Consider the following 144179-nt stretch of genomic DNA (forward strand, 5'->3'; position numbering starts at 1 on the left):
TCTATAGTTTACCAGTATGAATTTAGGACTGCTTTTAATGTGCATCAAACGTCCATTAAGCGATCTTTCAAATTGGCAACACTCCTAATTTTCACCGCATGTTTTAAAATTCCAAATGGCTTTTTGCAATTGTTACCATGGCTCATGTTTTCTAAATTTATTACATTTCTTTTTAAGAGTTCCGATTTGTCAGTTCGAGAATAGTGTTGGGATAAGCATCCAGTAATCTTTCTGAACTTTGAAGACTTGCAATGTAACTATAAGTTTTAAACCAGTATACATGAGGAACCTATGGACCTATGTGACGTAAAGAAATAAAAATGAAATTATAATAAATTGCTGTTATACGAACACAAAATTATCAGAAAATGTAGCCTACATGTTGTGCAAACGACAAACCATGAAATATTTTTAATAAATAGAACTTTAAAAGAAGAGCAGCAATGATATAAAATATCAGAGGCATAATATGTCTGTTCCCAACACACTGTTCGTACCATGAACATAATATGAAAACAGGTAACTTGTTTATAAAGAGGTGTAATTTAATCGAATTCGCGATCCATACTGATCATAAATATTACAAACATGAACCATCGTCAACAATCGCTAGAAAAATGACTTTTTTGTCTGACTAGCTACTAAATTGCCATAGAAAATAAATAAATAAATAAATAAATAAATAAATAAATAAATAAATAATAAAGAAATAAATCTAAAATCAAACAAAAGACCATTGTTTTACACAACAATCATCGTTTTCCTTTTCGAAGTGAATTTTCATTTGATTTCTCGTGTCACCTACTATCCATTACAAGCTACGTCTTCGGTATTACCTGAATGCGAAGTTAGAATTGTTTCATTGTGCGATGACTGATGTAAGCAAACGAGATTTTGAAGGGCAGGTATAGGAAATAAGATTACTGGATGCTTATCCCGACACTATTCATGAACTGAAAAATCGCAACTCTTAAAAAAGTAATACATTTAGAAAACATGAGCCATGGCAACAACTGCAAAGTGCCAGTTAGAATCTGCATGCGGCGAAAATTAGGAGCGTTGCCAATTTGAAAGATCGAAAGTATGAAATGAAATATTTAAGTTTTACGTTCCACTTTTATGCCGGTTAGTCTAAAGGAGACGGTGATGATGAGAAATGAATGAAATGGTGGAATGAAGAAAGTGAGAGGAAACGGGAGAATCCCGAGAAAACAAACGAGCGCGGTGTTTGTCCACCACAAAGTCCACACGGCGCGTGCTGTGATCCAACCCGTGACCCCAAGCACCGGAGGTGAACGCTCTACCACTGAGCGACCGCCCCCACTTTGAAAGATCGAATAATGAACGTTTGGTGAACATCAGAAGCAGTCTTCAATTCATACTGGTTAACTATAGAACAAAAATAAGCATATTACTAGCTTTTGGGGAAAATTTATTACTAAAATGAGATGTCACATGCTATGGTTTTCATTTTTCAAACTTCACTTTAACTCAAAATGGCGGATTTCAAGATGGCTGCCGTCAAGGATAGACTTAACGTATCACTTCCCTCTAGGCATAATATGTACTAACGAAACTTTTATCCACTTATTATCATTAATACGCAGGTTAGAAGCTGAGATAAGAGACTTACGCACATAGTAAGTATAAACAATTAATATCCCTGTAACTTTTCCCCAAATTGGCGTATCTTAAAGCAAACTTCCCCATTGTCTTCCTGATTAGATTTTAGCTCGAAATTATGTATCATATTACCGTATTCCAATTTAAAATACTTGACCTTAATTCAAAATGGCTGATTTCAAGATTTCTGCAGTCAAGATCATACCTACCATAGGACTTTCCTTTAGGCCTTTTATGTTTTTACATGGTTGTTTTTTCATTTACACTTCGTTTACAAAGGGTAGTAAGAGACTTCTGCAGTAATCTCTAATAATCACATCACAACTCTTAAAAATTATTAAAAAAAAAAAAAAAAAAGAAAGAAAACATGCACCATGACAAAAATTTTTGTCATCACAAATAATGAATACATGTCCTCTATTAGCAAGAAGAAGAAAAATCATTGCAATCGGAGCCGGACAATTGTGTGATCTCCCTTGTTAGAAAAAGAAGTAAACGTAACTCGTCTTATGCGCAGCAAAGTTCATTCAGGTTTCGGTTTATTATGTGCTAAGTTGTAGTAATGACATTGAAAATAAATGCAATTTTGTTCCCTGAAATATAGTTCCCTCTCAACCTCCTATGCAGAAGACAGGTCAAATGACTCTCATGCTATATCAGAAAACTGTAGAATGTTTTCAAATATTCTCGCTTTTACCTTGGTAACTTCAGTTTTTTAAATAAATTACTCCTTAGGTTAGGCTCCAAGAATGACAACCACATAGAGGTATGTTTTCGGAACACTCGAATTAGCAGTAAAAAATTAGCAAATCGCGTTAAGCAGACATTTGTAATTACGGTATTTCCGTACTTCCATCGCTTATTTAATCATCCTACATTAATAATGTAAATAATATATCACATTTGCAACTTGCAATTACCGTAATTTTTGTATTGTAGTTATTTGGTTCCTCTACAACGAAATTATCAAAAACATACTATACTATTATCTTTCAAATTCCACTCCTGTGTGAAAAAATGCACGAAAAAAATCAGACCTAAAGGAAATTCGTAAGGATGTGGGGTCAGTATTTTTTTGGATTTGTCTCTGGAAAGCAGGCTTGCCTTTTGTGACCAGACGTGCATCTTTGAAATACGTGATAATCTGACTTACTGGTTAGTGTTACTTGATAAAAATGCGATTGCTCAGAATGTCATGCAATATCCCCTAATGAAATTTGTGATTTGTAGGTGGTTACGATGTGATTCATTGACTATAGATATAACTATAGTTAATACTAGTTAGTAATATAATGGATTAACAATTTAATATTTAATGATGAGCATCTTTCAAATTAATCGTTTATTTTGCTACAGAAAGCTTAAAACAAATATTTGAAGTTCGATTTGTTCAATGTTGTACGTCACCAAGTAAAGATCGAAAATATGTATCGATAAGGAGACATCAAATTCAGAATCTTCACCATTATTTAACCGGGCCTTCTTTTATATCGCAGCATATTTGTCAATGCGCTATTATGTATGTAACACACTTTATATGGAGAACAGGAAGTGCTTGTTCATAGCTCGTCAAGCTGGTATTACTAAGCCAACGTGTTCCATTTTCGTATCAACCTAAAATAAACTTTGGTAAACTTATGCTTTGTTATTTGACATATTTCAGTACTATATATAACTCAATACAGATGAGCTCACAGCAATAGTCTGTGAAACAATTACGTAGTTTACTTTGTTCGTAAATAACATCATGACTAATACGGTGGAGGCACCATTTTTTTATGGTTTTGGAGGAAGACCAACTTTAGCCAGAACAGAATCTAATTCCATCCAATAAACGTCGAATATAATTGTACTGCCTCGAAGCATTCCTTCTAATCCTGCATAAGATATTTGGTCCGAAAACTCTTCATAAGACGTGTAGTCCCAGGTAACATCAGCAGTTTCAAGACTGAAATTAAAGATATTAACAAATAAATCAATATTGAACATAAAAAATATATAGTTAGTAATGTATTAGTTATCTAAAAGTTCCTTTGAATTTTCGGTGATATCATTTTCGGCTCTATATCATATTATTTTTTGTTTTATAACCTATAGAAGAAGTTAAAATTTTAGTAGGTGTTCCACTTATAGCAGCTGGCAGCGTCCATAGTACTGAATGGGGGATACCAGTTACAACAAATGGAACAAGATAATCCCATACAGCATTATACCTACATCCTACATCCTTTATGAGTTTAAATCGGAAACGAATATTTATAAAACCATAAAAGAAGTCACACAATGTTTTCTTTTTATTTCGAATACAAATATACAAAATCGTTTCTATAAGTTTGCTATGCATTGCCTAATTGAAAGTTTTGTTTATTATATAGCTGGAATAAATAATGAGTAAAAACATGTGGAGCCAACATAAAAGTACAGTAAAAATCACCACTGCTGAAAATATTTCTAAAGTATAAAGGAGTATAATGAAATATAAAGGATTTTATGGTTGATGTCGGACTTAGTCCTTAAATTTTTGTTGGTTTGTTTTCATCAAGAAGAATGAACAACTAGCAGAATTTATGAGTATATGTCGTTTTTCTTGGTAAAGTGACACCGCAAAACATATAGGTAATATATCAACATAATTTTCAAACTTAGTTCAAAGTTTGTGCTAGGTACAAATCCTCATTTTACTAATACCTATGGTAATTAGAAATCAAATAAAGTTAGGAGCCTTGATTAGCACTAAACAGAAGCCTAGAATATTCAAGATCTGGGCCGAATACTTCAAAATCAGTATAAGAACAGTTCTTTGAATGTAATTAGTTTCTGAGACAAGATTTTGCTTTTGTTATAATAAGGAATGAACACGTAACTAAATCAAGTTTATAAACCAGGCAAAACATCAAGTAAACATTTGTGGAAATATTTTCGAAACTTTGGAAAAATTATTTTTATTTTGTTCTATTTGCAATGGATTATCCAATTGAAATTTTAATTTACATTATAACTCACAGTGAGTAAAAAAGTAAATGATCAAGTAAAAAAAAACTTGATGTTCAGCATGATGGCTTGCTTCTTATCAAGTAATATTAGCATTACTCACAATTGTTCTTAAACAATTTAAATACCATCAATCAGCTGAATTATAATGCTAAAGTGAAATATAGTGAATTATACTGAAAAAAATCTGTTCATGCCATTATCGGAAGACAACAAAATTTCAAGAACTTGGTCATGTCATTAGTCGAGATAGCACGTGAAACACAAATAATGGATAAGTTATTATCAAAACCTTATTGTATTTACGCAGTCTCTAATTATTTAAAAGGTGCATGTTTAATCAAATTATGTTTATTAAATTGAAAGTGTGAAGTTTGTCATCAAGAGTGGCTTTTTTTTTTTTTTTTTTTACCTAAAACTTTGCAAGAAAGCCTTAATAAATCAGCATCTTGTTCGAGATGAGTGAGTGGAAAGTTTTGTGCAAAGGATACTACAACATATCTGGATAGCCAAGAACAAATTGCAACTATGTTTAATAAGTGCATTCCTTAAATTGACTGAGAGATATTTGAAGTAACACAAGTGATTTCAGTGTGTATTTGTGCAAATCAACTAACAGAAATATAATTAAAATAAACGCAAAAATAATAATGAAAACAGGTGCCTGTTTTCGCATGGGAAGAATACAGTTTAATTAATATAAAATGAAAAGCGAATATTGTAGAAACTTCATCGTTTTGCCCTTTAGAAGCAAACTTCTGAAAAACAGAAACACAATCCTTTACTTTAAATGACTGAATTTCAAACTTCCAGCAGATACTCACGGTGGGCATTTTTGAACAAAAGATAGTAAATTTTAATATCATATATATAGCGACGTTTTTGAAAAGCTGAAACACGTATAATGGAAGTTGCTGAATTTTGACCTAGTCCTGGGTATGACTTCTTAATATTAAAAAAAAATAAAATAACTACTCATAAAACAAAAGTAGCCTACGTTGCCTGCAGGAAAGGAAAGCTTTGAGAAGAGTAAGTTGTCATCTGTATGCAGTATAGCTGAGAATAGCAAATGTGTGAGTTCGTTGTTGTGTTTTGTTGTGTTACAGAAAGTGAAGTTGCATCAGTAGCAGAAAAGGATCATAATTTGAAATAATATTGAAGTCAAGTAATTTAAATACAACAAAGTGTATGTTTGGAGATTAAAGTGTATCATTGAGTTTTTAAAGACGTCTTTCAGTCTAAATCAGGTGTTTAGTATATATACCTTTGTATGTTTCGTGCATTGACCCGGTTCATTAGTGGCGATCGTTTTACGATGATTTTTGAACACTATATGAATATCATGAAATAAACTATAGTGTTAGATTACAAGAGTAAAGTTTTTTTTTTTTTTTTTTTTTTTGTGCGAAGAAACTCGTTGAGATGTATAAAATTGAACTGTTCTGAAACCCCTCACAAATAAAATGAGAAACATGTGGAAGCTGTGTAAGGATATGGAAGGATATGGGGAAGGATATGAACTGTCTCTTCTAACTGCCAAAAATAAAAATCTTATGCTATTGACGTTATTGTTTACAATCTGTGCATATCGACGGCAACTAAACTTAACTTAGGAAAGAAAATCAAAAGAAAATTTTAAAATACCCCTTTTTCTGTGAAATGTAGAAATAAATGGCCTTGGATTTAAAAGGTCATTTAGTTTAAAACGTAAGAAAATCCGTATATTTTTGCTCACGGATGCAGGTAACAGTTGTCACTTAATAGTGTGCTGAGGACCGTAACTTGTGGCGGCATCAAGCAACTGCCCCCCAGGGAAGCTCAACGCCGTTCGAGGGGGCCCATTTTAAGACAAAATTTTCTTGCTCCATATACGATACGAACGTGAGATAATATAATAAGCATCAAACAGGTTCAATACATTACATCAACAAAACGGCACACAAAACGTCAATACAACAAAAATGACTCATGGGACCATTTCAGTAAAAAAGTCTACTGTTAGGGGCCCTAGAAATAATTTTTATTGGTATGGCTTTGAGATTTGTCAATATTGTCCCCTTAATTTGTCATGTATGGAACGGGTCCAGGGATGTAACTAACGGACCCGTAGATCTTGCCGTGCGAGGGGCCCACAGGCTCTCCGGAGAGCCCATAAAGAGTAAGATAAAGATGGTAAAAGAGTGCCCAAGAATTCGAAAAACAGCTTAATACGCGTATTAATGCTTGCTTCCTCAGAAAAAAAATCTAAGTTACGGCGTTCAGTGTGCTGCTCGTGCGTAGATGAAAGGGATTAATGAAAGAAATGTTTCCAAAACGTTTGGAAACATCATCAAAAGATTAGTACGTTTTTCTACTATCAGTAATATATCTTTTGCTACACTGGTAAGCGATATTTTCTTAGTCATAAGTCTTTTCACTATGGAAATGGGAATTGCACCCGAGAAATGCTTTTGTTTCTTTGGTTTGAGTGTGTGATGGGGAGCATAGAAGAGGTATCGTCCCATCCCTTGTAGAAAAATTCGCCCACGAAAGGGTTAAAATGGTTTGCCTTGTGATAGAGTTGTAGGAATATATACTGGTGAAGCTCAGCTAATTTTAGGTTCGCACTTGAGATTTATACACCTGGTAAAGGACAGACATTCTGCAGTTATTGGCTCGCACTGCTTAATACACAGACAATCCTTCACCCGAAACCTTTAAGAGAAAATTTGAAGCAGACAATTGCAGTGGCTATTGAAGTTGCATGAACTTGGCATTTTTTGCTAATGACATGTTTACATTTCCCTTTCACATTTTCAGATGTTTTTTAAATATTAAATAATCTTAACCTCAAACTTCCAATGTAGTAATGATTAACATATTAACTTCTTACAACGCGATAAGACCTTTCATGAAAGAGATGCTATTGTAGAAATGCCAGTTGAACGCTTCCACACTCAATGTTTCATAATTTTCTTCATTAAATTCCACTTAGCCGTGTGGAGAGATAATATCAACGCACACTTGAATTTACTCTATGTTGAATTGAAGTGACATTTTCCTTATTTGTGTGAAGAAGACTGGGAGTGCAAATTAGCAAGAACACTTTTTGTCGTTGATTCAAATTTTCTTCCACATAAAATTCAAGAGAAAGCAATTGCATTGAGTCTGATTCAGGTGCCAAACAGCAGTTTCAGTTAAATGCATTAAAGGAATTTTGGGTTTGTTTCCAGACTGTTTACCCAATGGTACAAAAAAAGACTTAAAATATTCTCATTCAGTTCTAGCCGTCTTACTGACGTTGACCACTGCAAAACTAAAGTATTGCATCCATTTGAAAGTGGAAAATGATCTCAGGTGTGCTTTCTTAAACTTATGCATATCATCGAATATCAAGAAACTTCTCAAGGAAGAACAACGCTATGCACTGCACAGAACGTTTCATTTTTCTTACTTGATATGTTTCTTAAGTTCGTATTGTGCACTAAAATACCATTTTATACTCATTTCTGAAAGGGTGTAAAGAATTTTAATTTAAATATTTAATTTAAGTCTCAATAATAGAAATCTTGAATAGGAATAAGAAAGACAAAATACCATAAATGTAGCATCTGTGAAGTTAGCTAGAATGTAAATGTGAAGTTTCAAATTGTAAGTAGGTAATACAAATCGTGCTTTTTTCTTATTGCTTCTTTTTCCCGCCCCCCATGGGAGCATACTCTAGAGTTAGGAACATTAACCTAGATAATGCATAGGTAAAGCTTTCCTAATTATTGCTACGTACTCATTTATTTTCCCGTATTTCATTTGCATTCAAAAAAACTAGATTGTACACAACAGTCACAGGAATGGGATTGGGTAGTGTCCATAAACAACCCGTTAATTATTTTCAAATGGCATAACCATGGTTTTCTGTACCCTGTGCATACCGATAGAGGACACACATGTGTTTGCATCCGTCAGTCCTGGATATGGAACAAACCTGTGCATAATCTGTTACAGAGATTCTTGTGTATGATACCTGACTTTGTTAAATTTCACCTCTCCTTATTTCCTAGACTAAAACACAGTTTTCTCGTTGGTATGGAATAAGATGTTAAAACAAGAGGCCATATTCATTGCAGACATGAAGTAAAGTCTTGTTGAACAGCTGATATTGTTATAAACTAACAAACTAACACCATGAAACCCGAAGGTTCAATGCTGCATTTACAAAAGTTTTACATTTACTACTGTAGTTAGCCCAGCTTCTACTTTGTATTACTGTTCCCTGGATATCCATCTTAATATTGTTCTCACATCAGTGTCTAGATCTTCATAACTATCCTTTTCCCATTGGCTTTCGTTCCTACACTGTCCATTATGACTAAATGGCCTTGGCGCCTGAGCTTCCAAGACTTAGTGACCCTAGCAATTTTGAGGATTTTGTATAAAGTTTTTCAGTCTCTAGTTATTAAATTTCTGCTTACCCATTCTTGTTCATTAATCTAGCATTTGATAGCAAAAACTAACTAAATCTATGGACTATGGAACCAGGAAGTTTTTCGCTGCGTTTACAAAAGCTCTCCATTCACCTATGTCCTTAGCCAACTGGATCCAGTTCTTACTTTGTATTCCTGTTTCTGAGATCCATCTTAATATTATCCTTCCATCTGCTCCTAAGTCTATATAGGGTTATTTTCCGATTGGATTTGCAGTGAAAACTTCGAAAGCATTCCCACTTTCTTCCATTCTGATTATATATGGCCTGCCTACCTGAACTTAATGACCTGAACAATGTTTGGTAAACCGTATAAATTATGCAGTTCCTCGTTATGAAGTTTCTGCCATACTCTATTCCCGTTCTTTTTGAGTCTGAAAATTCGTCTCAGTGATTATTGTTTTATATATTTTAAGCTTCAAATTTCTCGACTAAATTCGCGACGGCAAAATATTATGTACTGAATAATAACCCGAATTCCCTGCTTTCTAACTACATTTAATTTCTTCGTGTAAAACAGTTTTGTCTATTTACATTGATCCTAGATATTTGAAAATATCTAATTTGTTGAAAGTTATATTTCGTATTTTGACACATCCATAACTTGTAGTATTACGATTCCAGGAAACTTCGATGTATTTAGTTTTGTCTGCATTTAATTCCAAACCCATGACTCTGCAAGCGTTTAATGAGGTACCTACTTTTCCGTCTTTGTTCTCCTGTCATCCCCTATTATATTTACATCAGTATACGCCATAATTGACAATAGTTTTGTATGAAAATCGTTGTACGAAGGAAATGTTATTTGAATGTATTCTTGCATACGCAGGGAAAAGAAACCTTGATAGTTTGCTCCATACCAGCACTTTTTTAGGATTATGATTTAGATTCCTCGGCTGTTGGCAACTATGGCCTCTTAGTCCGTCACGTATGAAGAAGGACGTTCCTCGGCAAGCACACTATCCGTGGAAAGAGAAGGATGAAAGCATTGGGGAAGGAAGGAAACGGTGTTGGACCTGAGATACTACACCGGCATTTGTCTGGTGCGAATAAGGGAAACCTCATTCAGAATGTCTGGCCTGAAATACCTTTATACAGTATCTCGACAAAGTGCCTCATCGGGAAGCGAACCCAGACCGCTCGCACTGAAGGCGAGAGCGTTAGCGACTATGCTACGCAGGGCCACCACCACTTTTTTGTGTTGGTGGAGTCAACATTGTGGGCGCGCTAAATTACTGATAAATTTTAGAAAACGTTATGCCTTGTGACTGAATCAAGGCAAAATTATCTTGATTTCACCACGTTTTTCGAAATAAATTCCAAATTATATTTACAGATAAGTAAACTACTTTTTTGCTTTTAGTGTGTAAAAGCGATATTACAAGTGACTATAAACGATTTTTCGTCAGCGTAATTTTTACGTTGAAATAGAAATAAGGGGAGAGCGCAAAATTTTGTGTTAAATTTTATTAAATGTCAGTGAATTACATATAAGCTGACCATAGGTAAAAATGTATCGCAGTAGTTCTTCCAATCTAAAGGAAGTTTACCGTAAAGTGCAAATATAAACTACTATTAAAAATGTTGTACTGATGATATAAATTAATATACTGTACATTATAATTTAACATTTTAGTGAACGGCCACATGTGTTGGATGTCGAGACTTTGAAAGCAGCCGTTGAGGAAGAGAGTGATCTAACCTGTGATGAACCTGCATAAGGTTTCATGTTTCCGCTGAAGTAGTCGAATGCACCTACATGGGATAGAGAAGTCACACAAGTAAGCAAGTGGATACCCCACATATTGTCGGCAGCTAACAAGGAACAACGAGTGACAGCCTGCTTGTCCTTGCTCATTTCGCATCTAAACACACCCATCTTTAATTGCTTGCTCACTGCTGGCGACACGTGAGTTCTCCATGACACTCCCAAGCGTACTTGACATTGGTTGATGCCACATGACTATGTTCTTCACATCACAAGACCACCTCTACACCCACGAAAGGTTATGCTCTCTGTATGGTGGAATTGTCGGCAAGTGGTGTATTACCAGCTCGTTTCATCTGGTCAGACCATCACTCCTGACTTTTACTCTCAGCAGTTTTGTGAATCACAAGGTTGTTCTGTTCTTACGCGACTATGCCAAGCCACATATGGCAAAGGGGATTCGGGGGATCCTTCAGCAACTTGGCTATGAGAACTGTGTTATGAACCATATTCAACGGACTTTGCACCAACAGATTACTACTTATTTTTTCCCTGGACAACCACCTTGGTGCAAGACCCTTCACAAATGAGGGAGACCTGCGTAACGCACTCACTGACTTCTTTGCATTCATATCCGCCAAGTTTTATTACCAAGGTATTATGCAGCTGCAGGGACGTTCGCAAATGTGTTAGGTGCAGATGAAGATTACTTAGAAATTTAAAGGCACGTACTGTCCACTGTTTTGTTCTTTGTTTGTCATTGCTCTAGAACGTCAAGAACGTGTTTAGTCACCTTGTACTTCAGATGGCATTATAACATAGATTTTCTATTTTGTAATATCATAATGATATTTTGTAATTTTGAAGTTACCTAAGCTACAATAAACAACGTTCAGGTAAATAAATGAGTGCTGCAGACAAAGTGTAACACTAGCAAGGAAATGGTCCCAACCTCACACGCCCGAATTGGACGAAATTTCGTATAGATGTTAATTCGAGGTCGGTGAATAACGTGGGAATAGTAATTGGATTCGCTTTTCCATAAGACAACTATGTATCCGAGTCCGATTTGGATGAAATTTCTTATAGATACTAATTTGAGATTGGTGAATAACGTGAGAATAGTCATACGATTCGCTTTTGAATACTTTGGTGATGCAAAAGCAAAATAACATAGAAGCATTCTGTAATTCACCGGCATAGAACGACGAAAGCCCACACGTGGATACTAAAATAAATATGCGGAATGTCTGGCGATAATGAGGAACGTAGTGGCGTCACAGGAAAATCTCCCATTGAGTAAAGGGGGTTCCACATGGAAATGAAAGAAGAAACACTATTCGATGTTGAGATCCTGGAAAGAAGTACGAGTCTTTGAGGACACATGCCAAAACTGCGAATGTGCAAATTTTGCAATTTTCACCTAAGTGCAGTTTCAGTTTATTTAGGGCACACAGATTCCAATGCCAAAGTCTCATTTGTGAAATATGAGTATATTAGAAGTTACCGTCAATTCCTGAAATATGTACCTAAGTCTATATACTGATTTTTCGGGTAAGTTGAATATTAAAATGCTTATAACTGAAAGTCACATTTAGTATATTCGTGGTTTTGGCATTGGATCGACGACATGTCTTTGAAATCGCACCGTTTACGAATTGCAGTAGCACGTTTAAGGTCAACAAGGTCAACATTAGAACTTAACCGGGTTCTAGCGACTGTGAAGTAAATAGTAATAGACCAAGTTTGGAAAAAGAAACAGCCCAACTCTTTTTTGGCCGCGCATCACGCCTTGCTTGTTAATGTCGCTTGCTGTGCATGTGAGACTGTCATTGTGCATACACGATTCAAATATAATAAGTATCTCTGTTACCCAAGAACAGCAGATTCATTTGACAGGCTAATCCAAGTACATTCGAAATCACCGTTGGAGATACGCACGCCGATCACGTGATGCACTAATGAAACCTTAATCTCCGCCGACAGTCATAAGTCATAACGAATGATATACTGATGATAAACATCCCTGGTTACAATTTCTTGCTGGACTCGGATTATATAGTTGACTTATGTTGCATTCTGTTTTGCATCACCAGGTAAACCTCGTAAAGTACGCAAAAGCGAATCGAATGACTGTTCCCACGTTATTCACCTACCTCAAATTAGTATCTATAAAAAGTTTCGTCCAAATCGGACTCGGGTTACATAGTTGTCTTATGTTGCATTCTGTTTTTCATCACCCTGTATATCGCGTAAAGTACGAAAAAGCGAATCCAATGTCTATCTCCACGTTATTCAGCGACCTCAAGTTAGTATCTATACGAAATTTCGTCCAATTCGTACGTGTGAAGTTTTGACCATTTCTTGTAAGTGTAGGTAAACTAACAACTGTGTATGAAAAGAAGGATCTCTCAGGAGAAGAAAATTTATTTTTCAGTTACTTAAATTAATTACCTTTATGGCTTATAAAACCCATAGATACAACATTCATGTTCACTCAAGTTCATCACTGGCTTCTGTGCTTAGCCAATTCGGTAGAGTTTCTAATTTGAATTCTTACTGCTGTGAAATATGTCTTAATGTTGATCTGTTATTTGCCTCTAGGTCCTCCTAACGGTCTTTCCCCAATAGATTTTTATGTTAAAATTTTGAAAGTGTTCTCTAATTTGAATAATACATGCTTAACAATCTGGTTTGGTTCTAACGGAGCGTTTCTGTAGTCACGAAAGCTTACTGCGCATTTTACAGTCTTGGCCAGGTTCTTATGCAATATCTTCTCGTGTGCGGGGAAATGTTATCAAATGTTAATTTTCAAAATTCAGATACCTATATGAAGAAGAACTACGTATGAAAGAAATTGCTTACTGTTCTGTACCCAGAAAAACTGCACTCTTTAAATGGTACATATTATAAGCATTGTGGGCATAGTGAAGCTTTCAAACTTTACTTATATATTGGTGATGAATCTATGGAATATGAAGTGTGAAAAATATCATTAAACACGGCTTTCATATTGAGGTTTAGTTATTTATTTGAAATTCTTAACAAATATTTTAAAATGTAATATTCGATAAATTCAACATTACTTACTCGAACACAGTAAATACAACAAGAAAAGATGTCCAAGTTGAAAGATTATAACTGAATGTGATGCCCATTTGTGCTTGTTGCGTACTGACTGTCTCTTCGAGCTTTCCTTTAGAGGCGGGACCATTATCAATTTTAATATCAAAGTCATAATTTATCTGCAATGAAAATCAATGAGAAACCTTATATATATATATATATATCATGAAATAATACTAGATGGTAAGTTGTTAACATAGAGTAGTAAGCTACGTATACGATAAATAAAAACAAATTAATTATACTGACGAATAAAAGGTTACTGCGGTTGATGTATAGTTTATAATTAATCATTTTATTATCACGAGTAAAAATATGTCTTCTTCATCATACATTTGAAGGTTGGTTTGAGCACAGAATGGCACACTTGAAATTATATACAAAGATGAGTCCAGATCTAAAATAATGAATACACATTTTGTGAAGCAATAATCACAAATCATTAATTAAGTTTAGAAGAAAACTGTAACTTCAACAGTTAAGATACTACAGCATTTAACAAATTGCTATAAGATAGTATCAACAGTAAGAACATTCAGAGGTTGTTCCACCGAGGATGATATATTGTAAAACTTAGTAATATCTTACTGTTCTCACCAGTGCTCATATATTAGTCGTTTGTACTAGAAAGTTAAAGATGTAAAAGAAAATTTATCGAAACCACACACTCTTGTTGGGTCAGAAAAGAGGTTATATCTAGTATCCAACACATAAACATACTTCAGCAGCTATCTCTGTGTTACTAACTTAACTGCAATAAAACCAAAGTTAAAAGCAATTATTAAGTTCCTTTGCGTGGTTTTGTTAGAGTGCCAGGACATGTGTTCCTTAGTTATGTATAACAGATGGGAAACATAATCAAGTAAAGATGCAGCAGTTTGATTCTTAGCTAATATAACAAACATTGTATGGATTTACACTTGTATTTGTGGGTTAAACCTTGGACTAAGTTTACTTGGACTAAGAGAATAGTGTTTGTGATACATAGACAAAGGTAAAGGTCGGATGAAACGACCTGTTCAGTGAAGTCTGATAAAAATTAATTATTATTTGATCAGTGCAGGTGTTGTAGTACATAGTTAACTCCAGAAGTATTTGTTGAGGTAATATTCCGAACGGTTATTCAGTTTAATAAAAATATAACACACTACCGTTATACAATTTTCAAAGAAACATATATCTTCTGAGTCTCTTTTTATCGATATCCCAATATTGAAAGAAATATGAGCTGACTTTTAACACCTTGTTGCACAAGTGTGAAACAGTAGACGTTAAGTCTGGAATATTAACCTTATTTTATTGATGCATAATATTATCCATGAGTAAAACTAACTCACACATTGAATAGTACTTTAAATGAATTCGTTCATGCAAAAAGTATTTCAGTGAACCATATGCCGAAATTGAGTTAACAACGGATTTTTGTTCTTATGTTTCTACGTATAAAAGGTTCCAGTTTCGTTCGTCTAACATTTTATAAACAAATGTAAACTTTGATTATTCTATGCAGAATGGACTTGTATCAGTGATTAAAGCCCTTTCTGCATATTTGTTTTACTGTTATATTGTTGAGAATTATACTTGTCTTATATGTTAGTAGCAATAGCACTCAATTAATGTAATTACTTACCTACATGGAAAATCCGCCCAGACGCAAATTACAGGGTATGAAAAGAGGACATGACCGGGAAAATCTGGAACTATGGTAGTCCTAACATATTTTAATATTCTTAGATTCCTAACCTAACTGTATCTCAACTAACTTATCTAACTTAAAATTAACTGCAGTTGTCTTGATATAAAAGAGAACTTTTGGTAAAGTTATGCAAGTCAAATCATTGACATTATAGTGACACTCACTCAAAATGTGCAAGGATGAACAATAAAAACAACATTGCTATTACCTGCAGCTTATGCCACCGTAAAGTTTCCATCAAGAGTGCCAAAATCAATGACGTCAGGAAACATCTGCCCTATGTTCCCGATGAGCACAAACGCTTCTATGAATTGATCATGAATTGGCCTACAGTTGAGCAGATCGAGCCAGAAATCCAAACAAATTGATAGTGTATTTTTTTATTTGAGAAGAACAAATCTTAACACAATATGCAATATACTGTGTTAAGTAAATTAATGCAGTCAATAAACATATCTTTGTTTCCATTTGAAGTTACGTTTCTTATATCTACTATAGATTTTTAACTGAGCAAGAAACGTCTTAACACAGTTTTGTGTTAACAAGGAGTATAAAGTCATTAAAAGATAAAATTACATTCATACAGGGCTTCATCAATAATTTACGTCCAAGAAGGGATTCAGTTCACAACGAGAAACATTTTGTTACCATGGGGATAAGAAAAAACTGTTTTTCCTATACAGCTTTCGATTAATGTACTTTTTATCTACATGAAAAAAATGGTTCATCTTGATTTTATAGTTCCTAAACTACAATGTTTTTTTTAATTTTTCTTAAAGGTACGTTTGTGTGACTGAAGCCCTTTTTGCATTACCTGGTTCAAATAATGTGATATAAATAATGTGGCATTACAAAATAGGAACATACTGTATATGCATTCATTTCTTTATTATTGTATTTTATATCAACTAACTCAGTGGAAAGCTCTTTCATATTTTCCTTAATAGTACCTATAATTGTCAAATTATACTCATTCAGTAGCTTCTCGTCGTGGGGAACACCAATAAGTCAATTATTCATATAAATATTCTGTTTGATTCTCAGATAGACTTATTGGTCACAGATTGCTGCCAGCATCAAGTAGCTGCCAGAATCAATTCCTTGATGTATTTTCCTGTACGAGAGCATGGAGTAGTAGTGAACATACTGCCATTCTCTAGACATCGTGGCATGATGTCAATCACAACAATATTCTGTTCGACAAGTAATTGTCCTTTAATACGGCAGAGTAATTTAGAAGCATTAGAAAAGCTTCAATTCACTCCTGCATATATATAATAGCACTTAGATATGTGTGTAACATTCTTTTTTGATGCTTTCCTCAATTTTTTCTAATCCAAATAAAGCATTTTTCTTCGAGCTCATTCACCCCAGGGATAGTCATGAGAAAGCGTATGATTTCCTGTGTTATCAAAAATGCCGTTTATCCTCTGGAAGACATCCTTTTCTTTGTTTTGCCATTTTTGCGAGTCTCCGTCTGTTCGTTGATAAGAAATCTCTCGTACAGTCTCAAAATAAATATTTTTGTCCTGCAAAAAAGAGGGGAAATATTCACAACAAAGTTTAGGTACTTGAATTCCATCAACAGGCATGCTGCTTTTACATCAGGTATCCAACTGAACTGATCTTTGAAATACAGGAAGTGTTTGCTGAAAGTAATATTGGGTTCGATGTTAAACTTATTGTTTTGTCAAATAGAGAAGGAAAACAGTTCTCGAATATATTCTGAGGAAAACAGGGAAACAAACAAAATAATACTCACGCAATACTTTACAAATATATTACTTGTTATAATTAACTCTATGGTTACTCATTTTTATTAACGCCTTTAAGCATGTCTTAAAGTCTGTTGCAACCCCGAAAAATCTGAAACGGTGAGACAGATATGAAAACCGAAAAACATGTAATTTATCATTTCAAAAGTATAACGTATCAAAGTAAAATAAATTGTCTCAGGTTCCTCCGCAGGGTCCCAGACGGGGTCCAACTCAAAATTTTTAAATGGAAAGGAGGGTCAAATTTCATATCGTATGAAAGTTCGTGTTAAATAAAAGAAGATAAATCAATTCGCGACTCTCTACGATAAGCATGTGCAAAACAGTGGTGGGTCAAAATATCAACATAATCTTCATTGCATTGGCCACTCGTATGAATCTGAAACGGTGGAATAGGTGTAGAAACAAAAACACGGATATGTCATAATTTCAAAAGTATAATGATTCCAAGGAACAAAAATGTTCCAGGGTCCCCCGCAGGGTCCCAGACAGGGTCAAACTCAAAATTTTGAAATAGGAAGGGGTACAAATTGAGTATCGTATGAAAGCTTATGTTAAGTGAAAGAAGAGAAAACAAGTCTCGATTCTTGATGAAAAAGCCTGTTACCACTCCTATTAATCTGAAACGGTGAGACAGGGGTAAAGACAAAACAAAACAAAAACTAGAATGTATCAAAGGAAAACTGAAATACCCTAGTTTCAACTGCAGGATCCCAAACGGGGTCCAACTCAAAAGTTTCAAGTGACAAGGGGGGTAAATAGCACATCATGTGAAAGCTCGTGTTAAATGATACATAATTGGACATTGGACAAATCTCGACTGTCGATAAGCATTGCAAAATGGCACGAGTCATTTCCTTTGATGCATTCTAGTTTTTGTCTTGTTTTGTTTTGCTTTTGTACCTGCCTCACCGCTTCAGATTAATGGGAGTGTCAATAGGCTTTCTTATCAAGAGTCGAGACTTGTTTTCTCTTTTTTCACTTAACATAAGCTTTCAAACGATACTCAATTTGAACCCCTTTCTCTTTCAAAATTTTTAGTTTGACCCCGTTTGGGACCTTGCGAGGGAACCTGGAACATTTTTTTACTGTAAGTGATAATAAAAAAAACATTCCAGAGCCGAACCCAATCTATTTTGAAAATTTCATCGAGATCGGTAGAGTGTTTCCCGAGATAAGGGTCATAAACATAATCACTTTCAATTTTATAATATAGATTAAGACAATCATTGCAGGAAACACTTACCCTTTTTAAGAAATAAAGAATCAATCCATCTCTAAGTATTCAAATTATGCGTTAAGTCATGGATTAAGAACAACGAAAGATTAAAAATCTTCTAAATAACGGTTGAAGTTCCGCATATGGATGCCAAAATAGACAGAATTAAAATAACAAATTTGTAGCATGAATGAACAAATTTGCGAAAATGAGACAGGACAAGAAATATCAGACTTAGCATAAAAGACAGAGAAACCTAGAAAGATTAAGCGAGGAAGTTATTGAATACATTTCGAAACCAAGACCATTGCAGTCACATTTGAAAAGAAAAATAGAATAATCAACGACGTCACACGTGGATGTGTCAACAAATACACACTAGACATTATGTTCTGGAATTGCGGTAATTGTATCAAAAATCAATAAAATAACGGAAATGTGAAGCGAATTAATAACGGAAGACACAAATAAATATTAGAGAACAATCAAAAATTAGTAAAAATTACTTATGTCAAGAAATTTATGAAACGGAAAACATAAAATAGATAATGACTAATTTTACAAATTATATGAAAAATGTAAAAGTATAAATAATAAGGAAATAAAAAAAAATCTTCAAGGAAATGCGGGAGCTTCATAAGTTTCGTGTTTAGTATTTTAATGTCTAGTGTGGATTAAATAGATGTAGTGTAGTTTTTTATTTTACTGCTTTTTGCCATGATGTAAAGAGGAAGATACCAAAATACCTACAATAGTGAAATATAAATAAATTAAAACACCCACTATTAGGAAAATTAATTCTATGAAATCTGGAGAAGAAATTTCCCATTATCTTAGAAAGTAAAACTCTTTATGTTCTTGATGTTATGATAAGCATATAAGAAAATAATTCTTGCACAGGAGATGAAACAAAAAATAAATGAATACATTTAAAGGAAGAACGATTATTTTACTTCTTTTTTTAATTATTTTATGTTTCTTTGTTTTCAGGTTTTTACGTCCTCATATACATTGCTAAATGGTTATATAAATAAATAAACAAATATATAATAAATAAATAAAATACAGGGGATGGCTTAAATATTTAGATCTTATGCTACAAATACAAGCCTTACCTCGATTTGCTGAGGTTTCCTAAAACCGGGTAGAAGAGAGAGACAAACAACGAATAAAAAAGTAATGAGAGAGAAAAATTCAGAAGCAAGATGCTGATGCCATAAATTCGAAAGAAACGGATAAGACAGGCGCAATTTGATGCCAAAATAAAGTAAAAATTAGCTTTTACAAACCCAGTGCATTTACTTTCACACAGAAAAGGAATGAATATTTTTATATATCACTTGATATTTGTCTGGACTTATTTCTCTGTATCATTAGAAACCAATCTGATGAATAACTTTGTTTTTTAACAAGTCAAACAATGAGAAAGAATAAAAGTGTCGAATGTCTGCAAAGCGATTCCTTTTTCTTATAAACTATTCGCTTAGTACATATAACAAAACTTTGCACAAGATTCTTACAAATATATTAAGATCTTCTTAGTTACAACAAGATATATTACACAAAATGAGAGCTTTCTTGAGGCCTAATGCCGTTTATGTCTTTGTTGCTGAAAATCTAGGTTCAAGTCTAGGTGGGAACCCGTGGGGTTTGCACTCTACTTTAAGCTGGTCCATATATCAAATAGCGTCGGTCTTGAAATGAACGTTACACCCCAAATTAACCAATCAAACAAAAGAAAATATTGTTTCAAAATCCATATATTTACGAATAATATAAGATAACGATACTCACCTCAGCTCTTGTGTATTCAAAGTAAAATTGTATTCCAATTTGTGTGTTTGTCTCATCTACTGCGTAAGTGACGTTACTTCCGCGACTGATATTAGATACTCCACTGAAGACACCATTTTCTACCATGTAGTCAATGATGCTGGACTGTAGAGGCAAAATATTTTAAAGTACTCTTAATACTGATCATTCAGAATACAAATCTGAGTTATCGCTTATCTATTTTGTTTTATTAGACCTTTGTCTTTCAAGGAGGGTATGTGCACTTCTCACTGCTATTGATCTGTTGTTTCTTAGATATGTAAATAAAATTATTCAGGAATGATATTCCTTGACATTTATTATTTGCTTTCATTAAACATATCTACAAAGAAAGCAAATCTAATCATTAATTTGTGGTAAAATTTAAACTAAAACAATTTTGAGTGTATGTACACCTCAGTTGGTAAATAGAGGTGCTCTAAAAATAAAACATTTGCCTTTCTTATTTGAATAAGGCTGACTATTTTCATGTTTTCTCTTGTACTTATTACTAGTGTTATACAATTACCATGAAAAAGTTTGTAAATAAATGACAATTTTATAGGTCCCTAATTTTGTTCCTGTTTTCTATTCACTTAACCCATATTTGCCCTTATCTGTTTTTGTCTCGTATTTTACTTATCTTTTAATGACAACTAGTTTGAATTCCTTGTTCTACTAAATAGTGTTATTAATAATTTCTGCATTTCTACCGGCGAATTATTGGCTTAGAGCGGAATCAACTCACAATGAAAGTGAAAGTTAATATGTAAGTATCAGTGAGAATTATTTAAAGTTTTACTTTTTATTTAATTTTAGACATCACATATTACTTTAATTGTTCTTGATCGCATACTGGCTAAAATTATGTAAGACATGTTTTTAAGATAATGTGCAAAACTTATAACGTTAAAATTATGTATTAATTTGAGATATTACCCTTAAATTAGAGAGCATAACTAAAAACTATATACTTTATCCATAATTTAAAATAACATTTTCATATTCTAAATCTTGCAGTTTTCTATTTTGGATGGGAGAAAACAAGTTTTTGAGTTTATGTATTTCGTGTATGTATTTCTGTGTCCTTATAGAACACGAAAGTTAAAATTCACAGCATACTGACGGGTATTAACCTGACTCAGAACAACGACCAGGATTTCATTCGCTACAGTTGTTGGGCGCACAGACATTACGTAAGGCCAGCAGTCAAAGAATAGGCCCTTTCTCATTACACTATCTCACGTCCAAGATAATTGAACTATACTACCGACCCTAGCAATTTTGAATATCAAGGGAGCATCTATCATGGATAGAGACATCAGTCTTTATGAGAGCTTTAAAAGTTATGTTTTCACAACGTACATCGTCTTTTCAGATGTCTTATGACAATTTAATATTCATTGCTTTTTAGTTCATGGTGTTTCGAAAACCTGCTGTACAATATGTAAAGGAGATTGGGTCCTCCAAGAGATGTAGGAACACCACATTTTATTCACTGTTCTGGATCAAGATCTCCACGCAACTTCAGATTGCCAATTACAAATCTAATATGTTTTGTTAATAGAAAGTTGTAGTTCAGAATAATATCTATCATTCAAAACAGTATAGGTGCACACAACTTCCTTTCTTTGTTATTAATTCAATATTTCAATATAACTGTTTGCTTGATCCACACCACTCATTGTGATAGTTACACTTCGAAATTGCAAAAGACTAGGGAATATTTGAAGAAGGTTGCAGAGCAGTAGTGTTTATCCTATTGTTAAAGGAAAGCTGAAGTGTTTCCTTGACGTTAATATTGGAACGTGGGTTTTCATTCTTTGTAGAGCATGTTTCATGATTTTCATTCGAAACTTGCCCTTTTAGTTTACATCTTACATGGAGCAAGTACGCATGCAAATTTTATAATTCCAATTAGTGTAAAATAGAAAACAAAATGAGAAATGTATGCTAAAAGTCTCAAATAATATATAACACATTTCCTTTCTGTCAAAAATTGAAAAATACCATGAAGTATGCTATCAGTTCAAAATATGGTATATATATATATATATATATATATATATATATATATATATATATATATATATATATATATATATCTGTTATAATTGAATCAAAATTATAATTACGTAATAGTATGAAATGTGCCCCATGGGCCGCAACCAACTAAGTCTGCCATACGTCCCATAAAAAACGTGACAGTCCCGGTTTTGGAAATCTTTAAGTTTTACGTCCCACGTTATGCCGGTTAGGCTAAAGGAGACGGTGATGATCAGAGATGAGTGAAATGGTGGAATGAAGAAAGTGGGAGGAAACGGGAGAACCCCGAGAAAACCCACGAGCACAGTGTTTTCCACCACAAAGTCCACACGGCGCGAGCTGGGATCGAACCAGGGACCCCAAGCACCGGAGGTGAACGCTCTAACACTGAGCCACTGCGGCCCCAGTCCCGATTTTGGATCCGAGTGTCCCGCGTCCCCGTAAATGTACTCGGGACAGGTCAATGTCCCGTATTTTACTCCCGTCCCGTTTCTGGTATTAATATCAGCTTATTCGAAAAGTGAAAAACCAAAAATTCTTATATTTGCTGGGAATCGTATAATTAGTGAATGAACCATAAGTTGTAACACGTAACAGCTTCGAGCAAGTTATCACACAATCCTCTCGGATATGATAGCAAGCAAACTAATAGACTTGCAGCCGAGAGTTTCAGTTGCAATAAACAATCAAGGGGACCTGCAATCTTTGAGAAAGTGCACGAGCTGAATTGTCGTTGTTCTAATTTTATATAAACAAGAATGCCTAAAATGAAGTGAACGTTATCTATCAGTTTGAATAAAAAATCAACGAAGTTAAACTATGAAATAGACTGCAAAATTTGCAATGCTACTTTTTCCATTGTACCTTGTGGAAACTTGGATACTCTCCAGCACCAAAAAAAAAAAAAAAAAAAAAAAAAATCAAATATATAAGGTGTCTTCGAGTGCTTTTACATCAATAAGCACAGGGAAGATGAGTGACTTTTTCTCCAGCAAGATATTAAATAAGTTAATAAGAATTATAAATAATCATTTTGAGAGGCTAGGGACACAGAATTGTGCTTTGATCTAGGTCTTAGAAATATGTAAATTCAGCCCTGACAATTACACACGATGCAAGGAAAAACATCAGCTAACTTTTCCTCAGATTAAACTGAGAAATGTAATTTTAGCAAATACAGACAAGTAAGTAAATATTGCTAAAGGGACAAGGACTATTAAAGATATCACTGATTTAAATAAAACGAGATTATTTGCATATTGTTTTCCCGTAAAGTGTTTTTATGACACGTCATCTTGAGCTTTTAAGGCGATTCTTTTGTAGTTGGATTGTAAAAATCTTCACTACATATAACTAACTGCACGAGAAAAAAAAAAATAAAATCTTTGAGTTTTACGTTCCATGGTTATTAGGGATGCGCACGAGACAAGATTTGTGTCTGTCTTGTCTCGAAAATGTGCTGTAAAAGTGATGTCTCGACTCGAAAACTGTACATTTTTTACTATTGGAAGAGCCGTGTCTCGACTCGAATTTTGTCAGGAAAATTCTGTCTCGACTCGTCTCGTGCGCATCCCTAATGGTTATGCCGGTTAGGCTAAAGGAGATGGTGATGATGAGTAATGAATGAAATGGTAGAATGAATAAAGTGGGAGGAAACGGGAGAACCCCGAGAAAACCCACGCACACGGTGTTTGTCCACCACAAAGTTAACTTGGCGGGGGCTGGGATCGAACCCGGGACCCCAAGCACCAGAGGTGGGAACGAAGAGAGAAAACGCTGCAGCTTAGGGAACTTTTGCCTATTATACTGTTTTTCAGGGGCGGATCGAGGACGGACTTGCGGGGAGGTGGTGGGTTGTAATACTGCTACTTAGAGGTACTTTTAAGAGCTCCAAACTCTGGGATGGGTTTTATTTATATATAAAATAAGAAAGTTTCCTCTTCTGGGGGAGGGGTTATCGGATCCGCCTGGAGCCCCTACTGTTGTTCATAGAGCTACAGTTCATTGCATTGTGTTGGAAAGTTAGTTGGGGGGGGGGGAGAGAAGGAGATCGAAGATGTGCCGTATTCTCATGAAAAATAATATATGGCAGGCTTACATCCGACCCACCAAAGAAGTTATCGAGAAATAGAAAGTAAATATTGACTAAATTTTATTATTTATTGTCTTTTAAAGAATAATCAAGAGTTCTCTAAATATATTCCCACTCCTCTTTCTAGCCGAAGGGACGTATCGTGTTACTCACAGCTCTACCTTCATTACGGGAAAAAGGACGCTACAAGATTATCATACCCACTTCAAAGTTGTCAAATAGACGGTATTCGTTACAGCTACAAACTTGAGAATTGTTTTTACGTGCAACACGGGAACAAGAAAGCGTAAAATCAAAGAGGGGTTGTTTTTATCCGGAGGGTAGATAAGAGTTGCGTGTAAATTTTGCATTATATATTACTTTTTGAACTGTATTATCGGTCTCTGAGACCACTAGTGAAGTTTCGCTTTCCTAGTATCCCAATAGTGTTAAAGCAGCAAGGCTCCTCTCCACATTAAGTTCCTCATATTGCTCCAATAGAATTTCACTTTCATAAGCCCGCACATTAATTGGCGCAAAAGGCTCGGTCAAGCAATGTGCCTTGCAAAATCGTATGGAAGGAAATTGATAATGCAGAAATGTTTGCTTTTGTTGATATTCATATGACAATGATAATTCGTTACTCAAATAAAGAGCACGTAAGTATTCTTTAAACAGATGAAGTCAATAAGATATTTATTTTTCTCCTAGCATGTCAAGAAAGACTTTTAAAATTACTTTAATTTAGTATATTTCATTATTATTAAACAAGAGAGAGAAGGATATAGTAAATATGATAACTTTCTGAACTTTTTTTTTTTAGATTTTTTCTATGAGCAAAGTCATCTATGTCACAACTCAAGAATACACTAACTGTGGAAGAAAGTTAGGGGTAGGAGAGAAAAGTTATTTTTGGGGGGTAAACATGATATTAAAGTCTCACAAATATGACAGAAAACCGTAGGTTCTTATCGATTACTTCAACTCATACTGCCACAATATGTACGTGTAGGCCTAAACCGGATAACTAAAAGCACTTCCAAAAATGGCCAAGGAGAGTGAAAAGTACTTAAGTTGACGAATCACTTCAAACATAGGTACATAAACAGCTACTGACTTTTCTTTGAAGCTTTAGTCTATTTAGTAAATTGGTTCAAAAGTACAGACTTTTTGAACCGAAAGCTATAGATTCGACACTATTATCGATCATTTACTATCATTTATAAATATCTTTCCCCCTCTTCCTCTTCTAAGTTGCATCGTCAAAGTGATATGACAAAAAACATTTCAGGTCAGAACCTGATCTATGTTGATAATTTGATCCAGGTGGGTCGGATGGTATTAAGTTTTATTTATTTTTATATCTCTCTTCCCTGTCCTCCCCCTCCTCTATGTTCTACCGTCAAAGATAAAAGATAAAATCTACTCTAAGTTCGAACTTCATTTATGTTAAAAATTTGATCGAGATCGGCCGGGTGGCTCAAGAGATTGAGTCACAAACATAGTCACTTTCAATTTTATAATATAAATAAGTTTGTATATAGTTATTGCCAAGTATACGCACGGCGCAATATTTTTCAGAAACTTAATTCATTGAATAGCGCATTGGTTTCTAACTTCGGTAAGGAGGAGAAACAGTCATACTTCTTTTAACAATAAATTATGTACGTCACATAATTTCAAGGGCGCCGATTTCTCTGTAAATTTGGGGAGTCCCATTCAGATGCAGAAGGTATACATATGAGGATTTTAAGACAAATTGCATTCAACTTATGCCAAATACTGTATATTCATAAATTCAATAGGGAGGCCTATACGAGCTTTAGGGGGCCCGGGGCATGATTGTCGTTGAAAATTTAATCCTGGTGTCACATTTTACTTCAATAACACAAAAGATGAAGTAGATATGTTTACTGTGTAACGAAAAACAAGAAGGTAACCCCTTATTTTGTTTCTGGTTATATTTAACGCAGGAGTAGCAAATTATATCGTTTGTGTGTTATAACACATACGTACTGGTGTTTAAATAAGAAGGACAGAAGAAACAATTTTTATTAGTCCTGGTGGACAAAGCTTATTGATCTCGAATTCAAAAGATAATATCGAAGAACGCAAATATCACAAATATTTATTTAAAAAAAAAACGAATAAAGTTTTGGGAGATGGGTTGGACCCTGAGAAGGAAGAACCAAACCACGAAACAGTTGCAGTTTCGGTGAAAGTCACATTTTGGCTAATGCTCGTGTCTCTTAAGCAAAGATACTATACACGTGGTTTTCGTTAAATCAAACATGAACAATTCTGTCGAGTTTTAGTTCTTGCTCCTCGGGGTTCAGTTTTTCACTCAAAAGTTTCTTCCCATCTTTCAATAAATAATTAGGGATATTTGCAATGCAATTGATTGAATTAGTACCACTGCATTAACTCTTTGAGGCACAGGAGTCAGCGTTATTTTGTACTCCTTGCTGCACGAAAAAAAAATTCTTTTGAATTTTTAAAATTTTCATTAAAATTATACATGTAGACAATCTCAAAACACACCAAATAAATTTAATTTAATTTTTCAGTTAATAGTTGGACGAAAAAATGAATATCAAAGGTAGTAAGCACAACTTCCCACCGTGCTCAAAGAGTTAATAGTAATGACATATTAATATAGACTTCATGCATCTCTGTATTGAAACCACTATTAAATATATGCCAGACAATGATGTCTCATGGCGCTCACAATTACTTATTGTCACTTCAATGTAATACATGTTTGATACATAGCAGAATCAAAATCAGTGTCTTGTTCTGATTTAAAATCTTAATCGTTATGTGCTTAAACATGCCATATGAAAAATAAGGATATCCTACCGAATTAATGAAGTGTCCAAAATCATTTGCTAATGGAACCGTATCTGCATTTTCCTTTAGTTCTGCAGAAAGTTCACTAAGAAAACTATCAACGTATGCATTGTAATCAGCACCGTCAAATACTTCTACTCTGAAAAAGAACCATATACATTTGTAAAAACATTTAAATCTATGTTAGTATTGTGATTCACTTTAAAATCTTTATATATATATATATATATATATATATATATATATATATATATATATATATATATATATATATATATATATATATATATATATAGAGAGAGAGAGAGAGAGAGAGAGAGAGAGGTCGAAATACTGTCAGGAAGAATATTGTACATCTTATAGCAAAATATGTAATTCATATCATAAATCTCTAAATTACTAATGAAGTTGCAAAGGTAGTTGGAATATTGTGCATACGTTAATTAGATTGAGAAGTACTTTTCGTTATTAGAAAACTCAAATTAACGAAAAATTGAAATATTGTTTTTTTCTCAAATAACGGATATCAATCTAATCAATCATATTAAGTGAACCAAACCTTCGTTTGAAGTAATGATTTAAATTAAGATCAAGTGTATTAATTTGCAAAACAAAATTTTATTTTTGAAGGAATTTTGTTAAACTCATTTTCTGCATAAAGGACCATTTAAAAAGTTCTCATCTTTGAAATACTTGTCTTCCTTCTTTCCACTTGAACAATCAGGATTTCCAATTAGATCCTGCGTCCCCTTTTTCATTTCCTGCGGCAGGACAAATCCTAGGTACTTCACCACAAGGTGCTGAGTTAAAATGACTTATATATATATATATATATATATATATATATATATATATATATATATATATATATATATATATATATATATATATATATATATACTATGAGATCAAAAGTATCTGGCTGAAAATGACTTAAAAGTTCGTGGCGCATTCCATCGGTACTCCTGGAATTCAATATGATGTTAGCCCACCCTTAGCCTTGATGACAGCTTCCACTCTCGCTGGCATACTTTTCAAACAGGTCCTAGAAGGTTTCTTGTGGAATGGCAGCCCATTCTTCACAGAATGCTGAACTGAGGAGAGGTATCGATGTAGGTCGGTGAGGTCTGGTACGAAGTCGGCGTTCCAAAACATCCCAAAGGTGTTCTATAGGATTCAAGTCAGGACTCTGTGCAGGCCAATCCATTATAGGGATGTTATGGTTGTGTATCCACTCCGCCACAGGCCATGCAGTATGAACAGGTGCTCTATCGTGTTGAAAGATGCAATCGCCATCCCCGAATTGCTCTTCAACAGTGGGAAGCAAGAAGGTGCTTAAAACATCAATGTAGACCGGAGCTGTGAGAGTGACACGCAAAGCAACAAAGGGTGCAAGCCTCCTCCAAGAAAAACATGACCACACCATAACACCACCATTTCGGAATTTTACTGTTGGCAGTACACACGATGACAGATGACGTTCACCAGGCATTCGCTATACCCACACCCTGCCATAGGTCCGCCATATTGTGTACCGTGATTCGTCACTCCACACAACGTTTCTAAACTGTTCAATCGTCCAATGTTTAAGATCCTTACACCAAGCGAGGCGTCGTTTGGCATTTACCTGCGTGATGTGTGGGTTATGAGCAGCCGCTCGACCATGAAATCCAAGTTTTTACATCTCACGCCTAATTGTCATAGTACTTGGAGTGGATTGTGATGCAGTTTGGAATTCCTGTGTGATGATCTGGATAGATGTCTGCCTATTACACTTTACGACCATCTTCAACTGTCGGCGGTCTCTGTTAGTCAACAGACAACGTCGGCGTGTACGCTTTTGTACTATACGTGTCCCATCACGTTTCCACTTCAATGTTACATCAGACCCAATGGACCTAAGAATGTTTAGGAGTGTGGAAATCTCGCGTACAGACTTCGGACACAAGTGATACCCAATCACCTGACCATATTAGAAGTCTGTGAGTTTCGTGGAGCGCCCCATTCTGCTTCCTCAAGATGTCTAATGACTATTGAGGTTGCTGATAATGAGCACCTGGCAGTAGGTGACAGTACATTGCACCTAATATGAAAAATGTATGTTTTTGGTGCGTCCGGATACTTTTTATCACACAGTATATATTCGGTACTTCCTGGGCTGAATCCCCTATTTACTAGATCTTTTCACTTGTGATTTTTATTCCGCAAGTTGAAATGATTTGTTAGGTGGTCACATTTTGCAGATGTGGAGGCCAGCAACAGGTCATGATGGCAGGGCTCTGAAAGATATTAGTAGTATCTTAACAATAGTGCATAGACACGGCAGATCTACATACAGAACTCATTAAGTGAAGAGGGATTTCTTTCAGTGAGACAACTACGTCATTTCTAGCTTGGCATAGAAATAAGTTATCAGTCATACTAGTTCTATTGGTTTGCAGTTCAGTGTTACCAGCGTACGTAAAGGAGGCATGCTTATATCAGGCACGTAGCCAGGGTTTCGTCAAGGTAGGGGGAACCGTGATATGAAATACTGTGGTCATCACACCAGCGGCTCGATCGTTCTAAACTTTTTTTTTTACTGGAACACATATTGGTTGGTTTAGCAAGGATTTCGTAACGGAGGGGGGGGGGCAGGGTATTCTAAAGGCCCAGGAGCTCGATCAATCTAAACTACTTTACTATCAACATATATTGGTTTGCTAGGACAATAAAATGAGAATATGTTGCTAAGTATTTTAATAACAAACTATGAAGAAATATCGAATAAAATAATAAAATAAGGTATTGAAAAAGATTATAAAATATTTACGTCCTTCCTCTTTTTATTCAGATATAACCATTTTCCTTTCATCATGACCTCAACTATTATAAAAATACATGTTTACTATTATAAACAGTGCATACTCAATAATGTTTTGTAAATGTATTTTACAATATCTGCGTTCCTTTCTCTGTTGAATCAAATGTTAACAGAACTTTCTTTCCACATAAATTTTTGTTTTTATTATTCCGTCAACCTGTCTGTTCCAAACGACAGGTTAAAAGAGCAGTAGAAAATTGTTTTTGAAGTAACGTGTTTGATACTGCAAGGATGCGGTGAAAAATTATGATTAAAAACATATTCACGCAGTTACACAACGGCACTATGCTTTCGGAAGCTTGAAATTCCCTGACTAGTAGCAGAAATTCTGACAATTCCGTAACTTTTCTAGAAATTGCAAATTTCGTGACTCTTCCAGGATATCTCGCTCACCTCTCCACCATGTATTGCAAGTAATACAAATCACCTCATAAGAAGGAATAGCCAAAGCTTCCTGTAGTTTATTTTTAACGCTGATCCTTCTTTTTCTCATTTCATTTTGTTTCATCCTTCCTTATTTTTTTTCATTTGTGGTCTCGAAGGGGGGGGGGGGCGCATCCGCTTGGCTACCTGCCTGTTTATGTTAAATAATAATAAATTTTACTGCTCTTCCTAAGGTACATTACTTACTATTAGATAATTACAAATATTTTTTCTAATAATAATAATTTATTTATGAAATAACCGTGCAATAATCAGTTCCTACTTCTCGTGTCTGTAACTTTTTACAGTCTCTTTACATTTTCCGAAAACAATACTCCCGGTGAACGTAAATTTTAAAATGAAAACAATTTTTTTAATTTTTTACAATTTTGTTCCTGAATTTCTTCTGAAACTTCCCTGTGAGATATGAATCTACAATGGAAGACCACCGACAAAAATAACAGAAGGTCCGAACTTCCTTCGTTACTTATGAAATTTAAAATTTGTTCGAATTTATCCAAATGTTATCAAATACTACAATCTATGCTAATTGGCGATCATATCGTTGACTAACAGATGTGTTGTTACCCTGGAATTGCAATAATTTATACATAATGAATTTAAATCCACTAACGTAATTCCTTTTGATATTTTGATTTTCAAAACAGAACTGCAATACAATGGTAACAGTCCTGTACGTAAGAGACATTTGAATGTGCAAACTGCATACATCTTTTGAAGAAAGAAATGTATAAACTTAATACTTTATCTGTGAGGAAGATACGTATTTAATTAAATCAATTAATTGTGTCGGATGAAGTCCAAGGAGACAGTGAAAATTTAGTTTCGTTTAGAGAGTAGCTGGTGACTTCCATTTCAACTCAGGCAAAAAAATATAAAATTGTACCATCACCATCTCAGATATCGTTGAAACTTTTTTTATAGCAACTATACATGTTTTTAAGAGACCCATATTTTTTTGTTTTGTCGAAAAAAATTTTCCCGCCAAGTAATGGGACATCAAAGACGGGGAGTACAATTTATGAATTGTAGAAGACATGGAAAATGGTCAACTTCGGAGTCTCACCATTCGGCTATGGAGACAGGTAGAGCTATAATTCTTGTTGTGGTATGTACATAGAGATATAAATAAACTATATTTTATTATAGTTTGGTTTGCGCATGCGTATCTTTTTGTACATAAATTAACAAATGAACGTAAATTTATCTGAAAAGTCGAAGTTTGCGAATTTTTTTTGAGCACTTCCGGTTCGAATTTTAAAATTCTGTTTTCACGGTTGGTAAGACCTGGTTACCCGCTTTCCGAAACATTTTTTGTATCGCTTCTGTGTGCAACCGTTTTGTCGCAAAAAATTCGAGAAATTGTAAAATTTTCAAAAATCGCCATTTTTGGGCGCCATTTTATCGAAAACACCATCTTTTAAAATTCTGAAATTTTGTCAGATGGTTCAACTTTACATGAATAATAAACACACCAAATACCATTCTCGACCAATGCTTCATGAATTAACTACAGCCTTTTAAAGTTAGCGAAGTTTCGTTAACTTTGATGTCACAGTTAGCAACACTGGGAACAATAAAAGTGCAATGATTTGATGATGTTTGTGGTTCACATTCATTAAATGAAGAATAAAAGGTTTTCTTGACTGTTTTTTTTCATTATTTTGATCAAGAAGGCTCTCAAATAGTAAAATGGGCCTCCCCCTACCCCTCCGTTTTCTTAAACCGAAATAATCTGAGGTGGAAATTACGATTGCGAAACGCACAAATTTCAAGTTCATTTACCTAAAATGGTCTTCGGAAACAAAATTTCACTGATTTTTTTAATTTTTTTTATTTTTTACATATATCAATCATTTGCTTGATTGGTGTCTAATAGCATGTAACCGTGCAGGTGCTCCATAGGTGTTGGCTCACTCACAACTTGTCCAGGAATGGATCTAGGGGAAAAAAACTTTTTTTATTTTAAATATAAATAAAACCGATCTCAGAGTTTGGAGCTCGTAGCTCTAAGTAGCAGTATACCCCCGTCCAGTGGCGTAGGGAAGGGGGGGGCCCAGAGGGGCCGGGCCCCCCCCAAAGAGGCCCGACAATGTACTCCAATACTTTGACGTTCGTAATTTTTTTATATTTTTATGTTTATATATTTCTTTGTAATGTTTCTATATGTACCTATAACAGCACTTGGGCCCCCCCCAAACACACATCCTGGCTACGCTACTGCCCCCGTCCCCTTCCAGAAGTCCGTCCTGGATCCGCCTCTGCGTAGCACATTGTCTATAGTCACAAATGCTGAACGTCCATGTGGAAGCATAAACAGCACTTCAACTTCACGTAATTCATGATTTATTCATATTTCTACTACGTACCACTGGTTATCATACATATATATATGTAACAAAAGTTCCTTTTTGCAGATTTCTTAAATCTATACTTTGAATTGCAGAAGTTCGATTTTGGGGGAAGCATGAAGTTAGTTCATGGTGACCCATTACTGCCATAAAAACTTCGCCATTTTCCGAAAGCCAAAGATGACTCCGTTGAATACCAGTTACCGGTCGCATACTTTCCCTTTTTTTCTTCCGGAAGTCGTCGAATTCAGTTCCAGGCAACAAAACGAGAGTAATACCCGTTGTTTGTACTTGCAATATACTCACGAATTCTTCTGCGGTTTTAGTGGAGGCGCGGTGGCTCAGTGGTAGAGCGTTCATCTCCGGTGCTTGGGTCCCTGGTTCGATCCCAGATCGTGCCGTGTGGGCTTTGTGGTGGACAAACATCGTCCTCGTGGGTTTTCTTGGGGTTATCCCGTTTCCTCCCACTTACTGCATTTCATTCATTTCTCATAATCACAGTCTTCTTTAGCCTAACCGGCATAATCGTGAGACGTAAAACTTAAAAGATTTTATTTCATTTTTTTGTCTTCTGCGGTTTTAATACTGTGTATCTGTATTTGCCTAAGGTTATGCCACGTTGCCACGTTCTTTACACCTCCCCCCCCCCTCAATACCGTCGCAGAGACCATGCATGGCCGGTTTCACTGCAAAACACACTGCTTTATTGGACCTGTCTGCATCTCGAACATCTTAAATCGATTTTTAAAGTGGGATGCAGCGCCATCAGAAATCGCGGTTTGGGAAATTGTAGACACTTATTTTCTCGTTCAAACCTTTTTCTATAAAGTATATTTTCGCTTTTCTTCGAGTATTTTTAGAATCTTGTCTATGGTTATGAGTATATGAGCCGAATCGTGTGTTTTATCGTCGTTTATTACAACAAAACTGTCAGGTGTTTCATATTCCGGTGATAACTCTGAATTTCACTTTGCAGAATAACAGTCCAGTTTTCAGTGAAGTCCACATGAAGTAAAATAGAATTTGTATCTTGAAATTTTATACGGTGCTTTTCGGTAGCAATTAATTCTTGATGTAGTCATGAATTACAATTCTTACAGTTAAACAAGCAATGTACGATACGAAAACAGAAAGTGTCAGTTTTTTTAACGAGATTATTGTTTTCCCATATGGCATACGTAACACTTTCATTTTCATCAGGATCAATAATTAAAGATTCCACACTTACTCCTTCCACTCCAGGACATTCACCACATTCTTGAAGAATACACTTGTCATTTTCTACGGATCATACTACTAAAGGAAATAGGTTACTCATGACAGCTTCAATACAGGCAGCACCTTTGATTTGTAGCAACGCAGTAGCAGCTAACTTAAAATTTGCACAATACACACACACACACATACATACACACTTCCCTCGCAGGTTGCGGACTGACCCACTTTAGTCGAATACTGTAAAATTCCGAGTGACCCATTCTTATGTTGGGATTGTTCTGTTTAAAAAGTCAGTAAATTTCTTTGGAACGCATAAGAAAACGTTTCGATTTTTTTTTTTAACTTTTTGCCCTTTTTCAATTACTGTAATGACATCGCACTTAATTGAGACTTTATCTGGAGCACTCCAAATCATCATTGAGGTAATAGTTCAGGCTTTTTGTAGATCATCAGAATTTATTTGATGGCCATTTCAAGTAAACTTAAAATTTGTGTGTTTCGTAATCGCAATTTCCACCTCAGATTATTTCGGTTTAAGAAAACGGAGGAGTAGGGGGAGGCTCATTTTACTATTTGAGAGCCTTCTTGATCAAAATAATGAAAAAAAAAAACAGTCAAGAAAACCTTTTATTCTTCATTTAATGACTGTGAACCACAAACATCATCAAATCATTGCACTTTTATTGTTCCCAGTGTTGCTAACTGTGACATCAAAGTTAACGAAACTTCGCTAACTTTAAAAGGCTGCAGTTAATTCATGAAGCATTGGTCGAGAATGGTATTTGGTGTGTTTATTATTCATGTAAAGTTGAACCATCTGACAAAATTTCAGAATTTTAAAAGATGGTGTTTTCGATAAAATGGCGCCCAAAAATGGCGATTTTTGAAAATTTTACAATTTCTCGAATTTTTTGCGACAAAACGGTTGCACACAGAAGCGATACAAAAAATGTTTCGGAAAGCGGGTAACCAGGTCTTACCAACCGTGAAAACAGAATTTTAAAATTCGAACCGGAAGTGCTCAAAAAAAATCGCAAACTTCGACTTTTCAGATAAATTTACGTTCATTTGTTAATTTATGTACAAAAAGATACGCATGCGCAAACCAAACTATAATAAAATATAGTTTATTTATATCTCTATGTACATACCACAACAAGAATTATAGCTCTACCTGTCTCCATAGCCGAATGGTGAGACTCCGAAGTTGACCATTTTCCATGTCTTCTACAATTCATAAATTGTACTCCCCGTCTTTGATGTCCCATTACTTGGCGGGAAAATTTTTTTCGACAAAACAAAAAAATATGGGTCTCTTAAAAACATGTATAGTTGCTATAAAAAAGTTTCAACGATATCTGAGATGGTGATGGTACATGCTCTGCCTAAATTGAAATGGAAGGCACCAGCTTAAATATAATTTATTTTCGTAAGAATCAAAGCATGTAGATATTAATTGAGCAGATTTGAGGGCAAGATGTAACATACGGTATAGGTTTTTCTTTGCTTTTTATCTTCGAATAAAATGTTCTCTTTTAGATTCCGATTGTTTCTCCCTTGGTATCCTTGGGCAATATTTAACATAACGTGACGTATAACGTTACTATTTCTCTTATCTAATCTACGTATTAAACTGTGACAAATCACATAAACTCTCTACAACTTAGCATCCACTTACAGAGGTCAACATATTGGGTCTAGGTCAAAACCCCCACAGCCAAAACCCCCACACTCAAGAAATGTCAAAACGCCCACACGATCGGTCATAACTCCCACACAAATGGACAAATCCCCCAAACGCACGAACGGTCAAAACCCCCACAGCCAAAACCCCCACACTCAAGAAATGTCAAAACGCCCACACGATCGGTCATAACTCCCACACAAATGGACAAATCCCCTAAACGCACGAACGGTCAAAACCCCCACACTCAAGAAATGTCAAAACGCCCACACGATTGGTCAAAACTCTCACACAAATGGACAAAACTCCCACACATAGCAACGGTCACAATTCCCACATAAATGGACAAAACCCCCACACAAATGAACAAAACTCCCACATGCAGAAATTGTCACAACTGCCACACAAATGGACAAAAAACCCCACACAATCGGACAAATCCCCCACACTCTGAAAATATCGTGATTGCGCGTCTTTGTTGCGGCTCTTTACGACGCTCACTTTAGTGTTTCTGTCATTACAAAACAGTGCAAGAAGAATAGTTGCAACATCAGTTTAAGTGGAATAAAAAATGTTATTAAAAAGTACAAGGGCAAGTCATGCCACCAGGATCATTTCACAGTGTGGGAGATTTGACCGATTGTGTGGGGGTTTGTCCATTTTTGTGGCAGTTGTGACAATTTCTGCATGTGGGAGTTTTGTCCATTTATGTGGGAATTGTGACCGTTGCTATGTGTGGCTGTTTTGTCTATTTGTGTGGGAGCTATGACCGTTGGAGATTATGACCGATTACCAGTGTGGGGGTTTTGGCTGTGGGGGTTATGACCGTTCGTGTATTTGGGAGATTTGTCCATTTGTGTGGGGGTTATGACCGATCGTGTGGGCGTTTTGACATTTCTTGAGTGTGGGGGTTTTGGCTGTGGGGGTTATGACCGTTCGTGTGTTTGAGAGATTTGTCCATTTGTGTGGGGGTTATGACCGTTTGTGTGGGCGTTTTGACATTTCTTGAGTGTGGGTGTTTTGGCTGTGGGGGTTTTGACCGGTTCCCAACATATTTTATTTACCAAGCTATTAGTAGTCGGACATATCCAGAATTTGAAACTTTTTGTTTCCAATCGCAGTGCTCTAGGCGTTACAGAATTATACGTGAATATACAGTATACAAGCATTAACACTGTCTGCTGCTAAGGCCTTTCATGTTCCAATTCAGAATATTTTCGACATATCCTGATACTATATATAGTGATTCTGTAAGAAAGTGTAGTCTTGGAAACGAGTAAAATTAGTCGAAATCGATCCATCTATAGTAAGGTATGCGTAAACGGGCACATGATGAAATCGGTTAGTTACGATATTAGCATTGTAAGCCATTGAAATGTTATATGGTCTACTTACAAAGACTACTGTTAGATCTTAATGAAATTTCATGAAACTAACTAGAAAGTGAAATCATTAAAATAGAAAAATTTATGTTGAAGTTATGACTGAACATACTCATACTGAAGTCGATTAATTATGGTTTTCACACTGCACCCTTTAAGTTGTTTCATGAGATAACTACAAAGATTCTATTTGAAGCCTAGTGAGGTTTATGTGGGGCCAGCAGAAACGTTTACACTTATAAATAAAAAGGAACAATCCAAACTGATACACCTATGTTGAAGTTATGCTTGAATATAGGCTTCTTAATAATAATAATTAATTACTGTTTTTATACTGAACTTGTTGATGTGTCTCATGCTGTAACTCTGAAGACTATCATTATATCCTAACGATGTTTATACCAAACTACTAGAAGAGCATCGTTTTAGTTTTATACTATAGTTTTAAACGGAAAAGAATCACAAAAATGGATGCACCTATACAGTAAAAAATGGTTGTGTTAATTCAATTCAATTTTAACACAAGGCAGTGTTACCACTACGCGGTGACTACCACTGTGCGGTGTTAGTTCAACACATACCCCGTGGTGTTGGCGTTTAACACAGGGGGTGTGTTACGTCTTTAATACACAACCGGTGTTGAGCCGTGCCGTAAGCGTTAATGAACCACAAAATTACTCCCTCAAAATATGTTAAATCGCCTATATGTGTTAAGTGTTTATATTATGCTGAGTCTAAAAACGCTTTAAGCAAGTAAAAAAAATACTCCAGTGACGGGGCGAGGGCAGGAACCACCAATCTATAGATTACTAGCCGCGTGTTCTTCCGACTTGGCCACGGAGGCGAAGAAGAAAACGTCGCTTGTAAAGGAATAAAATTGTTGAGGTCTTTTGAATTTGGCTAATCAGAGTGCCCCTTTAAGCCGAGTATATTCGACGATAACCGTTCGGGATAAGATAAAATCTGCTCGCCATGTATTTTTATAACAAACTGACGACTGTCTATTTACCTTATTTTATAGTTTTTCCATATTCACTTTCAAATGATCGGGGACAGTTGTTATCTAATAAAGTTGATGCGTTTGTTGCTTCTAGTACACAATTGCTTAGAAAGTGAAGCAATCAGATATGGGAGATGAAATTTTGCGTATACCAGGATTTGTTTAAGTATTTCTTTCTACTGCGCTTGTCTGTAGCTTCAATTCATAAACCTTTATAATTAGATGCTCAACATATGTGGCAATCACTCAGAAAACAACACCGAAGATTCTACACTTGTGTTAATTTAACACACAGGTTGTGTGTCATTTCAACTACCGGAATTTGACACACAACTCCAAATGAAGAGTGTGTTGTTCTAACCACTTGTTTCTGCTATATTTTAACACAATCGTCTTAACACATAGGCATGCCGTTGAAATAACACAACGATTTTTTACAGTGTATGTCGAGGCTATACGGGGACATAAAATGCTGAAGTCGGCTAATTATAATTTTTACACTGTAACCGTTGAAGTTTTTCATAATCAAGATCAAGCTATTACAGCGTGATGATATTCATATGGGAGTACCAAGAACACATTATTCTGTGTAGTGGTTCTCAAAATTTGGTCCGCGGACCCCTGAACTCACAGCTCTTATGCAAGGGTATTTTTAAGATTAAGAAACTGCAGCTGTGGGCAGTACGAGTACAAAACAATAACTATTCATCATTTCCACTGCTCAAGGTTTTCATTGATTCTTCAGGTGAACAATTCTCTACTTAATTGCACAAAACACTTGTAGGGCACTTGAAAGCATTAGCTGGAAGTTTTCGAGAATATTTCTTTGTCCCCCAACCTAGTAATGGTTGGATTGAATATCATTTCACTACTACAGAAATCCATGACGCAGTCTAGAAGGTATGAATATCTTTAACGCAACAAGAACAGCTTTGGAACTATCCTGTGATACCTAATGGAAAAAGCTTTTCAAAGAAGATGAGCTTTGTAGCTTTTGGTTGCGTGTGCGCTGTGAGTATGAAGAGTTGTATAAAATGGCATTGCAACATTTGATACCGTTCCTTACCACTTCCTTTCTGCTCTTTGCAGTATTAAAAACTTAGAGCCAAATCATCTTAATGTGGAACAGGACCTAAGATTGACGGTGACAAAACTTATTCCAAATTTCAATGTAATTATGGAAAAACAAACAATTTCATTCTTCACATTAATGACTCCACATTTAAGAAAATTGATTATCAAATAGATTTTCTTTATATATATATATATATATATATATATATATATATATATATATATATATATATATATATATATATATATATATATATATATATATATATATAGGAGAAACCGGGGTATTCGCGAACACTGGGACAATGCCGAACACCCAAGTTTAAGCCCAAGGAAGCTTGTCACAAATCAAAAAAAAATTGCTGCATGTTAGCAAAGAGACCTGGAAAAATGTAGCATACGTTTTGTGACAGTCAGTTGAGTGGATTGCCAGGAAGAAGACGTTTTGTTGCTTTGTCGATTCACTTATAACATTGATTCAACAATCGGGGCTAGATAACTTAGCTCTTATCTTATCTATATTATTACAGATAAGACTATGCAATCTCCTATATTTGAACATTAGTTCTTTGCAATCTTACTAGCCTATACAAGGTCAACAATAACTTTTAAGTTTAACAATAAAATGGCGTCTCATGGCGAAATGCCAGACACAATGTTTGCCATTACCTCTTAGTGTCCGGGATTGCACCATGGTGTGAAAATATATATATATATATATATATATATATATATATATATATATATATATATATATATATATATATATATATATATATAATAAACTGCTCTTTTTATTGAAAAGTAAGTAATAGGTTAATGAAATTGCTTTGAGAAATAGACCATGTCTCGGTAATAGGCGTTATTAGCTTTATTAATTAGAATGGTTCGCTATATTTATTATTTTAGGTCATAAGAAGCCTACTTCATTATTCTATAGTCAGTAATCCTATTTTAAATATCAGATCCTTTATCATAGGTTGCAATTTTTTCTGTGTGTGATTTACAGAGTGTTTTACAAATTTATTTAGCCTAGGATCGTCCATTAGCAGTTAACCAAGTTTGTTCGGCCTATTAACTACATTTGAACATTAAACTAATAAAGAATACTGTCCTTGGGAGCAAAACATTTGTATATCTATGATTTCTACAATTCCAAATAATATTTTCATTTTAATAAGTGTTTTAGTTAATCCATCTTTATTTCTGAATTTGTTTCATAAAAGTAGATTTTGTTTAACCTATTACCTATTAGCTTTCATTTGTAATAGTTTCAAAGATGGTGAGGCCTGGTCATGTTTCTCATTAACTTGAGTTATGTTCGTAACTAAATTCTTAAAGATTTAAATACTAAATTAGAGTATAATTTTAAAGTATTTTCATGCATTTCACTTCTTCGTAAAGAAAAGCTTAAAGTAAACTGTATGTCCGGGATTACCCCGACCACTGAGGCAATCCCGAACATAGGTATATTTGTAAAACATCTTACTGATTTGTTGAAAAATGTTACTTTTGACTTTCCTCTGCACTTTAGTAAACAGAAAAAACTCCAAACTTTCTATACACAAGAAATCTTAATTTTATCTCTAAAAACAAAAGAGTTATTTATAATCAAAGCTTAAGCGTCCTTGAATACTCCGGACTCCTCTATATTTAAAACAATAATGATTTTCAGCCTTGAAAGTTAGTGTATTTTCAACTGAAATTTCGTTCATTAGGAAACAATCATGTATCTTTAGAATAAATTACTTATTACAATATTTTTCTTGATTTTTATCCTGTCAGTGATAATTCTAATTAGTATATTTTTTAATACGATGTGAAATTTCATATAGCATTCCAAGGGAACTCGCAGATCACTTTCCGAATGAACAAGGGATCCGCATTATCGAAAAGTTTGAGAACCACTGCTTTAAAGGAAAAACATCATGCAAATCGGTGCACCTATGTCGGAGTTACGCACGAGCATAGATATATATTAAAGGGAATTAATTACAGTTTTCACGCTGTCCTTGTTGAAACGTTTCATGCTCTGGCTCTGAAGACTCTCTTATATTCAGATAATGTTTCTATGAGACCACGGGAAACGTATATGATTAAAAACGAATAATTAATTTCATAAACCAATTTGAATTATGTGTGAACATAAAAATACTGAAGGCTCTGAATTACGGTTTTTATACTGGACTCGTTGAAGTGTTTTATAGTCTAGCTCTGACCATACACATATTGAAAAAAATGAAATGAAATGATATCTTTTAGTTTAAGATCCCGGGATTATGCCTTTTAAGTGAAGCGAGACGGACGATTAAGGCAAGAGAATGATGGTTCAAGAATTGGTGGAATGTGAATATTTCAGGAAACGAAAGTACTCTGAGAAAACCCATGGATATGATACTATCATAAACTTAATTGACGAGGTACTGAACCAAAGACCCCGAGTATCAGAGGAAATGGTTTTACAAGGATCCACGATGCCATCTGTACATATTGAAGTTCGTTAATTCTGATTTTAATATTATACCATTCAGATGTTTCAGAAGCTCGTTCCAAAGATTCTTATTAGATTCTGATCAAATTTATACGACAACACCGAAAAAGTATTCTCTTAAAAGAAAGGAAAAGTGATGTCAATCGATGCAGCTATGTCAAAGTTATATGTGAACATAATTATAATAAAATCACTTTATTTGGTTTCTCATCCTGCGTCAGTTAAGGTGTTTCGTATTCTAGATCAGGCGACTACCATTACGGACTAATGATATTTAAATTGATTTTATTCTAGATGGGAACACTGGAACAGAAATGTGTAACTGGTTTTTCAGGCCAAATGTCCCGAGTGAGGTTTCCTTGGTTTTCCTCATTCACGTGCTCCAAATCAAGACAAAACTGTATGCGTAAATATCGTATAAATACCTTTATCCCTTATATACATAATATACAAGTTTTATTGAAGATCTTATATACAGTATATATATATATATATATATATATATATATACTGTATATAGATGCCCTTAGATGTTACATCATGCCGTTGCAGGATGTCTGACATCTAACAGTTTTCCGTATATCACATGCATATACTTATGTTATCTTCATCAGCTATATGTTATATACGTCCATTTGTATGTGAGATGCTGACCGCCTACATTGTTTCATACGGAAAGTACGTATAGATGAAACACTTATACAGAAAGTATTATAAAACATGCGTTTTCATTTATACGTCTGCTGTACGTTAAGTCCAAAAACTACAGGAATTACGCATGTAACCTATCTTTTTAAGTACGCCACCTACAATTTTTTTTCTCAGTGTATATATATATATATATATATATATATATATATATATATATATATATATATATATATATATATATATATATATGTGTGTGTGTGTGTGTGTGTGTGTGCGTGCGTGTGTTATTTCTTTCAAGCACGTCTTTTAATGAAATTTTAGAAATTGTTACAAAAGTATATTCTTAACCATTAGATGAATAATCACGAAATTATTAGGAAGTATTCTCGTTACAGGTAATCCGCCAAAAAGATTTTTCCTATTGCGTATGGGTGCCGAGTTGAAGATATTTTAACTCATCCCTCATCGTTTAGTACCTACATTAAAGAGATAAAACAGTAATAACATATGTGACGTCATTCTAAATTGTCCAAAGATACCAATGTGCATTTGTCGGGAACTGAAAGTGGACATTCCATTTATAATAAAAAGCAAAGAAAAACACTTTACACACTTTACGGTATAGTGAAATTTATCATTACCTTTCTTTGGACTAGGTATGATTACTTGATTGAATTTAGAAGGGACTTTTAGCTAACAAATAGGAAGCTTGACGTTTTCGAAGTTATAGTATCTTTAGGATCTTATTATCATGTATATTTTGCATTATATTCTGCATTATTGTATGTACACTGTCTATTATTACACTATTATATTTTATATTTTAATAATAAAATAAACAATACAAAACGAAAATCACTAACTTGTATTTATTTTGTCCAAGATTTGGATTCTTTGTGAAATATTGTAAACCTTCAATGTTTATAGTTAATCCCAGAAGAATTAATGTAATCCCGAATGCCATGACGAGTTGAACTGAAAATAAAATAAACATAAAACAAGCGTAAAATAAATGCTAAATCTTATAGCAAATAAATACAAATATTTCAATATGATAGTGAGAGATATTTCTGTGTAATTACTTTCAAGGTAGGCTCCTTGTGACCGAATACACAGAAATTGATATTACTACTACTTCTCCGAGCAGTGTAAGTAGCCTTCAAATGTGATCATTCAAAGTATCGCTGGAGTTGACTGGAAGTTTTCAATACTTCCAAAAGAAGTATTCTTTGCAGTTGTTTTTCAACTTGACAAATAATAATAAAATAAAAGTCCCACGAAGACAAAATTATGGATATACAATGGGTGAAGATGTGCTGTATTATCTTTTGTGCAAAATTCCACTCATAGCAACTGATATGCGATATGACGCATTGTTGGATAAATTCATCCAATATTTCAATATTAAGAATATTACACATAGCCTTTCTCTCAAGCTTCAAGAGCCTTTATTTTAATTGTAAATTTTAATTGTTTTTAATTGTTTAATTGGGATGTCCTGGCAGTGAAAAACTCGATTTGAAACGAAAAATGATTAACATAGAAATCTCTTTTGTATTGGATAATTCTGGACCTTTTAATCAATGTTACTGGAAAATATGCACTCTGCTCTGTATTTGGTTCCAGAATTGTACCCAGAAACTTAAGATTCATTCTGCTACTACCATTTCGTGCAGAACGGAGGTCTTTCCTGTTATGTGATGAAAGAGTTCCTGGGAAATCAATATACGTTTCATTCTTTAGGTGATTTGAATTTTCTAGACAAGTTTCTCAAAAATGTATTGATATAGTAGCCGACCGTGTTGTACAGTCACTATATATTCAAACGTCGGATCGTATCCAGTACAGCATTCAGATCAATCGCGTTGTTGTAAGTTTCTAAATTTGAATACGTGCTTCAATCATTTGATTCTCAATGTTCTCCTAATCGTCCTTGACTAGCTATTTGCCGCTTCAAGATTTGTGCTGAAGACAAAACAAAATCCGCTCATACGATTGTCAACAGCTGTAGCATTTCGGAACAAAGAAGTGCTAGTTTAATTCGAACCTTTACCGCATAAAGTTGCTCGAGATTCTTCTGCATTTTTGCCTGTAACAAGGCAAAGTCTAGTAACGTTCAGACTTCGCAACCAGAGAAAATTGTAGATATATCTAAGGGACGCGTAACTGAACCTTAAAACCACCTAAACTTATCTCAATTTTCCTTTCTTACTTTTTTGTAATATGCGAAGCAATCTTCTCATTACTTTCGGAGACATATTTATTTTTATACAAATTGATTTTTGAAAAATCTTAATTTTAGCTATTTGACTTAATTGAAATACTATAAGTAATTAGTGGTGAGATAAAAATTTGAAAATGATGCTTTTCCTTTGTAGTTTTCCCGCACAAGAATTTAGATGAACCGAAGGAACAAATTGAGGTCTCAGGACCATATAAATTAGAACTATTCTATGATGGGAACATAATTCCAATATATGTTTCGCAAACTCTTGCTTCACTTTCTCATGGACTTACTTGCTAATAGTTGGGAAGCACATAATGAATTGTTTCTTTGGAATAAAAAGAATGTTGTATATAGAAAGAGGGACAATTGTGCAGGAAGATAATTTAAGCACTAAGATAAAAGGGATTGACTTTGTTTTAATAATCATGTGTAATGGTTGCAGAAATTATTGGAATGACTATAGAAAAATATACTTCCTAGGGCATCAATTTTACTATAGTAACCTAATTCGGAAATATATACCTTTGATTCATAGATATTTCCAAGGAATGGCTAGTGAACTGATTTTCTGACTGGCTCAGAGGGACTTGATAGGTTTCTCTGAGACTGTATTCACATTTAATTAAGTTCTGAGAGATTATCTCTTGGGCTCCGGTGACAGTGGTTATAGTTTCGAGTAATTTTAACTTTTATAGGACAGATCTTTCTTTCTTTATCTTTCTTTTTTTGCATAAGGTAGAACGATATGAAAAATAGGACAATTTAGCCATTTAACCTTTTATGCTTGTAGGTCGAAAGTGAGAAGAAATGTTTGAAGTAGAAATTCTTATTTCATTCATTTTCTTTTTAACCCTTATCTCACAGCAAGAAATCTTATCATCTGAGATAAAAGACCATAGGATAAGATGTCAAAGCAAGTGATAGTGATAGAAACTTTTTAGGTATTTTGGATTAGCTTTCTGTGCGCCCGAAGAAAGGAAAGCTTTTCTTTCGTTCATATCTCGTTTCAATATTGAAGCTTCATATGAGACGAGACTTAATCTTTAGAGTTGTCCTGAACCATTACTAGAATTTGTATTTGGAGGCAAGTGTTAGCATTCAAAATACAATCCGGGACCAATCACACAAAATGTATTCATACTGGGCACTAGGCCACAAACGGACAACAATGGAAGCCTGTTAAGGTTCGAAAATTTTGTATTATTGTGGTTTAGATAACATATATGATAATATTGGAAGTAACGACTCTATCTGCTAACATTTCAAAGCTAAAAGGAGAAAAGAAAAGCATTTTGTTCAATTAAAGGTGCCATACACCCACTGTACCGCTTAGGTAATGGACAACTTCCTCCTAGTAGATTAACAACTGTAACACGCGTTCAAGCGAAGGAAGATACAATATCTCAATGACGTGTTTTCGCCACCTGTTGATAGCGTTGCCACTGAGCTAGATTATTGAGATGACGTTATTAAACAATTTGCTCCAAATACGAATCGTACTCTAAAACCTTACTCGAAATTGACAGAACATTACTTGGCTTTAGGTCTTCGCTCCGCCAAACAATTGTGCTGTGTATTTATCTAATGGGCAAAAATATAAGTTTATTGGTGGTTTAATTTCAGAAACAGCTTGTCATTAAACTGAAACAAGTGGCTTTTCCTTCTAAACCTACGGTAGATTTCCAAACTAGGTAAATTTAATACTGAAACTGGAAGTAATATAGTTCTAACTTCCTATTGCAATGGATAGATAAGACCTGTTCTTTGGAGGCTGAATCTATATCAAAAACAGTTCCTTCCTTTCTCTTACAACTATCGGTATATGAGAATTACCGTTCATAGAAGAATTCGTACAAGTTTTTAGACTTCATATTTTGTAATGGATGAAGTTCTTGTGTGTCATATGAATGCATTCATGAAAGTAAATAAATATTCGAAAACATGCATCCATTACAATACATTGTTTTCTGCCTGAAAGTACTCTTTCTCTCCTGTGAATATTAATATTGAAAGTGGAAGTAATAGGAGATCCGGTTATAAAGTTAGATGGAACCTATTCTTTCAATACGGAATCCATACCAAAATGCTTTTTCCCATATATTTCCGCTTTCCATTATGATAACCAATGTTTGAAAGCAGAAATCATATATTTCTAAAACTGCCAGTTTGAAAAAAAAAAGAATATCGAGATACAATTTATTCATGAGAGATTGAACTAACATTTAAAAGCAAGTTGTTGCAATCTCTAATTCCCTAATCGTTTTTAGCTCTGCGGAAATGAATATTGAAACCAGATGTTATACTATATTTCGGTACAGTATAACATCTGTACTGTATACCATCTGTATAACATATGTTATACTGTACTTCGGAGTACATTATGAAGAACTTAATAATTTATAAATTATAAATTACTTACTCACTATACTCCTGCTGATTCTTCACAAGTTATTGATATTCTATCCGATATAGTACTGAGTTTTATAGGAATATAAATTATTGTTATATACTGTTGTTAAATAGCCACATAATGTCAAGCAACTATAAAGTACCTACTTGTTTTATCGCAACGAAAATGTTTTTATAGTGATATGAGACAATATGGAGTTACGTAATAGGATATGTAAAATACCTTTAAAAGATTTTTCTTCTTTCTTAAACAGTAATTCCACTTCATTCTTTAGTTATTACCAGTTTCAGATTGACGCTTTTCTTCAGATTACGAGTATTCAACTATTAAGATAACAACTGTTAACAATGAGTGATTGTTTAAAACATGTCACCAACCTTAAGTTAATAAGCCTATCTCAAATAAATGAATTCCATCTGACATTGATAGAACTGAATTCCTGAAAGTTGGTGAATTTTTGAAATTGCCAGGTAAATTACACAATAACCGAAGTTCAATGCTCAGGTTCAAAGTTGCATGAACAAAACCAACAGATCAAATACATTCTTTCCTAATGAGACCCATAGCAAGAGATTACAGCGCCCAGGGCGAAGTAGAATTCGGCGCCACGTATACTCACATTACCAACCTTCTCTTCCTTTCCTTGTTATTTTTCTTTTATTTTGACATAACAGAAGTAGGTTTTGCTGCTATATGCTAAACTGAATTATTACTAAGCTCCTTGGATAGATCATTGCAACAGCCAAAAGCGATCATTCTGTACTCTTTTACAAATAAGAGCTGTTTTCAAGAGGCTTATTTTGGATGTTTTGTTAAACTAGCAAAATCGACCTTTGGTTGAATACAAATCCACTTGCAGGAGAGTTATGTAAATTTACAACTATTTACAAGTGAGGTTGAGGTGGCTCAGTGGTAGAATTTTCATCTCTCGAACATGGGATCCCTGGTTTGAACCAAGCTCGCGCCGAATGAACTTTGTGGTGGGCGAACACCTGTGCGTTTGTTTTCTCGGGGTTCTCCCGTTTGCTCCCACTTTCTTCATTCCATAATTTCATTAACTTCTCATAATCACCGTCTCCTTTGTCCTAGCAGGCATAATCGTGGAACGTAAAACTCAAAGATTTCATTTCATTTTTTACAACTATTTACAACATTTCATACTGTCCAATCAAATTTTAGTACATTAGAAACCGTGTGCTTTTCAAATGTTTCAACAGTATGACAGCATTAATTTCCAGTAAATATTGTAAATATTTGAAATGTTATTCTGTATGTGACCACACAAATAGTATTTTAATTTCGATTCTTTTACGGTAAAAAATTGTGAAATGTAACGAAAATTCAAAACGGGCGTTTTTTTAATTTCTCAATATTGATCGTTTGAAGTGAAATATATATTTAATGTTTGTATTTAAAATCCAAACTACAGTCTGGCTACTAAATATTTTTGAAATTGCGTTAGTTACATAATTTCTTAATGGCTGAAATTCTGAATTTAAGGATAATAAATTATTAACATATTGAAATACACTATCGCAAACACACACACACACACACACACACATATATATATATATATATATATATATATATATATATATATATATATATACATTAGAGTGTCCCTTATTTAGGGTAATTTCGTGTTGCAATATGCACACCCTCTAAATATATTCTATGTGACCGTAAACACGCATTAGTGAAATATCTACAAGAATGCAAGAATGTTAACCCGTGTCGAGTTGACGACAACGCCATGGAAGGACGTTTCCACATTATAATATAATTTAGAATGTCGGATGGACAGCGTTGTCAGCCCAAGAGAGAGTATTGTTTTTGTAAATCGAACGACCTAAATTCGATGTAATCATTGGAAGCATGAATGAAAATAAAGGCAAGGGAGATGGGTAACTCAGATTAGTGTTGAAAACTGTTTAAGGAATAATGCGAAACATGTGGTAAATGCGAAAGCCATTAGCACACACAAGGAAGGAGGAGGTATTAACGTTTCGTACACCTTAAATTAAATATTTACAAGAACTGTTTACGCTAACTCCAAGTTTAGAAAGGTCTGTTGAACCATATTGCCATCAACAGAAGGGAAAAGTTGAGTTTGGAAAAAATACAATAAATTGGAAAATGACACTAGTGCGGTATGATTTAATACCTATAATACAAGGCGGTAAAGCATGAGGAGTAGTACCGTGGTTACTGATTGTCTGAGATCGAAAAGCCATGTATTGACAGAGATATTCGGTATCTTGTTAAAGCTGAGAAGTAAGGTTTGTGAAAGAGGCAGCTCTGCACAGTGTGTTGGAATTTTAACAACCTGTTCAAAATATGAAAACAGCGCAATTTGTATAGGTTTATGTACTCGTAGTATTTTGAGGTCGCTGATAGCGATGATGACGTCAAAAGTGACATGTCGATCTCAGATAATCACGGGTACTGCTCCTCCTGCTCTGTCCTTTTGAATTATATGTTTTAAACTATGCTGCATTAGTGACCTTTTCCGAGTTATTGTATGACCATCTCCAAAAGTGCATTACCACTTGCAATTCTCCCTTTCCTGCAATAACAAGCAACTCAAACAACTTGGTCGTTGGGTTTGTTGAGAATTAGAAAGGCGTTGGACCAAACTTGAATTTCGTTACAAATATCTCAGTGTTGAAAACTGCAAATAAGAGAATAAAATAAATTGTTAAGAATAACGGCTTTCTTATCTTGAGGACAATGAATGACATAAAAAGTTATAAAATGATCGTACTTAAGCCGTTTAAACAAGATGAATGCTAAGAAATAAACATCAGAAGAAAGCAGTTTCTCTCCTTCCCCGCCCCCCAAAAAATAACCTCGCAAAAACAGAAAAAAGTTACGTAATGTAAAGGTTTAATATAAAAGCCTAATAGCACAAAAACATAAATACGCACGAAACGGAGGGACAAACACTGAATAAGGTACCGTAACCACTTTCGTGGCAGACTTGAGTAGATCCCACTCAAGATAAAGACAGAGAACACTAGTTGCAAACCTAATTTATATAATAATAATAATAAATATAAATATAATAATAATAAACTCGTTTCCTTTTCAAAATCTCTCACTCTGCCTAAGAGAATGTCTGCGTATAGCGCTCATATGTGCACTTTTTGCCAATGAGTGGTCCCGAACGAAAAAAGGGATGGAAATCTAGAAGAAACAGGAACAAAAAAACTTTCTTATGATATATTCTAGGTGAAAGTTCGAAACACTTGCTTTTTACAGGTGCTTTTTTGTTTCTTTTGTGTCAGAAACAGAAAAGTTCTGGCGGCTAAGAAATTATATTATTTAATATTGCAAATTAGCAAGTAGATTTATTTACATTGTAATTTGTGGTAAGAAAGAAGTTGTCATTAGAAGACGTTGTTGTGAAAGTTAAGTTTTATTTCGTGATATTATTGTAAGAATTATGTTTTATTTGTTCATTCATCGCAAGTCTTACGGACTCCCTATATCTCGCAAACCCGAATATTGATATCGATAATTTAGGACCTTGATATCTCGATGTTTACATATTTGCGATATCGAATGTTGATATATGCCAATATCAATATCGAAGATACCGATATATCGACATATCATACAGGCCTTGATCCGAGAAATGATGTTTGAAATATACTGGAATCAGCAATCAAAATCTAATATGTTCTTCTATTTCCGTACCCAAGATGGAAGAGAAAGGAGGTAAACCCGAAAAAAATTTAACCCCCCAAATTTTTTTAAAATAAAAGTAGTTATACTTCCTCGCACATCCATGAATACCCTGCGGATATTCTATTTTCGTTCCTCATAGCCTTTCTTCATCCCGGTATTTGGATTATCCTGGAGATATTCTTATCGCGGACATTAGGATATCCTTTGGCTCTGTTAGTTCGTGTAACGGAATATCTGAAAACTAAAGAATCTGTTGGTAATAAGTTTTTTATTGTATAATTTAGTCAAAAACATTATCTTGTTAATAGAAAACTATTACTGTAACTTACCTTTTACTCCTGTTTCTGATTGTCATCGTAAATCAGCGACAGTACACATACTTTACACAGTGTAGCAATAATCTATAATTTTTCACAATTAAGCAAACCGGGATATGAAATTCCTGTGACATTAAAGTGGAATGTTCTACAAAATAATCATAATTCATTGTCCTTATTTCAGTCAGTACTTTTGCCACACTCTGAGCTACAACACTAATAAACTACAAATTGGAAATTTCATTCCTTTTTTTTCTCTCACACTAAAACACTTCTGAATTTTGCTGATTACCATATATATTTTAAAAAGATGTAAATCCTCTATCCCGGACTAACATTTTGGCTACGGGGGTTTCCAGGTAATAGGTACCCCAAAGTGTAAATCTTGTCGACTCTCAAACCTTGGCAGTTTGTTAAAGGAGATTTTACATTTCATGCAGTTATTTGTTTTTACAAAAACATTTCTGGCATATTTTATTCATGGTGAATTACTGAACTTACACAATTACAATTATTGAAAAATAAATAGTTATTTTTAAACATAAACAATCATTACATTTCAGTAGCATACGTTATACATGCACAAAAATAGGAAGGTAATGAAAACCTTGTTCATTTATTGACACGTGCAAACTGAATTGAGTAATAAATGTTTATTCACCTATTCTTGTGTGAGATTACTGTGCCTGCTTTCTGGGGGTCAGGCAAGTTGGAGCGAGTTTTATTTCAAACGCGACTCGAATCGAAAAATGTTCTCCAACTGAAGTTGAGTCCACTCAAAACGATGCAAATTCTGTGTTGTTTTAAGCACTCTGGAATACTGTTTTCAGTCGTCGTACTTTGTCGTCTGCACTGAAATTCCCATAATACGCTTTCCTCTTCACTAATATGAGCTCCGAGCTTCTTTGTTGATAAGTGGTTAGCGCATACCCCTTTGGCGTGAGAGATCCGGGTTCGATTCCCGACGGGAGCTAATGTGGTTCGGATTTTACGATTAATCAGTAGATTCCATCTCATATAGCCTCGCTGCTGATAGGACGTTAAACTCAAAACAACCTCAGCTAATATGAGCTCTTTCCAAAAATAAATAAGGAGTTTTTCCTTATGGTTCAGATTTCAATAAGACAACCCGGTCTTGAACAACTTCAATGATGTGTAAAGAATCATTTCATATTCGGTGAAGCAGGAAAAGCATTTTAACTGTGCTTTTAATCTCTAGAGTCCTGTCACTAAGCGGTCCACATTTTTTGTAACTGTCGCTTGAAATATGATGATTATTGATGCCATCTAATGAACAAGATTAGTAAGAAACACAGGTGGGAGGTATACAAACGTTACAAAGCAGTTTCTACTACGATGAAAGCCTCAGAATAGAAGAAAAACAATAAAAAGCGGAGGTGCACATATGTGCACCTATGGACTGAAGAGGTTAAGATATCAAACTGTATTACCTTTGAATACATTTAGATTAAAATTGGGGATATGTGAAAAGATTTTCCACTAGTACAATTAATCAGCAACTGTTAAATCTCTACGACACAGAGGAAATATAGTCCTCAAATCTTCTGATCATGGTAATTAGGACCAAGTCGTAGGCTTCAAAGTATCTTTCTCAGTAATATTCTTTCGATGCTGAAGATGGTCAATGTCGTTTTTTGCCGTATCAAGCTTTTAGGGATTCTTCTCTGCCTTAATGTAGGACTAAAAGTTATATCTTCTGAGTTCTATAAAACTTAAACTTCAACGAAGTCGTTAAATTTTGACTGAAAGGAATGGTTTGATACTTCTCGTCTATTCATCACTTCAGCCTCTGGTAGTTCAGAATTGGTTGGTGCAGCAGGGCGATCTGGAAGTTCTGGATTGGCTCTTGCGTAGTGCCTACATGACCCGATCGGGAACGTGTGGGCGGAACTTAAAAGAATGATGAAGAAACACTGTCCTAATCTGCCACCCATCACGAAAACAGAATTATGGAATTTAATTTGTGATGCCTAGGATAAAGTTCCTGGGAGCGAGCGATTCCTTCGGACTCTCATTGAAAGGATGCTGAGAAGGACCCAGGTGGTTATTAATGCCAAGGGACATTAGACATCCTACTATTCAGATAATCAAAACAGCCCTTTTCAGGGCTAACAAATACATTCCAGAAAACTTCTAACTTGACCTCAATACAGAGGTTTCAATCACTATATAAAATAAACCATGTTTTTAAAAAAGAAATCTCAGCTATAGGAGAGATTAGAACTGAGAACACCTTGATTTGAAGCTCAAGCTTTTTCCCTAACAAATGGCACCTCCGTCAAGATTTACTAGACAGAAGTATATTCTACTTATCTGTATCTAGGAAGACTACATTGGAGTAGCTTGAAAGTAACATTTATGAACGAAAGGCTACAGTAATGTAAAAGCAGACATTACGAAAAACGAAACCTTCGTTTTAGTTTAGCACTGTAACACTTTTTTCCTTAGTTATTTCTCAACTAATAGTAAATATAAGAAAATGTGCACACTGTTTTACATTACTGTCATTATTCAATATAATATTTTACAATTTAGGTAATGTTTTAATGTTTTTGTCGTTTCTGTTTTCTCCTCATCTTCAACGTTTATATATATTCGGGACTTTAAAGTAAGTAATACAATATAACGAATTATGACAATCTCAGTGTGATATTGTGCGGTGCAATCAGTAATGTATGACATTCTAAATCCAAAGATCGTTGTTTCGAATCCTGGTATGGGATGCTTTTAAGAATGTATTGTACATGACTTCTTTGAATTTTGTGAGTAATTTGTCTGTTAAGTTTGGTGAGATCATATTGATTAATAATAATAATAATAATAATAATAATAATAATAATAATAATAATAATAATAATGGTTTCCATTACTAATATTTGCATGAAACAACAGAAGCCTCTTTATTTTTATCCCTCACTCAGAATTACGCACATGGGGACGTGGGAATGGTAGGTCCCATTGTTTATAATTGTCTCTTACATGAACAGAATTGTGAAGAATTACATTGTAAATTTCATACATTGTATGTTATGTATGCTAACAAACTTTAAATATGGGTTGATTCTGAAAGATCTGTTTAATTACCCCAAACAGTAAACGTCGCCAACACCTAGTGGACCACTTGCCGGTAAATGTCGATCGTTGATATTGAGACGTGCCAAAGGGTTGCCTCTAGTGTGCTACTGGCGACAGGGTTCGTCGGGTCGAAACAGGTATTTAGAATCGGAGTGCTGAAGTTACCACCCCGTTTTTGGTCCGCGCTCCTTCGATTCGTCGCGTAGAATCGCAAAGGGACCAACACGATGTATCACCAGTCATGTTCAGGTGGTTATTATTATATATTATTTTTTCCTGACGAATTGTTCCTCAAGTGAGCTCCGGAGGTCAGGAGTAACCCCTGCCTCTATATCATGAAGTAAAAAATCTTAAGATGAGTGCGTATAATTGTATGAATTAAAGTGGAAACTGTCGCTGATCATCAGTAAAAGAATATGGGAGAACTATGAAATAAAGTAAACAGACACGCGTCATTACGAAATAAAATGACATGGCGAGTGTATTTTATCTGATCACAAGCTGTTATAGCCGAACATACACGATTAAAGTAGCTTTGATTGGCCAAATTAAAAAGACTCCAACATATTTATCCCTTTACAGGCGAGAGATTTCTTCGTCGCCTCCGTGGCAAGGTCGGAAGAACGCAAGCTTAGTAACCATAACATTGGTGGTTCACGCCCACCCCAGGGTACTTGTTTTAAGTGTTTTTAGACTCAATTTTAGTGTATACAAATCACCCATATAGGTGATTTAACATATTTTGCTGGAGTAATTCAATGGCGTTTCATTGCTTCTCTGATGCTGGTGGTATATTTTTCAAAACCTACGTGAGTCCACTGCGGATAGTCGCTGCGGGGCGGCCAATTTTTGTCGAAATGTCGATATTGCCCATCTTTGGTCCACCGACGCTTACGGCGTGGGGGTAGTGTTCGACGATTAAACATATTTTCAATATAATTAATGGAAATAAAACAAAGTCGAAGCTTATAGTTAGAACAGTGCAAAATTATAGTGTAGCAATTTTCAGTGTTACAAAGAAGCACGTATTCTTGTTAGTGTAAAAGGTACTGTTTTTGCAAGTAGTCTCGATCACAAAACTTTCGATGGAATTAGATGTAATGGAAATATACAAGTTAACTATCACATTTTGCATCCAATATTACACCTTTTGCTACACTCAATGTTCAGTGAAAATATATCGTTAACCATTGTGACACATTAATATGAGATATGTGATATTATGATACGTAATTAAATTTCAGAAGCAAACCCATGCTGTAAGCGTCGTTGGACCACTGATGGGGAACTAGCGACATCTTTCCAAATATTGGCGGCTCTGTAGCGACAATTCGCGGTAGCGCTACTTCTGTTTTGCTAATTATACCACCACTGGGCCACTAGAGAAAAAGACGCGGTGAAACGCCAATAAACCCAAAAATTATTCCACACAAAATATGTTAAATTGCGTATATACCTGATTTGTTTACATTAAGATGAGTTTTAAAAACATTATAAAACAAGAAAATATGTATTACCTTCTACCTTTTTCACCTCTATTCTCAATTATCTGTGCGTTTGAAAAAGGCATAATTACAGACGAACATCTACTGGCTATATTTATAAAAATATATTAAATTGTAATATTTTTTAAAAAAGAAATGATGTAAAAGTGATGTCAACCCCCGACACTCTTACTCGTAAACCGAAACACTACGTACTGTGCCACGAAGCCTACATGATATACGAACCACAAAGAATTAACAGTGTGTGTGTGTGTGTGTGTGTGTGTGTGTGTGTGTGTGTGTGGATATAATAAGGTCTGCAATTGGAAAGAACGTTACAATTACTCATTCTTTCCAGCTTGACGGCATTACACATACCTAGCTAATTTCTGCAATATTTATCGGCATTTGTTAATCTACTTCAGTAAAGAGAATGGTTTGTATTACGAAAAGGTACTATAAACATTATCGAATGTACTAGGTAAGACTCGAACGCCAACATTATACATTCAGAAGTGAACATTCAGAAGTGAACATTCAGAAAGTAAGAAGTGGCTTCCTTACCAATACTGTAATGTGAAGTATTTGTCTATTGGAAATGAAGTGACTGTGTATTTGATATAAAGAAACATGAACTTTTGAAAACTTTGAAAGAAAACTTTGTTTAGAAGTGTACATTCTCAGACACATGTTGTAAATGCACATTTCCATTTAAATAAACTCGACTAGCTTCCTTCTTTCCTTTCCGCATACCTTCGAGCACAGCCTGATACTTCCCGATTAGGTCATCGTTCTTGAATTGATCAAAACCACGAAGAACAGAACAACAAGGGGTATTCAACACACGATTGGGACAGGTGCAGGATCATCGGAGAGAAGCGGATCCCACCATTGGAGGACCACCGACTCCACAAGACAAAGAGTACCATTCTGACGGTTCATCGCCGCAGACACCTTTAAGTTTGTCACCAGAGTAGTAGAATGAAGATGTAGAAGGACATTATCGTAAGACGCTTATCGACGCCCCTTGCAGACCAAAAGGATTAAGATTCAGATGTTGACTGTCTTCAGCTAATCCAGACTTCTCCAGATATTCATCACTCCAGATGACCAGGACGACGCCAGTCTCGATGGATCTATCAGGCTAGTGCTCATTCCTATTCTTTAATTACAACCTTTCTCTTTCTCTCACCCTTTCCCTTTACTAGTCATTTTTTAAATTAGAAACATTTGAATTTTATTTAAATTCAACCACAATTTCACAGTTAAGTAATGTGTTGTGCATCAGTTCCATCCCCATTTGGTTGCATTTATTTGTTTCATATTCTGAGCTATAACTGATGACACAGAACCGGCACATGATGGAGATGCTGTGAGGCTTACGCCTTTGTTACGATCCTAAAATTTCGATAAATTACAATTCTAAATATTCGGTAGATGCTTTAAGATCCCAAATTTTGAGTAATTTGTACTGTGTAATTTTAGTTTGTCGACAGAAATTAAGTAGAGTTATTTTTAACCCACCCGCCCACCATCGCTACGTTTATTCATTTGCTCTGTTAGAGTAAATTTATGTTTTGTTGTATTTTAATCGAATGATAAGTGGGTGAGAAGAGAAAATTTTGCCAAGTTATTATATTTTGTTCTTCTTTGTGGTGTTGGATATATATATACATAGTAGTGTAAGATATTTATTATAAGTGTGATTTTGAAAATAGATATAATGGAGAATACTAGTGTTATGTCTTCTGCTATAGATCGTTTAGTAGAACCCCCCAAATTTTCCGGCAAATTGAACGAGTCAGTTCAATCATTTTTTAGTCATTTTGAGGATTTTTCTGTCCTTCATAACCTACGTGATGTACAGAAACGTCATTTCTTGTCGTATTGTTTAGAAAATGGGGCTCGTGCTTATCTGCTAGCTTTACAATCAACCGCAGAATATGATAACCTCATGTATGTACAGATTAAGAAGAAATTAATAGAGGCTTATGAAGATAACATAGTTTCGCAAGTTGTAGAGCAAGACATGAGAAATAGAGAACAGTAAGATTCTGAATCTGTTTTAGATTACATTTTTCATAAGTGGAAATTAATACTCGAGTACGATCCGAAGATGCCAGTGACCGAACAAATTAACTTGATAATCGATGGGTTATTGCCTTCATTTTATTCTGTAGTTGTAAGAAAATCGCATAAGTCTGTTATTGAGTTAGCAAAGTCTTTAGGTCTAGAGGAAAGAGTTAATGTTCTTGTCAGCATGCGTAGTCAGCAATTGAAGCCCTTGGCAACAACAAACGAATACAATATACATCCTGTTAGTAATAATGCTATACAGCAAAAAGAAAATACTTTAGATGCTAATATTCAGAACGAAAATGAAATTGTAAGTCAGCCTGAAGAAAAAAATACATTGATAGCTCAGTTAGACGGTATCAAAGTCCAGTTAGAAAGCCTTGTGCAGCGAACTGCGCTCGCAAAAGTTTCTAACGCACACAAAGGAAAATCTGTGTGTATGCAATCTTATGAGCATTCGCGTTTCGAGCGAAGAAATCCATCCAATGCATCCTTTGCTCATTCGTTGCCTCCTGCTTCTGTCAATGCAGTCAATGTAAATGAAAATGTTAAATCGAATAATAGGAATAAAGTAGACAAGAATATGTGTAATAATGTTAGAAACAGTAAGCGATATTATGTGCCTATTCAATATGAAGCGGATTTACCTCATGATAAAGCATATATTGATAATAAGCCGCATTTATTTTTATTGGATTCAGGCAGCACTGTTAGCATAATTTCTGGTAATAGTTTAAGTAATAAGCATAAATACTTAAAGGAACGACTTTTATTCGTGGTATCACAGGAAATTCTCAAGGAAGTGTTCAAATCGCTTTAGTGAAATTTAAATTAAGAGGACAGTATTTTACGCATCCTTTTAGAGTGTATAAAGATTTTCCGTACAATAGCATAATTGGCCAAGATTTCTTAAAAAGTCATCTTGCAATGGTTGATCACAATAAGAATTCTTTTAGTTTTGTTAAATTTGGTATTTCTCCAAGAATTGAATTACCGCCATATGTATCTTTTGATGAAATTTCTAACCATATAGCAAAATTATATAAACCTCAATTTTTAGTGGCTCGCTGTGTTGTTTTGCCTCCTAATTCAAGTGTTCAAGTTACATTGAAAAAAGTAAATGATCTTGCAGGAACTCGCAATTTATTAGTTCCCAATGAGTTAATAGATACGCAGGCAGAAATTTTTGTGCGTAAATCAGTCGTAGACGAAATTCATCCGGTAATATATGTGATTAATCCTACCTAAAGTAAACTTTACTTGAAAAAAGATGTTGTTGTGGGTTCTGCCGAAAATGTTATCAGTAATACCAACTTCAAGAAACAAAATACCACTAATAATAAGGTTCACCAAGTTAATGCAGTAGATACGAAATCTTTTCCTGAAGGTTATGATAAATGTAGAGTAACTGTTAACCCTGAATTGTTGCCACATCAACAACACCAATTATATGATTTAGTAGAGGAATTTTATTCTAGTTTTTCTTGGAATGAATTTGATTATGGTTGTGCTAAGGGATATAAACATAAAATTGAATTAGTAGACAATATTCCAGTAAATCGACCCCAATTTTCGATACAATTTCATCTACGGGATGAGATCAAAAAACAAGTAGATATTTTATTGAAAAGTAAGATCATTGAACCTAGTATTAGTCCGTACAATTCTCCGGTAATGCTTGTTAAAAAGAAGAATGGACAGTATAGATTTGTACAAGACGCCCGTTATATTAACCAGAAAATGGTTCCTGACAGTTATCCGGTTCCTCCTATCCAGGATATTTTGACTAATTTGGCAGGACGCAAATATCTATGTTCTAGCGACGTTTTTGGAGCTTTCTTTAATATTCCCCTAATTGAAGAATCTAAACCTATTACAGCTTTTTCGATTCCAGGCGTGGGATCATATCATTTTAATTTTTTGCCCCAGGGGGTCAAGACATCTACTAGCGGTATGAACAGATTAGTGAAACTCACCTTAGAAGGTCTTCCACAAGATAAAATATTCGCCTATGTTGACGATTATTTTTGGTCTAGTGATAGTTTTGATGAAATTGTGCAGTTAACTCGTATGTTGCTTCAAAGAATAAAAGAAATTGGTTTAAAGCTTTCCCCAGAAAAAACAAAATTGGGATATTTTTCATTAGATGTTTTAGGTCACACTGTTAGTAAAGATGGTTTGTCTATTTCCAAATGAATAATTAACTCAATCTCTAACTATCAACGTCCCAAAACAAAGAAACAAGTCAAAAGTTTTTTAGGATTGGCTTCTTTTGTTCGTTCGTATTTACCTAATTTTAGTCAATTAGCAGAAGCGTTACTTTCCTTGTTGAAAAAAGACGCTTCTTTTCATTGGAAGGACGCACAGAAGACAGCATTCAATAATATCAAACAAGCCATCATTTCAGCACCTTGTCTAATGAGATACAAGCCTGATTATCCTCTGTATCTCTATTTTGATGCCAGCAAACTCGCTCTTTCTGGACTAATCAAACAACCTCAAAATTCACCTGACGATACAAATCTAGTTCCCATTAGTTATTGTAGTCGTGCAACGTCTCCTAGCGAGAGAAAACTACACCCATATCAGCTTGAATTACTAGCATTATTGTACTCATTACGTTCATTTAGGTATTTTCTTTTGGGACGTCATTTTTATTTGAAGACAGATTGTCATAGTTTAATTTATTTGAAGCAAACAAAGAATGTAAGTAAAATTTCTAGATGGTTGAGTGAAATCGAATTGTACAATTTCACTATTTCACATATCAGTGGCTCCAGTAACGTAGAAGCAGACGCCATTTCACGTTTTTCTAACCCCCCTAGAGATTTGGAAGACGAGGAAAAGAATCAAGAAGATCCGAAAATTTTGTTTACTCAGATCACAAATTCATTCTCAATTTTAAATGAGTCAAATCTGGCAACAGAACAGCGTAAAGATCCGTTTATTAAAGATATTTTTTCTTGGTTGGAACAGAAAGAAAATAGAAATCCTAAAATAGAACGCCAAGCATTATATTTTACTATTAAGGATGAAATTTTGTATAGAAAGCAGAAAACTTCTCAAGGTATAAAATTTTTAGTTGCAGTTCCTACTAATTTGCGTTATAAAATTTATAATACTTTTCACACGTCTGCATTATGATCATCTCATTCTGGCTATTCTAAAACCATTGATATGTTAGTAAAAACAGTGTATTTTCCCAACATGAAGAAATATATATATCAGAAGTGTAAAGAATGTACGATATGTCAAGTATCGAAATCGAAAATTGGTTCCCCGTATGGCACTTTGCTTACTTATCCCTCCGTTCCCCCCTTCTATCGCATCCACATAGATGTAGCTGGGAATTATTCCCCCAATAATATGTTAAATCACAAATATATGATAGTTGTAGTAGACAGTTGTACTAGATACATAATTGCAGATTCCCTTCCTGATGTTACAGCAAGTACTTTGGCTTCATTTCTTTATCACAAAGTAATTTTAAAGTTTGGAATTTTCTATGAAATTGTCTTAGACAAAGGCAGTGCATTCACTAGTGGACTATTTAAAGAATTATGTGCTATAATTGGTGCTAACATGCGTTTTGTAAATGTACATGGGCATTACAGTAATGGCGTTTGTGAAATTACTATTAGGAACATAGAACAACGATTAAAATCAGCCTTATGTGACAAGGATTTAGGAGAATGGATTGACTTATTACAACCCATAGTTTTTTCGCTTAACGTCACCAAGAATTTATCGTCTCAAACTTCACCATTTGAATGTCTTTTTGGCTTCAAACCTAGGTTACTTCATCAGGCAATTTTAAATACCCCGTGTCAATACGAAGAAAATGCCGTTCGTTTACAGCAATTACAAGAGATTAGAGATAAAGCGCAAGAAAATCTTTACAAACGTCATAAAACGGCGACAAAATTTTTTGACAAGAGACATACGAAACCTGCTTTTAAAGAAGGAGAAAAAGTTTGGATTTTAGACACCACAAGGAAAAAAGGTCACGCCAAAGCATTTAGCGGAAAGTTTATTGGTCCAGGCATAATTGAACGTGTGGAAAATCCAAACTCATATTTTGTTAAGTACAAGACCGCCCGAGGATCTTATAAGATAGACAGCATAGCAGTCCAGAGATTGAAGAAGTTTTATGAGAAGGAAAACCCGGAAGAGGAAGACCACCTTGAAGACTCTGACGAAGAGATGCCTATCAATGTCTGCACGGAAGACCATACGATGAAAAAGAAGAAGACGAGACGCGAAGGCCATCAAGAAACACCAACTGGAGAGATCTTCAACCCCAGGAAACAATGTTTGGAAGAAGAAATTTTCATCCCTTCTCTTTATATTAAGGATGTTGTGATTGCCGAAAATCTACCAACGTGGGCAACTATAGGGAAGAATTCTACAGAAGAAAAACCGAAATTTGCTTGTAATACTGACATCAATCAGAAGATTAGTATTTATAAAGGTAACATAGTGGATATAAAAGCAGATGCTTTAGTAAATCCGACGAATGAAATCTTAACTCCTTTAGGTGGTGCAGATAAAGCCATTCAAGACGCAGCTGGATCTGAATTTTTAGAAGAATGTTTGACCATATCATCATTGAAGCCAGGAGAAGCAAAAATTGCCAATGGTTATCGTCTACCTGTTAATTATGTGATTATAACATGTGGACCACGGAATTCAGACAAGAAGATTTTACGAGAGACGTACAAAAATTGTTTTAAAGTAATGTTGGAGAATCATCTTTCTACAATTGTATTACCTAATATTTCAACTGGAGCATTTAAGTTTCCGAAGTTAGAAGCTGCCAGAATTGCCTTGGCTACAAAAAGAATATTTTTAGAAGAACATCTTGATGACGTAAACCGTGTCGTATTTTGTGTTTATAATAGAGAGAATTGGGACATTTATCAGCGATTATTCCCCATATATTTTCCCATTGATGAAGAATCTGTTAGTCCGTCTGTCCGCACGTAACTTTTATATGGATTACTTTTCTTGAAGATTAGATGGTAGATAGGAACACCTTGCAGATGGTCGATGAACTTTCTTTTAGCACTGGCCACGCTTAGAAGTTAGTTTATCTTGGTTTTGAATTGTGCATTCAAATCCACCGGTGGAAAACTTCGAAAACTTAGAACACTTTGAAACTTGGAATACTTCGAATTTTGGAACACGTTGATATCTTCAAGAATTGTACCATTTCATTTGATTTGACAGCGTATCACTACAGAAGTTTCTTACTTCCATTTTTTTTGAAATGTGAGTATGTGAAGAATGAAGAAAATCAACGACACGCGTATGGATAGATATTTCGATGGATATATTAAGAAGATTGAAGACAAAATTGCAAGAACCATGCTCCATCCTCTTAGATGTCTAGGATTTGATGCCATGATTGATGTCCAGCATTCGATGCCCGAAGAGGACAATATTTAAGAAGATGAAGATAAGACGAACTTATATGTTAGTTAGGGTTGTAGGTTATATGTGGTGAATAGTTCTGTCGTGCTGATTTCATATAGTTTGATTACAGCCAGTATACGGGGCTATAACCATATTTTGGAATTCTTTTCCAGTCTACGGACGCTTTAAGCCTAAATAACTTAAAGCTCATATTTCTCAAACTGAAATCAGTACCCTTCCTGTGTAGTCTAACTTTACTCTCTTTGGTTAGCTAGATAGTATTACACCGTTTTTTTTCTTTTCGCGTATTAGTCACGTTAGATATAGAAGTTATTTTCTGCATTAGAGGAACATACATATATATATAGAGGTCTACATTGGATTATGAAATATTTATTTATTTGATTATGATTTTTTTATTATACGTATCTAAGTTTTGATAATATGTGTTAGTGATAATTAAATTTAGTATTATTTCTACCTTTCATTTCCCTTCCCTGAGCACTAACGGAACTCCAAACTAACGCTTTAAAACACATGTCACTCACAATGATATTATGCAAGCACTAATGTTTATTTTTCTTTTTCTTATTTTCCATCTTCCCAGAGACGCTGTCGCCATATCTTCAGGTAACCTAGTAAACTATATGAACTGTCTCAGGAACGCACACTCAGCATTTTGCAGTTTATGGTCAAGGATTAATTCAAACATACATATGTTACACAAAGAACTCTCTAACCTTTAACTAACTTTTTTTTGGACTTTCTTCGATATTTTTTTCTTTCTTTTTCTACTACGGAAAATTAAAATTTTCGTGTATTTTAGTTTCGAGGAGGGGTGTGAAGTATCTGTCTATTGGAAATGAAGTGACTGTGTATTTGATATAAAGAAACATGAACTTTTGAAAACTTTGAAAGAAAACTTTGTTTAGAAGTGTACATTCTCAGACACATGTTGTAAATGCACATTTCCATTTAAATAAACTCGACTAGCTTCCTTCTTTCCTTTCCGCATACCTTCGAGCACAGCCTGATACTTCCCGATTAGGTCATCGTTCTTGAATTGATCAAAACCACGAAGAACAGAACAACAAGGGGTATTCAACACACGATTGGGACAGGTGCAGGATCATCGGAGAGAAGCGGATCCCACCATTGGAGGACCACCGACTCCACAAGACAAAGAGTACCATTCTGACGGTTCATCGCCGCAGACACCTTTAAGTTTGTCACCAGAGTAGTAGAATGAAGATGTAGAAGGACATTATCGTAAGACGCTTATCGACGCCCCTTGCAGACCAAAAGGATTAAGATTCAGATGTTGACTGTCTTCAGCTAATCCAGACTTCTCCAGATATTCATCATTCCAGATGACCAGGACGACGCCAGTCTCGATGGATCTATCAGGCTAGTGCTCATTCCTATTCTTTAATTACAACCTTTCTCTTTCTCTCACCCTTTCCCCTTACTAGTCATTTTTTAAATTAGAAACATTTGAATTTTATTTAAATTCAACCACAATTTCACAGTTAAGTAATGTGTTGTGCATCAGTTCCATCCCCATTTGGTTGCATTTAATTGTTTCATATTCTGAGCTATAACTGATGACACAGCACCGGCACAGTAAGAAGAACACGACTGCTTGAGAGTTATTTCGAAAGTGTTGGTGTAACGCGTAGAAAACATATGCTTAATGCTTTTCTATGTACAGCAAGCAAGAAGTGATATAACAATAGGAGAGTTATATCCCTCTCTGCAGATCTCTAACCTGTGATACTTGTCTCCACGAACAATTAAGTTTGCCACCATTGCAGATTGCAAACTCAGGACATCTGAAAGCAGTAAGGATGAGCACGAGTCGAGCTAGAGGTAATTTACCCGCTTCTAGTTGCGAGCCAGTTCATTGTTTTTGAGGTTAAGTTTGGAGTCGAATCGAGTTTGATATTTAACTCGTGCGTGCAGCTCGTTCACTGGTTTTGAAATCACTGACCACTTGATTATTTGGAAAACGAAAGCTATGAGAAATCAAGCAGTAATGTGAAACAGTTTTAATGTTGTTCACGAGGGGGGATAATTATAGCATCTCAACTTGTTTCGATAGCGAGAAGAGAAATTTTTTTTATGAGAAGACAGTCTCGTCAAAACTTATCTCGTGTACTTGAATATCAGTATTTACTTAGTATCAAGGCAGAGATGTAACCCAAGCCGAAGTCCAACCCAGACCGACAACTTTGGACGTATTTAGTTGGCGCACGATAAGTTTTAACCATTTTTGGCTCAAGTCTGAATACATGCTTCTTCGGAACTCAAATCGGGAACCTCGTGAATGACATCTTTATCTCCTAGCCTCGGCGATCATTCAACCAGTATACAAATACTGTATTTTGTAGTATTCTCAGAAAAAACAGCTAATGTTTCATTTTTATGTGCCATGTTATAATAGAAAAGAAGAAAGAAAGAGTATATATGAAAGATACAGTAACAAAGATAAAAAAAATTGAAAGGGATTTTTCAATTTCTTCTTCTTCTTCTGCTTGGTATAATTGCAGTACAGTGTACATTGAAGTCCCGTATGATCCTCTGTATTCTTGTGCCTCACGTCCTCATGTCATCTTTTTAAAATATTTAAAACTACACCCAGAATTTGCTTCGTTTTGAATAGTCTCGACTTCAATTGGAGAAAAGGTTCGAGTCAAGTCAAGTTTCAAATAAAACTCGCCTCAACCTGCCTATGCTTATCCCTAAAAAACAGGATCCGAGCCAGAATTAGCCCGGGATTACTTAGCAAAATGCAGAAGTATTTTAGTCTGAGAGAAAAAACAAATGAAATCTCTAATTTCTAGTTCTATTAGTCTTGCAGCTCTCAGTCCGTGGCAAAAGTGCTGATAGAAATATGGATAATGAATAAGGATTATTTTGTAGAACATTCCACTTTAATAATATAGGAAATTAATTTTCCGGTTTCCTTGATTGCGAACAATTATAGAGTATATTGGTATACATTGTAAAGTAGCCCTATGTGTGCTGTCGCTGGCTCGTAGGCAGGATTTCGTAATGGGGTTCTGTGACATGAGATACTGTGGTTATCAAACCAGAGTAGAGGTCTTCACGGGCCGGAATTTTTAGCCCAGGCCCTGCCCGCCCTGTGAATTTATAATGTGAGGCCCGACCCAAGTCCGAAATATGTTTTAGCATTTAGGCCCGAGCCTGGGCCGAGCTCGTGAGATAATCAAATTAGATCGAAATATGCCCGAATTACAGAAACTTGATAATTAACGCTAAATTGTATTTTTATTTACAGCATGCAGAAAGAACTGTGCAATATAATCGTTGTACAGTGTATTTACAAACTTAGGCCCGAAAAGGTCTGAGAAATATGGTTGTATATTTAAAAATTTACGGCCCGACCCCGGGCTAGAAGTAACACATGCTTTCTAGGTCCGAGTCATACCCGCTTGCCGGGTAGGCTTAGGACTGCGGGCTCGGCCCGAGCCCTAGAGACGTCTAGACCAGGGACTCTAAAACTATTTAGTTCTAAACTATTTAGTGGCAACATATATTAGTTCGTTTCGCCAGGATTTCGTAATGGGGGGCTGTGCGTGACATGAAATACTGTAGTTATCACAACAGGGGTTCCATTTACCTAAAATGTTTTACTGGCAAGATATAGTGCTTTGCTAGGACAATACAATGAGAACATGTTGGTAAGTATTCTAAGAACAAACTATGAAGAAACCTCGAGAAAAGAATATAAAAAAGTATTGAAAAAGATTTTCAATGTCTACGTTCCTTCAAATATAACGATTTTCCTTTTATTATGACCTCAACTATTATAAAAAGTATAGCCACTGTTATAAAAGGTACAAATCCTATATTGTCTTATAAAATATTTTACAATCTCTGGTGTTCCTTTCTCTGTTGAATCAAATGTTAGCAGAAATTTATTTCCGTCAACTTCTATCTGTTAAATGTGACAAGTTAAAGGAGCAGTAGAAAACTGTTTCTGACATGCGGGCCGACTACGTGGGTGATCCGGTGTTCCGGCATCCACACAAATGATCTTGTTAGTGCGAGACACCCTGTATTAGGCTATTATCTTTAGTTATACACGCCGTACATTACCATAATTTATTATGATGGTTGTCACCTTCTTTCTGAATTCTTATTTAGTCAGCATAGTTGAAATAGTGGTGATAATTTATGAGGTCAAGTTGCTGTCTGAAAGTCGAGATAGTACATAAACGAAAGCCATAGCTGTTCGTTGTAGACTGGTTTCAGTGCTTATAGTTAGTTGACTTTTGTGTAGTTGTTGTTTATAATGGAGTCCGAACATTCAGAATTATCTTATCCAAGTCAGTTAATATTGAATGGTTTTCCTAATAATTCGCATGGAATTTTTGTACAAAGAATTATGGATACTAAGTCTCGGTTCAGACGTGCAGAAAAGTATGTTGCGGGCCCGCAACAGAAAACTCTGTTGCGGACCCGCGCAAGCCGGAAATACATTGGTTCTTATCATTCATGCCACACGTGCAGACTTTCCCGCATGGCTCTGCTGCGGACCAGCAGCGGGCAAAATTTGAGTTGCGAGGACTGCTGGCTCGCAGCGAGTCCGCACAGGTATAGCGGGTCGGAAAACCATTGCTGCCAATGAGTCAAGCCACACGTGCATACTTTCCTCCGCCCGCAGAAATGGAAAGAGAAGAATTGAATGAAGAACTATTCATTAACGAAAGACAAAAATATCACGAGATATGGAATTTAAAGTGCGAAATGTATAGACATAGAAATAAAAAAAAAAAAACGGGATTCATGGAATAAGGTGTGTGAAACCTTATGAAATTTAATGAAAAAAGAGAAGAAGAAAAAAACAGCATTGGTATGTATTGTTATTATTTTTCAATGTAAGAATTTAATATTCATGTAGTATTTACATTTGGTTTTCGTTTAGCGTCCCTTTCCAGCGACCCCACTGCTATAGAAATCCCCCATCTCCTCTTCAAGAGAAAATTTTCAAAGACGCTGAAACCTGTGCTCCATTATTTTTATTATGAGTTTACATGCCGAATTTTACATCTCTAACTGAAGCGAATCCTCACATTCGGCAATTTGTGAATAAATAAAGGGAAATTTTACTATTGTTGAAACGTCCCCTCTTGAGCGGGATATTCGGTAAGTCTCAAATAAATGTCTCATTTTTAATTTAAAGAGACCAATTATGTCAAAAAATCGAAATTAGTCACGCAATTGCTAAACTACGCCAATGGTCGCTAATATCATCTGAAAATGTCTATGAATAGGTCTCCGAATGTTTAACTTTCTGTGCTCTTACAAACGATAATTAGTTAACATAATTAACTTACCTTAATGTAACAGCTAGAGCTCCTCCGTGCCTAAGCGATTAGCGTGCGCGCCTTTGGCGTGGGAGGTGCGTGTTCGATTCCCGTTGGGAGCTCATGTGGTTCGGATTCCACGTTAATCAGTAGGTCCAGGTCTCATATGGCCTCGCTGCTGAACCGGACGTTAAACTCAAAATCAACTCATTAATGTAACAGCCGACATTTTAATTGGTGATATCGCAAGTCTCATGAAAGTATTTTCTGCTTTAATTTTATCAATTATTTTCGATAAGAGTTCATCAAATGAAGTGATGCTCATGCGAAAATAATTAAAGAACTTATCTTCGTCATTGCGCAAATCAATAAACATGGAAGAAAATTCACCTTTAAGCAGTCGTGAGCTTACGTACGGATGAACCCAGTATCGTCTCTGTTTCTTCCTTAGGATTTTACTGGCTAAGTATACAAAAACAGCACCTTTTCTTCTTTCAATTTCCATCTTCATTCAACTGCAGCTGAAAATAAAATGAGCTGTTTTCTATGTCTATGTGAAGTGGTTTGCTGAGACGCCCGCACGAGTCTGTTGCGGGCCCGCAACAGACTTTTCTGCACGTCTGAACTGAGCCTAATACTCAGATAGACGAACAGTTTCAATCGTCTTTTGGCGATATGTTTAGTCCTTTCTTAGAAACAGACTGTGATAATACCAGTTGTTTGCTTAGCAGTGATAGCGATACAGGACAGGTGTTGGTTGATAGTGTACGTGTGAACACATAACCCAAGGCTGTTCACGCAAGTTCTTTAGATTGCTTAGCTGATGACAACCCATTCAGAGTCGCGTGTGAATCAGCTGTTTTGAAGTCGAAGGAAAAAGAAAACGACAGTGTTCGTTCTTTAGCCTTTAAATCAGAAAGAATTGCGACTGGTGATTCACAAATAGTACAATCATTTTTGCCTCTTAATACAAATTTAGATAAAGTAACGGTAGGCGTTGCTTCGGATAGCTATAGTAATTTATGTAAACAAATTCCTATTTGTGATGGTCAAGATGACTGTATATTATTTCAGTTTCTTTTGGAGGTTTATAAAATTGCTAAATTAAATTTTTATCCTAAAGAAAGTATTTTTCTGGCAGCTATAGGGAAAGCCATAGGTAACTTTCATAGCGAATTGTTGAATATTTTTACTTACTCACATGATTGGTTAAAAATATTGGTTTCTTATTTAACAAGCTAGTAACCTCCATAGTCCGTAAATTTATTCTTGATTCGTTTGTAACTTGCTTGCAAAGGCCATCTGTGAATCCAGTGGAATTTATCAACAAGGTCATGGATAGTTATACAATTTGTTATGGGCAATTAAATGACAGTGCAGTAAAAGACATTTTATTGGGCGGTCTAAATCAAGAAGTCGTTTATAATGTTTCTGGTTATTCCTACCCGAATTTCCTTACGGAATTACTAAACATGGTCAAGCAATTTGAACTCCATCAAATGAATGTACGTATTTATTCGACATTAGTGTAAAGTGAGACTGCTGATAAATGTTTAAAGGGTAAACCTTATAAGTCTACCCTAAGGTGTTATGAGTGTAGTGGCCCTCATCCAGTGGCAAAATGTGGGATTCGTAGACAACAATTATTAAATAAGAAACTTTTATCTAAACAGCATAGTAAGCAATTTGCTCAATATTCTACGGATAAGTAAGCACAAAAAACTTCCTTAAAAATAATAAACAATCAGTGATTAAAGGTATGATAGCGGGTGAACTGGGCTCACCTTCTAATGTTAGTGGACAGATTTCCTTAGTTCGTTCTCGGAATGGTGAAGATAATAAGACTATAGGAAATAAAAGTGAGAAACAGATATCTGTCAAAATTAGTTCAAGTGATCGATATAAGTTGCTTGCCACTTTTGTTCTGCGTATATTTTGGGAGAAAATCCTATCGGTGTTTTGGACTCTTGTAGTACAGTCTTTAATAAATAAGGAATGTTCCCTGCAATGGAACTCGAAACAGAAATGTCCTGTACGAATCTTAACTGATTATTTCAGTGGTGTGCGAGTTGATCAAAAGACAATAAAGCGAGACAGTGCTGTTTATATTCCATTACGTTTTCGGCGTCAGGCTTATAAACTTAATTTTTATTTGGTTTCCAACTTGCAACCTGTTTTCATTATCGGGGTTAACGAACTAAAAATTATTAAAGCCAATATTGATTTAAATAATAATTCTCTAAAATTGGATTTGGAACAGAGTGTGGTGCCTTTACGTTATAATACGTCGTTTCCTTTTTCTAGTGAAATTAATTTCAATAATGCGGAGAATAAGGATGTTAATAGTTTACCATATTGCAGTGAGTCACAGCTTAACTCATCAAAAATGTTTTTTAAGAGATGTAGCAATTCGTTTAATGTAAATCCAAATTGTAACCAAATGGACTCCAATTCAAGAGCGTTTATTGGGAGAGGTGTTTGTGAAATGGAACGACGTTCCGGAAATAGCAGTGTTGCCAACCATTCTGGAAATGAGTTACCATCATCTTTATTGTACCAGACAATTAATATGGATTCAAGAGAATCTTCAGTCAATAGAGATCCTTAATTTTTTTAAATTTCTGGTTTCGAAAAGGGGGTTCGGATTCCCCGGAACCCATCCCCCTAGCCTACATGCCTGCACTGTCGGTGATTTGCGACGATAATCAGAAACAGAAGCAACAGGTAAATTACAGTAATACTTGAACTTTTAGGCTTAAAATTTTTATTCGGTTTCACAACCTTGAACCTAGAAATGGAAGACAATATTTAGAGTTTGATTGCTGATTGCAGTATATTTCGAGCATTATTTGTCGGATCTAGGCCTGTGCGATATGTCGACATATCGAATCGATCTTGCCACATATATCAACATTCGATATTCCAAATATATCAATATCCTAAATTTTCGATATCGATATTGGGGAGGGCGAGGTATAGAAGGCCCCTAAGACTTGCGATGGATAAAGAAATAAAACTTTCTTTTTATAATGATGTCTCCTAATGATAATTTTGTTTATTACCACAAATTGCAATATAAATAAATTCTCTTGCAAATTGTCAATGTTATATAGTATAATTTCTTAGCCGCCAGAACGTTAGTTTTCCCGGAAAAAGGAAACGAAAAAGCACTTTGCTAAACAACTGCTTCGAACTTTGACCAAGAATTTATCATAAGAATTTTTCAATTCCTTTCTCTCGGAGATTTTTATCCATTTTGGCCTTTCGGACCGCTCATTGACAAAAAGTGCTCACACGACCGCTATATGCAGACATGCTCTTAGGCAAAGTCAGTGATTTTGAAAAGGAAACGAGTTTTTAATAATAATAATAATAATAATAATAACTATTATTATATGTATTATTATTATTATGATTATTATTATTATTATTATAACAATTGTATTTACAACTATGGTACTTTCGTTTTATTTTGCATGGAGGCTCGGAAGTCTGATACACCACTGGTGTCTTTCATTCTGTGTTTGTCTCTCTTTCCGTTTCGTCTGGATGTTTGTTTTCCTGCTGTTAGGCTTGTATATTAAACCTGTACTTTATGTAACTTTTTCTTTTTCTACGAGATTCTTTTTCTTTTTCTTTTCTTTTTGGAAAAAGAAGAGAATTGCTTTCCTCTGATATTTATTTCTTACCATTGACCTTCTTTGAACTCCTTAAGTAAGATCGTTTTATTACCTTTTATGTCATCAATTGTCTTCACAATAACAAAATCATCATTCGTAACAATTTATTTTATTCCCTTATTTGCAGTTTGCCACGCTGATATATTTGTTACAAATTTGAGGTTTGGTCCAACGCCTTTCTAATGCTGAACCACTGCAACGACCAAGTTGTTTGTTTTGCCTACTATTGCAGGAAAGGGAGAATTGCAGGTGGTAATGCACTTTTGGAGCCGTGCATACATATGTGTGATTCAGAAGTGAATGTAAGAAGTGAAAGAAGTGCTCACTGCGTAGAAGTGAATGTAAATGTGTGTAAATGTTTTGTGCTTCGGACAAAGACTAAGTAATGTTATGCCTGCTGCCTGAAGGGTGTGTGTATATTCACACTCTATAGTAACAATATTTTATATTTGAAATATCTTTTGTTATAGTTTTTTCAAATGAGTATCTTTTTCTTTTTAGCAAACTTAGCTCTTCATTATGATAAGTTGTTTAATATGATTGTAGTGATTTCTTTGATGTAAATTATTTTTTGCATATTTTAAATATTTTATATGTTGTATTTAGTTGAAATAAATGTGGATTTTTTATGTAAGTTTCTGTCATTTATGTATAAGTATGGAAATCCTGCCAGATCTTCTATATAGGTAGTATTTACTTCTTGATAAAATTGTTAGGCGTAATGTGAATTAGGCTAAGTGGGAATTGGCATTTCACCTAAAATGGCGAATGTGATTATTATCTGTGGTTTGCAGCTGATAAACTGTTAGGCAAAATGGGAGACACCACAAATTTATTAGAAGTAAGAAATATTATAACTTTTCTATAGATTTGTTAAGATCAATCAATTTTATGAATAGAATTCTAAGGCACAAACTCATCTTCCATCTCATTTCAATTGCTTATAATTACGGGATGCAATAAAAGTTGTAAAACACAGTTTTATCCATCAAAGGTCAACTTGTGTAATTCTAATAAAGTACTACTGGTATGCTTGTATGCGTAAACCTATCTTAGGTATACTCTAAAATAGTGGAGCCTATTTATAAATTTTCTGGCATGGTTTTTGACATTTTAATTAACCACCGGCGTGCTATGCTGGCTCACTTGAATCATTGACCAATTGAAGAATAATAGACCCGGTTCGGTGGAAAAATTCAAGTTTTTTAAAGAAAAAAAGTTTTTGACAAACAGTTAAAATGTCCCTTAGTAGCAATTTATTTGGTTTAGTAGATTGTTTGATTTTTATAATATACTCCCATGTTCGTGAGTCTGGTCCCACCCACATCCGCACTAATTTTATAACATACCAGAACTTACTACCCAATTAGCGCTGATTACCTATAATATTAAAAAAAAATGTGCTGTTTCAGAAACATAAAAAAATATTCTGGGTGAGGCTAAGTCTACACTAATTCCACTCGTTCAACCGATTGAGACGAAACTAATACACAAAGTTAGTCTTAAATTAGTCCTGAAGATATCGCAAATAAAGAAATTTAGTGCTGTTTATCTTATCATAAAGAATAAGGGGCCGATTGCTTTCTTTCATGATTCCGCCATTAAAGAGTCTGAAATATGTTTTGGCCTTGTGATAACAGCACTAATTTTCTTTCTATGGGGTATTATCACCACTAATTCTATGGGGAATATGTTAGGTACACCACATGTAACTAAACATTGGCAAAACAGCACGTCTGTTTACAGTTTCTTGGTTACCAAGTTTTGGGGAAACTTGCGGTACATTTCATAGACTTCACAAAGATCTGCAAATGATAGTTTCGCCTCGACGTAGAACGACTTGATAGATCAACGGAACCATAAATTATCATACCATCAGGAGTCTAAGAGACCGTCGTGGACCTTGATTAAGATATAGCCTTTCTCTAACCACTTACAATTCTCATAGCACAAAAATCAATTTTCTATCTGAAGTTAGAATCCAATTCAAGGAACTTTCCGGGCTATTGCTTACAGTCACAGAACTACATATCTTTAGGCAGCGATTCTTGTTAGAAGGTGTGAACTCATTGGAACGCATGACTCCAACTTCTAAACTTAACTTAGTTATCGGAGTCGCCGAACGAATGCCTAAGTCGTTTGCAATGGCACGAACACCAATCCGAGGGTCTACTTCCTGGAGAGCTAACCCCAGCACGATGTTGGTCGGTGTCCACACGAAGCTCTTTTATGAAATGCTGTGTCAGCGGTACGAAATTTGCCAAACTAGTGGCGAATGGTGCACTTATTCGCCATTCATAGCCCAAATTCTCAGTTAATTTTATTTTGATTTGCTATAAAATGCCCTAGTTTGTATTCCTAAAGACAAAGTCAGTGCCTCCTTCTGATCAGTGCCTTTGTCATCACTAGGGCTTGGAATTTGAAGACCTAAAAATTGCCTAAAAAGGACCTATAAAAAACCTAAAATATTATAAAAAATACTTAAACATTCGAAAAACAGACGTAAAAATAAAACCCAACTTAATTAGAATTACATATTTAATGAATATAATGCTCAAGAAATACAAGCTTGTGGTACCAGGTAACCAAGAAAGTTCGTGCGGGTTCAGTACAAAAAAGAAAAGTTCCAATAAATATTGTGCTTACCTTATGTTTATTCCGCAAAATATCCATCATTGGCTTCTACAACCTTCTCCCATCAGCTTCTACAACCTTCGCCTGTAGATATCGTTGTTGAAGAAATCTTTGTGTTGGAACTCAAAAGACTGCGCTAACGCGTTTTCAACCTCTTCTTGAGTCTTGAATTGTCAATTGCGCTTATGGTTTTCCATATACAAAAAAGATAGTAGTCTGATGGAGCAATGTCTGGTGAATACGCTTTATGTGGTAGAAGTTCCCAGCCGAGAGAAGAAATCACCTCCAGGGTCATCTTTGCTATATGCGGTCTAGCGTTGTCATCGTGGAAAAGAACAACCTTCTTATTCACAAGTGCAGAATGCTTTTTTTTTTTTTTTTTTGCAAGGTGTTTCGTTTTCTTTGCAATTGTGCTGAGTACAAATCTTTGGTTATGGTTTTACCACTTTCCAAGAACTCATAATGCACAATCCCAGCAATGGTCCACCATATACACTGCTTCACCTTCCGCTGATGAAGAACAGGTTTTGCACTTAAACGCATGGAGTTATTTGGCGATAACCAATCATACGAGCGTTTTTTGTTAACGTCCATTACCCACTTTTCATCGCACGTCGAAATACGGTCCAAAATTGGACAGTTGTTGTTCGTAGGCAGCAAGGAAAAGCAAATGTTCAGTTGTTGGAGACGGTTCGAAGCGGACTGCACCTGAGGGACCCACTTACTCAGTTTACACGATTTTCCATGCTCATGCAACTGCACAGGAATGGTTTCATCGCGTACCCCAAATCGTTGAGCAAGTTCTTGACCCGTTTGACTTGAATCATCTTCAATTGCTGTCTTGAGTTGCTCCAAATCGAGAGATTTTGGTCTGCCTGATCGAAGTTTGTCTTCAAGTGTCTCATCGCCGGTCCAAAAGGTCTGAAACTACTTTTGAGCTGTCCGTTCACTAATTGTACCTTCTCCAAACGCTGCACATATTTTTCTTCTTTCGTGCCCAACTTTAACTCCGCTTCTTTTGTGCCCAACTTTAACTCATACAGTAAACAAATCCTGATAATTATGATCGGAAGATAAGCATGGAAGAGAAAATCACATGAAAATTTTGGTCTACGGTGTAAAAATAAGCCATTCTCTTTTATTAGCTCTATTATGTTACATAGAGTTAAAAGAGAGTACTAGCAGCATTTGGCATTTGCCTTTTATAATTTTTTACTGTTAAATATGTTGATAGTCTGCTCTTGTGTAATCGGAACCGAAACTGGCTCTAGAACCGGATTTGGAACTGAACATACGCCACTAAGTACCTCCTAAACCACGTGTGTGTTCGTGTGTGTATGGGTGTGAGAGAAAGAGCGAAAATGCAATTTTAAAGTTCCTAGAAACTTACTTTAAAGCTTCTTGAATTAATCTATATAATTTGTTTGTTTATTATTTTCGCTTTGAAAAAAATCATTAGATTTTCATATCCTCACATAGACTCTACGGACCAGAATTCAAGTCGCCACACGTCGAAATATCTTGTAATGCGCTATGGTTCAGATATATAATAGTGGCGCGTTACAGATTTCTCTTTGGCTAAGAAAAATATTATCGTTGGATAAAATTTTCTAAATATGAAGTACATATTAGTTCTGTCCTTTTTTGTGGTCAAAACTGCATTTATTTTAGAACATACTGCATGACCAGATTAATCAAAGTATTGTTCATCCCTGGCTACTACTTTCTCCCACCTCTCAGGCAATTTTTGAATTTCATCTTGAAAAAAATATATCGTCTGTTTTGTCTTTTGAGGCGATCACACTTTGAAGCCAATTTTCGATTTCTGTGAAAGAAGGAAACCGATGACCTGCCAAATCGTGCTGCATTTGCCTGAACAACGAGTAATCAGGAAAAGCTATGTCCAGATAAGACGGCGGGTGCAGTAAAATACGCCGCTTGAGCGTTTCCAATAATTTTTAACCTTTTGTCACTCGCGCCAAATTTAGTAACAAAACTACTCGCGCGTTTGCTTTTTTTCAACATTGACATTTTGAGAGACAAATAATATATTTGGTAACATTTATTTAAAGTAATGCACGAAATTGTTGAGCAAATTACTTAGAACTTTTTGAATTGCTACTATAGTGCTGTCAAAATGTCTTGATCAGTGGAAAATGTGTGAACTAACGCTCAAACCATCGCACACCCACGCGTTGTGCTAATAAGGGTTCAGCTGTTGCTAAACGAGAGAGCCTTGGCGAAAGGAAGTGGATTCCTTCAGTCAATGTGGTTCCTCTATAGCTTGTCAATATCTCTTCTCTGACTTCGGGTTTCCAAATCATCGAATCTAATGCCCTGAGTAGCAGTAAAAAGCTCGTGTAACTCATTGCTGCTCTTACGATTGCAATTCCTGTTCCGTCACATGCCCACTGTGATCTTACATCATCACGTGCTCCCTTCTTCGTGGCAGTCAAATAAAGACGTCGAAATAAAACCATTAATTCCGTTCTTAAAGTTGCTGTACAGTTGCAGAGCGTTCTTCGTAGAAACTTGTTCGTAATATGTCCAAATACTTGTTAGTACGTTTTACAATTTCATCAATCACGGCTATATAGATATTTTTTTTTTAAAAAAAAGCACCAGTTTATTCAGTGATATCATTAGAAGTATGTTTTGGTCGCAGCAACTTTTCACAATGTTTTTACACTTTGTCTTTCCCGATGCTGCCAGTTACTTCTTCCATTTTGTTTTTCTGTCTTTCCCAATGAAAAAAAAACTTCACTATTTTCACTGAAACCGTAACTCACATCCATATCGTTTGCATCTGAGCCTGCATCTACACTGTTCTGATCTGCTTCACTATCATGATCAATATCATCTTCATTCACTTTCTCATTACTCAAAAATCCGCATCACTTTTAGCAGCCACTAATTTTCGATAGTTTGCACCAGACTCATCATTAATATTGTGAAGCCACGTCTATATCTCACTTGTATCCAAGAAGGGAAACATTGGTTAGAAAAACAAACCTTCACTTATAAACAGTAATTATTACATTAACGATCGCGCGTTGGAAAATTTCAAACTCCATAAAAATATATGGTTGCTACTTTTATCACGGAACTACTCGCGCGTTTGAAAAAAGCAAACACGGACGAAACTATTTCCTCAACCTGTACTGGAAGCTACTACAATTGCAGCACGTCAGCGAGCTTTTAGGTGGAAGACGGGGAGGAACCACTTGAGGAATAGCAGTGGGGATGAATCCGCTAATGCGACCGTTCGTAAAAATTATTAGTTTTTGTTCACCTGTTTGCTTTTTTCCAACAGCGCGAGTGACAAAAGGTTAAAGACTTCTACGACATGAGGCCGATAACATGAGGCCGATATGACATGAGGCCGATCATGTCTTTCCTCGTATTCTGGTCGGTTTTTCCTAATGCACGGTTCAAACGAATCAATTGTAAATTATATCGATCGGCCGTAATGGAATCGCCAGGTTGTAGCAGCTCATTGTACACTGAGAAAAATCTGTTCTCCGGAGAGCGGCATATTGTACAAATATACGGAATAATTTTGCTTACTATAGAAATCAGTATGTAGCATACGTTATCTGTATGCTACATAGACACTGCCTTTAGCTGTTACGTCATGTCGTTGCAGGATGTCTGATATCTAACAGTCTTCTTTATATTACATACATACTGTATATGCTATGTTACCTTCGTCAGCAATACTTCCATTTGTATGTGAGATCCTGACTGCCTATATTGTTTCATACAGAAAGTGCGTTCAGTTGGAACACTTATACAGAAAATATTATACAAACATGCGTTTTCAGTTATACGTTTGCTGTACGTTGTCTAAAAAGTACAGGATTTACAAATGTAACATACGATTTTACATACGTCACATACATTTTCCTCAGTGTATTCAACACCCCTTTGGTCCTACTAGATACATACCATGACATTAGAACTAGGAATATTCGGCTTTGGTGTTGATGTCGAGGTCGATGGCAACGATTGACAGGGAATAGCGTGGTATTTGTTTCTTCTTGTGGTTGTCGTTGAATACACATATCTCGTAGTAGCCACAATCCGATGTAAGAAATCCTTCCTTTGTTGCCTTTGAGTTAGCTGCTCGCAAGTGAAAAATCACTTTCAACACGTCTCTGTTTCAACTCATAAGGCACCCAATTGTCTTGCTTGTGGATCATACAAATGAATTTCAATCAAACGCAAGCTGCTTACTGCATAACTCCCAATGGTTCTGCCAGCTTCTCTTGTGTTTGACATGAATCTTCATCGAGTAATGCCTCCAATGCTTTGTCTTCGATTCTTTTTAGCTGTCCAGAGCAAGGCTTGTCTTCAACGCTGGAAGCACTATTCCCTATATGATTTGTCAGTTGAAGCATTGTCACCATAAATTTCTTCAAACATTCAATGAGCTTCAGCTACACTTTTCTTCCAATTAAAGCAGAAAACTAAAACCTACCGCAAATGCTGCTTAGTTAACACAAAATGTGACACATTCAACACAATGAAAAAACAAGGGCCTTGTATGAAACTCAAATCGATATAAACTGGATACACTTGACAGATGTCTAACCAAAATCAGCTGTAACTATGAAACATTCATAACAGCCAGAGCCATCTTTGGAAAACGGATAGAACTAATTTGTACTCCTAATAATATACAGACTATGTAAACTATTATATATCAAAAGTAGTTTAATACCGTCAGAACTTTGTTATTATTCATATAAAGACCACTGTGTTTAAGATATAAATTTATGTTTAGACAGTAAATAAACAAACTAAACAAGATAATGGCAATAACATCATAAATAACAAGAACAAAATTCAACCATCATTCATTCATTTATGTTGATTTTTCTTTTTCGGCTTTTTTCTAAACCTTCTTCTGTTATTTATCCATCCATCATATTTGTTATTTTTCTTTCTTTCTGTGCTGGTTTCTTCCCCTTATTTCCTTTTTCACTTTCTTGTCTTTCTTCCTCCTGTGATATTTTTATCTCTTGTCCAGTTCAAATTTCTTTCGTCTCCCTCTCTCTCTCTTTTTTTTTTTTTGAAATTTCATAGATGTTCTTGGGTTTTTTCTTCTTCTAAAACTTCTTTCTGGGCTCCTTTCTAGTTTTCGTTCTGTTTGAACATTTCATCCACTGTTGCTTCTTCTTCGATCTGTTCATCAAATATCTTTTCGTATTGCATTTCTTTCCCTCCATTATCTAATTTATTATTGTTTTCTTCTTATCCCTTATCACGTGATTTCATGTTATGAGGATTCTTGCATTTCCGGAGCATGATGTCATCTAAGTGGCAGATGAACTTTTAGAAGCATTTGCTCGCTAGTGTGTCAAACGCGAACTTCCCTTGAATTTGTAGTGATCTTCAATGGAGTGAAAATTCTAGTACAAGCAGTAATGCAATATATATATATATATATATATATATATATATATATATATATATATATATATATATATATATATATGTTGCATTTATAATACAGTGAAACCTGTCTTTAGGGGTACTCGCAAAAATTTCCGTTAAAGTTAGGTTTCTGCTTAATGGAGGTAGACAGTTCCTTTAAAAAAAATGCAATTCAATTTCATGTCCTTCGACTATGGGAGGTAGTTTATCAACCCATTCATCAAATGTTTCACTATGTAGTAGGGATGGCCAAAAATTTTCGGATCCTGATATCCCGGATCCACTGAGATCCGGATCCGGATCTTGCTGCATCCGGACCTAGATCCGGATCTCGGATCCGAATCTCAGATCCGGATCTTGCATCCGAATCTCAGATCCGGATCTTGCATCCGAACCTCAGATCCGGATCTCGGATCTGGGTCCGGATCTCGGGTCTGGATCCTGATCTCGGATCTGGATCCGAAATTCGAATCTCAGATCATGATTCGTATCCAAACCTACATCTGAAATTGTGATGATAAAATTGAATATCTAAAATTCGTCAAAACTTCTTTCGGATTCACTGATATAGTAGGTTGCTGTGCTTTTAAATGTTTCCATAACACGTTTGTGCTACCTTTGTTCTTTATTTTATTTTAACCTTGCAATATTTACACGTTGAACTTTCTGTTGAAGTCTCTTTAGTAAAATGTTTCGAAATTAATGTTAGCTTCACATTGAAAATATTTATTTTATTCCTAGAAAATAAACTTTCTTCTCTTCTCATATACAAATGAAATATCTTTTATATAAGGCCCTTCTAGTCGCAGGAATACTAGACAAAACAAACTCTTTATTAATAGTAGTTTCTGACCCCTTAGAGTCCAACCATCAACAAATGTAATAATGAATATCTATCACTTCGAAGGTAGGCCTATATACAACAAAAAATATAGACTGGTTGGCGTGGAACAACAGTAGATTTTTAAACAAACACACGAGAATTTCAGGAGAGCGATGTGGTTGTGTTCGTTGTATGACTTTATTACCTAACTTATGGCTTGCCCTTCTGAGGTCGGGAGTTTGTTGAAGGAGTAAATATGAAAGAGATTTCTGTTATTGTTTCTTCACCCTCCAGGTTTCTTTAATCATACATTGCAGGACATAACTAAAACATATCCATGCACCGTATCATTGAAGAGTTTTGTGTTTTGTATATTAAAGTGTTCAAAAATATTTAACATATTCGCATTTATTCATGTGATCTCAGGTTCAATTCTCGGTGGGAACATACATGAGAAAATTGAAAGCTGAAACAATATGAAAATAGTATTTAAAAGTCAGGAAATTGATATTAAAGCTTTAGCTATCTATTGGGACTGTAAGGCTGTAGTTAAATTAACCCACACTTTTCGTGAAGATATATTACGTCGTTATTGTTTATTTACTATAAGCTACCATATACATCCTCTGTAATAATACAACTACTTTACACTGTAGTAATGAACAGATGAAAACATTGGAAAAGGAATGGAAGGAAGGTCTCCAGAGCCTTAGATCAAGGTACTAACCTATCATTTGCCGAGTATAACAGAGGAACAACCCTGGAAAATCCTCAGTCAGGATGGCTGTTCTCCGAATTCGAACCCGGTGTTATCTAATTGCGAAGCAAGAATCCTAACAAGTAACCTGAGCTCGCTCAGTATTATTATTATTATTATTATTATTATTATTATTTAATTAACGTAATGTTTTAAAATTAGTGCAATTTAAACCGTACTTTCTTTATTGCTGATGTTATAGTTAATAAGCCTACATGAGACATCAGTCCCCCATCAAGAAAGAATACTAGAGCTGGAATTCAGGAAGCGGGGGTGAAGAGATTAATGAGGATGAGGAAATTATGTACGATGCAAAAACAGTAATTATGACCGTCACAGATGTACTCACTTACATACGTCAATTAATATTTCTCTGATACAGTGCACTCTTACCTTCTATAGTGGCGGAAAAATGACCCATTTTTGTAAACGAACACACTAAGCACGTGCGTATAGGCGCAATGTCCGTGCAAAGAAACGTAGATAAAACTGGAAAAAAAATAGGAAAAGCAAGGGGAAAATGATAAACCGCCCTTCAACTAAAAAAAAAAACTAAAAAAAAACTAAACTCAGAGCTATTAAAGACGCGAGGAGAATTTTATTGAAAAGATTGTTTTTCCTTAGTGATTAGTTGTGCTAACTATGAATATGCATTAAAAAGAAAACGAGTAGCTAGCTCTGAGCTTTGCAAACTAGTTTGATAGAAAATATTGGATAAAATTTAATAATAAAGAAGGCATCTATAATAATTAAAACAAACTAAATTCTTGGCACGACAGTCCTTTGGTTCGTACCAGCGGGCTTACATTCAAAGTGGGGATGTGTAGTCAACGCACCGACACCCGAAGTCCCTAATGCCGGCTTTCTAGACTGGAGTCCGCTACCTCTTACTTAAGATAACTCCCCAATTGTCCTCACGATGCTGGGTCAACATCGAAATTGATGAGTGCCTCTCCGGAAATTGAACCCGTGACCACGGGCACCGAAGGCACGCTCTCCGTCTTCCATAGACGAAAAGCTATAGTTACCCACATTATCTAATACAGAAATAAGTTCTGATTTTCTAATAGCTGCTGATGGTGATAGTCAAGGTTCACCGAAGCATGATCCCAAACCAAACCCAAACTGAGATATTGATGTCACTGGAACGCCTGCAAAGTCATTGTGGGTAAGTGAATTGCCCACTTGTCAGGATGAAGGGCGATGGTGATGTGAAATGCAGGGCTGTCAGAGGTACTACTTATGATAATTGGATTTATAATATTCTATGTTGCCATAAACCCTCTTCAAGAACATAACTGTTAATCTTAGCTTTGAAAATGTTACGTAAGGAGTTTTATTGCTATCGTTAGGTTGCATTAGGAATTATCGGACTTATTTTAACGCTTAACATTTACATCTCTTCTGATTTACGAATATTTACATCGCGATTATCCCCTTAAGGTCAATTAGTGATATTTTAAATCATTTCGAACCAACTTTATATTTGGTTAGTCTTGTTATATGGGAATAATTGAGATCAGATGCAGTCTACAAGCTAAGTCCAATAGAATCTTGGCCGATCTCCTGATAAACCACGTCTTTCAGCAAGCCGATACCCACATGAGAAAATCTTCGGTTGGGTGTGAAAGCTTCCATAAGAACCAGCACTCCAATCAGTGAAATGTGTTTTGCTAATTTGTATTCAATGCGAAAGTACCTAACTTTATTGCTAAAAAAGAAAAGGCATTTATTTCAAACAAGTCGCCATTACAGTTCTCGTATATGAACACAACAGTCATGAAAAGTCAAGCTAAAGCGCGACTTGCCCCTGAAGTAGGTGGGGGACACCTGACACCCGGTAGCTGAAAAATCGCCTTTTTTTCCATGGTCTCCTGAGAGCAAGGACTCAATTTTCCACTGTCTCACGATACGCTATGACCCACGCCCCGTCCACCCATGATCTTTTACGACCTCCATGTTAGGGGTGTATTCATTCCCTTTTATGAGCACTTTTAAGGGGGTGTACTCGTTCCCTTTTATGAGCACATTTTCCACCCCCTACGAGCAGAGATAACACATAAGAGTACGTAACACATAACAAAGGTGTACTCGTTCCCTTTTATGAGCATATTTTTCAACCCCTACGAACACATAGAAGAGCACATAAGAGTACGTAACATAGCAGATAATACATAAGACTACATACTTTTTCCAGAGCAGAGAATACATGGAGATTACAAACATAGCACAGATTACATAGTAGCCAAACAGCTATGGTGTACTCGTTCAACCCCTATTTATACATAGCAGAGGTAATAAAAGAGTATGGCATATTTTTCAACCCCTATTTTAACATAGCAGGAGTGTACTCGTTATTTGAACATAGCAGATATTACATAAGATTCATGAGGGGTGTACCAGTTCAACCCCTAGCAGAGGTAAAAAAAAAGAGTATGGCATATTTTCCAATCCCTATTTTAACATAGCAGATAATAAGGGACAGTAGGGCTCAGATCTAACACATTGAAGACTTGTTCTAGCAGAGACAAACATTTTGATTTCGAAAAAGTTGAAAGTTGCACGATGTTTGTCAAACTCGGGTAGATGATACATTTGATGATCCTAAATCGAATGCCGTTAAAATTTTATTTCTATCTCTCACCGTTTTCCAGATATAACGATTCGAATTTTTCAAAATTTCGACCCATCTGGTTTCTGAGTTTTTGAAACTCTGTATATGTGCACTCCACTGGAAAGACCGGTCAAAAATGTGGCTCTATCTCTTACCGCTTTCGAGATATGACGGTCTAGAGGCAAAAAATTTCGATTTTCGAAAAAGTTGAAAGTTGGGCGATGTTTGTTTACCAAACTTGGGTAGTTTATATATTTGATGATCCTAAATCGAATGCCGTTAAAATTTTATTTCTATCTCTCACCGTTCTCGAGATATGACGATCCGAAGTTTTTTTTGGCAACTTGGCCCACCCTTGTCGTACAAGTTTGAAACATGGTTCCATGGGTTCTTCATGTGTAAAATCGGCAAGGGTATTTATAAAGGGGAGATTTTTTCGATTATTTTTTTGATATTTTTGACCGTTTTCGAGATATGGGCCATTTTATGATTTTTGGACACCAAGTTTTTTTCGGGGCCACCGTGGCCCCCCACACTTGTCGTACAAGATTGAAACATGGTTCCATGGGTTCCTCATGTCTAAAAACGACAAGGGGTGAGGTACGGGGGGATTTTTTCGATATTTTTGACCGTTTTCGAGATATGGGCCATTTTATGAATTTTGGCTACCCAAAATGGACGTAGAAAATATTTAGCACATATCTTAGTCGTTTTTGTTCGGAGCCAATAGTAAATAGTTTTATTCTAGCCAATGAGATACTTGACTTGTAGATTTTGCTCCAATGAAAAAGAGTTTTATTTTAGCCAATCAGAGGAAAGCAGAACACTATATAAGGGGTGAGGTTCGAAGGAATTCTCAGTCAGTTATTCGTCGGCGTGCAAGAAGATAACATCGTGTGCAGTGTGTGAGAACAGTGAAGTGAATTTTAAGTGTGAATTAATGGTAAGTATTTTTTGAACTTTGTCAAAATTTTCGGTGCGGATTTTTAAGTGTTCCTCATAACCCCACCCATGATAGATTATTTTTTGAAAAATACGTTGTGTTGAGTACGTTCGTGAAAACCCGGTGTCACAGCGGCCAAAAATAAGCCGAATATAGATTTTTTAAAAATAAGCTAGTTTTGAACTTCGTCAAAATTTTCGATGCGGATTTTAAGTGTTCCTCATAACCCCACCCATGATAGATTATTTTTTGAAATATACGTTGTGTTGAGTACGTTCGTGAAAACCCGGTGTCACAGCGGCCAAAAATAAGCCGAATATAGATTTTTTTAAAATAAGCTAGTTTTGAACTGTCAAAATTTTCGGTGGTGGATTTTAAGTGTTCCTCATAACCCCACCCGTGATAGATTATTTTTTGAAGAATACGTTGTACTGAATACGTTCGTGAAAACCCGGTGTCACAGCGGCCAAAAATAAGCCGAATATAGATTTTTTTAAAAATAAGCTAGTTTTGAACTTTGTCAAAATTTTCGGTGCAGATTTTAAGTGTTCCTCATAACCCCACCCATGATAGATTATTTTTTGAAGAATACGTTGTGTTGAGTACGTTCGTGAAAACCCGGTGTCACAGCGGCCAAAAATAAGCCGAATATAGATTTTTTTAAAAATAAGCTAGTTTTGAACTTTGTCAAAATTTTCGATGCGGATTTTAAGTGTTCCTCATAACCCCACCCATGATAGATTATTTTTTGAAGAATACGTTGTGTTGAGTACGTTCGTGAAAACCCGGTGTCACAGCGGCCAAAAATAAGCCGAATATAGATTTTTTTAAAAATAAGCTAGTTTTGAACTGTCAAAATTTTCGATGCGGATTTTAAGTGTTCCTCATAACCCCACCCATGATACATTATTTTTTGAAGAATACGTTGTGTTGAGTACGTTCGTGAAAACCCGGTGTCACAGCGGCCAAAAATAAGCCGAATATAGATTTTTTAAAAATAAGCTAGTTTTGAACTTTGTCAAAATTTTCGATGCGGATTTTAAGTGTTCCTCATAACTTGCGCTATAGTTGGTTGGTTGATGAAATATTCGATGTTTTCAATCATGCTAATTATGAATATTATATCTTCTTTTCCATAAATATTAGTTTATGTGGGATACGCCTAATAAGCGATTTTTTTTGGATGATTTTGCAATGTAAGAAATGTAATAATTTGCTTTTCTCTATTTTCAGTTTTAGAAAACATCACTAAACCGTTAGGAAGAATACGTTATTGGAAAAAACACTTCTTGGTGTACTATAGTGGGAACAGCCCAAATTACAGTAAAAGCATCAAACAGCAGAAATACGTGAGATATAGGTTTTCGTAAATAATTGCTAGTTGGTAGAATACTATTTTCAGTTTTAGAAAATATCACTAAAACGTTATTGGAAAAAACACTTCTTGGTGTTCTATAGTGGGAACAGCCCCAATTACAGTATAAGCATCAAGCAGCAGAAATAATTGTTAGTTGATAGAATAAAGCAATAAAAAAAATGGAAAGTTCTAGTAATATTACAATCATTAACAAAATAACTAGAAAGTACAAAAAATTCCGAATGAATGGTACAATGATAACTGCACAACTTGCGAGAACCCCTGAAGGGGAAAACCCAATTACCTGGTTGCGAAGTGGAATTGCTCAACTATTGAATATGTTGATGGAGGATGTAGATTCCCACCATCAGGTAGGGCTGACATTATGGAATCAGAATAATCCAGATAGATCGTTTTGGTTTTCATTTCGAGAAGCAGCGAATGTCGGTGAAGACTTCGTCTGGGAGGCTCTGAATCGAGTCATTCAGTCAAATGCAAAATTTATGGAACAAGATCGTTTTGTTATTGATTTTCATCATGTGGCTTTACCTATAGGCGAAGGGAGGAAAAGTCAAAATTTTTCCTCTGATGAAGAATATATGAAAAAATGCAATGGTATAGTCGTTATTAAAAATAAAGATAGTAGTTGCCTTGCTCACGCCCTTGTAGTTGCTAAAGGGCTCATTGATAACAAAGGGAATAAAAATGCGTCTCAACCCTATTATAATCAAAAAAAGAACTTTATGACTTTAGAAGCTAAATTATTGTGTAAGAGTTCTGGCGTTAATTTGATGCATGGTGGTGGCATACCTGAATTAAAACTAATTCAATCATATTTAACTGATTATACGATTACAGTGTACGACGATTTGACGGGGGAGAAAACATTTTTCGAGGGCATCGGTGGTGAGAAGAAAATTAATTTACTCCTGATAAATAATCATTACAATGTTATTACCAATTTATGTGCTGCATTTAGCTGTGGGTACTTTTGCGAAACATGCCATAAGAGATATAATATGAAAGAAAAGCATATAGGGCACTGTAAGGCATTATGCAATAAATGTAGAAAAAATCCTCCATGTAAGAAGACAGATGAAGTATTAAATTGTAATAATTGTAACAGATGTTTTTACGGTAACGAATGTATGGCGTATCATATAAAATCAGGTTTGTGCTCACAGTTAAAAGTATGTAAAATATGTCTTAAAGCGTATGTTATCAAGAAAAATAGAAATCCTCACCAGTGTGGGGAAACATTTTGTATAAACTGTGACAATATGATGCCCCACCGTCATTTATGTTACATGCAATCACGAAAATATTCAAACGTAGGAAAATGGATGATGATATTATATGACATTGAGTGTAGGCAAGATGAAATATTCCGTGAACATGTGCCTAATTTGGTAATCACACAGCAAGTATGTTATCATTGTCTTGAGAATAGCGAGGGTAATTCATGTACTATTTGCAACAGAAAGGAAAACATTTTTTATGGTGAAGAGTGTGTTGCTGATTTTCTGGAGTATTTATGCAGTAAACCATCCAATATTAATAAAGTTATATGCATTGCACATAATGCAAAAGGATATGATGCACATTTTATCCTGCGTGCAATGATATCAGCGAAACGATGGACTCCAAGCGTCATAATGAAGGGGTGTAAAATATTGAGTATTGATTGTAAATATTTAAAATTCATTGATAGTATTAATTTCTTTCCGATGGCTCTATCAAAATTATCTGATGCATTTGACATAGAAGAAACAAAAGGTTATTTCCCACACTATTTTAATACGAAAGATAATCAAAGTTATGAAGGGCCTATGCCCGACCCTAAATTCTATGGTTTTCAGTATATGAAGGAAAAAGAACAAAAACAGTTTATGGAATGGTATGAGAAATCCTCAAATCAGACATTTAATTTTAAAGAAGAATTAATTCGTTATTGTCGCATGGATGTTAACCTTCTACGGAAGGCATGTGTTAAATTCGTAGTAGAATTCCAGCAAATAACTGATGTTAATCCACTAGTCGAAGCAATTAGTATAGCCTCGGCTTGTAATCTGGTATTTCGACGCAAGTTTCTCAAAGAACAGACTATAGGTATTATTCCTCATAATGGTTATCGTTGGTCAGATCAACAGTCCATCGAAGCGATTCAATGGTTGGTTTACGAACAAGAAAGACTAGGTATTACAATCAAGCACGCAGCAAATGGAAAGGAAATGGTTCTAAATGGTGTTTTAAAAGTAGATGGTTATGCACGTATAGATGAACAGATCCATGTATGGGAATATGAAGGTTGTTTCTATCACGGATGTGTTAAATGTTTTAAAGTAGGGCGTGATAAACCTATATATAATGATCCGCATACCACTCTTGAAATACGCTATGAAAACACCATTAGAAAAATTAATCATTTAAAAAACTTGGGCTACGTAGTTCATGAAATGTGGGGGTGTGAATGGAAGAATGAACTACGTAAAAATCCACAAATTGCAGAATTGGTGGCACATCACCCCCTATGTAGAAAAGATCCTATCAAACCTAGAGATGCTATATATGGGGGGCGATGTTCCGCTGTTAAATATTACTATAAGACTGCCCCCGGGGAGGAGGTGCACTACGTGGACGTCATTTCGTTATACCCCTACTGTTGCAAGGTGAAAAAATATCCCATAGGGCACCCAAAAATCTATGTGGGTGCCGATTGTCCTGCAATAGATAAATTTGAGGGTATCGTAAAATGTACAGTACTTCCTCCCCGGGATTTGTATCACCCCGTCCTTCCGTATCGCAGCAATCATAAACTTCTGTTCCCTCTGTGTCGTAGATGCGCGGACACTCTAAATACAGAGGACTGTGAGCATAGTGATGCGGAGAGGGCCCTCACTGGGACGTGGGTGGTGGACGAAGTACGTAAAGCCCAAGAGAAAGGTTATAAAATATTAGAAATGCATGAGGTATGGGAATATAAAGTAGTGCAATATGATCCTGTTAAAAAAGAAGGTGGCTTATTTACAAATTATATAAATTTGTTCATGAAATTGAAAACAGAAGCTCATGGTTTTCCTAAATGGTGTAAAAGTGAAGAACAGAAAAATAAATATATTAAGGATTATTATGAAAGAGAGGGAGTACAACTAGACAAAGGGAAAATTGGTAATAAAAACAAAGCACGAAAAAGTATTTGCAAATTAGCACTGAATTGTTTATGGGGCAAATTTGCTCAGAATGATAATATGACGCACACACAAATTATTCGAGAACCTGCCATATTTTATGATAAATTAACCGACAGTAATACTGAGGTAACACAAGTAATTCCAATTGATGAAGATGCATTATTATTAAATTACAAGATTTTGGATGATGCAATTATTCCGTTAAAAAATACTAATGTAATATTGGCTGCGTATACTACTATGCATGGTCGCTTAGAATTATACAGTTATTTAGAGAAGCTAGATAAAGATGTGTTATATATGGATACGGATAGTCTCATTTATATAGTAAGAGCTGGAGGCATAAAATTACCTCTTGGGGATTATTTCGGCGAGTTAAAAAATGAAATAGATAATGTAGGTCCCAATGCATATATTAATGAATTTTGTAGCGGCGGGACCAAAAATTATGCGTACGAGGTATTCAGCGGAGATACAACAAAGACCTGTTGTAAGGTGAGGGGAATTACTCTAAATAGTGAAACAATGAAAATTGTGAATTTCGAACAAATTAGAAATATGGTTCTGAATGATGCCCCTCCTGTAAGTGTGTCAAACCCTTGCAAAATTGCTCGCACAAAAGACATCAAAATTATCAGCAAAGAGGAAACGAAAACCTATCAATTGGTACACACAAAACGCAAAAGAGTTGAAGGAAGTTATGATACAGTGCCTTGTGGCTTTAAGAGAAATAGACTATTGTAAAAAAGAATAAGTTGTGTAAATAGATAATTATGGATAAAAAACAACTTTTAAGTTCTTTTTACTTCATTGATAATTCCACTGATCTTTGTGTATATTTGAAATATAGTAGTGATTATAAATTTTATGTGTTTGTAAAATTACGCATTGTTAATGAATGTATTGTGTTATCAATTAATGAATGGTCCAGGTTTTTATCATATTCCATGTATATAAATGATTATTTTAGAGAAGGTGAGAATGCAACTGAATACGCACTAAGTGAGAAAACGAAAGTAATACTTGACGCTAATAATGACGATGATAATTTAATGTATATTTGTGCAAATGATGATAATAGTAGAGTTGAAATAGATTTTTCTACATGGAAAAAAATATGTTACTATTTCCCATGTATTGATGAAGCAATTTCTTCATGTTCTACACTTGCTCCTCTAATAAGTAAATATCTATATGAATGTGTTGTGAAGGGTAAATTTTCTAAAGTTACTTTTGTTGAAGATACTGTCACAGCAAATCGTATTCAACTAGAATTAGTTTCTATGTTATTGGGTGATTGATAAATATTTTTTTGAAGAAATATAAAAGAGAGAGAAAATGGAGTTTCGACATAAAAGAAATCGAATAGGGTAAATACAGTATTAGTAGAAACGTTAGTTTTTAATTAAGTAGAGAGTAAAAAAAATGGATAATCAATTTTTAAATCAATATTATTATTATTTCAATGAACTCGAGGTACGTGTTGGTCTAGCATACGATGATGAGGGAGAATTTTCTGTTATTATCACTTTACATAATTACTATGATCGTATTCGTCTTTCACCTGATGAGTGGTATACTTTTCTATCATATTATTCATATATTGAAAACTACTTTAACGCTGTTACAGATTCTTCATTGCCTACACAATTTTTCATTAGTGAAAATTATAAAATATCATTGTCAGATACTCTTAAAGGTATTCGTCAGTGTTTTATTCGCTCGTCAGATGACGATAGTAATGGTCAGGTAAATTTCTGTGTTTGTACATGGCGAAAACTCCAGCTTCATTTGCCGTGCATTCAGCGGACCCTAATTACTTGTTCTCAATTATGTAAAGTTGTAAACATGCCTGAAAAGTAATAATAATAATAATATGTTATTATATTCATAATTATTTTGTGGTGTAACAGAATATGGAGTTTCGACATCCTTTCACTTGCATTATTGCAGGCCCCACTGGGTGTGGTAAATCATATTTTGTAAAAGAGTTTTTAAAACATTATGCCGAAAAATGGAAAAATATAGTATGGTGTTATGGTGAGTGGCAACCTCTGTATGAAACTCTATCCTCAGGTTGTACATTTAAAGAAGGGCTCCCCAAAATAGATGATTTTCCAGCACATGCTGGCCCCCATCTGGTAATTATTGACGATTTAATGCGAGAATGTGATACACGAATTGTTGACTTTTTTACTAAAGGTAGCCACCACCGAGATTTAAGTGTTATTTTTATAACACAAAATATGTTTCATCAAGCTAAAGGTATGCGAGACATATCATTAAATTGCCATTATATAATATGTTTTAAAAACCCCAGAGACCAGGCTCAAATTAACTATCTAGCACGCCAATTATATCCTGGTAACACAAAATTTGTACAGGAAGCCTATCAGGACGCAACACAAGATCCTCATAGTTATTTGGTTTTTGATTTAAAACAGAGCACTCCCGACGAACATCGGGTTCGAACAAAAATTTTCCCCTCAGATTCTTACAATTATGTTTATGTACTGGTAAAAAAATAATCTCAATAACTGATATATTTTAATACTCAATTTTAATATAATAGCTACAAAAAGAAAAAAATGATTAGCAAAGAGAGTGCACATTTACTAAAACTTTTAGCAAAGGCAAAACCCAAAGTACGCCAAGCAATTTTACAAAATGCTGATCCCGAATTAATTCGTTCTATTTGTGAATGTTCCTATAACGTATTACAAGGAAATGTTCCGTTAAATAAAAAAGAGAAAAATAGATTAAAAAGATATAGAAAGGAATTGAGGTATTTAGCGAAAAAGGGGCCATCATTAAAACAAAAGAAAAAACGAATAATTGTACAAAAAGGTGGGTTTCTTACTGCTTTGCTTGCACCTATTATTGGAGGTATATTATCTACTTTAATTAAATAATTATGCAGCATGCACAAAAGCTTGTTTTAATTGCACCGGAAAAATTGCACCAATATCAAACTATATCTAATTTAGATGATGAGATGAAAAATATTTTAAATAATAAAAATATGAGTGTTGAAGAAAAATGGATACGCTATAAAGAGGTGTTACAAAAATATTTACACATTGTGCAAAAACCTACTGCAACAACATCAACTAGTGTTGGTACTAAGAAGGAGGAGGAGGATGAGGACGATGAAATGCTATCTACTCTCCCCGAAAATTGTCTGCGTAAAGCAAGACCTTTATTACGTAGATTAAAACAAAATTCCAACATTCATTGGGATGACAGTGGTAATGTTAATATTTATAATAAATTAATTCCTGGAGCTAATATAGTAGATCTAATAGCAGATTTTGTCAGGTATCGCAAGAAAAATATTTCCCCTACAGGTTGGGAACCCTTCGCTGAACTGTTAGCAAAATCCAATATACCTTTAGAGTATATAGGCAACCCACAACGTATAGAATATATTCGTAAGCTGACATCATCTGCTGTTGCTGCTGATCCAAAACAGGAAGAAGAAGAGGAGGAGGAGGAGCCACCACGTAAACGTAAAGTTGTCAACAGATGGTGTGATTATAAAATATGAAGAAGCTGGCCGATATTTATTATAATCCTTCACACCCTGCCTCGTTTTCAACTGCTACGACATTATGGAGAGCTGTGAAGAAGTCAATTCCTCTACACAAGGTGCAACAGTGGGTAAAAGAACAGCCGACTTATACACTGCATAAACCAGTACGCAAAAAGTTTCCACGTAATCCCTATTTAGTGTTCAATATCGACGATCAGTGGCAAGCTGATTTAAACGATATGCAAAGTCTGCAAAAGTATAATGATGGTAATAGGTATATTTTAACAGTGATTGATTTGTTTAGTCGTTATGCCTGGGCTGTGCCTGTACGTACAAAAACTGGTGAAAACATTATAAAAGCATTTAAGCAAATATTTGCATCTACACCTCGTAGACCCTTACGTCTACAAACAGATAAAGGTACAGAGTTTGTTAATAAACCATTTCAGTTATACTTAAAAAAGCAAAATATTAAATTCTTCACAACACAAAATCCCGATATTAAGGCAAGTGTAGTGGAACGTTTTAATCGAACTCTTAAGGAACGAATGTGGAAATATTTTACAGCAAAGAAGACTTACCGCTACATAGATGTGCTATCGAAACTTGTTCAGGCATATAATTCTAGACCGCATAGAGCTCATCAATTACCACCCGCCAGTGTGAACCAGGACACTTTTCAACAAGTTTGGAATAAATTAATAAAACCGATGCCTCATACTAACACTGCAAAATATAAAAAAGGTGATACTGTGCGCATTACTAAAGCAAAACGGCATTTTGAAAAAGGGTACAAAGAAAAGTGGACTGTAGAAATATTTAAAATAAAACAGGTGATACATAAGGAAAAGAATGTGGTTTATGTGTTGGAGGACTTAAATGGTGAAGTAATTGATGGTACATTTTACGAAGAGGAATTACAAGGAGTGCCTCTGCCTAAAGTTTATGAAATAGACGAAATTTTAGAAGTTAAAGGTAAACGTGTACTTGTTCGTTGGCGGGGATATCCCCCTTCCTTTAATTCATGGATTCCTGTGTCGCATTTGAAAAACATTTAGCCACAATACAATATTATAAACGACTGTTATATTTGTGTATATAGGAAAATGAATGATCCATACTTTAAATACTATACTCACCAAGCAGGAGGTGGTTATAACGTGTATAGAGGTGCACCATATCAAGAAGGTTATGGTATTGGAAGTTTTTTAGGTGGTTTATTTCGAATTAATTAAACAAGGAGCAAAAACTGTTGGTAAAGAATTGTTACGTACAGGAATTAATGTAGCTGGAGATGTATTAGGTGATAATAGACCTATTGACGAAGCTTTAACATCACGTTGGCAAGAAGCTAAAAATAATTTAAAAACTAAAGCTCAAAATAAAATAAATCAAGTGTTGGAAGGATCTGGAAGAAAACGGAGAAAAGTTCATTTTGCAAAGACGACTGGTGGTAAAAAGAAAAGGAAGGGTGATATTTTTGATTAATATGGAACAATCTAGCTTTTATCTTACATTACCGAGTAACAGTTCTATGGAGTATTTTCCCCAAAATACTTTGTCATGTTATACTACCAAATTATATCAGCCACTGGTGCTAGAGAAAGGTGAGTGGGAGACGGCAGTTGTTGAAGTACATTATACAAATTCATTTCAGAATGTTTCCAAATATACAAATAATATTTATTACCGTCTCATGAATACAAAAAGCTGGAACATAACTAAAATCTTACCAGGACACTATTATAATGTTGATGATATTCTATCTCAAATTAATCATAAAAGTGATATATTAAATTTACAATTAAAAGTTAAAGCATCAGTAAAACGAATCGAAGTCAGTAGAGTAATAAAAGATCAAGAGAGGCATATAGAAGTACGTCTATCTCCTGAACTAGCCAGAATACTAGGTTTTGATCACATACAACAAGAAGATATTGCAGTTGTGCATCATGCTCGTTATCCACCTGATTTACAAAAATCGCTACCTACACTTATGTATATTTACAGCGACATTGTAGAGCCACAAATGGTGGGTGACACCATAGCTCCATTGTTACGAATTATAAATACAAATATTACAGAGTATGGTATTAATAATGTACATATTTTTGACAATCCTCACTATGTCCCTGTGCAACGTAAACAATTTGATCAAATTATTATTGATTTAAGAGATAGTACAGGTAATCCACTTCCTTTCCAACATGGCAGTGTATGTGTAAAATTACATTTTCGCAAACGTAATACGGTATTATAAATTTTACCATGTGTGAATATTAATAGAGAGAAAAAAAAATGCAGTGTGAGTGTATGAAATCAGAATTAGATTTATTTGCTGGTTTACCCACTCAAACCAGTATTATAGGTAATAAAATAGTTCCATATAAGCCTGTGGCTTCGATAGCTGATAATGCACCAATAGAATTTGTTGTCCCCGGTCATGGGGATGACTATATTGACTTATCGCACACAATGTTTTATATTAAAGGTAAAATTACTAAATCAGATGGTTCTAATTTAACTTCTGCCGATAAGAAAATCGGCCCTGTAAATGATTTTCTCAATGCAATGTTCAGTGAATTGCAATTATATTTAAATAATCAACTTATTTCCTACTCTTCACACACATATCCATATCGGGCGTATATTGAAAAACTACTAAATTATAATGCTGAAGCTAAATCAACGCATCTTCAATCATCAATGTGGTTTAAAGATACTGCAGGGCATATGGACAGTGTGGCCGATAGTAATGTAGGATTTAAACAACGTTTTCTTCTCACTACTTTAAGTCAGTCATTTGAACTATTGGGTTATATTCATGCTGATATATTTAATCAGGAGAAATTTTTACTGAATGGTGTACAACTGCGTATTAAACTAATTCCAGCTAAACCTACATTTTGTCTAATGGGTGACGCAGATGCTGATGGAAAAGTTGTAATTACAGATGCAACATTGCTTGTGAAAAAGGTTGATGTGTCACCGGCCGTTAAAATAGCACAAAATAAAGTATTACAAAATCCTAAATTTAGAGTAAAATATCCTATAACAAAAGTGCAGGTGAAGACTGAAACGCTGCCACAAGGAATTATGGATAGTACACTTCCAGATCTATTTTCAGGCCTAGTGCCTAAACGTATTATTATTGGTTTTGTTACTAATACTGCTTTTAATGGTACTTATCAGACAAATCCGTTCAATTTTCAACATTTTAATATGTCATTTTTTACACTGTATGTTGATGGAACGCCTGTGCCTTCCAAACCACTACAACCTGATTTTGATAATAAGCTATATATACAAGCATATTCCACGTTATTTACAGGTTCAGGTATTTATTATTCTAATCAAGGTAATAATATTTCACTAGCCGAATATCCTAATGGTTATACTCTACTGGTGTTTGATTTAACTCCCGATTCTAGTGCTAGTGCTGCATTTCATACTAGTCCACAACGACAAGGAAGTGTACGCCTAGAGGTTCATTTTAAAGAAGCATTGCCATCTCCGGTAACAGCGATTATTTACGCTGAATTCTCCTCAGAATTAGAAATTGATTTCCAGAGAAAAGTATATATTAATTAAAAATGTTAAATACACTTGAACTTTATGAGGCGCTACAACAAAATCTGCCTAAAAACCATTTTATTGGAGTATATGCTGCAGATGAGCTACCACTGTTTATTCATACATTTCCAGCAGCCATAATTATAAACACTGATTCTAGCGATAAGACTGGTGAACATTGGGTTGCTGTTTATATAACTAATATGCGTGTGGGGGAGTATTTCGATAGCTATGGTATTCCACCTTATGTACATCATCATATAAGGTTTTTAAAACGAAACTGTCTGTATTATACATGGAATAAAAGACGAATTCAAGGTGATTTATCTCAATTTTGTGGACATTATTGTTTTTTGTATCTAACATGCCGTGCGTCTGGTTATTCACTACGCAATTTCTTAAACAAATTTTCACTTACCACTAGTGATGCTAATGATATTATGCTCTATTCATTTATGAGATAGTCACTGGCGCGAGATTAAGTTCTCCGTAAACCATGGTCACTGGCGCGAGATTAAGTTCTCCGTAAACCATGTATGTGTGATGGTCATTGGCGCGAGATTAAGTTCTCCGTAAACCATGTATGCGTGATGGTGGTTGACATGAGATTATATGTGTGTGAATAACCAGACGTCGTTATTTTTTTTAAACTCTGCTAAAATGTCTACAAAATGAATAACCTAACCTTTTAACTCCGCCATTGCCGGTCCCAAGCCCTGGATGAGAAAGGAGGAGGGAAGGTTCTAACAGAACGAGTACTTCTGCTATGTTCAAATAGGGGTGGAAAAAGAGAACAAATCTGCTATGTTAAAATAAGGGGTGGAAAATATGCTCATAAAAGAGAATGAATACACCCTTATTATGTTACGTATTCTTATCTGTTATCTGCTCTGCTGTGTGTTACGTAGTCTGATGTTCGTAGGGTTGAAAAAGGGAATGAATCTTATGTTCAATTAGGGGTGGAGAAAATGAATACACCCCCCTGTGCTATGTCCGTCTCTAATAAAGGTTGGAAAATAAGCCGAATTAGATCTGCTATGTAATCTGTGTTGTGTTTTAATAGGGGTTGGAAAATATGCTCATAAAAGAGAACGAGTACACCCCTAAAATGCTGTGTGTTCATAGTCTCAGTGTAATTTCTGCTATGTTAAAATAGGGGTTGGAAAATAAGTCATGCTCTTTTATTAACTGTGTTTTGTATTATCTGCTCTGCTGTGTGTTCATTGTCTCTGCTATGGGGGTTGAAAAATATGCTCATAAAAGGGAACGAGTACACCTTTGTTATGTGTTACGTACTCTTATGTGTTATCTCTGCTCGTAGGGGGTGGAAAAGTGATCATAAAAGGGAACGAGTACACCCCCTTAAAAATGCTCATAAAAAGGAACAAATTCACCCCTAATATGGAGGTCGTAAAAGACCATGGGTGGACGGGGCGTGGGTCATAGCGTATCGTGAGACAGTGGAAAATTGAGTCCTTGCTCTCAGGAGACCATGGAAAAAAAGGCGATTTTTCAGCTACCGGGTGTCAGGTGTCCCCCACCTACTCCTGAAAAAGAATATTTATCTGTTTTTAGTTTCTCGTGTTTCCCAAAGTACATGAGGAATTAGTGCTCGCCTTCCGCTCGCATTACCTGGGTACAAACGGCTACGTTCTTGGAACTAGCACTTGTTTCGGTTTCCAGATCTCAAATATTTATCTTTCAGCCTGATTCTATGTATGAAGGTTTTGAAATGACAATAATAATAATATGAACTGAAGACTTGGAATAACTACCCAAATTCTACTGCCTGATTAAACCAACTTTTGTACCACCTAAATAATTTTTCCTGTGATTACTGACGATCTGCAGTATATATTGTTTTTCTTTCTCGACCTTGTTAAATCCTATTGTATTCTTGTATCAGCTTCACCCTTCTCTCTGCTACATCGCTCAATAACATGTCTTTCAATACCTCCAAAGCACGTTGAAAGTTGGCATCTTGTTTCCAGGTAGGTGACTACGCTTATGGAAAATTTGGATCTATACTAAATCTTGAGGAGAAACGTGTCTTCGAATCCGCTGAAATGAAGTTCGACAATTCTTTTTCTTTGAAACTGTTGACTACAATATTTACACAATATCGCTTTGCTTGGTTTTGAACATCATATTCTCGTGAACTGCCCTCTATATTAGAAACTATTCTTTCCGTCTAGTGTTGCGGTACTTCATAATCAAAGAATGCGAACGCCGTAGTTTCTGGTGACGCATACCATAGGTTAGTGATATTTTTTCACAGCACAATTACTAATTTCTGGATCTATATTCTTGTACCCGATGAATTTGTGTAAAAAAATAAATAAATAAATAAATAAATAAATAAAACTTGTAATCGTGATACAGAGCTTTCAGAGCCAATGGATCAAGAAACTAGGTTTGTGAATAGATTTGGACAAGGAAAATGCATAGTTTCTTGATTGTACCTTTGTATCTAGGTATTCTTCTCTTATTATAGTAGACCCCTGTAACGTTGAAACGGCTAAAGGGAAATATATCATATTTTGCATAGAGGTAATGGAGGTAGATACACACCTGAAACTGAGTAGTACCGTGATGGCGGCCATCTTGAAGTCCCCCATCTTGGATTCAGACACATAATGTTAAATAGAAATGGGGTTGTATGACATATCATTCTGGAGTAGCTTTTCACTGCAAACATACATCTGCCTTTCTTTTCCACTTATCTCTGATCATGCATTATTATCAACTTAAGAATATAAATATACATTTTGGTCACATTCTGTAATAATAACGGATTGTGACAGTTTAGAAAGTTCTAAGGTGTGGGTATCCAAACTGCAGGTAGCAAAGGGAAGGTTGGCAGACTTCTCTGATGGCTATGATGTTTGTCTATGGTGTTTATGGTGTATTTGTTGTTCTAGGATGTGGCTATGATTTTCGTAGCCTGCACCCTTCCATAAGGAGGTTCATTTCACATTCCTGAAGCTGTAAACTATGCACGATGGATAGCAAAGGCTATATATGCGTTCAAAATATATTTGTTCGAAGATCAACTTGAACTGAAGAAAAAAAGAGATTAATCCAATCAAGAGACTATGCGTTTCCCTTGTCCAAATCTATTCACAATCTTCGCTCCTTGCACCATTGATTGTAAAAATTAAGTATCATGATTACACGTTTTTACATAACTAATCGAACACAAGGAACTAGATCCACAAATTAGTAATTGCACTGTGTGAAAATTCGCTAACCATTTATGGTGTCTGTCACCAGAAACTACGGAATTCGCATTTCTTGATGATGAAGTACAGCGACCATGATGGAAAAAGTGGTTTGTAATATAATGGGGGGTACAGAAGAATATGATATACAAAACCAAGTAAAGCGATATTCTATAAATAGTGAAAAGTCAACAGTTACATAGAAAAAGAATACTTGGACTTCTTTTCGCAGATTCGAAGACATGTTTCTCAAGGTTTTCTATAGATTCAAATTTTCTAAAAAAAAAGAAAAAAGAAAAAAGGAAAGAAAGGAAAAAAATATACCCATTTACTTGGAAACACAGTACCAACTTTCAACGTGGGTTAGAAGTATTGAAATACATTATGTTAGTGTACGATGTGGCAGAGAGAGAGATGAACTTGATACAAGAATACGGGAGCATTTTAATCAAGGACGGGGAAGGAAAACAATACATACTGCAGATCATCAGCGAAACAGAGAAAAATAGTATCCACGTACTACAAAAGTTGGTTTAATCAGGCAGTAAAATTTGGTTAGTTATTCACAGCCTTCAGTTTTTATTATTATTGTTATTTTAACCTTCAATATCGTTATATTAATTATGTATTTTACGTACTTCACGTAAATATTTATAATTTCAAGATAGTAGGTTGGTGTGCATTTAGGACGGAATATGCTATTAGAGAATGACATATATAATTACTTTCTTCTTACTTTTAAGTTCCTTTTTTTAATACTTCTGTAAATTATGAGAAAAAGACAATATTGAAAGACATTAAAATGTCATTATAAAGGCAATAATTATTACATGATCAGAGATAAGTTGAAAATAAAGACAGATGTGTATTTGTGGTGAAAGCTACCCGAAAACGATATGTCACACGGCTCCATTTCTATTTAAAATTTTGGGTCTGAATCTAAGATGGCGAACTTAAAGATGGCCACCAACATAGTACTACTCACGTTTAGGTATCTCCACTACCTCTACCTAAAATATGATTCCTTTCCCTTCAGCAGTTTCAAAGTTACAAGAGTTTATTCCAAACTTTTGTCATATACTATATATTGTAAATATAATCAGAAGTTTAGGTAGCCTGGGGGTCGGTTAAATATTTTTCAATTGAACCAATTTCTTTTTCATGAATTATTTTGGTCCAGTTCTTGTGTGGGAAACGTGGTAAGGAAGCGGGGTATAATTGCCTGTGAAATGAATATTTCGAAACGATCAATGTCCAGTCTTTCGTCAGACCTTGAACTACGGTCTTATCGCCGAGGTACCTGACGTTACCTTAACGTGCTCTTAAAGAAACTGAGAGTGGTAAAATATAGACGCCTTCTGCAGCGATACGCCAATAATGATAAAAGGAACATCTTCTTCACCGATAAGAAACTGCGAGAAAACGATAGGTTGTATACATTAACCTCTCAGAAAGCCAGTCAAAAGGTTCCAAAAATGCAGAGAGCCCATCATCCCTCCTCAGTGATGCTGTCTTGGAGGGTGAATTGTTCTGGCTCTACCCAACTGTAGATTTGCGAAAATTGAATTAAAATTAGCGTGCGAGTCTACGAAAGCACCTTTTGCAACCAATTGTGAACACGTTAAATGGCACAATGGCACATTATTTCACAACAAATCTTGATCCTTCTTGCAGGACTCTGCTCCCTCCCACAAGGCTAGATCAAATCAAGAGTGGCTTCAGCATCATGTCCCTGACTTCATTCACCTGAAGATTGGCCTAGTAGCAGACCGGACCTGAACATTCTGGACTACCGACTATGGTCAGTGCTGGAGGGCATCATCTGCAAGAGGAGACACGTCACCATTGATAGTTTGAAACGTTCCTTCTTGGCAGCAGTGACGGATTTTTCCCTGGATGTTATCCGTTCCGAAATAGACGAGTGGCTACACAGACTGAGAGCATGTGTGTGTGCAAAAGGTGACCATTTCGAACTATGATTAGAGATGTGTGTATTGAATGCACGTATGAACAACAATACAAGCAAACTAAAATATCTCTCATGATAGTTGCGGTATTCAGTGTTTCCCTAGCAACAGTATTTATGACAAGACTAGGTATATTTATACCTAGTAGGTATATTTATACATACGGAGCCGGATGCAGGATGTTCTGACGGGGGGTTGCACAAAAGCTACCAGTACCTTCGAATTAAATTTTAATTTTTTAATGCTTATAGGCATCTGTGATGTGAATGAGGAATTGCCATGGATATGCTAAGTGTCTGCTCTCGGTGAATCCTTTTCATTCAATCTTCATAAAATTGACAAACTATTTGTTTTGCAAAACTTTGGTTTCTTTTGAGCAAAAACGACAAGATGACAGCAAAAATGTTCTCTTGCTATTTTCACAGCTAGCTTCTCATTTTAGGTAGTGTATATTTACAGAGAAGGGAAGTGCACCCCAAAATCCGGCTCTGGAAATATATATATATATATATATATATATATATATATATATATATATATATATATATATATATATATATATAATTTTTATTAAGTATTCTGCTTTTGGCAAGTCCTGGGACTAATGCGTTTTCTTTTTTCATTTTAGGTTTGGGAATGGAGGTGTTTCTTCCACGTTTCTCGATCTTCAGCTTCTTCTTTTAAGTCCCACCATTTTCTTCTCTTTTTCAATTCAGCGATTAATTGTGTTCTTCCTATTTCTTGCTTTCCTTCTATCTTTCTTTTTATGGCTGTATGGAGAAGAAAGTTTCTTCGAAAGATATGTCCAATCCAATTGTGTTTCCTGCGAAAGATGCTCGCTAGAGGCGTTCTCTTCTCTCCTATCCGTTTCAAAATGTCATCATTTGCTACTCTCTCTGTTACAGTTTATCTTCTTTATCTTCCTCTAACACCACATTTCGAAGTTCTTGAAATATTTCTTCCGTAACTTCTGTAATATTCAAGTCTCCGAACTTTACAGTCCAATGCTCCATATATAGCACCTGAACAACTTCTTCCTTAGTCATGTGTTAAGCCTGTTAGTTAAGAGTAATCTTTTCTTGTTGAATGCTTCTGTGGCTATGCCAATTCTTGACCTGATCTCTTTGGTACAGTAAGGGTCTCTCGTCTCCTTCTCAGATTCTTGAACTCATCGACCTCTTTCTCTTTGTTCTCTCTGACCCATAAGGAAGTGTTTACGTGGGATATTCGGATGACTTTCGATTTTTGGATGTTAATTTCCATTTCGAATAATTTTCCAGTGGCAGCTATTTTTTAAAGTCATCGTCTTCAGTTCTTCGGTTCTAGCTACAATAACCATGTCATCTGAATACCTGATATTGTTAATCATCTCCCTCCAATCTTGAAATCCTCAATTCCCATTAATGCTTCTTTCATTAAATATTCACTGCAAATGTTGAATAATTGGGGTGATATGCTACACTCTTGCTCTTGTTTGACTCACTTTCCAATATCCACACTATTAGTTTCTCTTTCATTTAAACACAACTTCACCCCTTTGTCCTATGTCAGTGCGAATGAGTCGTCGGTATGTTCATTTGACCACATTTCTTTAAGTATTTTAAGTTTGGTCCAATTGACCCGGTTAGAAGCTTTTAACTAGTAGATGAAGCTCAAACACAACTTTCCATTTACAACGAGAACTCATTCAGATATAATTCTCATCAACCCAAAGAATCTCTGGATCCTTTTCTTTCCGGAATAAAGATTGATCTTCCTCTAGCATTTCTTTTATCTTATTTTCCAGACGCCTGTTCAATATGCGCGCAATAATCTTACTATTGTGGGAAATAATGCTAATAGCTCTGTGATTGCTGCATTTGCTTTTTCATGATTAATGCAATAATTGTAACATCAAGACAATCCTTTGGTTATTCACTCAATCAGATCTTGTTAGTGAGTAAAATCAGAACTTTCATTACATTTTCTCCGAGTCCCTCCAACTAATCTGCTGGTATATCATTGTCTCCAGTAGCCTTCCTCTTTTGTATATATTTGATGGCTTGTACTGAATCACTTTTCATTATAGTGGGTCTTTTCTCTTTACCATCCGCCCCTTCCTCTGCTTCGTTCTCAATATCTTTCTGGCGGTTCTTCTGATCATGCAGGTCTTTTATGTATTCCTCTAAAATTCAAAGGATTCTTTGATGGTCAGTGACTGCATCACCTTGCTGATCTTAGATTCCAAACGTGCGTATACTTTTGTTAGCTTTCCATCCTAATTCTTGTGCTTTCTGTTACATCAGATCATGTCTGCCGCGCGGTTGAAGTTCCATTATTTCTACATATATCTTTTCCATTTATATCTTTTGGCTTTGTCCATCTCTTTTCTCAATTTATTATTCAGCTTTCTGTTTTCTTTAACGTAGGTGCTTTTCGTCCTTCTAGACCAATTTTGATGACTCGTGAAGCCAAATTGATCTTTGTCTAGGTTAGGTTTTTATCATGTAGAATTTTGTCAAAATCAGTATCCTAAATTGGCAGTAAGGTTTCAAAATTTTTGTAAGTCAGTATCTCAAGATCATCTCAACTTAAAATTATGAAACTTGACATATGAATTCTTGAATTAAGTTAAGTGAAACTGTGGCACAGCGTTTTAAAAAATTCCATTTAAAGAAAGGCAAGGGAAGGCACACAGTCTTCTATTATCTATCTATCTATCTATCTATCTATCTATCTATCTATCTATCTATCTATCTATCTATCTATCTATCTATCTATCTATCTATATACCTACCGTACGAGTCAAGACTTCACTTAGGAACTAGTACGTGCCCTATCAAAATATCCAATCCTATGGTACTCCAAAAATCCAAAATACCAAGGATCCTTTGATACTTCCGCAACAATTTTTATAGGGGTAGTTGAAGAGTACTTCAAATTAGATGCCCGTAGCCAAACTCCCTAGTTAAAAATTGTTGCGTGAGTACCTTAGTATTCTGAAATATGTAGCTTTGCATAGCGTACATAATTCCTAAGTAAGTCTTGACCCGTCGGTAGGTCCCATAGTTTTGGAGCTATGGATCTTTAAAGTTCATTTTTTTATGTTTTCGGCAGCCTATAACTCCGAAAGGAAGCATTTGGGCACCAGGTTGGTCTATAGTTTTTGTGTTATCTTGGTGTCAGGAATCGCCTCCCAAACGTTGTCGGTGTTGTTTTGAAACACCCTGTATATACATATTGTTTAAATTGATCAATTTAATATAAGTGAGTAAGTCTCTCTCTCTCTCTCTCTCTCTCTATATATATATATATATATATATATATATATATATATATATATATATATATATATATATATATATATATATATACCCACATAAAACGAGGGTATGCACTCGGTCGAAAAAGCGTTAAAATCTTTTTCAGCCCAGAAATCCTGAATGAGGTCTCCTGTGTTTTTCTCATTCACCAAGCAAATGCCGCTTCCTTCCTTCCGCTTGCCCGGATAGTTGCTCGCCGAGAGAAGTCATTCCTTAAACGTGACGGGCTAACATGGCCTTAGATGCCGAAAGCCAGAAATTCAAATCCTAAATCCTGAAAGGACATTTCCCAAGTCCTCCTAGACCGAATCTGATGCCTCTTGATAAATATGTTATACATACTTTCACAATAATGCAAAATCAAATACGAAATAAACTTTCACAATCTTTCTTACAACAACGCACATTCAGAAGAAATCGAACTATTTACTACATTGACAAGTTATTAATGAATTGTAAACTCAAATGAATGAATGACTTAGAGATAAGAAAATTTCTATTCTTTCTATTGCTGCAACCATAACTTAATCTTAACATATTTAAGACAGATAATAAGTGTACTATGAACCCGAATATCTCTTTGCGTGTGTTAAATGATTTGTATTCGAGCTTAATGAAGTTTCTGAGAAACAACCCATATATAAAAATAATTCAAAGAGTAAAACGTAACAATAGATAAGTTATATCAAAGAGCTATATATATCAAAGACATATTAAGAAATATAGATTACCAAACACGTTCAGTGTCTCCTGTACTTCCAAAGTAAGTAAAAGCATATTCTATTAAAGTCATTCATAAATATTTTGTATGTGAGTCTGTCTGTGTGTGGATGTATGAATATTGCTTAAATGTTGATATTGAGGGAAACGTAAATTGAGGGAAATGTGTACATTATCGAATGAAAATTACACAAAAGAATGTATGTTTATACAAAGATATTAATATCATTTTGAAATACAGCGTACAGTGGTTACTCTACATGGCAGGCTGATTGAACTGTCTTTAGAAAGGATACTAGTAGCTAGAAGGAAGCCACACAACCCACTCAGAGTAGTAGAGTACATGAGGATGCTGTGTGTAGAATACACTCTAGTTTGACAACACGGAAACAACGCCTATATCGTGCGTAGGTGACTTCGATTGTGGCCATATAACGGGGCTGCGAGGGTATACATCTGTTTCTACGAACTACTGGTTGTGTTACTTGAGACCACCAGGAAGCCCAACTGTGATATACACAATGATAGGCAGTAGTTTCTACAACATGATGTATTCCCAGTGTTCATATAATGTACCAGGGAGTACCAGAATGTAAGACATATTATCTAACATCTGGTTGCGCTGCTTTACCTTTTAATAGAGTGTACAAATGGAATAAGAACTACAACATCCACTCTTTGCACTTGAACGTGCGAGCACACACGTAGAATCTATCCATTTCTGAGAAAAAAATCTTATTGACCTATTATTCACGCATAGTTACTATTCACTGCTTGTTCATACTCAAGATCATCTTTAGTGATCCAAAGACAAGCTGTATTACGACAGTAAGTGTGGACGACGGCATTTAATGATAAGAATTAGTATTGTCCAAGTCGACTTTTAGGAAAACTTAAAATTGATTTTTTTAAAATTAGAAATTAAAAAAATAGATTTTCGATTTTTAAAAATCTTTTCTTTTTTTTTTTTTTTTTTTGGTTTTTCGGTTTGCATTTCATAACCAATTTTGACTTTCGGTTTTCAACACCGATTTTTGGTGTTGGGTTTAATAGACATATCTTCAGTTTTGGTTTCCAAAAACATTTCGGATCCGATTTCTAAATCTAAGTTTTCGGGATTCACAATTGATCTCCAGTTACAAGTTTTGATTGTAAAATCCGGTTTTTGGTTTCGATTTTGATTTTAATATCCAAAATTCGATTTTTCGTTTTTATATCTGAACGTGTTTAGTTTGTGTGATACAGTCATCACCGTAAGGGATAAACGCTATAAGTGCTAGACACATTATTTCTATAATTTTCCAATACACTCTGAATAATTAGTCATTACTTTTCCTCACCGAATCACTGTTACACCTCACATTCCTCCAGACTTAGAAGTTCATGGTTGAATGAGCTTTCTCTTTTTCTTCGCATCAGCATTACAACCTTCAGCCTTACGATAAAAAAAATTGCCACATAGACTCGACATTTGCAAGGTTGAGGAGCTTTTCCTTCCCTGTTTGAACGCACATGCGTATTGGTTAAAAAAATTAAATAAAAAAATCATAATCGGCAGAAAACTCAAATTCTCAAGTATGCAGACTACAGTCTGCATTGTTCTACTCTTAACATTATCTTTCCGTTTTCTTCACCTTTAAACCAGTATTTTACTTTCCGATACTCTACAAGCACAGCCTATAAACTGAACATTGTATTAGATTCAAGTATGTTTACACTTGTAGAATAAAATGACAAAAAACTTCCTTATGTTAAATACTAACTATAAGGATGGTAGAATGGTTATAGGAATCTCAGTAATTAAAACCGAAAAGGTAGGTTTGAATAATAGTGCATTTTGGCATAAATTAAATTTCTAACCAAACAATATCGATATTCAATTTCAATGAGTATTCAAATGATGAAAGGGAGCTCAAAACTAAAGTTGAAGATTGAGAAACGTGAAAGAAACATTTCCAGGATTAAGCCTAAAAAATAAAAACAAAACACACTCATTAGCCCCAAGAACTGCGAAAAGGCAGCATACTCAATACTAACAATGCTATTTGTTATTTTATTTAATTCACCTAACAAGTCTCCAGACGACTAAAATTCTTCATGTTATAAAACATTGTAAAGTTTTGTTATGTTTAAATAATAAGTTCGTCTATGTCATACAACTGTCTAACACTTACAGCATAATTGACACTTGATTCGGGAAAAATTATTTAGTCTTCTAAAACTTTATTCACGGCCCTGGAGAAACTTCAATACAACGATATTTAGCAAGTGAAGTGATTGTAAAGTACTTCAGTCGTTCGAGTGGATTGAGATTTGAGTAGATTATGTCTGTCAGAATATCCGTCAGTCTATAACATGGTAACCCCATAAAACGTCTTTGATTTTAATGAAATTTTGGAATAGACATTCCTTTAATTTGAAGACATAGATTATTATTTGCGATTTCAATCCATCGAGTTTAAGAGGTAAAAGTCATCTCATGTTACACGTTTGAGCATATTCATACAATAACACAACGAATAAATCATTCGATTTTGATAAGCAGCGATGTAAGCAGGGACTAGATATTATTCCAGACTTCACCCCGAAATCCCGACTTCTCTGCAAATTTTGTCTACTTTTAGGCATAATTTCACTAATTCTAATATAATTTATCCTCATACCGAATTTGAGTCTCCATAAAAGCTTTGTCCCTCTCCCGAAATATATTCCTCAATACATGAATGTTGCTAAAAGTGATATATATATATATATATATATATATATATATATATATATATATATATATATATATATATATATATATATATATATATATGGGTGTTTCAGATAAAACGTCCAGTGCTTATAAATCCGAAACGGCTGATAATAAAAAGATGAAACAAAAACTGAGATAGAAAAATGTCACAGGGCGCATCACATGGTGTTGTTGTGGTGACTCCCAGGACCCTCCTTCAAGGGGGCCCAGGGGCCAACTTCTAATTTTCAAATAGGAACAAGCATTGAATCATACCTCATTCAATAGTACTTGAAAAACGAAACAATTTTTGTAGGAAACAATTTTCGAGTCAATGATCAAGTTGATGTTCGTTGTGCTTTTTGGGTTGGAAAGGCATTGACTATCACTAATTTGAATCACGTGATCAGATTGTAAACAGACAATTGTACCATAAAACTGTAGCGCGGTTGACGGATTTACTAGGAAAACACCTCCTGAATTGTGAGGAAACCAGACTTGGATGATGCACAGTGCCACTAAACCTACTTGCGTTTCGTTCCTCATCCGCAGTTATCTGTCAAAACATCATACTCCCATTGTATCGCACCCACCGTATTCTTCGGAACTAGCACGAGCAGACGCTTTCATGTTTCCCAAACTTAAAATCACGACTTGAAATGATGTCATATCCAGAACGAAAGAGGAGATTCTACACAATGCTACAAGTTATATGTGTACTATCCTAGAAAGTGGTCCAGGAGGCTTTCCAGAAGTGGAAAAAACGTTGAGAACGGTGTATTGTCAGTAGAGGGGATTACGTTGAAGGGGGCAGTGCTTAAATATTGTACAATGACCAATATTGTACAATATTGTACAATGTTGTACAATGACGTGATTTTTTCGAGCCCGTTTAATTAACAAAATATTTTCCTCATATGTCTTTTACATTTAAAACAAGTCTTATTTTGACCATATTATTTTTGGATTAGGATTAAGGTAAGAAATTTTATTTCTGGGCTTTCGGCATCTAAGGCGATATTAGTTGTTCAAGTAAGAGCGATGACGTTCCTCAGTGATAACACTACCCGGAGAATTCGAGAGAAAGAAAGAATGGGAAAGGAAGCCAGCAGCTTGGGATCATTGTGTTAATTTGCATCCTAGGATTTGCCTTTTATGAATGACGAAAACTCAGGAAGATGTCACTCAATATTTTGTGCCGGAAAAAAATGCTTTCATATTTTGTGGACACAGTGTTCGCATTGGTAATCAAACCTGGGGTATCTCGGACCAAAGACGAGCGGCTGCGCTATGCGAGCCACAGACTTTGCCCGGATAATTTACCTGGCATTACTTGAGCACGTGGATAGACCAAATTTTCACAGAATTCTTTCATTTTCTGGTTAGATTAGAGCTTTCTATTTCCTTTAGCAGAACTCTGTTACTATTTGCAAATTGACTACAGGAGGACTCAGTATAAATGCAGTGTTGACGTATGGCATAAAAACTACAGTACTCAAAACACGAACCAATTTGTGCTAGGTGGCCACTAAATAGGACGAATGCAATCTAACTGAGTTAGGGCAGGAGCGTAGCAGAGGGGTTGCAAACAGGCGCGTCAGCTACGGGGGTAAATATGCCAAACGACGATAGTGGAAGACCACACTTACATACAATACTTTCAATATCTCAAAATTCGTTTTAATATGCTGTTCACTGATAGTAATTGCTTATATTCACATTCTCATTCCCTCAAGAAAATTGTTTCACATCGTATTTTACCCATAAATTTTCTATTTGGTAGAACCGTCTGCTTAAGTGAACCCATGTACAACACTATGTGATACAATTTAATATTATATATATATTTTGTGTTATGATATTATTACAGCACCAGAAAATGGAAAAGTTTTGAAGCGAATTGAATACTTTGTTTTTAATAAAATGAACAATGCTAAGTTCCAGAAAACTAATAATAATTAGTTTTTACAATTATTGTTTATATGGTTATCGTTTTCTTCTTTACAATGTTATTACAATGAGTGAAATTATTACAATGAATTGTACACCATTTTAGTTACAACTCGCTTCTTTCTTACGTCACAGAAAAGACGAGTAATTTGATCTTTCAATGTCCTCAGGCTCCAACTTCCCACCGATGATTTTGCAGACGTTGATTTGCATGCCGGTAGTGCAGACCCCATTTGTATCTGTTAATCTTCGATACATTATGGGTTTACACGGGACCTTAAAAGGATTTCAGAATCGTAATATGTGTGACTGACGTGAGTTCCAACTACTGACTTGTGAGATAAAACAACAGCTGATAAATTATATACAAAAACAGAACCAAATGAATACATCAGAATTACTAATTTCTGGTGTCATCTAGAGATACACAACATTTATTAATACTAGTAGCTACGTGATTCTACAACCATATATCACAGAAGTCACATTGTAAATAAACGTTGATAGATTGAACAAGCAGTTATGATATAATGTTAGGCGAGGTATGTTCTTCCGACTTTCAGCAAAATGTACGTAAAACAATACCTTATCTCATGCGCTATTAGATTTCGAAGATACAATACAGTGTAAGTTTCCTGTACAAACATAGCATTTCATACTATGCAACATTATAATTCTTTGTTGCATTATCATCGGCGACTCCGGCTTGTTTCTAGACTTAATATAGCTTACATTCTGCTGCTTGACATCATCAACTTTCAGCGTATTATAATGCTAGATATAGGTTCCGGTGAGAAAATTTCGCTTTATTTACCAAATACAAATAATATGTGCAAAAATGGTATGTGAAAATATTTCAATAATAGCCTATGTGGTTTACAAAATACACTGTGGTAGTTACAGATATAAGGATTAAACTTCATATTGTTAAGATACCCTTTGAAGATAGACTCTAAAGACAAGTAAGGTCATCACAAACATAAAAATATAGTTAAACATGGTATGGCCGTTGGAAACATATTTCTTATTACATAAACAATGCTAACATTACCTTCTTTGTTACCAGAATCATGTGAGGAAATTCTTATGTGGTATATAAAACACACCATATTGCTTTTGCTATTATAGTTCCACGCATAATATGAATAGCTGCGTGAACAATATAAATGGTTGTGTGTGTCGTTACGTGTTGCGCATGCGCTCAACAACGTGAAATAGGAACAACAAAGACGCCATTTGCAATTTCAAAAACGAAGAGTTTTACCAATTGCGTATATGTCCAAGGAAAAAGCAATACAGTTATTAAGAACATGGACTTCACAAAGAGAAATGTGAAGGAAAGTTTATTTACGGAACTTTATTGATTTTCTGCCATGTAAATCAGTATAATATTACGAGCCATGTTTCTAGTACAAATAAGCACAGACGATGGCAGGACTATTACTCTTGTAATTGCTGTCCAAAAGTTCACTTCCTAACATTTCTTTCATAAAGGCTTGCGAGAAATATAACACATTTTATCTTCTTTTGTATATCTTTTTTTAAATATATATCTCATAAAGCTTCCTGCCAATCGAGACCCAGAAGTATTTGCCATATATCATCCACGTCATCTGCCATCTTCCATACATCCATCATATGCACAGTAATAGCCAACTAACGTGAGCCTCTCCTGTCTACATCGGTTCCTGAATAGCCCAGGAACAGAAGATAACTGCATCTGTCCACTAACAGAACCTCGTGTTGTGGAGTCCATGACAATTGATCCTCATTCCATTTCCTCATCATTTCAATATTTTTTTGCTTTGAATTATTATTCGTCTTACTGTTTCTTATTCTTATTTTCAAGCACTTATCCTTAATGCGTTAGCACATTCATTTTGTTCTTCTCGTTTCATATTTCTAACTGCCTCCATGCACAGGAACATATTATCTTTATGTTATTATTAGTTGCTAATTTATGTATGCCACTTGTTCTAGCTTATGTCTATTGTATATGTAAGTTAATTACTCTAAAATTATGAATAAAGGAAAAAGTCCCTTAGACCAATTACCAATTTTATTGCATCTGAAATTATGATGAAACACTTCCCCGAAGAAAGGGCGCAACCCTTTAAACTGGAAGACATTAAAAACAAACAACAAAAAACGAAATAATATAAATAATGATAACCTCAGATGTGTTGTCGCACTGTCTTTTATGCTTGTTCTTGCAGTATTACAGTGCATTTGAACGGACAATAACAGCCTAAAGGTACTATACGGTTGTATAGTATAAGTAGTAGTATTAGTAGGAATGGGTTAGAAACCTCTCAGGGGTTGGTTGGATTCTGTTCTCGACATAAAATGGGCAAATTAAAGATTTCCCCACATTTTTCCGTGCACTTTACAATCTGTTGATCCGTATAGTAAAACTGTACCATTTCACATTTGACACAAATTGCGTTATTTATATCAACAAGAAAATAAATTGTTCATTGGTTAAAATATTAACGACATTTTAGGGAGATGCCATGTCCTTGATTTGTTATAGTTAAGAAAATAATAAGCTGGCTCTAGGCACGGGCCTAATTTGCCTAATGGGAAGTGCCGCATATTCCATTAGTACAACTATCCCCGTGCCTAGAGCGCAAAAATTAAATAATATTTTTTGTCTGTGAAAAAGTTTTTAAAAATCAATCCTTTTCTTACTAGTCTAATCTGAAATCTGAAAATAATTCAGAAGATATAAATTTCGCTGTAACTATTCTTTAGTTAAATCACTGGATACCGAATTAAACATTTGCTACTTAGACGATGGAATAATTGGTGGTGAACCCAAAATAGTTCTATCATCTTTAATATAAATAAATAAGGCATCACTTCTTAGCTTGCGTCCTAACTTTTCTAAATGCGAGGTTGGTTGTCTTGGAACAGATGCAACTGCATTCGACGAAACCTTTAGAAGATTTAACAAGGATGCAATAGGCATACGCTGCTCTCATGTCGGAAGCACGCATTAGCGTGCTATTGAATAAAATATCTACTTTAGAATTGTTCTTGTCTCGACTTTCCTCAGTTTCAGCCCATTCAGCCTTTTTCCTTTTACAAGTATCTTTATCAATACCTCGATTAACCTATTTTTTACGACGCTTTCCATCTTGGCATGAGAGTTCTTTGCTGGAAAAATAGAATACTGTCCTGAAAACTGGCCTTGAATCAATTTTGAATTGCTCCTTAAATGACTACTCTTGGACACAAGCATGTTTACCTGTTGGCTTAGGTGAACTTCGTATTCTACGAGCTGTGGATATAGCGATTCCTACATTCTTAGCGTCATACCACGGATCTCTGCATTTAATCCAAGCTCTCCTTCCACAGGGTTATTGTTTGGACCCAGATGGTTCAGTTCGAGAGGACTCTAATAAGTGGGCAAGCTTAGCAGATACAAACCTTCCAGAGATTAGCAAAACATGTTATCAGTCACCTTGGTATATACACAAATTGCATCTCAATTACACAATCATCTGTTACAATCTGTTGTTGTTCCTGGAGATAAAGCCAGGCTCCTTGATACCTCGTCTCCCGAAGCGGGTGCATGGTTGATGGCGATACCTTCTCCGCCTTTAGGTCTTCGTTTGTCAAATGAAAGCTTTCAAATTGCTGTTGCCTTACGTTTAGGCTTAGCAGTTTGTTAGCCTCATCGCTGTCCAGCTTGTGGAGATGAGGTTAACTAACGTGGCCTGCATGGCCCTTCATGCATGAAGAGCGCTGGTAGATTCGCCCGACATTCCTCTGTAAAAGATATAATACTACGAGCCCTTAACACAACTGGAATTCTTTCAATTCGAGAACCTTCTGGTTGCTGTCGTTCGGATGGAAAGTAACCAGATGAGATTACACTGGTTCGAAGGATGAGAGGTGAATATTTCTTGCTTGATTTCACATGAGCTGATACATTCAAGTCTCCCTCTGTCAGTAATGAACGCTGGAGCTGTTGCTAATCGCAGAGAAGCTGAGGAGCAAAGAAAATACAACCTTCTCGAAAAGTTTGTTTTCACTCCCATCGCTATTGAAACCAGTAATGCTTGCGGTACGATAAGTCTAGGAGGTAGGAAGACGCATTTCTTGTGTTTCCGGTGACGTTCGCGCCACATCTTATCTAATACATCACATATATGTTTCTATCCAACGTGGTAACGTCTCGTCGGTCCGTGGCACTTTACCACCTGGAAAGGAACGGGATGAGGTGTTTGTACTCTAATAACAATAGTTTTATATATATTCGTTTTCCTTTGGACGTTACAATTATATATTCAAAGTTAAAAATTCAATGATGTTCATATTTAACATCAAAGCTGAGAGTGATAGTTTAAAAGGAAAAGGCAGTTTTGTGATTTGGAAGTTAGTGAATTCCGTATGTGCATTAGTTCATGCAGAGCTTATAATCTAATTCTTTGAGACACATTCTACAATCGGTAAGTTAAGAATTTTTATTTGTATATTTGGTTATTATAATATTAATATCCATTGTTGACAATTTGAGAATTTGACTTATTTATGTAAAACGAAAAGAAGTTGTACATTTATTGCTTCCTTACTCATACATCTGGACCAATTCTGCATATATATATTCATATTTATTGTAAACTATTAATATATTCTTACAATAATTTCGTCAGAATTGTTGGTAGTTCCATAGCAATATAAATTTTGTTACATTGTTATGACATTCCAAATAATGCCCATTATTGTATTATTGTAATGATCATTATTAACAATGGTTCAATCTCTCTCTCTCTCTCTCTCTCTCTCTCTCTCTCTATATATATATATATATATATATATATATATATATATATATATATATATATATATATATATATCGGGTGTTGCAAAATAAGTGTTACAACCCTTGGGAGGTGAGACAAGAAAAAAAGTTCTCTTGAACTTTCCGCTATCGGACATAGTTTCGGATCTACAACGTGCCGAAAGCGTGGGAAAATGACTTTTGGACGCCAATAGTTCGGAAACTATCCAATGTAAAGAGGGCGGGTAAAAAATTCACTGAAGAAGTCATACCTTCTGTATTGAATTTTGCATGTTTCACAATCCTACCATGCACGCGCAAGGGATTTCCCAAAGTAACGTACGGATTCCCAGATAATCCGCCAAATGAAAATTGGTCTAAATTGATATGAATTGATAGGGTTTCTACCAGGTAACAATAATTCGTTTGTATTAAGTCGATATCTGAAACAAATACAAAATGGCGGACACCTTCTTGCCCGTTGTGTGTGGTTGCATAATCGCCAGGTACGGATGCTGGCCAACAGTGACGTTCTGAGTATTAAGTGTATCGAATTTGTACTCAAATGCTCTATAAAGACATCTGGAGTGTCGGTAAAGCACATGTGTGGAAAAACTTAACGAAAAATGCCCAGAAAAAATGTACTCATACTAAGTAAACGTGAGTTCAAAGCGTTGGAAATGTAAGGATTAGCGTAAAGAACATGAAAGCCATTGCCAATTCACCAATAATATTCCCTTAAACCGATGCAATATGATATGCACGGTTGCATACCAATAAGGATGCAACAACTGAGGCCAAGTTGAAATTGTGCAAGGGGACTCACAAAGAAACTGGGTAAACTAAAGGAATGTCACTAGTGGGATCGCATGGTCGATATTGAAATGTGGCCAATGTGTGTGTTGATATCGACATGTAGTTAATGGACAAATGTCAACATGTCCCACTACTGCGGGGACACCGTCCCACGTGCGAAAAATAGGAAAATAACTACCCGGGTCTTGAATCTGAGGCCGTGGGCTCCCAGTAGGATTGGAAACTGCGACCACGCGATCGAAAGCGAGCGCTCTAGCCCTGAGGCTCGAGGAAGCCTCACTTTCTCTGTATTCATTTCTTTGAGGAGTACCCACTTTGTTTGGCAAGCGCTCTTGTACAGCCTCCCGACATGCTTGTGTGTTTCATGTTATTACTCCTACTGCACAGTTGTAAACAATCAAAGTTTTAAGACGTTTCTTTCTATTTCTCATGTCGTTTTATTTTCCATATGTATGGTGTTCCAGCTGTAGTGTTATATGTGCTAAACTGGTTCATTTTCATCTTTGTATTGGCATGTGTACTGTGTATAAGACACGAATTTCTGGAGGTATTTTCCTATATTTTGAGTACGTCATATGTCCCAGAAGACGTGGGACATTATACAAGTTTGTTATTTTCATGCTCTATCAGAATTTGAACCATGGATTAAGAGATTTATTTTCATATGTGTAGACTGTGGGACAATGTCCCAAACAAAGAGAGTCATTGATACAATCGTGTTCTACTTACGTTCTACCAATAAGTGCACCAGATGTAATAGCAGAATGTACAACGTTATTTTCCTAGTTTTTCCACGTGAGACGGTGTCCCAGCAATAGTGGGACATGTTGACATTTGTCTATTAACTACATGTCGATATCAACACACACATTGGCCACATTTCAATATCGATCATGCGATCCCACTAGTGACATTCCTTTAGTTTACCTAGTTTCTTTGTGAGTCCCTTTGCACAATTTCAACTTGGCCTCAGTTGTTGCATCCTTATTGGTATGCAACCGTGCATATCATATTGCATCGGTTTAAGGGAATATTATTGGTGAATTAGCAATGGCTTTCATGTTCTTTACGCTAATCCTTACATTTCCAACGCTTTGAACTCACGTTTACTTAGTATGAGTGCATTTTTTCTGGGCATTTTTCGTTAAGTATTTCCACACATGTGATCACCCTGCTTCATCTGTTGTGCTTTACCGATACTCCAGATGTCTTTATAGAGCATTTGAGTACAAATTCGATACACTTAATACTCAGAACGTCACTGTTGGCCAGCATCCGTATCTGGCGATTATGCAACCACACACAACGGGCAAGAAGTTGTCCGCCATTTTGTATTTGTTTCAGATATCGACTTAATACAAACGAATTATTGTTACCTGGTAGAAACCCTATCAATTCATATCAATTTAGACCAATTTTCATTTGGCGGATTATCTGGGAATCCCAACGTTACTTTGGGGAATCCCTTGCGCGTGCATGATAGGATTGTGAAACATGCAAAATTCAATACAGAAGGTATGACTTCTTCAGTGAATTTTTTACCCGCTCTCTTTACGTTGGATAGTTTCCGAACTATTGGCGTCCAAAAGTCATTTTCCCACGCTTTCGGCACGTTGTAGATCCGAAATTATGTCCGATAGCGGAAAGTTCAAGAGAACTTTCTTTCTTGTCTCAGTGGCAGAAGTCACCTCCCAAGCGTTGTAACACTTATTTTGCAACACCCGATATATATATATATATATATATATATATATATATATATATGTGTGTGTGTGTGTGTGTGTGTGTGTACAGTATTGTTGAATCGTTGCTAATGAAGTGTTGATTCAGAACATGTTTCCCATTTGTTATTTTTGTTGTTATGCTGTTGTAGCTGTAGCATCTAGTGAGTGGTATTTAACTGTAATAAATTGTTAATTCACTAATTAAACATAATTTAGTTATACACACGTAAGTTTTAGTTTTAAGTTATGGATGAAGGGGTTGGTGAAACATATAGTTATTGGCGGCGCCGACAGCAAAAGTGCCTAGGGGCACCGAGCTCCTATGTGCGGCACTGGGTGGCAGAAAAGTCAGGTACATAATGGTACACAACATATATAGTATAGGGCTATGATTGATGTGCTCCCCGTTAAACTTTTTCCAAATTTAATTAATTATTTTTATTATTCTTTTGCAGATTAGTTAAATAAAAGCAAAATATGAGTTACATAAGCATAATATTTGCTATGCTTTTAGCTGGTTATATTGAATGTTCGTTTCATGTATCAAAGAACATCAATGACGGAAAAAGAATATTGAAGTAAGTATATTTGCTTGGTTTCTTAAATCAAAATACAATCATATTTATACTTCAATTAGGCCTATAAATAAAGTAAATAATTTTAAGCAAATATGCTTGTGGTTAAGAAATTAACGCTTAAGGAAACACTTTCATTGGTGTAAGGTCTGATTCGAACCAAACACACTACAGAGTGTAATAATGGAAAAAACACACACCTTACTTTGAAGTACACTTAATACCTGTCATCGCAGAAGATAGGTTGGTGGCCATTGAGCAATAAAAATTTATGTACATAGTAAATTTTACAGAATACCTTCTTCCTGTTTGACAATTACACCTACACTAATTTCTTAAAGGATTGAAGTTCACTCTGAGCCACGATCCTATTTTGAGCATACGCACAAGTAATCATACTCAAAGAAAAATGAAATTTTTTCTTGGAATTAAAACTCTACTTATTAACGGATAACTTAATTATTTAAGGATTGCTGTTGGTTATTTTATTTTTACAGAAAATTGATTAAGTAGTTTAATTCAAAGTAATCTTTGCTAACTAACTCGAAGAGGTACTATATCATAATTCGTCTGTAGCGAAAATGTTCGCAAGGAATAACGAATGTAATAATTGCCCTTCGCTGCAGAAAGAAATACCCAGCCTATCGAGCTGAAAAAAATAATAAAGAATATGGAGAAAGTACGTCCTGTTTCAAACTGAAATATATAATTCTTCCGAATTAAACGAGGCTCCGTCAGCTTGAGGGTTTTGAAATTCGGCTCAGAAGAGAGTTTACTGAGATTGGATGGTATATTTTTTTTGAGTTGCGAACAAAAGGATTTCTTGTAGAGTCGAAATGAAAAATGGTAGGCAGAGCTCTTTAGAGGGGCAAGTTGTTTGTTATAATATGGTCGAAACTTGCATTCTGTTGAATGATAGTTTGACCATGTCTGTTTAGGTTATACTGATTGCTCAACGTCTTCGAGTTTTTGTGATAATTTCCTTCACTAGCTAGTAAGTGTATCAACTAAGAATCAAACTGACAGGTCCTATCTTCTATAGAGAACTACCTGGTCCAGTAGTAGACGAGGGTATTTAAAGAATAAATCAAGGAATAACGAACAAATAGTTCAGTCGAAAATCGGTTTATTCATGATTATGACTCCATATTACATAAAGTTACATAAAAGAAGAAAAAGTTGAATCAGCGTAAAATATACCAGTTGTTTGTACCTCCGAATGTAGAAAGTTGGTTGTTCAATTTAATGTTCAAGTACAATCAGCGACGAATTTATATCCGTTTGCTGAAATTAGTTTCGTAAATAATTTCAGAATGGAAGGACAGTTTTCAGTAAATTAAAAAGAATGTAATTTTCTGCACTGTTACTCCCAAGATAAATTTTACCAAAAGGAAAGAACTTCTGTCGCTGACTGTATAGAGGAATTTACATTAAAATGTAATAAGAGCTGATTAAGTTTCCTTTTCCTACCATTTTTGATCAACAAATTATCAATGGACAATGTAAACTTGCAGTTAATAGATAACGCTCCAAGTGAGTAATAAAAGAGAAATATACTTCTTTCCGTTTCTCAGTTACTGAAAATTGATTATTGGCAATACATTATTGTCAAGCAATATTCAATCAGTCCAAGTATATGACTCATAGATTCAAATATATTTACATTTCAGACACTCAAAATAAAATATTTTAGAAAAACTCCTTTATATATAAATATATATATATATATATATATATATATATATATATATATATATATATATATATATAACGTAGAAAATCATTACCTTAAGAATTGTAGTGTCTATTCAGAATTTTTAATAAACCATGAATTGATCATCAAGAATTGAAACTGAAGAGGACGATTCCTATTTAGTCCATACCACTATAAAGTATCATACGAAGCTTGTACTTTTGTTTTTTATTCTCTGACTAACTAACTCTATGGCCAATGGACTCAGGAGGTTCAAAGCGGCATTCGCTAAACCTCTTCATTGACTTCTCAGTCAAATTTACCCAGTTTCTTGTTTGTTTTCCTATTTCTGCGAGATCCATCTTAACATTATTCTCCTATCTACGCCGCCAAGGTCTTCTTAACGGTCGTTTGCCGATTGGATTTTAAAGCGTTTCTACTTTCTTCCACTCTTTCTACATGACCTCAACACCTGAACCTCCTATATTTGATGATCCTAACAATGTTTGATAGACGGAATAAATTGTGCAGTTCATTGTTATGAAGTTTTGGCCACTCCCCATTCCCGTTCCTCTTGAGTTTGAATATTCGTCTCAGGGTTTTGTTCTCAAATACTTTCAGTTTACCGGGAGACCCGGGTTCGATTCCCGGCGGGAGCTCAAGTGGTTCGGAGTCTACGTTAATCAGAAGGTCCACGTCTCATATAGCCTCGCTGCTGAAAGGGACGTTAAACTCAAAATCAACTCAACTTTCAGTTTACGTTATTCCCTCAGAGTAAAAAACTATGTTTCGCAACCATACAGGACGACAAGCATGAGTATTGATTTATACTAAGCTTCACATTCCTTGACAGAATTCGTGATGATGAAAATTTCTGGGATGAATAGGAATTCTCTACTTTTAGCCGACATTTAATTTCTTCGTGATTATGGTTTGTGCCTATTGATATTAATACTAAATATTTAATTTCTTTTTTAACTTCTGTTCTCAAATCACTAGACGAGGGAAATGCAAAAACATGTTGCAATGTTGCTATTTTGACAACAGGTACATACTTTCGGTACTTGTGCTAGCTTTTTAATATCGACGAGAGATTGCTATGTTACTCGGAATCACCGCGATTTCGAAAGATTAAGACCACAGAGTACAGATGACATTAGCATTGCAGTTGAACATCGCAAATTATAAGAAAATGAATGATGGTTCATGTTAAGGGAAGAAAGTGAGGAACGGAACAGAATTATGGAGCACAATGTAAAAAAAAATAGGAGACAAACAAATATTTTGTCGGACTCTAAGCAATTGGCGGATCATAATGGATCGGCATTTGTTCCATGTTACATGACGATTTTCTACGTAGAGGCACCATCTGCAGGTGAATTCTTGGTAAACGCGAGTCTTCCAAGACGTCACCTTAATACGACATTTAATATTGGACATAGGGAGAAGGGGAACCTTATTTTATTACGAGAATGAGCTAAAAGAGCTTTTAGGGTGAAATGAAAATGCACAAAAGGAAGCAATGATCATTATAAGTGGAGAAAAATGGACGTTAAAATAAAATTTTCTCCAGTGAAATCGGGTATGGTAGGCTTGTGAAAAGTAACCAGAATTAACGAAAACATCAGAATATGATGTATGTAATTGAGAAAGGTAGGATCAATATTCAGGTAGAAAATTTAGTATTCAATATTTAGATAGTTAATTAGTATTTAATTTAGTTAATATATATTAAAAGAAATATAAAGATTAGTTAACAATGCATTATGTCTGTTAAGAGTTTAAAATTGTCACAACAATGGGCATATATTTTGAATTTTAATGAAAAATAAAAAAAAAGATTCTTGATTGGTAGAGATAATAAATTATGTTATGTTATCTGTGATTTCAGTTGGAGTAGTAGTCTGAAGAAGGAAGTGATATACTTCCGAAACTGTAACATTTCTCGTTAATTTATATAAAGAATATAGACAGCCTTGTAAGAAAGTTATGTTTAATTTGTGTTTAAGATGGACACAAGGCCTTTTTATAAAAATATATATATTCAATGTAATATTAAAATTGAATTAGACGTGAGGTTATTGCAGGTGATTGAGACGTGTGTGATTGCAGGTTGCGATTACTTCACTTACTATGTTTTCTGCCCAAGCTTTATCCAAATAATCTGCAATTCTCGAATTAGACACAATATGAACAGGGATGTTGCATAAGCGAGGTTAAGGATAGACAGAAAAGGAAATCCGGCTCAACAATCGGTAATTTGTTACGTCTAGAGACGGTGGCAGCTAATAATGGTTTTAGATTAATGTTACATATCTGGTTAGTAATCGCAAATGTTATAACGCCTACGTTGTACAGTTTGAATGAAGGATGCAGTTCAACAATCTGGATTTTTAATTACAGCTACATGTAATTTTCAGTTGCAAAAGAACATATCGTAGATATCGTGCAGTAGGTAACCAACCATTTTTGTCAATGGCCAACTTATAATCCAATCTCAAAATACCGTCCTCAAATTCCGATAGATAGGCGTAAAGCACTTTGTATAGCATAATATTAGGATGTAATTTCGAAGAGCGACAACTCAACAGAGTCGCATATGTTTCTATAAATTTGTAAAAACTTTGTAAATTGAACCATATTCTCATAGAACTCAGAAATGAAGGTATGAGTTACAACTTCTATCTTATTGGCTAGTTTGTTCAAATGTTCTCATAAATCAACCTCTTGTTTCATAATTCACTCAAAAAAGATTCTCATTTTCTCACTTTTCTATCCATGTTTCAAAACTAAATTTCTTAAGAATTATTTTGGGTAAAGAAATTGTTTTTCATCACATACGGCTGTACAAGAATAATGCGTTCTTCCAATTTCATTTCTGATCATTTATCATTAGCGAGATTCTATAACGCCACAACTATATGACATTAAATCACCTACGAAACAAAGAAATCATTTGGGATAGCGATACAATTCGTGGATAGCGTGGATAGAATTTTTGGACTGATACTAGACACCGTCGATTTGAGGTTTGGGGATACGGCTCAAAATATCATGTACTAATGCCGCAAAGCGCACTCTTTTAGGTGTTTTGAGCAAGTAGGATCTCTTGTAGACGTGAAATGAAAAAGGGTAGGCAGAATCATTTGAGCTAGACATTTAGTTGGTTAGGGAAGTTTGTAACTTAAGTTCCATAGGAATATATCTTGGTCATGTCTGCCTCGTGTATGCTGATTTCTCTACGTCTCCAAGTCTCTATGATAATTTCGTTCACTAGCTAATAAGTATATCCACCAGAAATTAAATTTGCAGGTCCTATTCTCTACAGAGAACATCCCATTAAAGAATATAGAGGTACTAAAAGGTTCCATATACGTACGATGAGTGACTAATTTCGTCGAAAAATCGACAAGGTATAAGCTTCAAATTTGTGAAGAAGATGCAGTTATGGGTAGTCGCTTAGTTTATTCTCCATTATAATAGTGTATTGCATAAAGTTATGTAAAAGAGAAAAAGATGAATCAGCATAAAACACACTAGTTGTCTTTAGCTCTCAAAGTAAGGAATTTTGTTAGTCACTCCAATGTTCTTATACATAGGTATTCACAGAGAAAATAATAAAATCTGGTGAGCTTTATGTCCTTAATATTTTTGATCAATAAATAATCCATAAGTGTAGATAGTATAAAGTTAATATTTAATGCCAAATCAAAAATAATAAAAAATAACTTCTCTTCATGTCAAAGTTGTCTGGAAATACATTACTTTCAATAGTATACAATACAGGAAATTAATATTCGATTAGTCCATGTAAGTCACAGATTCATATATATTTACATTGAAAACTACCAGGTTTATACCGGCTAGGCTAAATGAGATGGTGATGATGAGAAATGAATGACATGGTGGAATGAAAAAAGTGAGAGGAAACGGTAGAACCCGGAGGAAACCCACGCACACGGTGTTTGCCCGCCACAAAGCTCACTTGGTGTGACATGGGATCGTATATATATATATATATATATATATATATATATATATATATATATATATATATATGGGGAGAGAGAGAGAGAGAGAGAGAGGGGGTGTTTCCATTATGCTGTGCTAAACTCAGAGAGATGAAAGATGATGCCAAAACAAGCAATTTAAGGATAGGAACGGGTGTACGAAAATGAGCCGTTTTGCAGATAGGAGCCGCCAACAATTTGTCGCAACGGCATAAAGATGGCCATAACTCGAGAAGGAAATGTCGGATTAAGGTCCTGTCAAAGGCAGGGTGTATTATTTTTATCTGCAGATTTCATTAATGTTGGAATAGATTCAAAGCGGGGGCTGCGCAAGGGTAGCACCATAGAAATTTAGGATATTTCGAACACCTTCAAACAAACATGCGACGAGAAATTGGTAACGGTGTTCATTACATACGTTTTGGATAGTTATGATGCCATTAGCTTAATTATGAGCTGCACACAGTAGCATGCTGTGAAAGAAAGTCGTACGTAAATGATGGTAACTGTGCACGTGGGAAAGATGGATAGGGAGGGTGGGCAAGTACAAAAGAAGAAATCCGAGGTGAGAAACTACTACTGGCACATGCGACAGTACAACAATTACATGGTAGGAGTGTGAAAGAAAGCCATAGCAAGACGACAGAAAAAATACTGCGAAGGGAGGAATGGATCAACGAAAACGTGACCTACGACCTACTGATCCTCCATACACAGTGACCCACGATCCACTCTGACCCACCATGCCATATAAATCGACTGACCTAGTCTCACCCACGAATTTAATATTGTACGAGTAGGTCAGTTGTCATGGTGGCTTATGAGTCATTGTTGGTTGCGTCATTTCTCTGGTTAGTGTTAGTCTGTTGTGATCCGTGGGTCATAGAAGGTCTTACGTTCTCGTGGGCCATCGAAATAACTCACAACCCACCGATGTACGCTCAAACTTGTGTTCCGTGACGCACCGCCACTGATCCACTCCAACTCATAACGTAAAAAAACACAAATGATTCTGGTTAGCTGCATGTTGGTCTACTTGAAATTATGTTAATGTATCACAAAAGTTACAGAAGACGTTTATCGCGGGTATCGACAAAAGCAAGTGATGCAGTTATTTTCTTACACGTTATAGCTGTGAACACATTTTCTGTTTGAAACAAGACAAGCACAGGGAGAGTAGGTGAAGGACCTGTAGACCTGGAAGTCGACACCAACGGTAGCACGAATGCAAGCATTCCCTCTCTACTGCAGTTCGAAAGATTCTCGTGTCTACCACAGCAGCTGCCAGTTGCCTGTGAGATCTTTCGTCGGGTTTATAAAGCATGTTTTGAGTTGGTTATTGTTGATAGACTGGTGTCGTGTTCGGCCGGTTGTAGTTTGTGTGAATTGCCTTTTTACGTATGGAATGGCAAATGGAAATGGCGTCTCGTTTTTTGTGAATGGCTTATACAGCGCTGTGTGGCCGATCCTGTCTCATGCCTCGGTATTGTTCATTGATGAAGCCTCTTTTACCATAAACAGTGTATTTAATAGTCGCGATAGTCACCTTTGGGCCGTCCAAAACCCTCACGCAACAATTAGGAGCCATCAAGAGAAATTTGCATTGAACATGTGGGCAGGCATCATTGTTGACTACTTACTAGGCCCCTATCTTCTTCCTCCACTGCACCAGTGTACTCGGTATTTCTGCAGCATACGCTTCCACAACTATTAGAAACTGTCTCTCTTGTTGTTCGACAGCATATGTGGTTTTAGCATGACGGAGCACCAGCCCACTTTACTGCTGTTGCTCGTACTTAGCTCGATGATACATTCCCAGATAGGTGGATCTGGCGAGAGAGTTCTGCTGCATTTCCCGCGGACCTCACCTCACCTGATTTCTTCTGGTGGGGCATCATAAAATGCCATTTCTACGAAATTCCTGTAGAAAGCGAAGAGAATCTCCTGTAGAGGGCGCTCCTCGTTGCCAGAGACATCATACGAATCACTCCAGAAATATCTGATCGTGTACGACAAAGATTTCTCCGACGCTGTTATGCATGCATCGACGCCAGGGGAGGTCATTTTCAACATCTACTGTGAAACTGCACATAGTAAGTACAGTCTCAATGTACAGTACATTTACGATCTTTATACGCTCGAGTTTATTTGGCTTAGTTTTACGAGCAGTGTCTAATGGCTTTTTTATGTGCTGTGACCAAACCTCTTTGCCTTCTTACTGTACAGTACCCAAGGGATTTTGCAGTCATCTTTCTTTGTCGTCTGATGTTCCATTCCCTCCACACATATGACGTTCTGCACCGAACAAGCTTACCAGAATCATTTGTGTTCATATGCACATGCCGTCCTGCTACGGCTTTCTTTCACACTCCTACCGTGTAATTGTTGTACTGTTGCATTTGCAAGTACTGGTTCCTCACCTCGGATTTCTTCTTTTGTGCTAGCCCACTCTCCCTATCCATCTTTCCCACGTGCATAGCTACAATCACTTACGTACCTCTTTCTTTCACAGCATGCTACTTTGTGCATCTCATAATTAAGCTAATGCCATCATGACTATCCGAAACATCTGTAATGAACACAGTTACCAATTTCATGTCGCATGTTTGTTTGAAGGTGTTCGAAATATCCGAAATTTCTTTGGAGGCTACCCTTGCGCCGACCTTGTTTTCAATTCATTCTAATATTAATAAAATCTGAAGACAAAATTAATGCACACTGCCTTGACAGGACACTTAACCCGACATTTTGTGGCCATTTTTGTACCGTTGCACAAATTATCGGCGGGCCCTATCTGTGAAACGATGCATTTTCGGGGACCCTTGTTCCTATCCTTAAATTGCTTCTTTTGGCAACATTTTTCAACCCTCTAAGTTCTGCACAGCATCACGGACACACCATATATATATATATATATATATATATATATATTGAGGTGAGCTGAGTTGAGTTGATTTGGAGTTTAACGTCAATTTCAGCAGAGAGGTTGTATGAGACGGGACCTACTGATTAACATGGAATCCGAACCACATGAGTTTCGGCAGGCAATCGAACCCGGGTCTCCCACGCCTAAGGCGCGTACACTAACCGCTTAGCTACGAAGGAGCTCATATATATATATATATATATGGTGTTTTAGAACAACACCGACAACGTTTGGGAGGGGATTCCTAATACCAAGATATGACATAAAGTATAGACCAAGCTGGGTGCACAAATGCTTCATTTCGAAATTATAAGCTGCCGAAAATATTAAAAAAATGAACTTTAAAGGCCAGTGTCTCCAGAACTATGTGCCCTACCGTAGTCGGATAAAGACTTCACTTAGGAACTAGTATGAGCCCTATCCAAATATCCATGTTTGAGAATCCTGCGGTACTTACGAAACAATTTTTATAAAGGTAATTGGTGAGTACTTCAAATGATATGCCCATAGCTAAACTCCCTCTATAAAAATAGTTGCGTGAATAACTTAGGATTCTGAAACTTGGATTCTTGAATAGGCACATACAAGTTCCTAAGTGAAGTTTTGAACCGACTACGGTAAGTCTCATAGTTTTGGAGCTATGGACGTTTAAAGCTCATTTTTTAATTTTTTTCGGTAGCCTACAACTCAGAAAGAAAGCATTTGTGCACACAGGTTGGTCTATACTTTTTGTCTTATCTTGGTGTGAGGATTCACCTCCCAAATGTTTTCCTTGTTGTTTTGAAACAGACTCTATATAGGGTGTCCATAAAATCCTCTGCCACCCCTAAAACTCGGAAATGGTGAAATATATGTCGAAACATGAAAGCACGTGTTTTATCATTTTAAAAGTATCACGTATTGAGGTAAATAAAGTTGTCCCAGGGTCCCAGACGGGGTACAACTAACAATTTTCAAATGAGAATGGGGTCTAGTAGTATATCGTTTGAAAGCTATTTTCAAACGAAACATGATGGAGTAAGCTTCGACGCTCTACATTAAACCTGTACAAAATGGCGGCAGGTCAAAATGTTCATACTTATTGTATTGAAAAGTTTTGGCCAACCCTAGAAATCTGAAATGGCTCAACAGATATCAAAACTGAAAAACACGTATGCCATCATTTCAAACGTACCATGTATTGAGGCAAAGTTTTCCCAGCGTCCCTCGGAGGGTCCCAGACGAGTTCCAACTCAAAATTTTCAAATGGCAATGTGGGATAAAGTAGTATAAAGTTCGAAATCTGTTTTTAAAAGATGAAAGATGGAATAAGTCTTATGTTTTAATATCAATCTTGTGTGAAATGGCGAGGGGATTAAAATGCTAACTCGGCCTTCATCGAAAAGCCCGTGGTTAGTTTCAGTAATCCGAAATGATAAAACATAGTATGTCAAAACGTTAAAAGGCGCGTTTCCTTTTTTGTAAAATATAGCTTTCTGATGCGCAAATATTTGTTCCAGAATCACCGCAGGTTCCCAATTGGTTTCCTATTCCCAAAATTTGCGAATACGAAAATGGTCAAGTAGCATATTGTGTGCAAGTTATTGGTAAAACAATGATTATACAAGATCGGAATGTCTATGCAAACCGTGTGGGACAGAACAGTAATTAGGTGAACTGAGAGATATGTAAACAGTAACGTCTATCAGAAGGTTTATTTAACCAGATGCCATGTCTGAATTGCTAATTGAGACAATATTATTTCAAGTAGTAGTGTGTCAAACAATTACTTCTGTCGCTATTACTACTATTTCTATTACAAGTAGTGGTACAACTATTAGTATTACCACAATTTCTTTTACACACACCTTATGCACGAAGATGCTCGAAATGAGCCCCATTTACCTCTTGGTAGTAGAAAAAACGACAATGAAATTCGTCTCGAACATTTGCAAATGTTTCTGGTCAAATACCACAACATTTTGCAGTATTCTTCGCTTTAGGTTTTCTGCACTTATAGGTTTTGTTTTGTATACAACGGATTTGAAGTATCCTCACAAAGACATTTGGAGATACATACAAAGACAAGAAAGTTATTGGGAGATAAAGCAAGTGATCTTGGTGGCCATTCAATGGGACCACGACAACTTGTCCAATTGTTGGTGTATGTAGTGTTAGGATATTTACACACTTCTTGAAAATAGTGTGCAGAATATCCATCTTGTTGCACCCAAATAGAGCTTACATGATATTTAGATAATCCGTTTTCATCTGATGTTTTTTCTACCAGATCTGTTAGTAAACGATTATATCCCTTAAAATTTATAGATATACGGTGTATATTACTTTTTGGAGTTTCACCAATGAACAAATGACCAACTATGTAATTTCGCAACATTCCTATCCACACATTGATTTTCTGGGGCCTTAGACTACGTCCTTCCCTGAGTGTATGCAGATTCTGATTCCCCCCAAAATAATATTGTATGTATTGACACGCCCATCCAGAGAAAACGTACTTTCATTATTAAAATAGATGTTGTGCAATGAATGTCTATTTTCTACAATTCACTGAGTCATGATTTCACAAAATTCGGTGCACCGATCAAAGGCAGCATCTCCAAGTTCATGCTTTAAATACATTTTGTGAGGGTGAAACTTATGGGTTTTGAAGACCTTATCTACTCGTATTGAGCTTCGTGGAATATGTGTGTCAAAGTTTAGTTATCTGAGAGAAGTAGTAGGATTGAAAATTTTATTTCCAATTACTTCAAAATCTGTTTCTTCCTCTATCTTTGAACGTCCTGGGTGTGGTCTGTCTTTAACGCTTTGGGCTTCCCGAAATTTTTACAGAAAGTGACAGACATATTGATGACTGACACTGACGTTCAGGATACAATTCATTAAAGGGTCTAGCTGTAACACGATAGTTACGCGCACATTCTCCAAACAAAAAGATTATCTTCACTTTATCTTCACCAGAACGTGCCCACTCATTATCATTCATTATGACGATCTAACGTACACTTCAGACACTTATACACAAAAACACACATATACACACATACACACAAACAAATTCTAATAGCAACACTGTATCGTTGGAAGTTAGATTAATTTCAATATTTTTGTGTTTCCTTATTTTACTTCAATCGCGTCTTAGAATGCATACATAGCACTCTGTAGATTCTGTCCTTGCTCTTTAATCCTATAGAATCAACACAGTGGTCGATATGACAACTATTAGTCTAACCAGTCTTCCTAAGTTTCCATCCTAAACTAGAATCAACTAACTGTCAATTATTTACACAGGTTCTTTGCACAGTAATCGAATCCAAATTCAGTATATGTGAATTTTAATAGATACTCTTTGCCGAAACCAACCTTCCTTAACATGCACACACTCACCTCCTAACATTCATTATGTACCGTTACAGGATTACTAACTTGGAGGAACAACACACTATTAATAGCTGTTTTCCTCTACGTCGATTGAACGTTGCCAGGGCATTACATAACACTAAATTGCAGAAGCTTATAAGCACTACGAACAATAAGCACAACTGTAATAGTCACTGTAGCAGCACACCTTTCAAGTATAAAACTGTAGCTACCAAAGGCAACTCTAATGCTCCAATGGGTCAAGTGGCACATATACTTATCATGGCGCTAAACATTACGGCATCTATTACATGACGAGTGTGAAGTTCAACCTGTAAACGCGTGAGATCTCGCGATTTAAGTGTATAATACCCAGTTAAACGGAGGGAAACAAGTAAAAACGAACTCGTCCAAACACACAGATTATGGAGATAGTCATTTCCACTAGGTAACCCCAACATGAACACAACGCTACCGTTTTTTTTCTTTTGTAACAAACAGCGATACAGTGATCAGTGTTTTCATGGCATTTGGGGCAACTGTGGCGCAGGCCGGGAAAAGGATACGACAATGGTGCTGGAAATGTGGTAGTCAAGCCCGATGCATAGTACTATCCCCGCACTTGCCAGATGTGGCTAAGCAAACATCTGGACACTGACATGTCCAGAGCGAACTGCGCGAATCCAGGACCTCCGTAATGTGCAGGCAGTACTTTACCATATAGCCAAGGCCCGATTGGCACAACTTTTCCGAACATTGGTAATTGGCTTTGTTTGTTTTCTGTGTAAGAGTACGTGCGCGCTATTTCGTACGGGCTTGGTGCAGACACGCAATACTTTTCTCAACTTCTTTCTTTTACAAATAACTTTCAAACCATCTTCTACTTGACTGATCCTCCAATTTCAAACTCTGCAGTTGGATGTTTCCTTGGGCACAGCAAGGACGCTGGAACAAATAATTTCAACTCAAAATGTTGTACCTTTGATGCAACAAGTGTTTTAGGTGTCGCTATATGTTTCACCGTTTCAGATTTCTAGAAGTAACCATGGACAAAACCTGCGTTAACATTTTCAGTCCTCCGCCATTTCACACAGGGTTGGTATAGCCACAAGACTTGTTACACTTCCTTTTTTCAACAATAGCTTTCAGACGGGCACTTGCAACTAGTGTTGTGTCCCGCCTGGGTCTCTTCGAGGGACCCTTCGAGTGCTGGTATTGAAACATAAGACTTATTCCATCTTTCTTCTTTTAACAATAGCTTTCTAACTTTGTACTACTTGATCTCCCCTTGCCATTTGAAAATTTTGAGTTGGACCCCGTCTGGGACTCTCCGAGTGACGCTGAGGAAACTTTGTTTACCTCAATACGTTCTACGTTTGAAATGATGCAATACGAGTTTTCCCGTTTTGACATATATTTCATCGTTTTCGACTTTATATATAATAATATAATAACCACACTCGATTACAGTATTATTAGATAATCCATATTTTTTTATTTGTGTAAACTTTTTTTTAACTTTCACTAAATTTAATTTACTAAAATCTTGAAGGTATACAGGCGACGACAAGGAACAACAAATTAAAACTGATTGATACAAATAGATTTGGGAATCATTCCAACTATTTGAAAATTAACAATTCTATAAGGATTTTTTTTTACATTTTTTCCCACTATAATCACTTTATTCTGCACACATTGTTTCCAGAAATCTAAAGTCATTAAATACACAATAATATATTTTTTTTTCGAGAGTTTGGTGAGAGGAGAGTGATTACAAAAGGAAAATTTCGTCCAAAGCTTTTCCCGGAGGGAGAGTTCCTAGTATCGCTGCTACGTTCCCTCTTTGCACAGCCATACTTATCCTTTGTATAAGGTAGGATGAAGCTCGGGTGTCTCCTGTGTTAATAGCTATACGGTGTCCAACTTCATTAATGAAGTTTAGACCTTCCTGACCCCAGAACCCACAAGTTTCAATGGCTATGGTGACGAAGTGGTATTTGTCCAACAGGTTGCTATACTTTCGTCTCTTTTCATATTTTCTGCGAGTTGCAACCGTCCCAGCTTTTGTCGAAGATGAAGGAAGATTAGAGGGGGCTAGGGTATCGGTACAAGTGAAATCCCATATTAAAGCCTTCCCTCGTTTCCAAGGCACCAAAGACATTCCATCAGGTCTCTTGCCATCAGAGCGACTACACCCCATTGGCTCTCTCACGGAAGGCGTTCCAGAGGATATGAGGGCTCTCATAATGAGATCGTTAACAGTGGAGTGTCGAGAGTATCTGCCAGCACTGTGAACACATGATAGGCCATGTATACCTTTCTTACCCACTAAACTTCCGCAAGTAGGGCACTGGTGTTGTTCACAGACATCTGCTCCCAAACGTAACGCACAAGCGATTCGGAAACTTTCGTCGGGAAGATGCAGCCCTAGGGAAGAAGATGGGATAGCTTGTAACCAGGCACCTGCTTCAGGGGAAGAAGTGGCAAGAAGACTTGCCTTATCTTCAGGATTGGTGGAGGACTGAAGAATAGAAGATAATCTGGAGTCTATAAGAGGAGCGTCCCATGAAGTTTGAAAACTTCTCTTATCGAAATCAGGTAGATCGAGTCCGCCGCACGATATCCACTGGGAGATACAATCATTTATCTCAGCTTCTGAATCCTGATGAATATCCTTGCGAAGAAGAGAAGTGATCAAAGGCATAGAGCTATACATGGATGAAAGGAAAGATGGAGTAGCCAAGTCAAGGGCTCGACGAATTCCTAGACCTCCGTGATCCACAGGGAGAGATGCTTGTAGCCATGAGTTATCTGTGAGAGAGCAGTTGAGAAGAGATTCTAGGCCATGTCGGATGGATAATATAATAATATATACAGATTGTGATCAGAAAAATGGAAACACCTGTAGTTGGCAACGTCAGATGTATGGGTTGGCAGTGGTATCGTGGCGCCCACAGCGCCGGACCGCTGGTGGTGGTGTGTTAGGTCGGTCTCCATACTACGTCAGGAGCAGTGGAACAGCAGTGTCCAGTGGCTGCAGCAGACGGAGGTAGTGTAAAATGGAAGACCTCTCAGATTTTCAAAGAGGGCAAATTGTTGGTGCGCGGTTATGTGGAGTGAGTGTGATGGTAGTGGCTACTGTGTTAGGTGTGTCGCGTGGGACAGTGCCGAAGGTGATGACGGCCTACCCAACACACGAGAAAACCACATCTTAGAAGCGGAACAGTGGGCGGAAGAAAATCATGAGTGACAGGTCACGCCGGGTCACGCTGTGAAACATGGCGGCGGCTCGGTGATGCTGTGGGCCGCCATATCATGGTTTTCATTGGGTCCTGTGGTTACACTTAGTGGACGAATCACTGCCAACGATTATGTCGCAATTTTAGGAGACCACTTGCATCCTATAGTCCGGATGTTGTTCCCGGACAATGACGGCATCTTCCAGGATGATAATGCACCCATTCACAATGCTAGCATTGTTGCAGCGTGGTTTCAGGAACATCGGGATGAAGTTCAACACCTTCCCTGGCCCGCCCAATCTCCAGATCTCAACATAATTGAACATCTGTAGTCCGTCTTGGAAATACGACTAAGGCGACGATTTCCACCTCACCCTCTCTCACAGAACTGGCCGATGCCCTGCACGAGGAATGGTGTAAAATTCCACTTGCTATCATTCACGACTTCTATGCCTCCATTCCACGTCGCATCAAGGCTGTTCTGAAGGCGAAAGGTGGTCCGACACCATATTAATCTGGTAAGTTGCAATTTCGTTCAGGTGTTTCCATTTTTCTGATCAACATCTGTATATAATGCATGCATATTATGCAGTGTCTAACAAACTCCATGAACATTTTAAAAATATAGCTTAACGAGTAGCATTGCAAAGCCACGAAGTTTACCAGGTTGAAGAATAATGTTATAAGTCTTTCAACATTACACAGTAAAAAAAGGTTGTGTTAATTCAACTCAATTTTAACACAAGGCAGTAGTTCCAGAGTGACTACCACTATGCCGTGTTTGTTCAACACATACCCTGATAGAAGTCTGTAAAAGCAATACACAACGACCTTGTGAGCTCTCTGTGTAGCTACACCATTCCAGAAAGCTACTACAAATACAAACGCCCGCTTGATTATTCTCAAACAAGTCCAAAACACTTTTGAGAATAATAAGAGAGAAAAAATGTAAATATGTAAATAGAAAGGTATGACGAGGCCTGTTAGGCAGAAACATAACTAATACATCTTAATTAAATTATTGAAATATCACTAGTATTAACAAAATTGACAAGTCCAATCGGATAATAATATCAACCATATCCCACCTACTATAATATACCTAAATACTACATAATAGTATATGTGTATATATATCTTAGTCTCATTCTAGATTGACGCAGTCCAAGGGTGAAGAAGACGACAGACTTGCATGAAAAAAAATAACAAACATCGCACTAACAAAGCTTGTCCACCTAACTACAGACAACTTAACACAATAGTATAACTCACATTTGACTTTTTAAGTTAGGGAATCAATACAGACAGTAAAGATGGATTTACATGGATTTTTACCACCCCATCTTAGTGTGGTTTTGCCATGTAAATACTTGAGCACGAGCATGACCGATAAAGGGGGTTTTCCTGGATTCCATGTGTTTCCGGGTTTTTCCTCTTACTACCCAAGCCAACGGTGAGGCGAGAAATCTTCACGCGCTTTCCTATCTTCTATTTTACCCTTCTTTCTTTCTCTAATACACACTGTCCGGTAAATGTCTTTAGATAAAAACCGTGACGCGACACAACACTCGACATGCTGCTTTAGATCTCTAACTGCATGTAGGAGGTGCACGTAGAATAGGTTGGTGCATCACTCAAGGGGGCGAGCTGTCTTGCTGAGGGGCCCTCTTTATCTCTAATTTATTTCCGTATTTCCTGCATTGATCAAAACATACAACTTTATTCTTTTAAATTATATATTGTTGCTTTATTATACTACTCGTTTGGATACAATATTTTTTAATTTCTTCCTGGACTTTTGCCACACGGTTTGTGTGTCTGTGCGTATTCCAGCGTAACTCTGAAACATCCAGAATAATTTCTCGAATTTGGTACACATATGATTAACAATCTTGAAGTTAATGCGTCTCGAGGTCACCTTTAAGAACCCCAAAAGAGTGGAAGGGGTTGAAACGGTTGATATGTACATGTCGAACACATAATATTCGAAATCACTGGAATGGAAAGTGAAACACTTGATGCCGTTTAAGCTCCGGTTCATGCTCCTTAAGCATGACGATTAGAAGAGGAGAAAATAAAATGTCGAAAATGACAGATATTAATATGAATCCATAGTTTTTGAGTCATTAAACTGAGTAGTAGTGCTCTCAACGGGTCGGGTCGGGTCGGGTTGAAGACCGACCCGACCCGACCCGTGACCCGAATTGACTGACCCGACCCGACCCGACTGACCCGAACCGTGATCCCATCTGATTGACCTGACCCGATAACCCGACCCGAGCTGACCCGGTTGACCCGACCCGACAACCCGACCCGATTAACACGACCCGAGCTGACCCGATTGACCCGACCCGACAACCCGACCCGACTGACCCGACCCGACCCGACCCGTTTGAGAGCACTATAGGTCACGACACTGGGTGAACGCCAAAATGCACTCACATTGGGAAACTAGTTTTAAAAGCATAATTTTAGAAAATAAAGCATAATTTAAAATATATAGCACAATTCTTGGAAAATTCTCTTTAACTGAAAGTTTAACATACTGTGTTAATATTTTTAAAGCCAATATTTACAATGCAAAATTATTGAGAACATAACAATGCAACAATGAAAAGCTTATTTTCGTTTCTTTAAACTTTTCGGTGTAATCCTTTGATGTGGAGAAAAGAAAGTAAAAGAAGAAATTTTTCCGCCAACAATGAATAGTATGCAAGAACTCCATACTATATTGTTACAGTGACGGCGCCAGCTTTAAGTTCTTAGGGGGGCAAAGGAGGGCAGATACATTTTCGGGGGGCGGCTATTTGCCATACCAAAAATGACATATTTATTACGTTTGACTTATTTTACATTACATTGTGTATTTCGTTGCTGTTTTTATGTTAGATCTATATGATTATAAATTAAACTTATTTCAAATAAAATTTGTAACTAACAAATAAGTAACGTCTGCACATGAAATATTTTTCAATGAAATTTTTCAAGCTTAAACATAAATTGAATTACTTTCGCGTATGCTACAAGTAACACATCCGTCTATATGCTACGTATCTCTCGCTCTCTCCCTCTCTCTCTCTCTCTCTCTCTCTCTATATATATATATATATATATATATATATATATATATGTAGAGAGAAAGTGAGAGAGAGAGAGAGGGAGCCAGAGAGAGAATTTACGAGGAGCTGCTAAAAATGTCGTAGTCCAATGCAGAAGGAGTGTAGGTATTAGGTAGAAAAATGAAACCGTAGTTTAGAAAAACATATCTCTGTATGTACAAATATAAATTTTTATATTAATAATGAAATTCTTATTGTTTCTCAGGCCTCTGAAGTGATTATGTGTGCCCAAACAGATAATTTCACGAACATCCAGATCCTTACTGTTATAACATTTTTGTTCCACCAAGGAAAGTCACCGAAGTAAATTAATTAGGAAATCAGTGAAACACCACGGGACTCTCCTCCGTTATATATAGTGGTGAAGAAGTAAGTGGCTTAGTATAAACGGAGCAATTTCTCAACAAATTATGCTTTACATCCAGGATGATTAAAAGCAATGACTCTTCCTGGAATCATGGATGTAATTTGTGACATTATTCTTGAAAATTGCAGCATTTCAGCCAGTGGTGGATATAGCCCGGGGCCGGAGGGCCTAGGCCACCTTAATTTTTGTGTGACAAAAATAATTCAAGCTATTTATATTTATTATAGTCTGAGGTCTGCACCCCGCTTTCTCAGTTTTTACCTTCTCAGCAAAACTTGTGTCAGGGATTCTGGGCATTTCTTTGGAACTCGTCGGTAGCATAATTCAGAATGGCTTGGGTATGCGCAAGTTCTCGGCATAATGGGTTCCCAAAATATATGTCAGGAGAATAAAAGGGTAACGGCATTAAGAGAAGTATTCTTCCAATTTGACCGTAATGCTGATCAATTTCGCTGACGAATAGTAACCATAGATGAAATATGGTTGTACCACTATGATCCTGAATCGGAACAACAGTCAATGGAGTAGTAGCACTCATTTCTCCATCGCCCCAAGAAGTTCAAGACACAGAAGTAGGTTGAGAAACTGTTTGGAACATTCTTCTGGTATAAGTATGGAGTGGTAGACTACATCCTCAATGGTCAGATATTTAATCCAGAATCTCTACATTACTTACAAAACAGAAAGAAAAATTAAAAGTTCAACGCTGCGGAAAATGAAAAGAAAGGAAATCTGTTCCTTCAGGAGAATACCTGTCCATCAAGCCCCTGCGAACTGACATTGCATAATCTAGGATTTCAATGTCTAGATCAGCGTTTCCCAACCGGTGTGCCGCGAATGGACCGCTGGTGTGCCCTGAGGAAATCGAATCAAAATTATTAATTTTATAGCAACCAAATTGCAAGACATATGGAAAAATTTATATTTTTGTATTTCACATTACTATGAATTTCTACCATGGAAAAAATTACTGTAATTGTAATATATTATTCTACATCTATTACTGTGTAGCAGACAGTATTTCGGCTCGTACACATTTCCACGGTTAGATGCTATGTTACGCTTCAATTGAGAGTCATACTAACACCGAAAAATGGAAGCACTTGTACGCGTCAAGTGAACGTTCATAGAACACTCATTCGCACGTGAATGACAGAACAACACTTTGTTCAACAGCTGTGTTTTGATTTCGACGCATCGCAAGCTGTGTGATTGCAATAATATGCACCAGTTTTGGCTAAAACAGCAAAGTTAAAAGTACAAGACATTTGTTTGTTCGTTCGTTATTTAGTGATCTTCGTTCATAGTGAAAGGTTGGATACAGATTTCGAAAAAAAAACGTATTTTTAAAAATTTGAGTCCTATATTTCATTGCAATTGTTTTCTATTTTAAAATTATAATAAAAAATAAGCATAATGAATTAGCATAGGGGAAAACCAGTGATCGAGCTTTCCTCTCTGTGAGAAGATGATCAGTAATCACAGATAAAAAATTACCATTTTATTTTAGATTAGCAAATAATAATAATAATAATAATAATAATAATAATAATAATAATAATAATAATAATAATAATAATAATAATAATGAGTGTGCCGCGAGAATTCAAGATACACCCATAGTGTGCCGCAAGTTGAAGAAGGTTGGGAAACGCTGGTCTAGATCATCATTCTTATTCCGCAGATTTAGCTTCGTCTAACTATTACGTGTACTTATTTCCCAAACTTAAATAACACTTGAAAGACGCCATTTTAGATCTGATAGGGATAGTGCTACGAACAGTGGTGCGAGGAAAGCTAGATTTTTTTAACTTTTCTGCAAAAGCTGGAGCACTGTACAAGGTAGTATATTGACTCTCGGGGGAAGAGAAGAAGAAGTAAAACTTCACCAATCCACGTGCACTCCTTCTGGGTTGGGCTACGAATTTTTCAGCAGTTCCTAGTCAATATGGTAGACGTCACGTCAGTACTTTTAAACAAAATAAGTAAAGGAGCACTAGTATAAACCAATTACGAACTAAAGATCAGCACTCTGACAATACATTTTATTGGGAATCAATTTCATTCCATAATTTTATTATTATCATTTGCAGGAAGGGAAAACACAACTCTTTTTATCTCCTTCAAAAAATTAAGCCCTGATAGTTGCAAACTAAGCTGTTATAAGCACATCCTCTGAATATTGGAAGCCTAGAATAATGTTTCAGAAAAAAGAAGTTTTAAATAAAACAAAATATGAAACTGAAAACTTCAAACCTGGACAAATACAAACAAGTTACGTAACTGGTTTTACCTTTCTTTTGTTTCCAATCGAAGTTGATCCAATGAGAAGAAAACAAGTCGACCAAATCTACTATTGTTCGCTAGGCACAATTATTAAAAAGCATAAGAAAGAAGTATAACTAAAATTTACCTCAAAAGGGGCTAAATTAGAAAACAGAAATATGCGTGCATACCCAGACGTTCAAAGAAGAAAGCTTGAGGATTAATCTGCCACATAGTAAATTCATGGAAAGTAGACTACAATTTGTCAATGAGATTGGTTATGATACTGATATATAATACTACATGAAGAATGTTTAAAGATTGTACGAGTCTGGGGGGGGCAGTCTAGGTGGCAGTCAGGGGGGCAGAAGTAGCTACTAGGGGGAGGGCTCGCCCCCCTTCCCCCCTCTGGCGTCATCACTGTATTGTTATGTTTACTTTTTGAACTTAAGCACTTTCTGTACTTTTTGGTGGCATCTTTTACTTTCCCTTTCTGTATATATGTACCTGTAAGGCGCACACAAATGATAGAACAAATTTATTCGAGCAAAGCACATCTCTTTACAATGAATTAAGTAGAAAGTTCATTAAATATGAGAGAAACTAGTTGCAAAAAATATCAATAAATAGATCAAGATTTTTAGAATATTTGATGTATAATAAATATACATTATACACGATTAATGTAAAATAATCATTGAAATTAACAATAAAGCATAATTTAAAAAAACAAAAACATAATTAAACAAGAAATAAAGCATAATGTGGGTTGCTCTAACAATTAAGTTGTATGAAGACGAGAAGAAAACGAAAGCTGATTCCTTAACGAATTTCGTTGATCTTCTTTGTGTCTACAAAAACACATTCCTAGAAACCTACAAGCTAGGTATCATCTCTGTGATTATATCAGTTTCTAGTGCTACATGTGAAAGGTCATTCTCTTCTTTGAAAAGATTAAAGACTTGTATACGCAAGTCAATGACTCATAATAGGTTGAAAAACTTAGTGTTACTTTATATTGAGAAGAAAATTGCTAAATCGTTAGATCTTTAACAAGTTGTGAATATGTTTGCTGCTGCCCACACGAATAGAAAGATCCTCTTCAAGTAGAGGCAGGAACCTATAAGTTATTTTCTTTACCTGTAAAAGTGTATTTGCTTCCACTTAAGTCAACCAGCTACACATATTTTAAACGCTATGATTAAATAACTATTTACTTATATTAGAAATCAATTTCATTAATGAATCCTAGTTGTTTGAGGTACTAAATTCTTATATTTTCACTGTTTTTCAAAGAGTAAAATCATGAACAATAAAGATGGAAACATTCATTTTGAATACACACACACACACACACACACACACACACACATATATATATATATATATATTGAAGATGTCCCCCTCAAAATCCTCTTGGGCCCTTCATTCGCCCCCCCCCTGAAAAAACTCTAGCTACGCTACTGGACACCATGCACCAGAGATGAATTCTCTACCACTGAGCCACCGCGGCCTTGCTTGGGCTTGGTCGTCCATATCCAATCTCTCTTTTGGCGTTGCTTAAACAACTTCTAGTTTTGTTCTAAATCCAGATTCCATATTGGCGTAAATATTAATATTACAGTCGATTGGTAAAATCAATCTTCCACATTTAAAAATTAAAGTACACACAAGTAGAAAAATAAGCATTTATCATAAAAACACTAGCTGCAAGTGTTCAAAATAGATTTATGGTTTCTATAAAATCAATTTGAGTAGTGACAGACCGGACGGCACGTCCGACGTTGGTCCAAGTTTAAATTAGAACAGGCATGCAAATTGGCCCAGGTTTACTCCCTGAATTTAACTAAACCTAAACCGTTCAATACTTTCACAGCGATAATTGAAATAAGTAGCATGTGGAGCAAAGATGGTAAAACTTTCTCTTGACGGCATACAGCGATCAAGGTTACAGTTTGACTATTCACTTATCCCAAGGCAAGACGTTATGGAAACTTATCATTGATTTTTGTGGCAGAGAGATATCTCTCTGAATATCATATGTCACTTTATCTTTAGTCCGAAAATTTTAGTTGCGAGAATGTCTAACGTAAGTGGGTTTCACAAATGCAATAAATGACTTCAATCGTTCCGTCTCCAGACTCGAAGTATCAGGAAGTGAATCTTCAAATTTTGAACATAATAAAGGGAAGCATGAAAGAAAGTAATGTAGACTGAAGGAGGAAAAGTATTTGTATCCAGTCAAATCTCTATCTTGAAAAACCGCCGGCAAAATGAATTATATAGCAACTTGACCAGAAGTTACGGTTCGTGAATGAAGAGACGAAGGCTGTTGAGTGACTGGATTCTAACACAATAGTCTATTCAATTCGAAAATTGTCCTTGGCACATTAACGTTGTGAATTCTTTCCACTTGCATGAATTAATGACTGTTAACAAATTCAGTGATAGAAGCAACAGTCAAATTTTACGCTTTACATTCGTGTGCATATACTTTCCAGTGTTGGTTAACGAAGCTTAGAATTAACAAACGCGTACAGAATACTTAACCGCAGTGGCGTACGTAGAATGTCGTCAATCTGGGCTCAAGCTCTAAAGTTTATATACGTTTTGGTGTTTGTATATACATCTTAATATAGTATATGTGTATTTTGTATATCATTTTGCTCAAGGAGAGGTTAAAACCTCGAAACCCTCCCTGCGTACATCGTTGCTTAACTATGATGTTGTACTTCAAACATACTGTGAGGGTGAACTTCAAAGTTACCAGAAACGGAGAAACGAACAGAATAAGCCGTATTCATTTAGAAAAACGTCAAAATCAATTTAGAGACTAAAACCCTAAATTCAAATTTGTGTCAGGGTAGAGCCAAACCTTGTTCTTAAAGTTAAGGAGGGAAAGAATGCAAGCAAGAAAAAAATAATTTATTTTAGTACCAGTTGAGAGAGAAATTGAGAAAGAAATGCTATTGATGAGGAACTGAAAGCCTACCCTAACGAACAGCATACTAATTAAGCTAGAGAAGAATACGGAGAAAAGAATAATAAAAGTATTCCGATTTCGTAATGAAATCTATTACATATTAGTGGATAATGAAATTGTTGAAAATTACAGTGATAACATTGGCATTAATACTGAACGCAGAAAGATGTGAGAACTACAGAATGATTCGCTATCTAGACAGCAAAAGTAATCTTTCGAATAACAGAGAGGCTCTGGAAATATGGAGTAAGGTTCTGAATATTGTCAAAAGGAGAAAAATCATAAAGAATAGTTTCTTTTGAGAAATTGTCAAAATGAAAGAGCTGATATTGTTTTATTAAGACAATGACAAAGTTTTTTTAAGAAAATGGGAAGAAACTGTTTAATGATTATTGATCTAAGAATTGGGAATTGTTCATGGATTTTTTAAAGCGGTTCAAATTGAATAACCAAGCATTCATATGAAAATTAAATATAAAATAACAAATATTGTTTAAACTGTGAGCGGAAATGACAGAGAAGACTATAATAGGACAATAATTATACAAAAGTATTCTCTCTAACCTACGTAGTTCATAGTATACTTCCAATATGTATTATGGTTATACATACCTAAAAATATATATATATACCTAGAGTGCAATATGAACCCACCTACAGAAGGCAATTATATACCTATATATGTGAACAAAAGTCACATTATCACATACTAGAATACACAATGAGTATTTTACCAATATTCACAATAAATGAAAATATGTATTGTAGTACATGAACGATATTTATATGTTTTGTGTTCTGCATCAATAAGCAAATGAACTTCATTTTTCTACTTTGTCCCTAAAATACGTTATTCATTTTGAATATCTAGAAAGACCCACATTTGTACGAGTATCTCATAATGATTACCATTGATGTTCAAAACCGATGACACAGTAAATGCCGAAGAACACGTTTTTAGAGAGGGGTTCGTTTAGGCGCTCTTGTTTATTACGAGAATGTGTGCTTTTTCCTAATCCATCTATGGTCGTAATTTCCCAAAATGGAAGCTACCTGCTTGTAGTATTACTATCCAACTTTTCCTTAGTGTCACGTCTGTTTGTTGTACTAATAACATAATTTTATTTCAGCTACAGTTCTATATTCTCTCCTCATCTACTAAACTCACTCTCAGAATGATAATCGTCTTCATCAAGTACTTTCAGGGCAAAATCTAAAAAAAATTCGTGACCTTCCAGCAGCGTTTGTCGTCATATAACACGAATGAAAGAAAACTTAAAGCTCT

The 144179-nt window shown here is 35.6% G+C and overlaps 1 protein-coding gene across 1 annotated transcript; it reads right to left on the bottom strand.

The window, feature by feature from the left end:
* Positions 1-3026: 3026 nt before the first annotated feature.
* LOC145692422 (uncharacterized) lies at positions 3027-79299 on the bottom strand. Its single transcript, XM_081767729.1, has 5 exons — positions 79136-79299; positions 27386-27515; positions 20392-20535; positions 13872-14026; positions 3027-3571 (listed from the first exon to the last, which is right to left on the bottom strand). The coding sequence occupies exons 1-5, from the start codon at positions 79297-79299 to the stop codon at positions 3400-3402; spliced, it is 765 nt and encodes a 254-aa protein (XP_081623855.1). The 3' UTR covers positions 3027-3399.
* Positions 79300-144179: the final 64880 nt, after the last annotated feature.

The sequence above is a fragment of the Thermobia domestica genome, chromosome 8 (assembly GCF_964235325.1).
Source record: "Thermobia domestica chromosome 8, izTheDome1.hap1.1, whole genome shotgun sequence".
In the NCBI taxonomy this organism is placed as follows: domain Eukaryota; kingdom Metazoa; phylum Arthropoda; class Insecta; order Zygentoma; family Lepismatidae; genus Thermobia; species Thermobia domestica.

What these genes read in the sequence shown, in the direction of transcription:
- LOC145692422 (XM_081767729.1), bottom strand. Translation starts at nt 79,299, where the DNA reads ATGCTTCAACTGACAAATCATATAGGGAATAGTGCTTCCAGCGTTGAA. An exon ending in GAACCATTGGGAGTTATGCA is followed by an intron (nt 27,516 to 79,135) that starts GTAAGCAGCTTG and finishes GTTCTTTTTCAG; the next exon opens with AGTAGAAGTATTTGACGGTG. An exon ending in TTGGACACTTCATTAATTCG is followed by an intron (nt 20,536 to 27,385) that starts GTAGGATATCCT and finishes TTGCCTCTACAG; the next exon opens with TCCAGCATCATTGACTACAT.